The sequence below is a fragment of the Carassius carassius genome, chromosome 19 (assembly GCF_963082965.1).
Source record: "Carassius carassius chromosome 19, fCarCar2.1, whole genome shotgun sequence".
In the NCBI taxonomy this organism is placed as follows: domain Eukaryota; kingdom Metazoa; phylum Chordata; class Actinopteri; order Cypriniformes; family Cyprinidae; genus Carassius; species Carassius carassius.
In genome coordinates, this window is record NC_081773.1 from 20,801,488 (window position 1) to 20,945,666 (window position 144,179).

General features: G+C 37.1%; 4 protein-coding genes across 9 annotated transcripts; 1 reads left to right on the top strand and 3 right to left on the bottom strand.

The window, feature by feature from the left end:
• Positions 1–1,721: 1,721 nt before the first annotated feature.
• Positions 1,722–13,028, bottom strand: efhc2 (EF-hand domain (C-terminal) containing 2). Its single transcript, XM_059499407.1, has 15 exons — positions 12,913–13,028; positions 11,734–11,922; positions 11,489–11,639; positions 11,173–11,396; positions 10,849–11,100; positions 10,116–10,223; positions 9,813–9,951; positions 8,641–8,806; positions 7,003–7,145; positions 6,715–6,911; positions 6,487–6,620; positions 5,561–5,755; positions 4,139–4,231; positions 3,942–4,044; positions 1,722–1,987 (listed from the first exon to the last, which is right to left on the bottom strand). The coding sequence occupies exons 1-15, from the start codon at positions 12,952–12,954 to the stop codon at positions 1,877–1,879; spliced, it is 2,247 nt and encodes a 748-aa protein (XP_059355390.1). The 5' UTR covers positions 12,955–13,028; the 3' UTR covers positions 1,722–1,876.
• A 1,753-nt stretch (positions 13,029–14,781) lies between these two features.
• fundc1 (FUN14 domain containing 1) lies at positions 14,782–17,316 on the bottom strand. The gene is made up of 5 exons (XM_059499408.1): positions 17,229–17,316; positions 16,475–16,637; positions 16,264–16,339; positions 15,528–15,656; positions 14,782–15,362 (listed from the first exon to the last, which is right to left on the bottom strand). Exons 1-5 carry the CDS (start codon positions 17,260–17,262, stop codon positions 15,285–15,287), a joined length of 480 nt encoding a protein of 159 aa, XP_059355391.1. The 5' UTR covers positions 17,263–17,316; the 3' UTR covers positions 14,782–15,284.
• A 967-nt stretch (positions 17,317–18,283) lies between these two features.
• kdm6a (lysine (K)-specific demethylase 6A) lies at positions 18,284–78,896 on the top strand. 6 transcript variants are annotated; one of them, XM_059500243.1, is made up of 31 exons: positions 18,284–18,728; positions 18,866–18,929; positions 22,165–22,273; positions 22,361–22,410; positions 28,828–28,886; positions 30,893–30,937; positions 38,771–38,891; positions 49,924–49,978; positions 50,432–50,466; positions 52,260–52,353; positions 55,890–56,016; positions 56,259–56,357; positions 56,937–57,156; positions 57,439–57,573; positions 61,382–61,519; positions 61,609–61,686; positions 62,941–63,045; positions 63,159–63,542; positions 64,759–65,531; positions 67,157–67,286; positions 67,551–67,656; positions 70,269–70,474; positions 72,423–72,484; positions 72,571–72,645; positions 74,149–74,297; positions 74,420–74,534; positions 74,656–74,843; positions 76,011–76,152; positions 76,275–76,401; positions 77,667–77,837; positions 77,938–78,896. In XM_059500243.1, the coding sequence occupies exons 1-31, from the start codon at positions 18,568–18,570 to the stop codon at positions 77,965–77,967; spliced, it is 4,353 nt and encodes a 1,450-aa protein (XP_059356226.1). In that variant the 5' UTR covers positions 18,284–18,567; the 3' UTR covers positions 77,968–78,896. The 6 variants fall into 6 exon arrangements, with proteins under 6 accessions (XP_059356226.1, XP_059356228.1, XP_059356225.1 ...); XM_059500242.1 differs by having other exon boundaries at positions 18,285–18,728; positions 61,379–61,519; XM_059500245.1 differs by lacking the exon at positions 30,893–30,937.
• A 167-nt stretch (positions 78,897–79,063) lies between these two features.
• Positions 79,064–82,635, bottom strand: dipk2b (divergent protein kinase domain 2B). Its single transcript, XM_059500795.1, is given in 10 exon segments — positions 79,064–79,107; positions 79,110–79,421; positions 79,596–79,661; positions 79,844–80,031; positions 81,093–81,198; positions 81,201–81,252; positions 81,665–81,929; positions 82,216–82,252; positions 82,322–82,451; positions 82,624–82,635. Coding segments are annotated over 10 exon segments (1,212 nt in total).
• Positions 82,636–144,179: the final 61,544 nt, after the last annotated feature.

Consider the following 144,179-nt stretch of genomic DNA (forward strand, 5'->3'; position numbering starts at 1 on the left):
TAAACAGATAGCCCCACCCAAAAAACATGCCATTGGCTGGCTGATTGAACAAACAGCAATATTTTGATGGCACTCCAGAGCCATCGTGTTTTATTTTTTTTACGTTTTGTTGAAACCAACCCACAAATTGTTAACCTATAGTTGTCTCTGCATAATAATTTTAGACATGTATTTTAAGATTGAAAAATGTCACACTTCACCTTTAAGGGAACAGTTCTCCTCTTACTATTTAAACTCTGTCTACCGCGGTTTAGTGGCGGTGTAGTGGTTAAATACTTTTGGTTCAAAACTTCAGGTCTGTTGTAGTAAGTCAGTTTGGCTAAGATATTTCCTAAAGTAAAAACTAAAGCAATACGATTGATTTTGACTATAATTTTGTAATGGACCCTTTACACAAGACTGTGATGTTTTACTATTTGAGCAAATGGGAATGCAAAAAATATTTTTGTTACTCTCCCATTCATTGCTCTTCAAGTTTACCCAACTATCGCTGCTGAGAATCCCGGAAATGTGAGAAAGGTCCATTGAAATGTTTAGCAACCACCAACAGACCTTTAAAAAATTAATTGGAGATCTTTTGCAGCAGAGACTTTTATAACATTTTCCTGTTCAGAAATTTATAGAGACTTGACTGGAGACTGAATAAACATCAGTTAAACAAGAGCCAGGAAATATTAAAACGATGAACACTCTATTTCTTAATGTTCTGAAATGCAGTTTCACCTGAGGGAGAAAGAATCTGTGTATTTGGTGTAATGAAATGTGTTTATGCGGTTTAAGGTAAAAAAAAAAATAAAAACATTATTTTCCATATACTGTAAATTATTGGTTCTCCTCTATGCTGTGCCTTTCTGAAAAGCATACATTTTTACAAAGCTCATCGGTCTGAAAAACAAAGTGCACACTAATTGGCCAGCTATCCAGTGCATTGTGATTGGCTGAATACCTCAAGCATGTGACGAAAATTATTATTGCTAATATAGTGTCTCTTACTTTTAGGATTGCACCTCTGTGCCATTAATGTGCTCCAGACAGAAATGAAAACAGTACTGATAATTTTAAGGTAATGTTTACACCTAGGTAGGTTAGGGTCTTTGTTGCATTTTGGAATGATAAAGTGTGTCCTTTTTCCCCATTCACTGGAGACAGGCTAAAAAAAGATCCTAGATCCATCAGCCTTTGTGTTTCGGACAGAAGCCTGCTAACTCATGAGGCTAATATTTTAGTAAGTGTGAAGGCTACTTGATAATACCGGTGTGATGTAATGCACTTCTTTTGTCTTGGCCAGGAACTGAGGCCTTGATCACAAAAGCTCTGATTACAGACACGCTCAACCTGTCTTTTTATATACAGCATCAGCATTTTTCGGTTGCATAATGTGCCAGATCAGAGCGTGAACAGCCAATGCAGGTTATAAAATGAGGATGCTTTTTACCATGGGAAAAATGCTCGTTCCCTTTAACTTAATCATGATAAGACCTTTGGGAAATCTGAGTTTGGGTACTTTATAGCAGGCACTGCAGTTATTTTCTCTTATATGCCTTTGGCATGTTGCTGTATTATATTGACAGCTTTATCCACATAATCATGGCACATGCGCATGTCTGTCTGCCTGTATAAGAAATATGGTTTGATTTAGCGGCTCATATTTTTAACTGCTCCACGCTTGGTCCCAAGGCACTTCCAAACAGCTCTCTCATTCCAGCATGTTTTTGATTTTATGTCGAATAAAAAATACACATAAACGGTATTATGACATTCATGAAGCACAACAGAAACAACGATGTGCAACAATGTGAATTTAATCAGCGCAATACACAAAGTCGAGCAGATTTCTTGACTTTCTCATGTTATTGAGGATCCCATCAGGCTGTTCTCAGCTGTCATTAATGTTTGTGGCTCTGCCAAAGACGTCCTCCAGAAAGAGCAAGTAGTTGATGGTTTTAACTGCAGTGTCTGCAGCGTCTCCTCTCCAGTCTGCGTCAAACTGAAAACAACGGCACGACAGGGTTTGAGAAACAGTTCACAGAGGTTCCTGGAGCACATATGTTTAACTGGCACTCTCATTTCATGTCTCTGCAAATTAAGCTGAACCGAGACAAAGATTTATCAGGCCGGATTGACTTTAGCACATGGTAAATGTCTTGTACTTGCTATTTAAAAATGTATAACAAATGTTAAACGACTTTGCGTGGTTCAGTAAATCAGACACATAATCATCTTTTTAAAAGAATTGCTACAGATAAGATTTTTTATTGCTCAATATGTTAAGGTGACCAGATTTCTCAAATGAAACTGGGAACATTTTTAGTTCAACAGTCTATATATCACTAAAATATCCAATGTTATTATCTATGAATTCAAAACGGGGGACAGTTTTGTGTGATTTGAACATGGCGAATGTAGAACTGCGATGAGTTATTGTATATCATACTCTGACATACTACTATAAATTAGTGTGATCATCAACAAACACTTATTAACTGTAAAAAACCGAGTAAAGGTCCTTGCTCACTGAGTCTGAGATTTTTGGTGTGCGTTTTTTTGTACTTATCATCCAAACCTTGCACACAGTCAGATGTGTCAAAACACCTCTTAAAATGCTTGCAATGGACATGAAAAACGCAGAAAATCGAACTCGATCCAAATTTCTTATGACAGACGAAAGTTTCTGAGGCAGTGTGTAAACGTAATTGACACATCGTGAGGCTGTATTTATTTTTGTAACGTATGCAAGGACCGTAACGTTTCCTTAAACTAATGTTTGTTCAAAAATGATAACTAAACCTAAAATGATTAAAAACGTTTTGTTAATTAAATAGACACACAAAAAAACTTAAAAACTGAAGTACAAAAATACTTAAATGTAAACAAAAAGAAATTTAAGATAAATAGGAATATATATATATATATATATATATATATATATATATATATATATATATATATATATAACTTTAAATTACATTTAAATATTTGATTTGAACAAAATTACTAAAATTATAAATAAAACTGAAAATACAAAGCTGAAGCTAATTCTAAATTTTAATAAACACTATAATATAAATAAATCTAATATAACAATGGATATCAATGCATATTGGCTACCAAAGGAAAAAAAAATGTCCCTGGAAATCCAAGGCATCTGGTTATCCTGTCACATGTAATATATAGCAAATATACATACTTTTTATGCACAGAGCTTCATGTGGTTTTTATGAAACATGGCTTTAGTCACTAGACTAGACAAATTAGACAGACCGATCGATCCTTACAGATTCAGTGTGGTCTTGTGGTCTTATTCTTCTTTCTTACATACTGAGAAGTATTTGATAAATGCAGGGCAATTCACCATTGTAATGTCTGCTATATTAGGTTCAGTGAGGGCCACAGGAAATGGCTGGAAACTGGCAAATTTAGCGGTCAATAAACACAGTGAAATGAGCTATGAGAAATGAGCGAGCAAAGCAAAAAACAGAATCACACAGCCTGGCTTGCTTCTTATAGATCCATCTTGGAATCGCTATGAATGGTCCTACAAGCCTTGATTACATAGAAAAGATTGCAGTGAGAAACTATTCAGACAAATCGACCCGTGGCTCCACCTGCTGGTTTGTTAAGACCCAGCACAACTGGAAGGTTTCGCATCGCGCGAGTCAGTAAGCAGATGGTTCTGTTTAGGCTCCAAGGAGACATGCTAAATTACTGCGCTGTAATAAAAGCTCCACTTCAGAGTATTCGTTGAGTGGGTTTTTTCCAAGTTTGATTTACTTGTGATGAGGCTTGGAGGTGCTCAAAGCTTGTGGGGCCCAAAGGTTACCAGGGCCTGCACCCTGACACAAACACTCTCATGTGCATGTGGCCGCTTTAGCAAAAGACAAAGAATGACATCTCAAAATATGTGTTTGATGATAGAACAAATGGACTGCTTTTAAACTCACCTTCACAGTGACATCTGGAAGCACAGCAGGGGCAGGGTTTTCTCTCCAGTTGATACTCGATAGGAAGGCATGATAGTCAATCTTCTCAGACTCGTCTTGAAACCTGGATGCGAACATGAGAGATGCAGAAAATAAGGATGTGTTGTGGTGAAATGTTTCTTGGATAATAAATGGGAGTTTTGCTCTGCTGACCCTACTTTTCGAGAAGGGCTTGTTGTAGGTCATAAGACAGGGGCAGCCGGAAGGCTTTAAAGATGACCTGTGCCTCTTTAGAAGAGAGGTGTCCTGATCTACAGTAGCACAATTTGAGTAGACAGAAAGAAGAATGAGTAATTCACGTCAACACATTTCGTAATATATATATATATATATATATATATATATATATATATATACATACAGTGGTGGCCAAAATTATTAGAACACTAGTATTTTCACCATCTAAAAAATGGTTTCAAGTCACTTATTTCTATCTTTTGCTGTCATGTGTCAGTAGTAAAGGAGGAGTCTGACAACAGCCACATTAACATAAATCAACATACATAATATTTATAATTTATTACGTTTTTGAATGAAGTTTTTTTTTTTCCAAGTATCTCTTTTCAAAATTTTAAAGTATTTCTTTGAATTAGGATTAGCAATCTGTAACGCTACAAATGGCTTCACTTTTAAACAATGTAATGCATCCTTGCTGAATAAAAGAATTAATTTCTTTATAAAGTATTGACCCCAAACTTTTGAATGGTACATATTATAAAATACTATTAATAAAATATTATCATATTCAATTTTCTTATGGAGTTCATGCCGGACAGCTGCAGGCATTCCTGGTTCATTATTTTCAGAACATCGTAAAATAACGAAACTTTCCACAGGGCCACATAAACAGGACAAGTACGTTGACCTGTCGGCATTCTTCCTCATCTGTTTCTCCTGCCTGCAACATGCCACAGGTCTTCATCTGTTTCCAATGCTTCACTTGAACCGCTGGAACTAATCGCACCCCCTCAATCTAAAGCAGACTGATGGTTATTCTACCTCAGCGTGATTGTTAGTGGTCCACATCAGTGCCTGCGTGACTCTCAATAGCTGAGAACAACTATTTTGTGGTTCTGTATGAATGCATGTTTATATCAATGTTGATTTGTTATTATATTCATTTGGTCATGTGCATATACTGCAACAGGGTGCTTACAAGTAACAGACAGAAGAAAACAGGAGGAAATATATATTAGGACAAAGTTAACACTCATGTATGAGAACAATTATGTTCAAATTCAGTGGGGTTCAAATATCTAAGACCATATAAAAAAAAAATATTGTTTTCCAAGTGTAATTAAAATCTGGAAACATGTAAACCAAAATAATATTATAAAGTAAAATGTATAGTAAATAGTAGTAAAATGTTTGATATTATTTTGGTTCTGAGGAACTGAATGCACAAAGTATGCCATTTTGAAACTAAACATAAGCAGCAAATTCTAAATGTGAAATTTGTAACACTACTCACAAATAAATCATACAAATAAATATTTGAAGTGCACAACTTATTAAATACAAGAAAATCTACTTTAAAAAGTTAGATTTGAGACAGAAAGTGAACCCTGCTTGAGGGCTACCTGTCCCGGTCCTCATGTGTAAAGGCTCGAATCATATCTGTGAAGTTCTCAAAGTTTTTCTTCTTTAGCTGATCCTGAGCCACAGCAAGCGCGAGGCTCAAGTCCACCTCTGATTGTTCCCGCGATGAATAATTGCGACCCAGCGTTATGATCTCGTGTTCAGACAACCGAACGTCCATTTCAGCCAACAGAGTCCTGTGAAGAACACAGTGTATTGTGTGCGCATATTTTGAAGCTTAGCAGCTGGTCTTTGGTTGGTCATGAGCTGGTTTAAGCTGGTTAGGAGCTGGTCCTGAGCAGGAGCTAGTTGCTTAAGAACAGTTTAGGACCAGCACATGACCAAAATCTCTTTAAGACAAGTCATGTCACTCTGTGGCCATCTTTGAAACACCTCTCAGGCATTCAAGTGCAGCTCCTATCTCTTTGAATGGGAAAACTTCAAGTTATCCAATAAACTTAGGATTAAATTTCATATCTGAAAGCACCAAAGAAATCTGACAACTGTTTCATAAATGTTGTCATTTTTGCTCAAATAGCCTTAAAAAGATTCTCAGGCTAGATCAGCCATTGCGTATGTACAGTATTTATTTTTTCAACAGGGCTTTTACTCTTTTATTTGACAATGTGTTTAATGTCACAACCATGATGTGTATGTTAGGTATCAGAATTTAGTACAGTTTGTTTCTTATACTGTGTTGTACCCAGACACAGCCACCAAAAGGACTCTGAGTTTTGTCCCCAATCAGCCACAACAACTGCGAGAGAACATTTCGCAAGTCAGTTCTATTTCTGTAGGTAATCCCACCCACAATAAAATCTCAAATTCAGTGAGTCTAAGCCAAAATTGCACTCAAAATAAATTATATGGCTGGCTATAACAAGGTGTTATGTACCTTTTATTTGTGTATTTTTGGCTGCCTTCTTACCTAAATGACTCATATGGAATGAAGCCAGTGCTGCTTGGGTCACTCATGGTGAAGAACTGTTTTACTTTCTTCTTCTCTTCCTCACTGATGGATTTTACCTTGCTAATAATGGTGCCAATATTGGCCTTGGGGAACTAAGTAATTGAGAAACATACGTGAAGGGATTTTAATGAAGTTTCTGTGTAAAACAAATTGAATAAATTGAGACTTTTTTGATTTTTGTGTTACCTCATCTGCATGCTGCTCCATGTAATTGAATGTAAATTCATCAGCATCCAGCAGCTGGAAGGGCTGATTGTTCAGATCCAGCCGAGCTCCCACATACAAATCCTGAGCTGTGAAATACTCAGACATCTCACTCTTAAACAGCTCCTGTCCTGGCTTCTTCACTCGGCCTCTCTTTAAAAACTTACCCCCAATCACACCTTAAACACAAGAACAATGGAATAACATTAGGTATAATCTTAATCTTATGTTTTTATCTGATCTGAATGTAAAGGAACAGGAGGACAGTACCTGAGTTTCTCTGAGGAGGTTCAAAGACTGCTATGGTATCATCACTGAGGTAGACATATATGATAAAAACACGTTCTTTGTCCACAGGACTGTCTGTAAGCATTTTTGCCACAAATCTCAACACATTGCTTACCAGACCTTGCCTAAAGTTGAGAAAAAAAAATTCATTTATTATCTGGCTGAGAAATGTTTTGTTACAGGAATGAATAGAATAAAAGTTTTATCATTGATTTGAGATTTTAAAATCAAACTAATCATGTAGATGGACCACGTTTTTGCCTACACTTTGAAATTAGTTTGAGCTTAATATTTATTCTCACTGTAAAAAGTATTTATGTATACTATACCATTGGTACACTGAATAAAACATCCAAACAATGCACTAGAGTTTGATGATTTTATTTTTAAAATGGTAATTTTGAAGAGATAGTTAAAAAATTCTATCATTATTTACTTACTCTCAAGATGTTCCCATCATGTATGACTTTCTTTCTTCTTCAGAATACAAATTTGTGCACAAATCAGCTTAATAGAATGATTTATATTAAACAAATAACTTTTTTGTCCCTTTAGACTCTATTTATTATGCAATTAACAAAAGTCAAAAAGGCTTCTAACACTTGCTTGCTCTATTCTTTTTCTATTCTATCTGTTTTCTTTTTATATATATATATATATATATATATATATATATATATATATATATATATATATATACCTTGCTATGTGTACTGCGTTAAGCTAACTAAGACTTATTATAGCACTTGTATATCATTGCTCTTTTGTTGATTTTAATTGCTTCCATTGTTCTCATTTGTAAGTTGCATTGGATAAAAGCGTCTGCTAAATGACTAAAAGTAATTGTAAATTTCTGAAGGATCATGTGACACTGCGGAAAAGTAATGGCTGCTGAAAATTCAGACTTGACACAGCGTCCTAGACTGAACAGACCAAACTGCATGTGACACACTTTTTTTCTTGTATGCTCACTATACTAATGGACTCCCTGACTTTGCTAGAAAGTTTGAAGATCTGTTCCAGCTTACAGTGACTATTCTTAAAATATATAGTTCACCAGGCTGACAAGATCAGGATGGGTCTTGATTCCTTACTTCCATTCAAGAATTTTCCTTGCTTATTCAATGTGTGTTTAGCTGCTTTGAGGTTATTAGTATCTATAAAAGAGCCCTTCACTTTGAAGAGCATTCTTTTTCCCTTCAAACTCTAAGCCTGCCAATGTCTGACATTGTATTGTCCAAAGCAAATTAAGTGAGACAGTAATTTGCAGCGTGATACTGGTTCTGGGATTATATTTGGAAGCAAAACACTGTGAAAACAATGTATAATAATAAACTGACTTGAAAAAGTGTTTTACATCGGAAGTATGGTGAGATTGCGGTTGAGCTTCTGATTATTTATAAAGGGCATGTGTTCATCCTTGTGCAGTATTGCAAAGAGCTGCACTAAACTGATGAAGGATGACTTTAGTAGGACAGACAAGGGTCTAATGTCTTCTAGCAAAATGATCAGAAAGCCAGTTAGGGCCTGACATGTTTTTTTGATCTAATATTAATAATTTTAAATGAAAGGCAAGCATATACTCTAGATCTCCTAAGGGAGATTAGCTCCACTGGTTACCTGTCTTTTTCCATAAGCTTCTTGAAATCCTTCTGTGGAGGTTTAGGCAACAAGCCCTGACAGGAGCACAGCGAATCTTCCTCAGATCCAAATCCAGTGTAGGGTGGCACCTGTCTGGCTGCTTTAGGAGGGAGCGAGGCCTGGTATGAGACAGGTGTGAAGTCCTCTGTGAAGCCACAGAGGAAGAAAACATCAAACACACACACATTTAAGCAAACATATGCATGGAAAACCGGAAGTAAAGCCAGACTGGTTGCGTTTACTCATATGAATTCAATCAGCAACCTCTTAACCTCTGAGAAACGGACAAGTGCTTCATCAGAGCTTGTGTCATCTCGACTCCATTAGGCTCATGTGTAACTAATGCTATGATCTGTTCGGCCAGCATAACGCTGCAGCAGACAGATGCACGTGCACCCATATTGTGTTACCACTGGCATGGAGCTCGTGTGCCTCTCATGTCCAGGCTTTTGAAGATAAAGAGGCCAGGCTGGTCATTGCTCATATCTGCTGTCCAAAAACTGAGTCACCTTGAGGTGTCAATCAGTTCTGCTCCTTTAGTCTTCTGTCGTTCAATGCGTGTTATTCCAACAGTTATTCACAGAGATGAAAGCACACTAGGGAGCATTAGGCTCTCATAGAGATGTGGGATTTACGACAGGAAGACTTTGATAATAATGAACAGCTTGTCAGACCACACAGATGCGATGTGTACAGAGAATGAGGGGTTGGGGTATGTACATTTTCTTTTCAGTTTACTACAAAAAGCAGTAGAGCATAAAATTGCAAATGCTGTAGAAAGTTTGTCTGTAGCAATCAAAATAAATATGAGTTCACGACATAGTTCTAAAGTCACAGGTGAAACTCAATACTGACATCATGTGGTCATTAAGAGCGGGGCCAAACCCCTCCTTCCAATTTTTTATAAAACCTCAAAATAATAAAAAGAATCTATTCTATAAAATACTAATTCTATAAAAATACTAATAATTTAATAATAGTAAAAAATAATAATAATAACCTTGCTCTCTTTTGCCTGGAATCAAATTGTTTTCATTTATACAAAGTTATTTAACCACAAATCACGAATTAGGACATATTAATCAAATATAATGTTATCACCTTTAAAGCAGAAATACTACTGCCTCCCCTTGAGGCGTGATGTGACTCACCAATACCATATTTAGACCGATAATACTCTTTAGTGAAGTTGTCGCAGTCACAAATTAACATCCTACGACCCCACACATTAATGACGCCTCCAATGGTCAGGTCACAGTCTTTGTAGAATTCTTCTTCTACTGCTCCAGTCTGTAAAATGTTTAGGAGACATTCACATACTAGTCCATTAAAATTTAAACAGCTGGCTACTGAACTAATAAAAAAAAATATTTATAACAATAAACAATTGTTTATTGTTTAATTGTTTATTTCTAAGGGCATTGATAATGGACCAATTTTTAGTCTGTACTTACCTTGAGGCTATCCAAAATGTAGCGTCCTCCTTGTCCGACCGGTCCGAATACATTGAGGACTGTGCGGTCTGTTATTTCTCCAGGCTGGCGTTTGGGAATAGGAGCATGCTGTTTGACACAATCAAGAGCAAAATAATTGACATTTTGCATAACTTGAAGGACAAGTGAAATTTGCCAATGGGTTCATTATTAATTTTTCATTGGGGGACTCCTGCAAAACTTTTTCACATTACATTTAGTGAGAGGCAACAGAATGAGTGACAAGACTACATGACAACAGAAAAAAATCTTTCTTCCTTCATTATGAATTTAGACTGCAAAACAAGCAGGGAGGAAACTGAAAAGTGCTTTGGGAAGTTGGATATTCTTTCAGCCCTGTCAGTCTGGATAAAAGCTTGGCATGGAGGATGGAGAAATGTGTCCAAGCAAAAGAGTAGAGAGGAACTGATAACCATTAAACTGGACTGAACAGTAACCATTTAATTTCATGTTTTTCAAAGACATTCATTGAAGTCATCACCTCTGCATTTATTTGATCAAAATACAGTAAAAACAGTAATATTGTGAAATATCATAACAATATAAAATAACGATTTAATATTTGAATATATTTTTAAATGTGAGAGCAAAGCTGAAGAAACATTTCTTCTTATTATCAAGATATGTTAATAAATTATGGATATGTAATTGTTTTTTTTTTTTTTTTTTTTTTGCAGTGCTTTCTTTTACAGACCTTGGGAAGCTTTCCCCTGTGCAGAAATTTAGGGACAGCATCTCGACCAGAGTTTGGAAGGACAACTTCGTAAATTTCCATTGTGTCATCTGCCAGGAAGTAATGCAAGATCAGCTCTCTAGGGTCTCCAAACATCCTCTCAGTATCATCCCAGTAGCAGTAGAAGCGCAGGACGTTGCGGTCATGTTCCAAAAACTGCTTCAGGGTATCTATTCTTTCATACGGCCGCAGTGGCTTCATGTTCTCCTCCATCTGTGAGAGGGAAAGAAACAGTATAATATTGAAGTATTGATATTGCTATATAGATACACGATGCTTTCTTACCTCTTGTCGATGTGTGGAATAGGGATCTGCTGGCGTGGAAGCAGGGGGGATTAGGCGCACCCCCATTTTTATCAAGAAGTTGCGTGTGAAGGGGTCACAGTCCGTAATCATAAAGGTTCTGTTATAGAACACTATTTCCTGATTGATGTTAAAATGGTGCACATTGTAGAAGCAATCATCTTTAGGAACTGGGAGAGGAATGCGGTGCCTCCGAATCAGGGTTCCTACATTGAAGGAGAACAGATGGATTTAAACAGGATGTTTTTACTGGTTTGTCGTTTGTCAGGATGCTATACATTTGATTCTGATGGTTCACCCTGTGGGATCCCACTGTTTTTGAGCTCTGGCTCCACTACTTGTATGGTGTCATCCTCCAGATAGAAGTAAATCTTGCACTTTCTAACTCTATATTTTTCTTCCCTCCTCTGAGGTACAGCTTCTTGGAAATAAGCATCAAAACACAGGACCTTTGGGTAGGAAAATAGCATGGAAAATTAAGATAGTTTGCACAGCATTATAGGTAAAATGGCTATATTATGTTCCCTCATAATAAGGACAAACCTGTTTGTCAAAAGCAACCCATGCAGGAGCATTGCTGCCCTCTCCCTTTGGAAAAAGTGAATACTTGGGTCTTGCGCCCTGCCCCAGGAGAAGTTCTCCTCCAATGCCTGGCTTCTCTGACCCAACCATCATGGCTACTCCATTTGAATAATCAAAATGCTGAGATTTGTGAAATTTGTCTTTTCCAAGCTGGAAAATAATGAAGAGAAAATAAAATGACACTGTAAACTGTTTTCATAATTTTATGACAGAATCTTTGTTTCTATCAATTTAACTTCATTTTATGTGTGTGTTTTTTTTCTTCGTCAGTAATTAATGGTTGACAACATGAACTTCACTGCAGGTTGTGAAATTAGCAATAATCAAAGAGCAAGTTAGTGTTAGAGGTTTTATATATAAGGACTCAGCTGCTCGGATTGAGTTGGAGAAGTCATTCCACCAGTTGGGAACATTTAATTTAAAAGTCCGTAAAAGTGACTTTGTGCTCCTTTGGGATGGCACAATCAAGCGACGTTCACTTGCAGAACGCAAGCTTCTAGAGGGCACATAAGTCTGAAGTAACAAATTTAGGTAAATGGGTGCAGAGCCAGTGATAGTTTTTGTAGGCAAACATCAATGCCTTGAATTTTATGCGAGCAGCTATTGGAAGCCAGTGCAAATTGATAAACAGAGGTGTGACATGTATTCTTTTTGGCTCATTAAAAATTAATCTTGCTGTTGCGTTCTGGATTAATTGTAAAGGTTTGATAGAACTGGCTGGAAGAACTGCCAAGAGAGCATTGCAATAGTCCAGCCTGGATAGAACAAGAGCTTGAACAAGGAGTTGTGCAGAATGTTCCGAAAGAAAGGGCTTGATCTTCTTGATGTTGAATAAAGCAAATCTGCAGGATCGAACAGTTTTAGCAATGTGGTCTGAGAAAGTCAGCTGTTTTAGGCAGCAATGATTACATAAATGAACTCGCTAACTAACTAACGTTACCTAACGTTAAATAGAATATTAACGTTTGATACTACACACACACACACACACACACACACTTTCAATATTTTCAGTTTTATAAGTAAATATTAGCGAACCGCTCTATAGCTAGCAATACTGAAACAGCCTTTATTCACATAAAGTTGTTTTCCCTCAACACAGACAGAACATTTCTATAGATCATTTTTGTTATCACTTACATTTCTATTGACTGAATTTCCAGGTAACATTGGTAAGGCCATTATTGGTAGCAAGTGATGTCGGGTTTTCTCAGAGCAGGACGGTTCCAGACTGATGAGAACTGGTCGCCAAGATAACAACTTGTTTGCAAACAGTATTGCTAGGCAACGAAACGCAGATCACGTGACAGTACATTCATCGGTCTTCAGTTCAAATATGATTTCGCTTGAAAGACGTAAATCATATTTCAGGTTTATCAAAGTCCTTGCTTAGGCCAGTTTTTAATATCTCTCTGTGTTTCATAACGCGTAACATGCACTGACAGACAGACAGATAGATAGTAAAGTGAGAAATAAATAATTTTGAGATTACATAAATTACTTATGAACATACTCCTGGACCTAAGTTACATTTGAATCTTTTCAACCAAGTTATTGTAATTGTAATCTATTAAGATTAACCAGGTGGCCAAATTCTTATTAAAGCCCTTAAATTGTAAAAAGGTGCTGGTTATATAATAAGAGAATCATCAAAAAGTTGATTTCACTAATTCCGTACAAAAAAGTGAAACTTATATATTATATTCATTCATTTCACACAGACTGATATATTTCAAATGTTTATTTCTTTTAATTTTGATGTTTATAACTGACAACTAAGGAAAATCCTAAATTCAGTATTTCAGAAAATAAGAAAACTGTGAAAAGGTTCAATATTGAAGACACCTGGTGCCACACTCTAATCAGCTAATTAACTCAAAACACTTGCAAAGCCTTTAAATGGTCTCTCAGTCTACTTCTGTAGGCTACACAATCATAGGGAAGACTGCTGACTTGACAGTTGTCCAAAAGACGACCATTGACACCTTGCACAAGGAGCGCAAGACACAAAATGTCATTGCAAAAGAGGCTGGCTGTTCACAGAGCTATGTGTCCAAGCACATTAATAGAGAGGCTAAGGGAAGGAAAAGATGTGGGAGAAAAAATGTGTACAAGCAGTAGGGATAAGTGGTCCCTGGATAGGATTGTGAAACAAAACCCATTCAAAAATGTGTTGGAGATTCACAAAGAGTGGACTGCAGCTGGAGTCTGTGCTTCAAGAACCACAATGCACAGACATATGCAAGACATGGGTTTCAGCTGTCGCATTCCTTGTGTCAGTCCACTCTTGAACAACAGACAGCATCAGAAGCATCTCGCTTCAAAAAGGACTGGACTGCTGCTGAGTGGTCCAAAGTTATGTTCTCTGATGAAAGTACATTTTGCATTTCCTTTGAATTTCAGGGTCCCAGAGTCTGAAGGAAGAGATGAGAGGCACACAATCCACGTTGCTTGAGGTCCAGTGTAAAGTTTCCACAGTCAGTGATGGTTTGTGGTGCCATGTCATCTGCTGGTGTTGGTCCACTGTGTTTTCTGAGCTCCAAGGTCAACAAAGCCGTATAGCAGGAAGTTTATGGAGATGCAGATTTCATTTTCCAACAGGACTTGGCACCTGCACACAGTGCCACAGCTTCCAGTACCTGGTTTAAGGACCATGGTATCCCTGTTCTTAATTGGCCAGCAAACTCGCCTGACTTTCTTCTGAAAATCTATGGGGTATTGTGAAGAGGAAGATGCGATATGCCAGACCCAACAATGCAGAAGAGCTGAAGGCCACTATCAGAGCAACCTGGGCTCTCATAACACAAAACATGTATATGTGTGTGTGTGTGTGTGTGTATATATATATATATATATATATATATATATATACATAACTGCATGTAAAGAAGTCCATGCTTTTGTCTACCACAAATTATATAAAGTTGTTTTTTAAACCTTCATTAAAATTTTATTTTTTTCCCCCTTGTAAAAATCAAAACAACATGAATAAACCATAAACAACCAGAAAGACATCCTTTTTTTATTTTTCCACAAACATGTTATTGGTGGGTGATTCTGTATATTTAAAAAAAGAAAAGAAAACGCAAAGTAAAACACTCAAAAAAAAACAACACATGCTTCTGAACAAGTAAATATTATGGAAATTATCCAACTAACTCTAATAATGTATTGTCAAAAACAAAGCACAATAAGAAACACTTTAGTTGTATATGTAACAAACCTCATCTTGATGTCTTATTAAGAGTATGCAAAATAAAATAAAAAAATAAAACCACAACTACAATTTTCTATAAAGTTATTGGCACAATATCTCTCTTCATCAGGATGATTAAGCTATGTACAGTTAATCAGCATTGTAGAGGAATATATTTAGAACAACAGTTCAGCAAATGTCCATTGCACTGCTTCAGACAATAAATCAAGTTCCATTGTTGTATTGCTGTGACACCGACATAAGGGAGAATATTAATGTGCAAACTACTTGGCAATACAGTAGATCCAGGTTTCATTTAGGATGCCAGGCCCAGCAGAAATCCTCCAACAAATCCACCTGAGATAACAATATTCCTCTTCACAAATTCTGTCGACTGTAAGAAAAAGACACCATTTACAGAATGTAGGATTAGTAACAGCTTTCTAAAGTGTTACATGACCACACTAAATAATAATACAAAATGCTTTATTGAAATTTGGGTAGATTAGCTGGTTGATTGGTATATGAAGTTATAACGGATGCGTGAAAGAATACCCACTTCTTCTATAAAGGAATTGAGCTCAGGGGCTGCTTTGTTTGCCTTTTTCTTCAGATGCTTTTTTGCTTTATTGACATCCTTTTCCACTTTCTTCCAGTCAACCTGCACATAGCCACTGTGGTTGGCAATCTGAAATGAGAAAAGTATGATTTGTTTTCCTCTCTTAACATGACATAGAAGCATAATAAACCCTTAAAGGAGTAGTTCACTTAAAAATGAAAATTAGCTGAAAATCTACTTACCCTCAGGCCATCCAATGAATTTGAGAAACAATCACTGGAACAGATTTAGATAAATTTAGCATGACATCACTTGCTTACCAGTGGATTCTCTGCAGTGAATGGGTGCCGTCAGAATGAAAAAGCAATATTATGGATAGAGGCCTTGTCTTTTAGCCAGAAGGAACTGTTTGAAGTTAAAAATTAATTCATGATGTATTTGTTTATTACAAACACACAGATTTTTCTTTTTAATTCATAAAATGTTAATGATGAACTAAAGTTGTGTTTATTGTTATTATTGTGATGTTTTTATCAGCTGTTTGAACTCTCACTCTGATGGCACCCAACAGCAGAGGATCCACTGGTGAGCAACGATGTAATGCTATATTTCACATCTACATGAAACACATGTACAGTACATGAATGAATGACCTGAGAGGGAGTAAACATTTGGCACATTTTCATTTTTGAGTATTGGCTACGACATATGATGCAAGCATTTTAATAATTCGTACTTGTAGCAAAAGAAATCCTCCTCCAACAGCAGTAGCCACAATTTTTCCAACTCTCTGAAAAAGATAACCAGTACACCTGGAGGACAAAGTAATTTTGGATTTATTAGTATGCATTATTTCATACATGTAAAATAGAATACTGACATTGGGGAATCAAATATTACAGCACATAGGAAATAGCATCGGTTTATTATTCTGTATTAAGACTAACCATCCTGTCACTCCACCCATCATGATCTGTGAAGCCACAGAGTACTTTTCTGCAATGGGTCCTGTACTGTTCCCAAAAACAAGACTCCACCATTGATGCCTCCTGGCATAATCTGTGATGTTAACCACCTCATATAATTCATCTTCACTCTCTGCATCTTCATCTGAAAACAAAAGTAACTGTTATAAAATAAGTAAGTTAATAGTATTTCTACAGCGTCCAAAATAACAAAGCATGGATGCAAGTGAATATACACCATTATATAATTTATTAGGTTGTTATGCATGGGTAAACAATTGGCATACATATTATTCGTGTATTTCCACCCAAGAACCAACTGTAGGTCCAAAACCTGTTTTACATTCTTTAATATTTTAGATGAACCCCTTTATGATCGGATTTAAAAACAAAGAAAGTTAAGAAACAGCACGAACCTTAGGTATTTTAACAATGATAATGTCACCAACACATCGCACATTACCCTGAAATATCAAACCTGAGAACAAGGCACTATTTTGAATGTATTCAGCGACATGCAGTTACTAAGACATGATTGAGAATTAATTGAGAGAACATGATTGAGAGAGATTTATCCACATGATATCTGCACAGTCTGCATAATAATAATCGATCACTTGCAGCTCTACTACATTGCAAACTCTTGGAATTTCGTTGCATATAAGCTATAGAGATAAATAAACAGGTTGTCAATCAATAAAGGCTCTTGAAATGTTTGGTTGGCCAATTTATTTACCTTCACCGCGATCCGCCATTTTATGAGGCTCCATTCACACAGTACTCCAAGCCGCTGCAGCGCTACGCACAATCCTGCGTAACTTACGTGCGATCACTGTCCACGGACCGCTACGATCGCTTATGTGCGTTATTCACAAAATATTCTGCTAATTATTTCGAGTGTAGTTTTACATTTTAAAATATGGTTTACCTACAGTATCAGAGATCTTTTAAACCTACTGCCTGAAGCTGGCTTAATTTAAGAAACACTGTATTATTTGTATAATAATAACACTTAAGCAAGGGAGTAAAAATAAGATAAATAATTAGTTCTTTCTTCTCTTTTTTACTTTCTTGCTTAGTATATTGAAGGATGTTGAGATATATCTTAATAACTCTAAATAGAATAGTGGAAGAAAGAAAGAAAGAAAGAAAGAAAGAAAGAAAGAAAGAAAGAAAGATAGGATAATATAAAATAGGGTAGAGCATGATAGGATAGGATGATTTTGTATGTGATATGATAGAATATTAGGATATTTATTATCTGAAATTTAGGAATTACATCATTGGACAAATACAAAACTGATAACTAACTATAAAATAAAATACAGTACGGAACAGTGCAATTCACTAACATACAATAATAAAAAATTACAGATCCCTGAGTGGAATTGTATGTACATTAGAAAGAAAGAAAGAAAGAAAGAAAGAAAGAAAGAGAAATAATGTAACTAAATATTCCACATTTGGCACATAATCTGGAGTAATGAAAATCATACTAGCTCATGTAACAAACTGACTAATAACTAGAATTCAGGCACCGTTTTCCTCACATCCTTAAAACTCTGAGTTCTCAAACAGACAGATGCTTGAGCCAATAATGCGTTTTATGTTGGTGTTACGTAATCATAATAAATCCAGCTGAGCCAATGGCAACAGGCGAAGATGCGGCGTAAAGTTGAGGGGTTTGTTATTTACCCTCCCCCTTGAAAGTTTATACGAAAAAAGGGATCCCGAGACAAGGCCGATCACGTGGTCTCCACCGAGAGCAGCCATTGGCCAGAATCTCAGAGGAGGCAGTCCGACGGCGGCGGCGTGGGCTCGCTTGAGTGACACAATTATAACAAGTTTGAGCTGGCGACTAGGGGGAAGTTTGAGATATTACTAAATAACAATTTGCCGTTAAATCCCACATTGCTCGTTCTGCATGCATTTTGGTGTACCTGCGACTCATTCATGTCGAGGACAATGTGAAAAAGGGGGACATTATTTTCCGTCTATTCTTTTTTGCGTTCAGATCTACGCAAAAAGGTGCTCGGCTTGCGGTGCGTAAATATTTTCGCTGGTGTTTTTTGTCTATGAAATCGTGCGGAGTGTCAGTGGCCGCTGTAGCTCGCGCTGCTGCTGCTGCTGCTGGTGATGAGGAAAAGAAAATGGCGGCGGGAAAAGCGAGTGAAACCGAGGAGGACTTTCCGAAGCTTACGCCGCAAGAGAAGGAGCGCTTAGCCAGCGTGGACAGGTCAGTTAAAACCCCTTTATCTGCACCGAGAACCCTCCGTGCATTTTTACGGGCCTTCCCCGCATGTTAAAGCGGTGCAAATGAACGCGATGGAGGTAAAGTAACACGGAACCGCCTGTGTTGTCTTCTGTTTGCAGCACACTGTTTGGATTTCAGAGGCTTCATGAAGATGGCGCCAGAACGAAGGCCTTGCTGTTAAAGGTATGAGTATATGACACTGATGGAGGTCTGGAGACAGATAGACACATAACTGCAAATCCTATGACATGCTATAACATGCATAGGTCTGTGTAGACATAAATATATACTTTATTAATCAGCAGCAATACAGTCAGTATAATGCACAGAGACAACTATTGCATTGTACAGAATAATGTAGTGTGCGTGACACTTTTATAATGCTGTAAACAGATGTAAACTTTCTATAAAATCCAAGAAGACGCACAGTATTAAATTCAGATTGTACTATACTTAAAATGATATATTAAAAGTTGCATATAGTACGTCCAACTTCATCCGCATACACAAGTCACTCACGTAAAGCAATAAATAGGTCATCAGAGTGATTGTTTATCGTTGTATATCTAAACTTATATTGTCGCACAGCTCTAATCTGCTAAATACGACTGCACGGATATATTAGTTAAATCTTCATGATTTTAACTGCTTTGAGTTTCGTGAAAAGTGCTATACAATTGAAACTGGCACAATGCATGTCAGTGATGGGGATCTGTAGATGCTCTGCGGTGATTATTTTAAATATTAATCTGCTTTGAAAACAGCATGTGGTTCTGTAATGAAGAGTTGAGGGTGTTGTTTTTATTCTTTTGCCACCGTTTGAGTATCAGTTTAGCAGTCTAAGGTTGTTTGTTTTAATGAATTATCTTAATTCTAGAGAAACGTCTTTTATCTTTTAATTGAGCCAGAAGTTGCATCTGTCGTATGATGGTGATAAACAATCTCAGTAGTGTATAAGTTTAGCTAAGTTAGCCGAGCTGTTCATATTCGGTTAGGCCAAAGTTGTGAATTATTGAACTTATTTTGCTGATCTTAGACCAGACTGTAGGCTATTTTCGTGTTTCAAGATGAACTGGGAAGGTTAAAGCTCTGATCTCAGTGGTGTACAAGGCAGAAAGGCTACATATTAGCTGGGTAGCATGATGCTAACCAATGTAATTGCATGCGAGGAGTCGTTTGAACGCTACTGGGCTCTTTTCAGTCTTTTCTCAACACCCAGGCGTTCAGTAAATCAGTAATCAAGTTATTTACGAGAACTTGTGTGAGGTTTAACATTTAATCTGGCAGATTCGAGTACTTCTGAAGGGGTTTGTCATTATGGCCGAGCAAGTTGACTTTGTCAGGTTGCCTTTGCAAGCAGCATTTGTTGCAGTACGTCAGCGCTGGATATTTTGTCACTTGATTATTTTTTAAGGTACATTTGTTTTTATTAATACTTATGTTGTTTATAACATAAGGAAAGCATATAATTGTGTTTTTAAAAATTAATTGTCCTATTGTAGGACCCATGAAATAAATAAATATGAACTGTAGTAAAGTGATAAAGAAAAAGATTAAGAAGTTCATGTACCTGAGAAAAGTGTTTTTTTTAATCTAAAGAATAAATGTAAGCTTGTAGACAAAACTATCCTGAAAAACAATTATATGAATAGCTTAGAATTATTGTTCATATACATCAATTTGCCACAAGAAATGCCATAAATAATTGATGCATCTTAAAAATAGTGACTGTTTATACAAAAAATGCTAACTATAATAGTAATTATAGGCAGTAGAGATAGACAGGTGGAATGTTTAATGAGCCAGACATTTTGAAGCTGTGGAGCCTCTTACAAGAAAGGGATGATTAATTTAGAAATAGACCTGCGCATCCCTCAGTGCTCCGCTCATTGCTGTTGTTCTGGTCTGCTTGCTGTCTGTCTGCCGCTGTGCAACTCTTCCCACAAGCTAGCCATGTCTGTCAAAATGTTCAGTGTCCCAGATACAGCCAGCACCTCTTTAAAGACCTTTGAACACTGCGGTTAAATGAGCATTTCATTTTAGTTTAACTAGAACATGTATTCATGGGTTTAGCACAGACTATACTGACGTTATTTTGGTTCCTAGATATGGTCTAAAAAGAAAATGTTCATGCAAGATATTTTGCAGTATTTGTTTTATTTAAATGAAAAGGAGCTTATTTAAAAGTTCTCACATAGATTATTTTTCTAAACAAGGATCAGTTATTCAATATGTGAAAGTTTGCATTGGTCAGTCTGAATGTTTAACTTTTTCAATTTCATATTCTGCTGCCTAATGCATGTTTTACCAGTTTAAAACACCAAGTTAAATATTCCAAAACGCATAGACAACAAAACCGAATGAAAACCTCAGTGTTCTGAACTTCTTGTGTCAAGGAACATAACCAGTGTTGTTTAACCTTTTCTATGACCTTCAGTTCTGTTCAACTCGGGTGACCTTGTAGGTGTATCAGAGCTTTAAAGGCTACTGACGGGACAAGTGAAGAAGTCTACTGGTTGCTGCATTAGTATAGTTACAGTGATGGGTCCTGAAGTACTTCAGTGTTGCTTTGTGTCCAACATTCTACCAAAGCATTTAAAAAGATCTTTAATGGTGCATTAGTGTGGCATATGCCACATTTAATTTGTGGTTAAGATATATGGTCTATCTTGTGTTAGATGTAAATGTAACATGCAACATGTTTTATAAAGCACGAAAGTGAACTTTAATGTTGAATTTTCAAAATGCACTCATTTCCCACATATAGACTACAGTATAGGGTTATATAATGCGTATATTTTATGTCTGTTATTTTCAGAAGGGTTGAATTTATTTGATGGAAAATACATTTGTTATAACAATCAGTGCTGAAAACCGTTGAGCTGCTCAATATTTTTGTGGAAAAACTTTTTTTTTTCAGTATTTTCTGATGCATAGAAAGTTCAAAACAACAACATTTATTTGAAATATAAATCGTTCGCGATGTTGTACTAGTCCTTCCTGTCACTTTTTGTCAATTGAATGTGTCCTTGCTAAATAAAAGTGTTAATTTCAAGAAAATTTGACCCCCAAACTTTTAGCATATGGCTGCTGTTTAATTAGGCAAAAGGTTTTAGAATGCAGACTTTAGGTTTATAAATATTTCATAATGCTTGGTGAGTGCTGAGATACATGATTTATATACATTAGAAATATCAAACGAATATCTCTTTGCATTATATATCTTCACCTCTGTATTTTATGGTAAATATGACAATAGTAATTCATTGATTGAATTAAATGGTAGTTGATTGAGAAAATTATAAAACAGTCACAATTGGTTTGTCCTGGAAAATGTTTTGCCAAGTTCAAGACAAACTGGTTGATTTCACCAGGTGGTCTTTCTGACTTTTGTTCACATTTACTATTTGCTTCTCAGGCTGTTCGCTGCTATGACGTCTACATCTTAAAAGCTGAAGGGAAAGTGGAGCCAGAGGTTTTTTGCCAGTTAGGTCACTTCAACCTTTTACTGGAAGATTATCCTAAAGGTGAGTTCTGACTAAAGGAATATTTCTTTTATTGTCATTGAAAATATAACAATCGGTCTTAATAAGTTTCTTTTGTTTTCTTTTCAGCATTGTCTGCATACCAGAGATACTACAGTTTACAGTCAGACTACTGGAAGGTGAGCAGGGCCGGACTGGGACTCATTTGCAGCCCTGGAGTTTCATGCCTTAGACTGGCCCACTTTAGTTCACGACTGACTATAGGCTTATTTAAATAATGTAATTATAGGCCTACATCTGCAAAAGTGAACTGTTCCCTACAGCCTTAAAGGGTTAGTTCACCCAGATAGCAAAATTATGTAATTAATAACTTACCCTCATGTTGTTTCAAACCCGTAAGACCTCCGTCCATCTTCTGAACACAGTTTAAGATATTTTAGATTTAGTCCGAGAGCTCTGAGTCCCTCCATTGAAGCTGTGTGTACGGTATACTGTCCATGTCCAGAAAGGTAAGAAAAACATCATCAAAGTAGTCCATGTGACATCAGAGGGTCAGTTAGAATTTTTTGAAGCATCGAAAATACATTTTGGTCCAAAAATAGCAAAAACCACGACTTTATTCAGCATTGTCTTCTCTTCCGTGTCTGTTGTGAGAGAGATCAAAACAAAGCAGTTTGTCATATCTGGTTCGCGAACGAATCATTCAGTTCACCAAATCGAACTGAATCATTTAAACGGTTCGCATCTCTAATACGCATTAATCCATAAATGACTTAAGCTGTTAACTTTTTTAATGTGGCTGACACTCCCTCTGAGTTCAAACAAACCAATATCCCGGAGTAATTCATTCAAACATTACACTGACTGAACTGCTGTGAAGAGAGAACTGAAGATGAATACCGAGCCGAGCCAGATAAGAAGAACCGAGGAGCTGATGATACTGTGCATGTGTGATTCAGCGTGAAGCAGACTGACACACAGAGTGCCTGCACCGAACTGATTCTTTTGGTGATTGATTCTGAACTGATCAGAGGTGGGTAGTAACGAGTTACATTTACTTCGTTACATTTACTTGAGTAATTATTTGTGGTAACTAATACTTTTCGGAGTATATTTAAAGATGGGTACTTTATACTCTTACTTGAGTAAATTTTTGGGGAAAAATCTGTACTTTTACTTCGTTACTGTGGGCGACGCTCCTCTCGTTACTTTATCTTAATGCAATAAATGTTATAAATGCTTCAGTTTATTCCAAACGCGCCGTCTACTTTTCTCTGGGCAATGAGCGATGCCCATTCGCGAATGATTCATTCTTTTGAGTCAATTCTGTTCAAAGGCTTGATCAAACCAATTAGCACAAACGAGTGAATTGGTTCATGAATCAGTTTGAATGAATCGTTCAGTTCCCTGCTGCACGCGCTGAGCGTCTGAAGGGGTTCACTCAGAGTTGTAACATTTAAGAACCGAAAGAGCATTGAAAACGTGGCTGGAACTGCACTGAATTGAAATCTGCAAAGGTTATTATTTGCTAGCGATGGAGATCCTTATTAGATGAACACCGCGTGTGCTGTCTACTGTTTAACAGGTAATAACTTGGGCTACATTCGAGTACAGTACACGATACCACTGTGACATTAGTTTGTTGTACGTCTGTGGCTTATAAGAGAGGGGAGTCAAGTTGAATGCAGCTTCCAAAAGACAAAAAATAGCCGATAAACATTTTATTAATTTTAATACAATCACACCGGCGTGAGTACGTTCAGCAAGTCATATCATCAGCTGCTTAATTCAGATCTGTGATCGCTTGCTGGCGCTTAGCCAGAGATAGATGTGTTTTTACAGCACTGCGCATTATAACCAATCACACATGATTCTTTTGAGCTTATTAAAGCATTGGCCAATCAGAGGCGTTCAGATGAGTCATCGCTAAAATGCCGGTGCTTCCTTCACTCGCTCACTGACTGAATACTTCTTCCTGCGAATTCTCTCGTCAGAAACAACAAAGTGCAGATGTGTGTACGAATCTTTAATTAAGATATTGATTTCACAGTGTTAACAGTTTCAGTGATTTTAATGGGAGTTTCTGAGAGTGATTGAAATCTGTCAGTGACTGTCAGTGAAAATTTTCTTTAATAATGTAAATGTTATTTGCTCTCTTTCTGAACAATAAAAGATTAGTAGCAATATTTATATCACATTAACTTTCAATGTTAAATTCACATTTAATATAAAGTCAGTCATATTAAAAATATGTTATGGCATGACACCTATATCTGTTACTTAAGTAAACAGACAGGGTTTTATAATAAATTACATAAATTGGAGTAAAGGCTGATGAAATATATACATTTATACACGCACACATACATTACATACATTTTATCTATATATCTAAATAAAAATAGGCTCAGTATATATGACCCAAAGTAACTAGTAACTAACTACTTGAGTAGATTTTTTATCCAATACTCTTTTACTCTTACTCAAGTAACTATTCAAGACTAGTACTTTTACTTTTACTTGAGTAAATATTTCTAGAAGTACTTTTACTTTTACTTGAGTAAAGTTTTTGGGTACTCTACCCACCTCTGGAACTGATTCTGTGCTAGTGTTATGAGCGCGGGTAAACCGAAGGCTTAAATCAAGGGCAATCATCGCAAATCGTCGAGCGCAAAAGAACCGGTGAACCGTTTTCTTCAACCGGTTTATTGAATCGAACTGTCCGAAAGAACTACTGGTGATCTGAAAACCAATGCAACCGGTTCTTGACTCGTGAATGAGTCAGTCTTTTGTTCATTATCTGGCTCTGCTCGGTGTTCATCTTCAGTTCTCTCTTCTCTCTCCCACATTAAAAAAGTTAACAGCTTAAGTCATTTGTGGATTAATGTGTATTAGAGATGCGAACCGTTTAAAACAATTCAGTTTGTTTTGGTGAACTGAATGATTCGTTCGCAAACTGGATATCCAGACTGCTTTGTTTTGAACTCTCTCACACAACAGACACGGAAGAGAAGACAATGCTGAATAAAGTCGACGTTTTTGCTATTTTTGGACCAAAATGTATTTTCGATGCTTCAAAAAATTCTAACTGACCCTATGATGTCACATGGACTACTTTGATGATGTTTTTCTTACCTTTCTGGACATGGACAGTATACCGTACACACAGCTTCAATGGAGGGACAGAAAGCTCTCAGACTAAATCTTAAATATCTTAAACTGTGTTCCAAAGATAAACGGAGGTCTTACGGGTTTGGAACAACATGAGGGTAAGTTATTAATTACATAATTTTGCTATCTGGGTGAACTAACCCTTTAAATCATTGTCTTTTTGCTAGCATATCTTCATCAAACGACAATTATTATTAGGTGCCTCTGTTGGAGGAGTCAAAAGATAATAACGTCATCATTAGGGTTGCCAGTTAACTTCAGAAATGGAAAATAAGGGACAGTTTTGATTCTTTATAAGAAAATAAGGTACAGAATAGGGGGAGCTCAAAATATTTGTTGTGTACCATAATGTGTGCCTAAAAAGTTCTCAGAAATAATCACATTTGTTTTGTTTAAACTTTTTATATACAACTATTCTAAAAATAATTTTGTCAAAAAAAGTAATTGGCCTGAGTAAATTGTGCCATTACAGAATAGGCTCTGCATACTGCAAATACTGTGAAAGTGCATACATACAAATGGAATTGAAATGTAAAAAGCATAACAACTGAACATCTATGAAACATCAGTCAATAAAGTATTTTTTTGAATGACACTTCAACTTTTGAACTAAAATTTTATTTCAACCATATAGCCTATGAATGAATGATTTTATATTTTTCAGTTAAAGAAAACTTGAAGAATGTGGGCTACTTCTGGTCCTTGGATTTGTACGTTTTCAATTGGCTTGAAGTTGATTTAGCTTATTTTGTTTTCTCCATTCAACAGAATTGACTTACAAAAGTGAGAAGTATCTTCCCTTTGGTAGATTGAGTGTTTTGATCGGATGTTGGCCCATGATCAATAAGTTTTTTGCCTTCCCAAACTGATTTGGCAAATTCAAAACGGGTAGAGTGAAATGGAATTGCCGTTAGCATGAGTCCCGCTCGCTGTGAAGCGGGAGCAGACGGCAGAGGATTGATTGCTTTCAAATATGGGACAGACTGCATTCTGTAGGCTATAGCTTTTATACGAGACGATACCGTATTATACGGAACGGCTGGCAATCCTGCGAGTGGGCCTGCGAGAAAATAATAAACAAAAAGAGCAGGGTTGGGGCTGCTGTGAGTGTAGGCAGCCTAGGACAACAGACCGGCCCTACAGGAATTCTCCTGGTCCTCCCTATTAGCCAATCCAGGCCTGAAGGTGAGGGATGCTTGATTCTCAGTGGTTGTGCACTTGCACAGTTTACACTACCAATGTGTAGGTAGTGTTAATTACAGGTGTTAACAGTGTCCGGTGTGTTTTGGGAATTCATTGTGACAGGATCAGGCCCACTTTTGGAGGTATTTGTAGATGCATGGTGTGACATTTCATTTGTCTAATGCAGTGGTGCCCAATTCAGTTCCTAGAGATCAGCTCCACCCTGATCAAACACAACCGAACCAGCCGATTAAAATCTTCAGAAATACTTTTGATCATTTGGAACTGAGATCTCCAGGAACAGGATTGGGCACCACTGCTCTAAAGCGTCACAGACAGTATCAAAAGGGGGCGTAATCATTGCGTCAAAACAAGGGTTTTAAACTTAAAGTCTGCTAAGCAATAATGATACAATAAGAACTGAACAAATGTACGCACTAGACTCAGTAGACTATTTGTAGGATGGCTACCTGCATTTGGATCGCCTGTAACAGATGTAATTCCAGGTGTCTGTTGTTTGTGAAAACAATTCAGTTTGATGTGTCTGGCTAGGTGTAGCTGTCTGTAAGAAAGTTTTTGTATGTGAAATGAGATTCTGTAGGAGTGTCAGTAATGTCCTCTGACAGTTCTGGGTTCTCTCCTAGAGCAAGAGTGACGCTTTTGGCTGTGAAATTTCCATAGCAGAGTAAACTTTCAATGTGATTTAACTTCAGATATGGCTGTCAACTGTAGAAGTGTCATCTCTCACCTACCAGGCGTTAAGCCTCTGCATACGGCTAATAGAAACTGATTTGCAGCACAGATGGACTAAACGTTCTTATGTGAGTTATTAGGTAGTTTCTAACCGTTCGTACTATAAATTACAGTTTTGCATTGGCACTGTTTAGTTTGGACGTCTGAATGGAAAATTTGCCAGTGTAAACATTGCAGACCGCAGCTGTGGAAGTTGCAGATTTCATACTTTTTTCAAAGCTTAGTTGTATTTTTTTCTTCCCCCGATTAAAGTTTTTGTTCTCAGAGTCAGGGAATGTTCTAAATGTGTGCCTGCATTGAAGGGGTTAAAAAGGGTGCTGTCTCAGCACTCAGACAGCTGTGTGTGATTTGTGCAGGTGTGATGAGCGCCCGTGTGCAGTAGCATCAACCTGTCAGAGTGATGCACCATATGCTTTGCATTCAGTTCTTTTTTGGCATATTTTATTCTACGCCTGTCCTGACTTCACACTGCTGTCCAAGGTTTTGTTAGACAGTCATCCTTTCTAGATTGTAAATAAGTAGCGCACACTGTCATGCCGGTCGTTGAAAGCCCCTGTCATTGTTGACTTCCTGATTGCATTGGAACAGAGAAAGATGATGAAACTGTCACATTCATCTAAATTGTGACAGTCTTGTCATTTCAGTGCATTGGAATGCATGAACTGATAAAATGTACTTTGAATGCAGTCCCATAAATGCAAAATTTTCTCTTGCTTTATCTGTAGGTTTACTCTGATTAAATTGCAACAGCCTTAAATATATATCGTTATTCACTGATAATCCTGCCTTCTTGCCCTTTTTGCATTTTATGATTGCATATTTAAATGATTTTTTTTATAATTTTAGCGTGTAATAATATTTTCACTGTCTAGCTTAAGCTATTTTACTTTTCTTCCAGTGCTTTAAAGTAGAAAACTCACAAAAATTCAAATTGGTTTCAAGTTTTGTGTTTTGCGCTGCATACTGGCTTTCATGAAGCTCACCCTGTCTATATGTAAATGGTGACTGGGGTTTGTATTTGTTTGACCTTGTAGCCCAGTTCTAGTTAAATTCTTAAGCTATTCACTTTGCCAACTTACCATATAGTTTCATCATCTAACGAAAGTGCATTTGTGGGGAAGACAAGCCGCAGTGGCTTTCAGTTTTAGTCACGCTTGGCCTCTGTGAGCACAGATAAGAGGTTCAGACATGATAATGTTTCATTGATCCATATTGTCTTGCACATTCCGTTATTGAAATATAACCTTTTATGGTTGCGGGAGAGGAAGACTTTTTCCACCTTTTTAGTTTAACACATGCTCATTAGCCGCAGGTGTTTCTGTCCCCTGCTGAGCACAGATGTGTCAGATCCGCTGAGAGGGTAAACTATCCTTAATCATGCTTACGGTGCCATCCTTTATTAGAAAGCCATTTTGCTTATTAATTCAATTGATTAATTAATGAATTGTTTTTTCTCATTATGTTTCTAACTCTGCTTTATTTTTTTCCAGAATGCTGTCTTTTTATATGGCCTTGGTTTGGTTTACTTCCATTACAATGCTTTTCACTGGTAAGTACACAATTACTCTGTTCTATAATGCATTTGTTTTCTCATGCATTCCATCTAGTTTCTATTTCTTTTTTTCATCTGTAACATAACATTGTTGAAATATCATCCCTAATAGCATTTTTCATGACGTGAAGTGTGATGTTGATGCTTTCTCAGCTTACAGACTAATTAGAAATTCTGTATTTTATTCTCCTCTTGTTCGTTATAACATTTTTTACGTTCATTCTTTGTTGTTGTTGTTAAAGACTGCAGAAAGTATGTGCATTATTTTTTTGTCCACTTTCTGTCGATGAATAACTGAAGTGTTTCGGAGAACGTATCTCTTGTGGCTTTGTCTAAAGTATGGCTAAGCATTTAATTGAATTAAAATTATTGTTGCAAGATGCTATTAAACCACAAAATGATGGCAGTTAAATATGCGGTCTGCATGCACTGTGTGGTTCAAAGTAAAGGGGCTCTTCATTCTCTTTTTGTCTGTAGTCTTCTAAAATACAAGGTTGTGTGTGGGCTGTTGTTAGAGTGCCTTTAAAGTTGTACATGATCCACAAACTTTCGCTCAGGAGGTGATTTGAATTTAGTTCACTGGGTCCGTTATAATTTACCCAGAGCTTGGTTATTTGTGTTCCTGGTTCTGTATTGGTCTCTCTGCATCGTTCTACACAGCCAAAATGCTATTTGGCAGTGCTGGCGACAGCAGCAAAGTGCAAGCAGAAAACATTGCTGGAGAACTGGCAACTACAGCTGCATCTCAATAAATTAGAATGTCGTGGAAAAGTTAATTTATTTACGAATTAGTTTAGGATAAAATGAACGAACTGAAACCAATGTTGGGTCTCTCATTCGACACAAAATCAAATGTTTCCCTATTTGCGAATGCCAAGTTATTTATTATAGTCTACTTCACTCGCGTTCCAATATCCACTTAAAACAAAATGTTTTGCATAACATCATGGCGGTATGGTGAGAACACTTAACACCACTGATTTTTATGATATATATTTAAACAGAACAGTGTGTTTTTTTCCCCCATATGTTTGACTGACTGTACTTTATTATAATGAACAGGCTGCATTGTCAAAGTAAAGCTTAACTTTGTGCTTGCATGCGGAGCTAGGGCAATCTCTTGATTATTTATTTTCTAACAGTGGAAGCAACTTCTCCTTTTAGTCATAAAGATAATCGAAATTATAAACGGTTTGCCTTTATCTGTGTACATTCACAATAAAAACAAATCTTTGAGCGTAAAAATAAGCCTAAAGAAAAATAGGATGCTGTTTTCTGCCGTCTGTTTCCTTTCGCGCAGCACAAAAATGAATCAAAATGTTGCGTTTTTCGTTCATTTTGGTCATTTATTCAAGAAAAAATATATTTCTCATATAGGCCTATTTATTCGGTATATATAACCTAGCTGTATGTTTTTCTCCACTCGCAGAAGCACTGCAGGTGCGTGATGTGATATGAAAAGCGTGTGAATCCTCATTCTGTTGTTTGTTGCTTTTTGCACATATAAAATTATCAAATGTTCGTATTTTTAAAGGGTCACGGAAACTTATGTTTTCTAATTTGATTATTGAATGAGTTGTTTTACATCTCATGTTTTTGGCCAGTTTAGTTGTCTTTACTAGTTTATATAGCCCCCCCCCCCTCCCCCCCCCAAAAAAAATATATTGATGATCCATAAGGATTCACTTAAATGTATATGATTATACTGTCTCTAGTCAGGTTACATTAGATTACATTTAACATTCAAAATCTGCCAAAGACCAATTTTGTTGTCGGTTGGTAATCTTGTACCATCACAGAATGGAGGTCAGGTATTAAAGAATTATGGGAAAAGCATCACATTCCCTCATTCATGAATCAGTCAACTTTTTTCCCCCTCCCCTATAGTGTTTTAAGGTCAATTTTATATATTAATGTATAGCGTATACAATTTAATAGGATATTGGTATTGATTTGGCAATTGTGATATTTACTACTGGAGGTCCCCTCTTTCCTTGTCTTAGGGCAGTGCAGCGCACCCCCTCAGATGCCCATTCTGGACAGAGAAGGTAGGCATACCATGTTGGTTTGGTAAGGGTATGCCTCAGACATGCTCTGTTAGATGTGTTTATCAGTAAAAAAGGAATGACATGTTGATAGCTGTTAGAAATATCTGCATCGTTAAACAGTTGGTATGGGAATGTATGCTGCATTTGTCATTAGAGGGGGTTGAAAGCACAAATAACAAGCTAGTACTAGTACAAGCTAGTAAGGGTACTAATACTCTTATTATATGAAATGTTTTTTCTTTTCTTTTAAAGAAATCCTTTGTAAATCATCCTTTTAGTGTTTAGGTGGATGAAATGGCTATTCCTCTAATGCCTGTAGGCAGTGTGCGCCTTGTAAAAAGTGTCTAATGGATAATTTATATCAATGCACAGGCAAGGTTAAGATTGGTTAGCAATTCTGTCACATAGTGTCATGCTGAAGCATATGATTTTACGTTTTGTGAAGTTAAGTTTTGTACTTTTGAAACTGTATATTTGAATTTTTTCTTGGAAATTGTCTTTCCCTGTTAAAAATTACAGTAAAGGCATTTTAAGTGTCAATTTTTTACCTGTGGGGATGTACAGTGTCACAGATGCTGTTGATATAGTGTGCACACCAAAAGCAGATTTAATTATTTGCATGTGTGTAGATTAGGGCTGCAACTAACGATTATTTTGATAATCGATTAATCTGTCGATTATTTTTACGATTAATCGATTAATCGGTTTATGTACTTATATTTTAGTTTTTCCCATTTTCCCCCCAAAGTAAATTATTAATAAAGGGTCTTTATAATTCAGCATAGATTTTTAAGAGATTTTAATAATTTTGCATTGTCATATCCTCATCACAAATATACCTGGAGTTGTTTTATTATGTGTTAGTAATCCTTTGTCGAACTCTTCTGCAATCAGAACACTGACCCATACTCTAGCAAATTTCACAAGGAGATTTCAAATAATGTTTTCACCATGGCAGTCCTTAGAGCTCCTAAAGTAGTTTAACATCCCGAACAAAGCTTATTAAGGAATCTTTCAGAACATATTTTCACGAAGAATAAGGATAAAACAGAATAAGATTGCAGTGCGTTGTATTTTATTATTTACTGGGAAACAGCTTTATAGCTTTTGCTGTGAAATTGTAAACAATCCTTCGAATAAAGTGCCAATGGCATGAAACCTGAATGGAACTCACAATTTAAAGTAAAATCCATCAGAAGGTTGTCCAGAAAAAACGGACACACAAAAAACCTGCTGTGTGAAAAAGAGCAGTGAATACTTAGAAAAAAAAGTGCATTTCAAATATCTTTAAACATTTACCTCTCTCATTCAGTCATAATTAGGCTGCACGACTGAATTATGAACTGGTAAACGACAAACTGATCACAGAACATGTTTGTAAAGCTTTAAATGTTAACTGTTAAAAAGCAATGTTATCAGCTTTTACGACTAAACATTTGCAAACAACATTGTACTGGAGAATCTGCACAAATAAAAGGCTTAGGGGCCGTTCACATATCGCGCCTAAAAACGCGTGGAAAACGCTAGGCGCACCGCTTTCTCCTTCTTTCCAAAACGCTCGGGCAGAAGCGACCCTGAGGCGTCTGCCTTTGCTAAGCAACCATGACGCGCTCTCTCCTAGAAGACGCGGAAATTTCAGCAAAGGATAAATGGATTTGCAGCTCAAAAAATCGATTGCAGTAGCTCTGCTACTAAATTTATTTCAAAATGGGAATCCATATACAGCTATGATCAGCTGTTCCTTCATCTTGGCTGAGCTTTTAACGTTGTTACGGGAAAGTATGAAGCTGATTATTTAGTTCTTGTTACATGACCCGCGGTGCGCTTACCGCATTCTGAAAAGTTGAAATGTTTTTAACTCGATGCGGTGCGCACGCGCCTAGAAAAACGGGTGCGTCGCGACCGCGTCGCTTCCATTATGAGCGCGCATACTGCGCGCCTGCATTGGAAATAACGAACATGAGCGCGCAAAAGACGCGATATGTGAACGGTCCCTTAAACAGTTCAGTAGTGCAGAGTTTACAGGTTAATCTTCTTTTTTGAAGGCTCAAAATAAAGTACTCCCACATCCTGCTGAATGCTGCAGACGCAGTTCGGGAAGCACGTGACATAAAACGAGGCCAGCTATTGGCTATTCGCTACTTCTCCTGTTGTACTGGCTGAGTAAATCCTCCGGTGGCTCATTACTGCCACACTTTGGTCACCGCAGATTTGAAATATGCACGAAATAAGCCGCTTACGGCAAATAAATTATTTAGCAACGAATCGATGACTAAATTAGTTGACAACTATTTTAATAATCGATTTTAATCGATTAAATCGATTCGTTGTTTCAGCTCTAGTGTAGATTACATACAATGTCAATGCAAAGTAGGGATGTGCATCTTCATCTGAGGCCGATGCAATATGCATCTTGATGCATAGCCAATGATACGATACATTAAAGATACGAATGAAGCAGCAACTGATGCGTTGCGATCCAATTCACCTCATTACTATGCAGTGCCATCCGATTTCAATTGGATACAACACAATACATTTCAATGCAATTGGAAAAAAATATGATGCTATGCAATTCAATGTGTTACAGATACAGATAGTTCACTTTTATTCCTTTGGTTCAGACAGACAACCATATTAATCTACATTATGCTACTCTCAGGACACACCATGGCCTCCGTAGTGATGTGATACATTATATTCGTGTAGCAGCAGTGGACATGAGAGAACACACTTAAGAAACTGTTTAGAGAGGAGAATGTTATTGGTCACTTTAGCTGCGTTTTCCACTGCTGGAACTTTACTCAGGAACTAGGGACTTTGGGCTGGTATTACGGTGTGTTTCCACTGCAGGAAAAAAATGCCCCTCAGAAAGTCCCTGCTCGCAAGATAGTACTTTTTCATTACCGAACTTGCATCGTCCCGTCCGTGGGTGATCACATTCCAGAGTCAAAATTTACATAGTCCGAACTACCGAGGATGCAAGTCCAAAATTTGCTACTTTGTATTGAGAAACGCTCACAGACCTATGTCACCAGACTATTTGCCTAATCTTCACAGTACTTTAGACCACGGTGGACACAGAAAGCAACAGGTCTGGGGGGGGAATAGTTCTGGGGAAAAAGGTTCCTGGTACAATTGTTCTGGGTAATTTCGGTGGGAATGCAGCATTTCTAAATGATAAAAGTATAGCACATCTTCTAATAATTCTATTTAAACAAATAAAACCGATGTATTTTTAAACAGATGTATTGCGTTTTAAACTTTTATGCCTATGCACCAATGCGAATCAGTGAATCTTACCATCCCTGATGCAAAGACATGAATTTGCGGCAAGGATCGCAGTTGCCACAAATGTGCAATATGCACCTTATTTGTGTCTTCCTCGTAAATTAAAACATTTCAGCTTGAGCAGAAAATTCATGTGACGCGTTGCAAGCCAATCAGGGAAGAGCTTATTGACCTGTCCGGTTATATCAGAAAATGGAGAAGAGCATTATGTAATGTTTATATTTACACAAGTGACATGAAAAACATTCTGTGAGTAATCTAGAGTGCAATGCGAATATTAATATCGCTTTGCACACACCATAACTATTTTTGAATCTGGAGCAATATGTTCAGTTGTGTTTTTTTTTTTTTTTTTTTTGGGTCACATGTAGCTTTCAGGTCCTTGACTCAATTACTCATTGAAAGTCTAAACATATTTGTCACACTTTTGTCTTGTAGGTCAAGTAATCCTGTTGATCGTAAATAGGGATTCATCAATTCAATACTCATCAGCTCCGATACTGGCATTTTCTGTCGGATCGGGTATCGGTCAGATGAGACCGATCCAAATACGATATTGTGCTTTATTGTATGTTATTAAGTCCCACAAAAGCACAGAAACATTATAAAGCACCATAAAGTTCAAGTCCAAGTGTTTTTAAGCCATTGCATTGTTTAATGTGAGTTACAGATGAATATTTAAGTTGTTAAATTCAAGTTCACGTAAACTCTTCTCCCCGCTGCGTCTGTCTATCATCATTCAGCATTCAAACTGTGGGTCACATTCGGTTATGACAGTCAACACGATGATACTCTCTTTAAGAGCGCACAATAACTGAAATTTAAAACTGTTAAAAGAAAAGGCTCAATAAACTATCGCACAGGTTTAATAAACTCTGCATAAATATATCTTCCTTTTGTGCTTTGAACTTCTCTATGCATAGCGCTGCATGCTGTAACACGTCTGTGATTGAAATATTGCTTCAAGCGCATCATTCTGCACATAGGATGCACATAAGCGCTTTGTGCCGCTCCGTATAGGAGCTTTTTGTATACTAATACTTTTGCGCAATGAAAGATTATTTATAGCATTTCTTGTTCTGTCCTATGATAGGACAGATAAAGACAATAAATAATCTAATGTATTGCACCGTAATGGAGGCAGCAACATATGATAGTCCTATCTATGTTGCTATCTCCATTACTGTGCTAACTACACATTAAAAAGAAAGGTCTTTTAATTGTATGTGTGTATGTGTATATATATATATATATATATATCATAATTCCTCAAATAAAAGCCGGGGCCATTATTTGCCTGAACTGCAGAAGCAGGCTTTTATTTAGAGGCAGGCCTTTATTTCTAATTCCATCTGTTTGATAAGTAATTGTTTCAAATAACCCATTTTCAATTAAAAGCGATAGCGTTCCAGTGGACAGAGATCATAACATTAGCTCAGAATCAATCACCAAAAGAATCATTTCGGTTCTCACGCGCTCTGTGTCGTTCTGCCTCACGCTAAATCACGCATGCGCAGTATCATCAGCTCCTCGGTTCTCTAATAGGACGCGTCCGACAGAAACGGTTCTCAGTTCAGTGTACTGGTGATCCGAAAACCGATGCAACCGGTTCTTGACTCGAGAACGAGAAACGCTCCGGCAGTGGGCGTTTACGTTCGTTATCTGGCTCTGCTGCACAAATTTTCCCCCGGCCTTTAAGACCGGCCTTTATTTGTCCATGTTGACCATGCCCCCGGCCACTATAAGAGGCCCGGCGTTTATTTGACTTCCGGTTTTTATTTGAGGAATTACGGTATATGTATATATGTATATGTATATGCATATGTGTGTATATGCATATTTACATTTTATTTGTTTTCATTAATTTATTTTAAAACAATACAAAGAGCAATGTAAAAAATGTATAATGTTTACCAAGTTTAGTCCCATACTTATTATTTGTTCCCCACTAAATAGTTATTTCACTAAATGTTTAGATTTTATAAAAAATGTTCACTTATAGTTTTTCTAGTATAACTTTTGCTGCTAAATTATCCACTAACCTAGTTTATAACAGTATTTTTGTCATAGATTGATTTTTCTTTTTTTTTATTGTCTATATTTAGTTGATTGTGTTAAACATACAAGAGTGAGATTATAGAAATTCTACATTGATTTAAAAAAAATTTAAGAGTATCAGCCTATACTCAGAATTTTCTGGACTTCAATCATTACTTTCAGTGTGTAGAGACTTTAGAGCATGTGACCCAGTCATGGATTCTTGCTTGCTAGTAAATGATGAGGTAATCTTTCTCTGCCTTTCAGTTCCCAAAAAGGAAACTGAGATGAGCTGCTTCCCGTTTTCTTTCTCTCATTTTCATTTTCATTCTCTTTTTTTTTTTTTCTTGTTCACTCACTTGCTAATCCCTGTAATTGAGGGATCTTCAATGCCAGCAAGGTTGACAGACTAAAATATGTAGCCTATAGCCAGGCAGTTATGTCAATTATTTGTGGTACTTGGTACTAGAAGATAATCTAGCCAGATTTTGTTTAAACCTGAAGTTTGTGGTTAAAGTAATCTTATTTGCCTTTCAATTTTCTATTTGTGGAGTCTTGAAATAGAGAAAACAGCTGTTTTTTGATTAGCTATGTGGTTACATGCTGGGTTGGTTGTGGCATGGGATTTGGACTACATGTAATTTATGATATTTAGTTTACTGGTTTCCAGTCTTTTTAGCAAATCAGTTGTCCTGCTTGCCTAGATTTTTGGTTTGTGTTGTGTAAGTGGTAGTGGAAGAACAAGTGAGTGGAATGTTGATGCAGTATCATGAATATTTACAAGAATTGGGTCTATGGAAATTAGGAATGCTAACGAATCAACAATAGATTAATTGTTGATGATAATTGAATTGGTAAAACCAGGGCTCGACATTAAATCTTGACCGGGACAAGTAGGTGTTGTGAAGGTGTTAGTGAAAGAGAATTTTATTTGCCCGATCGGACAAGTAAACTGATTAAAATTTTAATAACAAACAATAACTAGGGCACCACCTAACCTTTGGCGAGAATGATTCTGATTTCATTACTTTCAGTGTAAACAGTGAGTAATAATGGATAATGTGCTGGCAGTATCAAGGTCGCGTCAGTTGAGGCTTGTGCAGCCTGCCTGACTCGCGGAGAAATCAAAACTATAAGTGTAACAGCACACACAAAGAAACATGAACAAACATACGGGTAGAAAAAAGCTAAATATTCTATATAATATATGCAACATCACACAAACAAGAGTGTTGTTTTCCTGACTTTCAGCACGATTGCAAATGTGATACTAATTTTATACAACTTGAAAAATTTAAAACAGTGACTTGCCACAACCTACTGGTGGTTCAATTTCATATTTAAAAGTATCATTGCATTTTCCAGCATTTCATATTTGCATGTAAAAAAAAAAAAAGTAAAACATTATTCTAATAACATATTATACATTTGCAGTTTTGAGTAAATTCATTTATGGAACCTCTTATCTTCATTAAACCGTCTGAGTAATTATAAATGGCACTTTTGATGCAGCTTCTGTGTTTCCTCTTGTGCAAATAATTCACAATGTACAAATTATGCTTTTAATGTGATCTAAACTTTAAACGTACATTAAAATAGAAACAATACAAAGTCCTTGAACATCAAATATTGGGAACAGGTTGGAGCCCATCTCTTGTCTCATATCTTCATGTTTTCTCCTAATATTCCACAGCAACTCACACACCATTTGTAAATGGGCAGAAAAGCAAATAATATTTTCAGCACGAGAAAATAATATTTTTCTGAATATCTTTTGTTTCCCTGCAAAATTCATAAGAAAAATTTTATTATAATTCCAGTCACCATGCTAATTGATAGGGTGTACATTTGCCTATTTATTGATATTTTCAATTTCCCTTTATATAATGTCATATAGCATTAGCTCTTGTGAGAGTAATGTGATTTACAGGGAATGAAGAAATGATGCTAAAGTGTTACGTTCTGTCATGCAGAGCTCTCACACACTGCAGTGCTCTGCAGAAAGAGCAGAAAAGACTGTTTAGAAGGGAGGGGATAGGAGGGGGATCGGGGTCATTGAGTTCAGTGGGCCGTGACTCAGCAAAAACACCCTCTGTTTGTCTGAGTGAACATTGTATAAGCAAGCAAAACCCACTGCTGTGAGCCGACCATGTGTTGCAATCTCTGTCAAGTGTAATAGTCCACTGTGTGTGTGGAACTGTTATTGCTTATAAATTTGAATGTCATACATATATGGAATATAAATAGATGGGTTACAACAGAGTCAACCATGCAGCACGAGTTTCATTAGTATTTCCATTGCAATAATGCTTCTGCTTTTCCTTTTGAAGCACATGTGCCAAGGAATTTTACTATTTGTTGCTTCAAATCACTCATTTACCAAATTTTAATTTCAGAGATTTTTTTTATTTAATTATAAGTTGATATTTATTTATTAATTACATTGTATCTATAAATGAGTATGTCTTTTCCTTAAGATTTGTTGTTGTTTCTTTTCTTCCAAAGGGCGATTAAGGCATTTCAGGAGGTGCTTTACATTGACCCTAGTTTCTCAAGAGCCAAGGAGATCCATCTGCGACTTGGCCTGATGTTTAAAGTCAACACAGACTATGAGTCGAGCCTCAAGGTATGTCTCTTAATGGCTGAGTCTCCTTCTCTACATTACATTTAAACATTTGTGCTTTTGGCATGTGACTAGCATTTCATTCTAGCATTACATTTTTTAATTGTGCATTCCCTAGGAATCAAACCTTTGAACTAAAAACCTTGGCATTGCTAGCCCCATTCTCTACTGTTGGAGTTACAGTAGCTGCATGCTCTATAATATATTTACTAACAAGCTTGTTGGTTAAATAAGCCTTAATACAAGACAATGGCCTTCTGAATGTGTTTTAGGGCCCACGCATCGATGGTGTCCTCAGACCATCAATGTGTGGGCCCTAAAACACATTTGCTTTTGAAATGTGTTTATTATTAAATATTGTGATGCTGGTGTCAGTAGGTTAGTTCAGACTGCTGGCATTGTCATCAGGTCATTTGTCAAGGATAGTATTGGAGAAGTTTTCCATTTGAAACAGCAGGCCGCATTATATGTCTTATTTGAAGCACACCTTTTACAGTTTGCCTTTTTAGTAATATGATACCTCTAGATTAACCTGGTTATACATTACAGGTGTCTTTTCTGTGGGCAGATGTTTTTTCTGTTAGGCAAATAGTGGTAATACTTATAATTTGGCCTGCACAATTAATTGAATGCGATTGGCATGCACGTATTTTAGTAAAGCCAGTTCTGTGATTTGTAGTAAATCTCCATCACATGCTTTCAGATAGAGTAGCATTTACTACATGGAGCTGTAATTCACTGACAAGCTACGCAAAATCGCGTTCATAATGAAACTTTTTTTCAAATGAAATCTATAATGACATGGTTATTACAATGTAAACATGGTTTATTTATGAGGACACTTCCTGTACCCTCGTAAACCAAATAGCTTAAAAAAAAAACTAAACTAAACTGTGTTTCACTGAAATTTTAAACCTGCATTTTTCCGTGATTGATAGAGGTAGTGTATGGGGATAGAATATACAATTTGTACAGTATAGAAAACCATTACGTCTATGGAGAGTCCCTGTAAACTACATTTGAGTGTGTGTGTGTGAGAGAGAGGGAGTATTAAAAAGCATGGTACACGCTGTTAGATTAATTGTGACATAATCCAAGTGCAATTGCAAATCTTGCATTACCGTTTGCATTTTCACTTTTGCGAATGCACAGTGAGTGCCAAATTTCAAAAATGGCAAAAGTCAAATGGAATCGCAATTTCTTTTGCATTTGAATTTCCAACGTCTACATGGAAACCTGTCAATCAAGTGACAGGGGTGGGGCCATTTTATTGGGCGTGTTTGCATTGGGATGTGACGTCACTCACAGTCGACGGTAATAAGCAATTATTAATAGCCGATTTTGCGGAATGTTTTGAAAAATGAAGGTAATCGGTGAAATTGTGGAGGACATTTTGACACTCGCGCAGCAAGTTGACGACAGTTCATACGGTATAGATTTCCTTTTACTCATTTGGTTTTGGACAGGTTAAATGAATTTGTGGGATTGACGTACAGCATCATCAGTAGTGTTTGAAATAAATCTTTCTGTGAGATGATGTGGCTTCTTACACAGAATAATATGAAATGTGTTGCATGCCTTATTCCAAGCAGTGAAATAGGCCATGTCGATTAGCATTGCATTATTATATACGCCGATAAACCATATTGTTGTTAGGGCTGTGAAGTTAATCACATTAGATTGTCATTGTTAGATCTCCTCAGTAAACCGGTCCTGTGATTTGTAGTAAATCTTCATCACCTGCTTTCAGATTGAGTGGCATTCACTTCACAGAGCTGTAGTTCACTGACAAACTAGGTGATATCGCGTTCATAATCAAATGCGATTTAATCTGTGATCATGAACACGATTTTGCCTATTTGTCAGTGAACTACCGCTCTGTGTATTGAATGCCGCTTAAACTAATGCAGGTGATGGTGATTTACTACTATTCATGACTGGCTTTACTGACTAGATGTGCATGACAGTCGAATGCGATTAATTGCACAGCCCTGATTGTCGTAGTCGTGTTTTTATTAGTCACGTTGAATCAATGAAAGCAGTAATATCTTGTTTTTATTCAGCTGCAGCCATAGGCATTTCCTGGTCAAGTGATTTTGCTCAGTTTTAAAGTAGGGCTGTAGCCATTGAATATTTTAGTAATCGAGTATTCTACCAAAAATTCCATTGATTAATCGAGTAATCGGATAAAATGTGTTTTTGCTTAATTAAAGTGCAATATTAATTATGCAAGAGAAAATAAGACTCCTGAGTCTCTTAAAATGAACAACTAAGTTTCATTTTTTAGAAAATATTTAATTTTATTTTTTAAATGCATAGAATGCAATGCATACATCAAATATGAACATTTAATTATTACCCATTGTTTCTCTGTCTGTACTTGTACTGTGAACAATGACAAAGTTGACAGGTTAATTAAGTGCATTTAAGTGCCATTCAGTTGGGGTTTAAAATAAACCATTTTCTGAGATGCACATTAAACACATAAACCATTAATTTAATTTATCTTTTAATTATTGAAAATTAAGCACACTTAACTTTTTGGTAAACATTAATTTACTATTAAAAATAAAACATGAAAGAAATTTTTTGTGATAAACCTTAAAAAATTATTATTATTATTATTTTTTTTGTAGTAGGCTATGTACATTCTGCTGAACAATAGTAATACATCTCTGGCAAATACTTGTCTTGGACTGTAAACCGGACTTTTACTTTGACGGGTTGGCATACCTTTACAGTTCTGTGTATGTGTTGTGACGCTAGTTTTACTCAAATCAAATGGTCAGGTGCTCATGCAGTGACTGTCAGAGCAGTTCTGGAGATGTTGTTCATGTGTTCACGTCCTTATTTAGTGAGACCGCAGACGCTGAAATCACCGAAACGTCACGCGCGAAGCGTGTGTGTAAAATAGACGAAGTCGCGCTTCTGCTCCATTCAATAACAGAGACACGCAGAACATGCAGGATTCATATTTAAATAGACAGTTCCGGCATAATATTTACAGATATTAGTCCATATCGTGATTTGATGTAAGTGCAATGACCTATTTTTTATTAATTCCGTGCCATTCCGCGTTAAACTGTAAATTCCGTTTTTATGACTGGATTCCGAGATTCCCTCCGCGTTTTCTGCATTGTAGAAATCATAGGGCCCTAGTTGTGGTATGCCAGCTCTATCTTGCAATGGAAACACGCCACAACGTACTCTTTACGTTTGCCCGTGCCCTCAAATCAAAACACTGCTGACTCCTTGTGTCTCCTTCCCCTTTGTGGGTGACATAAACGCATTGTGCCACATTACAAAAATCATAGCGAAAGAACCTGACGTGAGATTTAAAATAAATTAAAAGAGGCTTCGAGGCAGAGGAATTGCCTAAATCATTTTTTGTAATTGAGTTACTCGGAATCGTTTCAGCCCTACTTTAAAGTCTTGTCAGTAAATACACTGGTATAGTATTTTTTTACTCTCTTATATTTGATTGCTTTTTGAGTGTTTTTAAAAAAAAATTGATCTACTTTACTGTTCTTTTATGAATCTCTCTCCTATTGTTGAGGGCAGGGGAGACTGTGATTTTTAGCATCTCTACACTCTCTTCTAATGTGAGTGTGTGCATGCTGAGTAGCCATCTGGGCTAAAGGAAAGACAACCTCTGTGCAGATAATTAGATTTTTGAGCTTATTTACTTCCCCTTCTTTTCGAAAATGTTTCCCTTATTCCAAACCTCTCTCATCTCTTCTTGATCCCACTCACTGGTCTTGAGCACCAGTGTGCTTACTGATTTTATGTTCATGATGTGTGTAGCATCAGATCCTCAGCTGTACATAAACTACGTAATATAGTCTGTGAATGGTTGTTTTATTCGTCAGTCAGATAGTCTCTTCCTGAGTGGGTGGTTCTTATGAAACGGCAGAGTCTGAATGTGTGTAAATGCAGTGCATTTGACATCCTCAACAATCCTTTACTGTTCAGTTTATTGTGAGCCTTAGGGAGTGAGTGAGTGCTAATAAGTCGCAAGAACTGCACGTGCAGCACGTCCTCCATCTGCTCTGGGGAAGGGCTGGCAGGGGCTGGTTCTCACTGGCAACTCTGAGGGCAGGCAGCACTGCTCTCTTTACTCTCCCTGCATTCTGTGAATCTCTCTCATACAAACCTGCACTCCTCGAACATAACCCTCTGGTAATTGTTTGCAATAGGAAACAACAAGAGGTGATCTTGCTATTACATCTGCATTCTAAAGCAACGTATCTGTTGCGTTACATGTCATAAATGTTGCAAAAACACCATACTTTGTTTATTTGCAGTGACATCCTTTATATGGGATTGACATATAGACTAATACATTTATACTCTGCCATCTGCATTTAAAATTTTGATCTCCATTAAGGATTGTAGAGTTTATTTGAATATGTGTAATATATTTATGCATATTCATTTTTGGGATTTAAATTTTTTGCTCAGACACAGTTGCATTTAGAGATGTGTGATATATACCTGTGTTTTTGTTTAAGTGTTTGTTTCAATAAGCTATTAACTAATGCCAGTTGATATTAAGCTTAATATTTATTAATTTTTAATATTTCCACCTTTCCAGCTGATAGGAGCTGTACTATTATGTCCATTATCCATATAAAAACTGTGGTATTCACTACTGTTCAAATATTTGGGGTCAAATTTTATGTATTTGTTTTTAGAAAGTCTCTTATACTCACCAAGAATACATATTGATCAAAATAAAATGTGTCTAAAGCAATATTGTGAAATCTTTTTACAAATTAAAATAATTGTTTTCTATTTTAAAGGGGCTGTCGGATGCTTATTTTCCACAAGTTGATAGGATTCTTTAGGATCTTAAAGTCTACTTCACCTGCTCACCCAGCCCCTCTCTTTCGAGTCGCTCTCTGAGAGATTATAAACTTTAACCGCATTCATCGTTGAACTTGCTAACTAGCACGTTATTAGGAAAGGCGATTTGCAGAGATTAATAATTTAAAAAAAAGTATACTAACTTCTTCAGTAGTTGAAGCTAGATCACGAATGGTCCGCGCAAACAAAGATACATTTAGGTAGGTCAGGGGCGCATTCCCTTCACAAACAAACATAATGGATTGCATCTTCAGAGGCTCAGATGTTGGGAGTAAACGATTACTGGTGTGTTGTGCATTACATCCAAAAACAACATGCCTCAATCGCTTAGGAGACATTCTTGGCTACATCTGCTCTGGTATTGAAACAATTAAAAAATATGACAGTTCACTCGGGGCGGGTCTAAGGTAAGACATCAATCCAGTCTGTGCTGAAACGCTACTGTCAATCAACTGGTGGGGGGGCCTGGGTCTGTGTGACGTCACACAGACAAGAAGCTGAGAATGTTTTGATTTGATTTAGATTTTAGTAGATTAAAAAACAAAAAACACTGTGAACTTATATCATTATAGGGTGGTTATGTACACACACTGCCAACACACATTTTATGTATAAAAGTGCATTTTGCGTCCGATGTAAGGCTGGGCGATATGACGATATTATTGCATATCGACGATATCTCATAAGTATCGTGATATTAATGTCAGCAGTCAGGTAAGAGAAGATTATCAACATTATTGGGGAAAAAAATGACAAATGATATACCTAGTAAGTCGCAAAAAATATTTTACATAGCACCATAGTCACCATACAGGTGTTTTTGCATGCAAGAATGAAACAATTTAGTAGGAGGGCTGGGAATGTAAAAGCTATTCCAATTTTGCAAATCAGATCAGATGCGTAAGGTCAGGAATCAAATTACTTGTTATAAAATTAAATATCTAAGATTCTGCTTCTTGATTCCTGTATGTGCATTTATTGTGATTTCAAAAGACTCAACTGCAAGAAGACGAAATAGAACTCACTTCTGCACTCGTGCTGTGGAACACACATACACAAAGTGCATGCATAAAAGCCGCCTCTATACACGAACACTGGACTGAACTCACTTTCTCGCATTCTTAAACATTCGAATGGACAAATAAACACAGAATTATATCAAATTATCCCATAAATACAAACTGATATGCCTTGAGTGAATGTAAAGAGCTGAGAAAGATAACAAGGGGATATTGGATCACTGCATCGACAGCAGCCGTTGCTGCCAGTCATTATAATGTTAATCAAAGAACAAGAGAAAATCCCTCACTGGTCTTGACTGAATCCCTTTTGTAACTTCAGTTTATATTTTACTTTTCTGTTGTTCGGCTGTGACTACTGTAATTGCAACGTGCATCGGTGTATGTGATTTATTTTATAGATGCGTTCCAATATCATTTATCCTTATTTGGGGTATAGGCCGATTCTTTTTTTGATCTGCAGTTTAGTAAAAGTTAAAAAGAAAAAAGACATAGTAGCACCACATGTGTTTCTGAATATTTATTTAAAAAGCATTTAATGATGAAAAACCAGCCTTCACAGCCTATTTATACAGCTCACATAGTGCCCTTTTTTTTTTTTTTTTTTTTTTTTTTTTTTTTTACAGATTTTTAAAACGGTGCATACCGTATAATTGTTTAATTAAGCTAAGATATAGCACTATAAAGTTTTGTATAACACTATAAAGTTTTGTCATAAATGGATGAAGACATTATAATAGGCCTAGCCTATATCTCAGCTCGACACTCACCATGCACACATTCAGTAGTTTCAGCAGCCCAGCACTGAATATTATATTGTGGCTGTTGTATTTTAATTAATAAAATAAAAATAAAACCTTAAAATACAAAAATTAAATTAAAATGACCCTGCTTCTAAATAAAGCAGTTATTTTTATTTCATTAAAAAACAGGCCTAAAGAGACCTCCAAACTAGGCTACCAGAAAGGAAAAAATTCCCTGCATGATTTTAGTTGTGTATAATAAATATAACACACCCTTATAGTTATAGCTTGACTACAAGTTAAAAAACAACACTACAATTGTTATAATAAAGAAAATTAAACTTACCGTCATGAAATGTGTCTACACGCGTGATAATGACAAAAAGAAAAAGTAACAACAGAAAATAGGCATATTTTATTCAAGACATTACTATATGGCATCAACATGCAGTTTTCATTCTAACAATCTCCGCCAGAATGTTCAACTTGACCATGATGAACTTAAAATTGGGTTTTATTATTTTTCCTTAATAGTTCTCATCACAAAATGAAATGAATTTCAAACACAGATTATCAGAAATTATCAGAAACACCAACACAACAGCAAAGCTAATGTTTTCTGTTAGCTTAAGCATGAACTATGAAAATTAACCAAATTTTAATTTGACAGTAAGACCAAATTAATTATTTCCAAATTTTTTTACTTGGCGTGGTGGAGGTGGGTCTTAGGTAGATGTTATTAACGGATATCGCAATATTTTTTATCGATAAAATATTTTTGACTTCTCGCCCAGCCCTAAACTGATGACCCTATTATTATATTTTAAGGTGTAATTTATTCTTTTAATGATTATTTTCAGCAGCCATTACTGCCTTCAGTGTCACATGATTCTTGAGAAATCATTCAAGTAACATCAAGAGTCTTTTATCTCGAGATCAGTTTTGCTGCTTATATTATTTTTTTTATGGAAATTAGGAAGCCTTTTTCTCAAAATTCTTTGAGTTTGCGCCAATGGCCTCATGGTTAGTGCGGCAACATACAACGCAACTGCGCTCACGGCGACCCAAGTTCAATTCCCGCCTCAAGGTCCTTTGCTGATCTCAACCCCCTTTCTCTCCGCCCAATGCTTTCCTTTCAGCTCTCTACTGTCCTGTCCCAATAAAGGCAGAAAACGCTATAAAGGCTTAAAAAAAAGAATTCTTTGATGAAAAGCAAGCTCAAAAGAACAGCATTTGTTTGAAACATTATCTTTTGTAAGAAAAGTTTTTACTTTCACATGATTAATGCACCCTTTGGTCATTTAATGTATCCTCATGCAACCAAAACTTGCTGACTCCAGTTTCTTTTTGTTTTTTTAACAGTTAGCCTATGTATTTGAAATCGTGTATGTGTGTCTAGATGTATATATTTTTTAAAAACTGTATGTCTAATGTAGGCCACTGTGGGATAGGTTGCAATTATTTAGTTGTAAAGATGCAAGAGTTAAAAATGGCTAAAAAATGTCTCTTGGCAGCCGTGTTTCTTTCTATTATGCTCCATCTAATTATTTATTGATTCTTTTTATTTATTTTTTTAAAGAAAATCTTCCTCCAAAGTGTGTTGGTTCCATTGTTAGAACTGTTGTATTGCCTGCTGCCCCCTGCTTTTCTCATCTTGTTTTTTCCCTGTTCTCTCCTGTCCCTCTGTCCCGATTTCCTGCAGAGAGCGAGCGAGTGAAAGCTTACAGCAGCCGTATGTTGTATGCTTGATAAAATGCCTGGAGGTGTGGAGAGAGCATCTCTCAGCTGCTGCCGCTGCTCTCTCTTGAATAGTAATCAGTATTAGAGAGAGAGAGAGAGAGAGAGAAAGAGAGACACTGGTAATCCTGCTTCATTATCTACTTGCCAGTCGAGAGTCATAGAGAGCGAGCGAGCGTGTAGGAAGCAGTTGATCAGTGGTGATCAGCTCAGCACAAAGAGCTTTCTGTGGTCAGTAATCCATGTTTCTGTTTGCTGGAGGATGCCTGTATGAAGCAGATAGATGTGTGTTTGTATGTGTGTTTTGACAGAAGGTAGTAATGATTTGTAGGCAAGTGCTGAGATTGTTAAAATGTCATATTTCCATTATTCTAAAATATGTGAATTTGGTATCCATTTTGGGTATTGTCTGTTGATATGACTCCAGTGATTGTATTATATTGAAAGCCGTATCTTTGAGTTCTGTATGCTGGTCATCAGTACATTCTAATGCATGGCCATGTTCCTCAGTTGTTGCTATGCAAGTAGATGGGTTTCCTCTAGGTACCTCTATGCTGGGTCAGGTTCAGTGCTTTATTAAAGGCTTTGCTTTTGGGCTGGTTTCTTAGTAACCTAAGCAGCTGGTGATTCTTTATGTCTGGGGTTGTTGAAAGGTTTGTGATTAGTGTTGTGATCATGCTGCTCAGAGAGAGTGTTTCTATGCTTTGCACACAACATAATGTACAATACTAGCTGTGTCTGACTGCAGGATCACATCCTCATGATGTTGCTGTATTTCATCTCTCGAGTCAGAATCAGTTAGTAGCTATATACGTGTAGACATTTACTAATGCCAATTACAGAAGTAATGAATGAAGCAAGAATTGCTTTTTTCTGTTTTACTTTGTCTTTCTGCGTGCAAGTTATTGAAAAGTGTACACTGGGATTTGATTGGATCTTGATTGGAAGAATTTAGGGATGCACCGATATGAAAATTTTGGCCGATACCGATAACTGATAATTCTTTAAATATGAAAGCTGATAACCGATATGTTGGCCGATAAATTTAAATCCACATTTTTAAACATAAAGCAGCCTTACAAATAAATTTGTTTGAAGTTGGCTCGCTCTCTCTCTCTCTGTCTCTCTCGCACGCGCTCTCTCTCTCTCTCTCTCTCTCTCGTGCGCGCGCTCTCTGTCTCTCTCTCCCTCGCACGCGCTCTCTCTCTCTCTGTCTCTCTCGCACGCGCTCTCTCTCTCTCTCTGTCTCTCTCTCGTGCGCGCTCTCTCTCTCTCTCTGTCTCTCTCTCGTGCGCGCACTCTCTCTCTCTCGCGTGCGCTCTCTCTCTCTCCCTCTCTGTCTCTCTCTCACGCGCGGTCTCTTTCTCTCTCGCGCGTGCTCTCTCTCTCTCTGTCTCTCTCTCGCGCGCGCGCGCTCTCTCTCTCTGTCTCTCTCGCATGCGCTCTCTCTCTCCCTCTCTGTCTCTCTCGCGGGCGCTCTCTCTCTCTCCCTCTCTGTCTCTCTCTCGCGCGCGCGCTCTCTCTCTGTGTCTCTCTCGCGCTCTCTCTCTCTCTGCCCTGTTAAACTTGCATGTGTTTTTCAGTCCTGTCAATGAAAAAACTTTCACTCTATGATGGTTAAGCTGTGCAATTAATCTGTGAATCACATTCGTCAAGGGCCGGGGAGCAGCTGGCCCGTACAGTTAATGAATAACAGATCAACTAAGACAGCCTACATCGCACATCCTGCGATGTGACTATCTTGGATTCTATCGTTACATTATTTTACAGTAGCTAATAATCTCATTATAATATGACAGACTTGCCGTGCTCATGTTGCAGTTCACTGTATTTTCATTTTCGAAGTTTTTCCAGTGATATTTCTACTAAAAACCATCATGGTGAACAATGCGCATCTGAAGTGTTTTTGCAGGAAATAATGCATTATTTAATGACACTCTTATCGGTTCGAAAATGATAACAGAAAAATTACAATTTATCGTCCGATATAGATATGGTGGCAGATATATTGTGCATCCCTAGAAGAATTAATGACTGCATGATTGTTTTGTCCATTATTGCACAACATCATATCATAGCCTGCAGAAATATGACAGGCTTCATTAGATTAACCGCTGGTAAATGCATAGTACTTGCGCTCATTTTCTGAAGGGTTAAAAAATGCATTTATTGAGCCCAGCTCTGTTTAATAAAAGTCTGTGGCCAACATCCAAATGTCCAGTGATCAGTTTCTCAACAGATGTGAAGTCATGGGATAGTTTAATGGATGGAATTGTGGTTGAGGATGTTTTGGGAAAACAGTGATCAATTAATTTACTACATTTGTCTCCATTTCATAATTACATTTTATGATATAGTTTCGAAATTTAGTTGGATCTGTTTTTAATGGCATTGTAGCAATGGAATTTTGTGTTATTAGTCCCATATGGCTCATTGCATATTATTAGAGGAAGCAGATTTATGTTTGGACATATGCATTGGTTGGAGAAGAAATCATGCTTTTGCTGTAGCCAATATCTTTTGATGGACGATTATGTTGGGATGGTTATTTGATGCCAAAATCATTTGGGCAGATCTAATTTCAGAATGACAATTTAGATAAATAAAGAATACCCAGTTTTTGTTACTAACTATATCCTGTCTAATCAAACTTCACCCGTTTTCTTGCAGCATTTTCAGCTGGCATTGATTGACTCCACACCCTGCACTTTGTCAAAAGCTGAAAGTAAGTACCCTCCAATGCGTGTTCATTTTTATTACATATCTTTTTTTATTATGAAACTGTATTCAGTCACATTATGCATGAGTTTTTTTTTTTTTTTTTTTTTTGCCACAAGCAGCGATGTTTGTTGTCTCCTTGAGAGAGTTTTTTTTATAGGAAAAAAGTGTTTCCTCAATTAGATTTTTCCTCTTACCAGTTCCATCCTGCCTGAGACTCCAGTTTCCAGGGAAACTGCATGACTGTATTCAGCCTTGTGTTGCCTTGCATACGGGCAGTAATTACATGCTTGAAGTGCACAAAGGTGCAAGCTAATATTCTTCTTTCCCGTTGTCTGTACACCCATAAGCTTATTCACGCTCAAGCTGAAACAGTGAAAACGAAGGCTGGTTTTGAATGCAGAGTTTCCATTAGAATAGGATTTCCGGTATTGATCAGTTCCTCTTTTTGTCCCTACAGTTCAGTTCCACATCGCTCATGTATATGAAATTCAGGTGAGTGTTCCCCTTTTTTTGTAACGTTTTATCAGAATATGCAGTGTTTCGTTGATACTCATATTTTAGGGTATAATGTTCTGGATAATATAGAAGGCAACAGTGACTGTTTGCTTTTACACAGATCTTGGTTCTTAAAGTAAATTTCAATCTATAGACAGATAGTTATCATATATATTGTTTAATTAAAAGCAACTGAAGATAAGGCTATGTGCGATAGACAAAGAATGTTGAATCTGTGATGTCAAACATTTAGATGATAAATCTGTAAGATAAGTTTATTTTCAAACTTTTTTATTAGTAGATATGGTGTATTGATATTAACTTAAACATGACATGTTACATGATTCCAGAATTTACAAGAACCATACATTCAGTACTTTATTGAGTGCAGTATTGAAGAGTGGGGAAGAAATGCAGAAGTATGATTTTCTCTGTGTGTGTGCATGTGTAATTTAGCATTTATATTGTTATTTTGAATCTATTAAAGGAATGGTTTCCCCCTAAATGAAAATTCTGCAACCTTCATGTTGTTCCAAACCTGTACACATTTCTTCTGTTGAACACAAAAGGAGATCTTGAAGAATGTTCCAGCAACTGTTTGGTTCCCATCATTCTTCATATTCTTTTGTGTTCAACAGAAGAAAGAAAGAAAGTCCTGCAGGTACAACATGAGGGTGAATAAAGTCTTTTTGGATTAACTGTCCCTTTAATAAGGCATTCATCTTAAATAGTTTTAGGTGTTTCACAGTATTCACATTTTTCCCCCCAAAAAAGTTTTCCAAACATCTCCAAGAAACTGCAGCTGCTACTAGCCATGATCACTATTTTCATGCTACCGTCAGCTTTTCTGATGGGTGAATCTTGTAATTTCAATAGTACTTGATACATAATTGCCAAATTTAAAGTTATTTTAAAAACTGCCAAAACCTTACTGTTGTGTTCTATTGGCATTGTAAATGACTTTGTAAAGGAAGCAGTTTCTAGAGGTTACAGGGCAGTGTTGTTGGTCCCTGGGTTTTCTTTTGCTCACAGTTTACTGCTTTTACAAAAATACACTTTTGATTGATTGGATTTGTTTCTTGGGCGCCTCCTTGATGTTGTGTGTGTTCAACTAACTGATCCCCACCTTGCCCTCTTGGTTTTGCTTCAACTTACCTTTAGTTATTCTTTATGATGAGCGATAGACTCTTGTTACACAATCAGTCTTTTCAGTTCAACAAACATCCACCTCGCCTTGTTAAATAATGCAATTGTAATAATTCTCATAGAAATGTACATACAAAACGTTGCTGTAAGGAATGATGACTGCACTAATCAGCCAACCAACGCCTAAGTTTTATAATAGGTCAATTTTATTGTCCACCACACACAGATGAGATTGCTTTTAAGTGTGTTTTTAAGTGGAGTCGTTTTGCTCAGGTTGGTCAGCTATGATGGTCACCCATTGGCTCCAACAAAGATCTGTGTCAAGGTCGCTAAGAAAAACAAACACTTTTTTTTCCTGAGAGGGCTTCTCAAGTGACACTCATTCAGAGCATGTCTCTGTTTGTCTGACATGTTAAGTCTAGTCTGGCCTGGACTGACCCTCCCCCTGCGTCTGCGTGTTTGTCTGTCTCCTCCTGCGTCCCTGTGTCTGGCCTGGTCAGTGTCCAGTGTGTTTCCTCTTTTCTTGACACCGTACATTGTAGTCTGTCTGACGAGGCCCTTTGTGCCCACCCAGAGTGGCCGTAAAAGTGCTGACCCTTTTGTCTGTTAAAACATCTCTTCTTCCCTTCTCTGACTGTCTGCAGAAGAAATACCGTATCGCAAAGGAAGCTTACGAGAGTCTGTTACAAACAGAGAATCTCCCTGCACAGGTGAAGGCAACTACGCTCCAACAATTAGGTGAGTGTGTGTTTTACTTGCTTGTTTTGCTGCTTCCCACAGTCATAAAACACCTGGAAATATCAGAATTTGTGATTTGTATGCCTGGAAAAGTCATGGATGTTAGTAAAATAAGTCATGGAATAGTCCTGATTTCTGTCATCAGATATGTGTCTAGTTATGTTCAGTCATTAAATATTTCATAAACTGCAGTATTCACAAAATGATCCTAATCCATCCAGTAATCACAAACAGCTGGGGAAAGTTATGAAAATTCATTGGTCAAAATGTGTGGGAAACAAGGTTTTATTTTAAATAGTGGGTTTCCTATGTAGATGAGTGTTTGCTGTGTGATTTCTGTCTTGATTAGTCAAAGAATGCAATCTGCAATTTTCTGCACAGATTTTGCATACAAGATCAGGATCCTTCTCAGTTCTTTAAAAAAAGAATGTATGTGGCAAACCGTGGTAAATATCACAGTCTTTTTGGGTGGAAAAATAAAGCGCATTCAAGAGGGTGGTGAGGTTATTGTTAACCAGTGTTGGGGAGTAACTAGTTACATGTAACGGCGTTACGTAATTTAATTACAAAATTATTGTAACTGTAATTAGTTACAGTTACTACGAAAAAATGAGTAATTAAATTACAGTTACTTATGAAATTTTTAACGATTACAAAGGGGATTACATTTGAACATTTACACACATCCACATTCAGATTTAACTGATTTATTTCCCAAATTGCACTGACTATTCTGAGACATATCGCCCTAATAATTTCCGGGATGCGGAAACACAGTCTGGTTCGTAGAATCCAGTCATAAAACGGAATGCCTAACACGGACGGAATATGCCACATTTTGGATGACTAAATCAAAAGTAGGTCAGTACACTTGAATCAAAACATGACATCGACTAGTGTCTGTGAATATAAAGCCCCAAAATTGCAATATATGACTCCTGCACGTTCTGCGTGTCTGTGGAAATCAGGCGCGGACTGGACACCGGGAGAACCGGGACAATTCCCGGTGGCCTGGCAGCCGATTTTGCCCCACTATTTAATATCATTATTGTATAATTGCCTGCCGAATGTACTAAAGCGATCATTTGCGAATCCGCCATTTGATAATTAAATCTCTAATAAGTCATGAATTGTTATTTATGACTCGCGCGCTCTCCGCGCCTCCGCCAAACGGTTTGGATCAGACTCAGAGTAATCAATGCGAGAGAGAGAGAGAGAGAGAGAGAGAGAGAGAGAGAGAGAATAGAGTGAATTGCTGGAGCAGAGAAGCAGAACTCCTGTTTCAGGGTTTTTTATTTAATCAAGCAGCAGCACGTTGCTCATCAGTCATCACTCAAAATACTATAAAGGACATCATTATTATCTGTTGTAATGTTACAGTAGTAATTTAGCTGAAAAAAATTCCGATTTTTTTTTTATAGGTTTAGGGGGAACTATATGACAGACAACAACACAACCCTTACGAAAATTTACATTTTAATATTTAACTATAAATCCAGAGATATTGTTTAACTGTGATAACCAAAAATGTAAAATTATTTTACAAATGTATTTATTTAAAAATAAATACAAATCCATTTGCAAAAAAAAAACAACAAAAAAAAAAAACAAGGTTATTTTACTTTTATATAGGCTAATAAAAGCATGGTTAATTTTTGTAAGGGAAAAACATGACTCGTGTACAGTATTAGGATTTTTCTATAAAGATATTGTAGTATTGTAGAGTATTGTATTGTAAAGTATAGTTTTGTTCAATCTTGAGGATTAAAGTCATGAGAGAGATGGATAACAGGGCAAAATAAAGAGACTGAAGAGAAAAATGGAAGTGAAGGTGCAGTTCAGGAGAGAACTTTTAATTATTTTGCATGTCCCCAAATTAAAGATTTAAAATAGGTAAAAAATAGTTTTCTCCATGAATTTGTTTGTATGAGTTTGAATTGTCCAGTCTGAATTTTTTTCCTAGTCCGCCCCTCCTGTAAATTAATGGCAAAGACAGGGTTTCATTTACTACACATAAGCCTACTGAAGCTCGCAGTGTTTTCAACCTCTGCCATCTCAATATAGGAGTACACGAGCACATAAACATAATTTCTAGAACTGCTCTGTGTCACTTCATGTGCATTTTACTTATTTTGAGAAAACTATCATCATATACAAAGAGACAGCAGTTAAAAAAAAACACCAATGTTTCAGGAGTTTATTACACAGAATACGTCACATGCTTATTAGATAACTGTATTTAAGTTGATGTATATGCTTTTATTTATTATTCTTTAATTTTCACAAATTTAGAAAAGTAATCAAAAAGTACTCAAAAGTAATTAGTTACATTACTTTAATAAAGTAATTGAAAAAGTTACACTACTATTACATTTTAAACAGGGTAACTTGTAATCTGTAACCTATTACATTTCCAAAGTAACCCTCCCAACACTGTTGTTAACTGGCATTTACATTTTTGAAATTCTGCACAGCTGTTTGTGGAATTATGCAGCTACAATTTCCACAGTTTTGTACTGATGTGGATTTTGAAAAACATTGTAAAGAGAGAATATTTCATTTAGGTTTTTCAGCCATTTTTTAATTTTCAGATTAGGTAATTGTTTGTCATAATTCATCCATTCAGCTTTCAGACAGTCCTCACTAATGTACTTCTCCCCAGATAACATAAGTGGGATTCTCAATAACAGCATCCCCAAATGTACAGTCCAGGTTTTCTAAGATATTTTTTCAGTTCTCTAGGGTGTGCTATATTGCCAGATGCACTTGCTAATAATAAATGTGGAGATTGCTTTTGGGATACCATGGTGTGGTTAGAAATCTGAATTAAGGGCAATCTATCAACTAGGAAAGTGGCACCAATGAGCAAAGGACACCAGGATGGAGCTGTCTGTCAATGTACTTTGGGTTAAAAGCATCAATAAGTAATTAAATAATTTGAATTATTGGCACAGTTGCGTGTTGTGAATCCTCAAACCCCAGCTCTTCATCACACCAAGCTTCTTTCTTTTGCTAGTCCAAAAAGAAAGTGCAAAAAAAAAACATTCAGCTACCATAAAACTATTTCCACGTTGCCTCTGCAGTTGTTGGCAATGGTCTGGTTGCTGTAGTAACGTGTCCCGGGTGCAGGCGCTTGCCACAGGTGTTAAGAGCTCGGCTGGGATCAGTGCATTGGGGAAGCCAGGCCACATGGAGGAAGTTCTTTGTCTGTACTGCCTTTGTCTATCTCGTTCTCTTTAACAACTTCTAGCTGACTGGGAATGGATAGAAGAAGGGCTGTTTGGACAGTCATCTCTGCTGAAACCTTTTGAAGCTGCTGGTTGTAGTAGAATCCCACCCCCCGATCCTGCTCCACCTCATCTCCCCACCCTACCCTGAAGATAACAAGAGCGAACCATTTGCTCCCTTTACGAGTACCAGTGTAGCAGCCTCCACAGTGCACACCATGGCATAGTGTTGTGGCAGAGAGTGTTCTAGTTGTTTTGTTGAGAATGCAGTTTCTTATTTAATCCTCATATTTCCCATCGCTCACTCAGGCTGGATGCATCACACGGTCGAACAGTTGGGAGATAAAGCCAACAAGAACAGCTATGCTATTCAATGTCTGCAGAAGTCCCTAGAAGCAGACCCCAATTCGGGACAGTCTTGGTATTTCTTGGGCAGGTTAGCAAAAATTTTACCAGATTTAAATGAAATTCCTATTCCATGTATATTATATTATATATTTTTAATTGTTTATATTTTTATTTTGTTTTACAAAACTGAGTTTGTGTATATAATGAATCCACTGTAATTTGCTGAAAGTGTCTGTCAAATCCATAATCATTCAATACAATTGTCACATTTAATTTCTACAACTCATATGCCTGAAATGTCTAGAATTTGTGTTTTCGCTTGTTTTGCAGGTGCTACTCAAGTATTGGGAAGGTCCAAGATGCTTTCATATCTTACAGACAGTCTATTGATAAGTCTGAGGCCAGTGCAGATACATGGTGCTCAATTGGGTAAGCTCTTTAATGGTTGATGTTTGTGAGGTTAAGCTGGTTCTATTTATTAAGTGCATTTCTTGCACATTAAAATGAGACATTCTTGTTGTTTGTTTTTCTGGTAGCTGGGTGTAAATGGGGTCATTTTGGGCTGATGTTGCCTCAGGTTTGGTTTGTTGCTCTCAGGAAAGACAGAAATGCTCAAGACATTTAAGCTAAAGCATTCACCTCAGAGCTGTGTAATCACTTTCTTATCACAATCTTAACACGGAAAGCAACCATGTGTTAAAAAAAAAAAAAAAAAAAAAAACATTTTGCCCTATCACAAGTTGTGGAAACCCTTTTTATCTAATTAGAAAAAAATAAACCTCCCAAAAGGTCAGCAAAGCTAATCAGAAAATGAAAATGGTACATTTGTATGTAGTTGTTAGAAAATGTTTTGAAAGGTTTGTCATCCATCGGTTGTCATGGCAAATTTTTATGTGGAAGATATTAAATGTTTCTTGATGCATTAACCTGTGGCAGTTAGTTATGATCCGTCTGTTTATTTAGCTTTCCCTTTTTAACCACCCCTCTCTGCTGTGCTTGCATCTCCAGTGTGTTGTATCAGCAGCAGAACCAGCCGATGGATGCACTGCAGGCATATATCTGTGCGGTGCAACTGGACCACAGCCATGCGGCTGCCTGGATGGACCTGGGCACACTCTACGAGTCCTGCAACCAACCGCAGGATGCCATCAAGTGCTACATCAATGCCACGTGCAGCAAGTCCTGCAGTAACATCCCAGCTCTGACTGCTCGCATTAAATGCCTCCAGGTAGAGAGAATGTTTGCGCATGAAATTATCAGGAGAGGAAGTGTACATGTTTCATTTTAATGTGCCTATCATAGTATTTTCTTTCGGGAAGATTGTTAACATTGTTTGTTTTCGAGTTCCTTTCTGTTTTGTTGAATCACGTCCCCTTGTCTGACATATTATTCACTGAGGATGATATATGAGTGTCATTTTCATCTGTGATTTGATGCATACCACCATTGCATTGACTCAAGCTTAGCTGATTCCGCCACTGAACATATTTTCTGCGCCATCTTTTTCTAGGCTCAGTTGAGTAATCTTCAGCAAGGTAGTTTACCAAGTAAAAGTAAAATGCTCCCTAGTATTGAGGAGGCATGGAGCCTACCAATCCCAGCAGAGCTCACTTCCAGACAGGGAGCGCTCAACACAACACAACAGGTGAGAACAGATCAGCTAGACAAGCCAGTACAAACTCTTATAGACTCATTAAAATGATTTGTTAGTGGTAGCTTGGACATTGTGACTTTTTAAAGAAATGTTTTGGGTTCAGTACAGGTTAAGCTTGACGCTGTTAGTGGCATTATGGTTCACTACAAAAAAAGTTTAAACTTGACCCTTAATTTTCTTAAAAAAAAAACAAAAACATAAACTAAATGTTGCAGTTACAATAAGGTATTAACTGTACAAGTCAGTCAATTAAAGTCGATTTCAATTTTTCCTTTCTTTTTGGAGTGTTATAAGCTCTTGGTGCTTAAAGATCTGTAAAGTTGCAAAGACTAAGTCTCAAATCCAAAGAGATATTCTTTATAAAGGTTGAGAATTTTATATATATATATATATATAGAATTTTTTATTTTATTAGTGGTGTCAAGCTAGTGTGTTAACACATGCGATTAATTTTTTCAGTTTAACATGTTAAAAATATTTAACGCAGGGGCGGGCTAGGGTTGGCCACCTCACTCACAACTGCTGCTTCTGTCACTTTTTCTCTTGACAAGAAGTGAATTTATTCAGTCGCAGAGTTACTGAGAAAGGGAGACGTTTCAGACGTGCGCTCCACTGCACTTCAGTGCCAGGCACGAGTCAAGCCAGTGTGGAAACGGTACTGTGCTCGCAATGCGTGCTCTTCAATTGCATGGACAAAGGCACCGGTGCTCACTGCCTTTGTGCGTATCTTTTCATATCAAACTGCAAAATAAACTACTGCATGCAGTGTCGTGGTCAGTAAAGTCATGGAGTTACCAAAAAGGCGATTAAAGCTGCCTTAAAACTGTTCATGCATATAATATATTTATACAAGTCTCACTCAACTAACGCACCTGTCAGCTCGTGTTTAATTTAGCACTTCCGTCAGCGAATACGCAGCCTCCAAAACACTAAAATAAATATCAAAGAAATAATACAGTTAAACAAGAAAGTAGTCTAAATAAGAAAGTGAAATACACTCTGTCTAACGGACGTAAAACTCATTATAATCAGTGATGTAGTACCACACGACATGAAAAATCCCTGACAGAATGTTCAAATGTCCTGTGCAGACACTAGACCGACTCAACCTGTTGCGACGCGATGGTGTCGTGTCCGGACACGTTTCACTGTTCCGCCTCAAAGCAAGTGACTCATTAACTACTCATCTTCTACTACAACTTCTCTTTAAAATAGGAATTGTTGCCACATTTCCTGTTAACATTTTATTTATCGCTGTCTCTTTATTTGGCCAGTTTGGAGAAAGCCTCAACAAACCTGAACAGCCAGGCATTTGCGATCACGGGAACTTGTACAAACACAGATGGGTGACAGATCGGAGATGTAGCATTTGGTATTTCAGCAAGGTCCATCGCCCAACACAAAATTAATTTGCTGAATGCATAAACTGTATTTTCCTGTGCTCAAACCTGCCAATCTAAAGCAAATGTTGTTTATGGCGATTGAGCTAATTTGTGAATTACCATAGACTTATAGTCTAAATAAAACAGTTTGCAACTATTACTGTTATTACACTTGTATACAAAACTTGTATTATGCTCGATATAGTGTGCATGACGTCACATGCACTACCACCGTTGGCAGATGACAACCGTCACAGCCCTAGATTCAACCTCTCCCTTCTAAAACAACTCATTCTAAAACACCCCCACATGTCTATGTCACGATGTGGGAAGATTTTCATAAAGCCGCCCAAATGTTCACGCAAAGAAAGAATGCTGTCGCTGTGAAAAGTCGCTGGCGCTGTGAAAGTCGCTGTGTTTTGTTGTGAAAGCGAAGCTATTTTGTTTGGCCTTCCAAAAGAGGACACGACTAGAAATCAGTGGTTAAGTTGTATTTACAACGCTGTTCAAGAACAGTTCAAACTAACTATTCAGATGTGTGCAGCGCATTTTGTGTAGGACAAGGACTGTTTCCTGTGAGAGTAGCCTACAATGCCAGTGTCTGTTTCTATAAAGTGGGGAAATTCCAACTTTGCAATGAAGTCTGACGCTTCTGACTCACAGCCTGTAGTACGTTTTATATGTAAAGGATTTGCATCTGATTCAAACGTGAGTTTTGAGCAGTGTAGCAACTGTCAGAGCTTGTTGTTTGTAATTTCGCCAATCACAAATGCAGACATGGTTTTATGTTTACGCAGTGCAATACGAAACGCAATGCCTAAAAAGACAGTAAGTCATTCTAATCAGTAATTTTGTCCCCACCGGATGCATCAAATGCCTTGTTTGTAGTGTGTTTTATTGGTTTCGTCTCATCATGCCGGGACACACGGCATCACAGTGTTAAGGGGCGTAACATTTGTCACTAGCTTGAGGCACTGGCCAATCACAATGCACTGGATCGATGGCCAATCAGAGCCCACCTCGCTTTTCAGAACAATAAGCTTTGTAAAAATCTAAACGTTTTTAGAAAGATGGGGCATAGAGGAGCAACAAACTTTTTTTGTTTTTTGAAACTTAAACCACATAAACACATTGCATTACACCAAATACACAAAATCATCTTCTTTTTAGCAACGTCATATTACCCCTTTAAAATTAAAATGCATGCTTGTTTAAGTAGTACAGCCATGAAACTATTAAATATTGTTACTAGTGTTAAAATATCGACTTTGGTACCAGTCGGTATTGAAATGTCAAAAACATCCATTTCCTGGTATCATTTGAGCACTATTGATTGGTCATTGTGGACAATCACAATCATATCTGTTGAGTGCGTGAACACATTGGCCAATCAGCAGTGTTTAGGAATCGGCTCAAAAGCACTCGAACGTTAGTGGGAAATTGACTTTTTTTAAACTTCAGTACTGACTGGTACTGAAGTCGGTACTTTTGACGACACCATGTTATACATGCATACTATCATAAAAAGTTTGGTCATTAATTTGTTTTTGTCTATAAAAATTTATCAAAGAGACCTGGAGGGGAAAAAAACGATCACCGTTCCCAGAAGACTATTAAGTAGTGTATATGTCAACGTTTATAATCAATTGTTTCTTGAGTACCAAATCAGCTTATAAGAATTTGTAAAAGATCATGTGAAACTGAAATGAAGTTATTGGATTTAAGAATATAATAAAGAAATTTTAACACTTTTTGTTATAACTATTATACAATAGTACTGTTTTTACTGTATTTTGGGTCAAATAAATGGTGAGCAAAAGAGACTTCTCTTAAAAACATTTAAAAAATCTTGCAGTATGGCCGTATGTTGTTTTGAATCAGTAGAAGCCCCTTAACCACAGATCTTGTATAACAAATGCTGTCGAGTGAGCTTAGCCTGTATTGAGCCCATGACATTCCTTTAATGAAACATCAAATTCTGTGGTAAGGCCTGACTTCATGATTAAGTACCACTAAATGGTCCTTAAGTTTCAGTCATATAGAACAATGTTGTTGTTAACATTGATTCTGGAGAATAATCTTAAACTGCTAAGGTTTAAAGTTATTTCCTCTAGTTCATTAGACCATAACACTCATCAGCACACATCATCCTTTGTTTCAACATATTGGTCAAAATTTTGGGGGAATCATTTAAATCTGCAAATTACTGTGTGTATATATATATATATTTTTTTTTTTCATATATTTAACTGATATAATTAAGAGTGAGAAAGTTGGAATAAACATAATCCTTATGCTTATTTTATAAGGGAGCTGTACGTCACAGATTTGTATGCAATAAATGCAATTTTGGTTACTTTAGTGAAATGTTCATACAACTGTCCTAGCTGCTATTTTGTATTCGTTGCCAATAGCAGACCACCTGCAAAGCTCATCAGAGCAGTGAAGCCCAGTCCCAAATCCCAGGCCAGTCTCTTCCCCCTCATATGGTCTCTGGCCAGACTGATGACCAGTCCAGCCCAGCCAAAAGGAAGAGGACTGCAAGTCCAGCCAGGGTACTAGAGGACAGCATTTTAGTTTGTTTAATCTGTTACAACTATCAAGCAATGTTTGATTATTTACTGGTTTCTCGTCTCATCATCAGAATTCACCAGATTCCTGGGAAAATGATCCAGGTCATCATCAGGTCCCCAACTGGAGTTTAACCCCACAGAAGCTTCAGGTTGGTATATTCAATTTGTATGGTTGTTTCTACATCTGTAAATTGTTGAATATTATTGATTTATGCTTTGTAATGATTATTCATTATTTTATTCAATATTATAAAGTAATTTTGTAAGTCTTTTTACACACAAGCCACTAAAATAACACTTTTACTGAAAGTAACAATAAAACTGGACAGAATTTATATTAATATTGGTAACACTTGGTAACACTACTTTAGTTAACATGAACTAAGAATGAACAATTTTTCTTCAGCATTTATTAATCTTGGTTAATGTTCATTTCAGCATTAACTAATGCATTATTAAAATCAACAGGTGTGCTCGTTAACAGTTAATGCACTCTGAATTAACATGAACTAACATTGAACAACTGTATTCTCATTAAATGACATTAAGAAAGATTAATTAACTACCATATTAACTGATGAAGCCTTTTTGTAAAGTGTTACCTTAATATTAAATGGCAGTATATTATTTTTATTCATTTCCTTGCAATAGAATCAGATATAACTTTTTTTAAACTAATTGTCCTAATAATGTACAAACCTACAAAACTATTATTATCATAGCATGTGAGCAGAGCGTAGTGTCACGAGAGGGTAGTGTCAGGTTGCCCAGTACAGCTGTACTTCACCATGTTACAGCATAGCAGCGCTATTGCGAACAGGAACAAGTATACTACATAGAAATTTCTTGTCGGTGCGTTATTTGAGCAGAATTTGCTTTTTGAGCTTTATTTAGAGCAAACTTTGAGCATGAGCAGTAGGCTTCTACACGAGCGGAACGCGCATTCATAGAGTGGAATGTGGAGTGTGCAATAAATTATTTTAAGTATATTTTCAGCTCATGTTTTTTGGAGTTTTTCTGTTTCTACTGACAAATCGTTGCATCCCTAATTTATAAACACTAACAGGCAACAGTTTGCTTTTGTTTTTGACTAAAGTTTCTTAATTTCACCAAGGCTGCATTTATTTGAGCAAAAAGTATAATAAAAAACACAAATATTGTGAAATATTATAATTAATAACATTTTCTATTTAAATAATTTGTAAAACATTTATCACTGTAATGACAGCTGAATTTTCAGCACTCATTATGTCAGTTGTCAGTGTCTAATGATTTTCAGAAATAATTCCCATTCTGAATTCAAATTTCGATTTATTTAATTAATTCTTAATGCATTTTTATCCAGATATTATACTAGAGCTGGTGTAAAGCAAACTATTATGGTTTTGTTATTTTTCACTCAGCTTCTGGAACAGTTACGGACCAACAGAGCTAATCTGAAGCCAGTGCAGCTGCAGATGCTGGAACAGTTGGAAAAGCAGCTCAGTCTAATGCAACAGAATCAGCAGGTGTGTGTCATGTATAGATGTGCATAGAAGACTGCAAACTTTTAGACAGGCTAGAGGTAGCTTAAATTAACTTGCTGAGTTTTTGATACTGATAGTCTTTCTCTCCCCAACAGATGAGGCTGAATGCTATGGGTCAGATACGACCCAGTGTGTCCAACGGTCCTATAGTCGACCCCTCATTGTCTGTGAACTCTAATTCCACATCCTCCTCTCAACATCCACACATTGCTCTTTTCCGCACACCCTCCACCCTCTCAAGATGCGCTGCTCAGCCAATAGCCAACGGACCTGTCCCTGCAAGCCCCGCCCCATGCACAGCTGGAACCATGGGTAACACAGATGCCATCTCTGTGGGCAATAATCACCTCCCAGGATCGGGGAGCAACGGAAATGTGCCTTACTTGCGGCAAAATGCACTACCTCATAACTGCACAACCCCCACCAGCAGCAGCATGGATGATGAACCGTGGAAAAGCCAACACATCAACTCCACTCAGGTGAGATTAAATGTCCTGGTCAATATGGTAAGATCGTAATTAGGGCTGTAGCTATCGAATATTTTAGTAATCGAGTATTCTACCAAAAATTCCATCAATTAATCGAGTAATCGGATAAAATGTGTTTTTGCTTAATTAAAGTGCAATATTAATTATGCAAGAGAAAATAAGACTCCTGAGTCTCTTACAATGAACAACTAAGTTTCCTTTTTTAGAAAAAAAATATTTTTTCATTTTAAATGCATAAAAAGCAATGCATACATCAAAAATAAACATTTAATTATTACCCATTGTTTCTCTGTCTGTACTTGTACTGTGAACAATGACAATAAAGTTGACAGATGAATTAAGTTAATTTAAGAGCCATTCAGTCGGGGTTTAAAATAAACCATTTTCTGAGATGCACATTAAACATTAAACACATAAGACATTAATTTAATTTATCTTTTAATTATTAAAAATTAAGCAAACTTAACTTTTTGGTAAACAAAGGGGATTTACTATTAAAAATAAAACATGAAAGAAATGTTGTGTAATTAAACCTTAAAAAAAATGACTTTTATTTTGACGGGTTGACGTACCTTTACAGTTCTGTGTATTGTGATGTGACAAGGTCAAATGCTCATGAAGTGACTGTCAGAGCAGTTCTGGGGATGTTGTTCATGTGTTCACGTCCTTATTTAGTGAGACAGCATGTGCGCTTCAGTGTGTGTGATAAAGGAACTCGCACTTCTGCTCCATTCGTTAACAGAGACACGCAGAACATGCAGGATTCATATTTAAATAGACTGAATTACATTTTTTGTAATCTAGTTACTCGAGGAATCGTTTCAGCCCTAATCGTAATGATCATGTTATGTATGATAAAGTTCTATAAAAGTTTCTATAAAGTTTCAGAAACTTCTCCAGCTCAAAATTTTAAGATAAACATGGTTATGAATGCCAAAATCCTAAATGTCATGGATAAATATTTCCTGAGTAGTCCACTGTGTTGTAGAACGGGTTCAAAATTACAATCTTTATCTGAAATTTGGAGCCAAATTACAGCGGTGTACAAAGGAGTTTAGAAGGATGCATTCAGCATGAAAAATGGACATTCATCTTGATTTTCTGCTTGTCTATTGAGTTTCTCTAGTTTTCAATTCTTAAGGTAGAATGTAAGAATAACAATTTCACTGCTTAACCTTGCATTATTTACACTTTATCTTTATTGCAGGGGCTTCAAAAGAGTCTAGGTTCATATTCAGCAGGTCCCAATGGCGAGCAGCCTTCCTCTTCCGCTGGGACGTCCCAGCTTACCCCGGCAGCCGGCACTGGCGTTCCAAATCAGGTCGAACCTTCGGCCTCAGCCAGCGACACGTTAGCGCAGGAGGCCAGTCACAATCACCTGCCCTCCCCAAGCTCCCATCACTCTGCTACCTCAGGTGGACAGCAAAGCATGGTGCACACCAAAGAGAGCAAGCTTTCAGGAAACGGGCATTCCACAGGGACGCCTAACAGCACTGCCACTGCAGAAGGACTGCCTAATCACGTCCATCAGGGCCAGGCAGATGCTGCTGGGGCGAAACCCTGCTCACCAGTTGTACTTAGTTCAGACAATCCTCAGCTCTCTGCCTTGTTGATTGGAAAAGCCAATGATAGTAATAATAGTAATGGTGGTGGGTTGACGGCTGCTGGCACAAAGGTTAACAACGTTCACCCAAGTCTGCACCAGGGACTAAATGCGCAGGAGAACTCAGTGGCCTCCTCCCCTTGTTCTGCCATGTCCACGGCCACACCCTCACCCAAATCAGCTGACCATCACAGCACTCAGAACAGTGTCAACTGCCTTAACAGCCCCACGCTCAATGGCCAAGGTCCGGAGGACTCTCAGAGCCACTTAAAGGTGGCATCTCCGCTGGTTTGTCATAACCCCATGCCTCCCTCGTTCGCCCCGTGGTCTTCTGTCTCCATCTACCCCAGCTCCAGTGATGTGCTCAAAGCATGCAGGTGAGTTACCCATTCCTGTATCCATTTGGCCATAGTTGTGCAGAATTCCAAACAGAATTCTTGATTGGTTTTGTGCAGATTTTTTGGGTTATGGTTATATTGAGCCACCTTATTATAAGCTTTATAAGATTATAATCTTTTATGTGTCTGCGCATATAAATTACATAGCTAGACCTTATTTTCACCTTTTCTGCTATAAAACAAATCCATCCTAGTTGATTTTGTTTAAATCTGCTGTAAAATGGTTTAGGCTGATGATTTGATGTATTGTTCTCACTGAAAGAGATTTGCATAGGTGAGCTGTAAATTTTTTGGAAGGTAGTTACTTGTTGATATCGGAAGGTAAATACTTTGTCGATTAATGTTATATTTTTTACAATATAATTTGCATTGATTGGAAACGTGGATGTGTCTACTAACTATTAGGGGTGTGTCTGTAAAACATACAGCTGTGTGTTGTTCTTTTCAAGATGGTCTTTGATTGCTTTCAATACACTGCCAATATAGTAGTTATATATGTACACTACTGTTCAAAAAGTTTGGATGGTCAGTATGTTTTTTGGTTTGCAAAAATTAATACTTTTATTTAGAGAGGATGTACTAAATTGAGCAAAAGTAACCGTAAATACATTTTATAATTTTTCTAATTTTTCTATTTGAACGTTCTTTTGAACTTTCCATTCAAAGAATCTTGGAGTAAAAAAAGTGTATCAAGGTTTCCACAGAAATATTATGTAGGACAAGTTTTGGAAATGTATAATTATTAAAAATGTTTTGTGACACTAAATGCATTCAAACAACAGTATTTCACAATATTAATGCTTTTATTGTATTTTTGATTAAATGTTGCCTTGGTGAGCATAAGAGGCATTAAAAAATGTAATGCCTTACAGATCCCAAACTTGTTACCCGCAGTGTATGCACAGGTTTATTTATTGTAGTGCTAATTTCATATGTACGGGTTTGTTTGTTTGTTTATTGGAGTGTTAATTTCATATGCATTTGTTAACCCATCTAGAGCCTTATTACTGAGCAAAATTGATAAATCCCTGCTTGCTAATTTATTCTTTAACGCCGCAGCATGTAAAAAAAAAAGGTATTCCATCATTAAAAATGACAGTGAAAGTGCCACACTACCCAACAGCACAGAGACTAAGCTGCTGAAGATGTCAGGCAGTGTCAAACTTGACAGTTTTCACAATCACCAAGATTCCGATTCTAAACTAATACCAGCATGACTACGCTCCAGCCTCACAGCTGTAATTATTTAGAGACATTTTAGTTACTGAACTTTTGACCCTCTGCCATGTTGTTTAATGTGGGACATTTTCTCAGTGCTTCCAGTCTTATTACACTGTTTGTTTTGACTGGAAGGGCTGTTGATGGGGAAGGACGTTGCCTGTATGTCTCTAGTGATCTGGCTTATGGCTCCACCTGTTTCTAGACAGCAACAGCACATGTACTGACCCTCAATGTTCCTGTCATGTTGACGAGAATACAGCAGAGATTACGGTCTTCACTGTAGCATGCAATCAATTAAAATGAGATTTGGATAATATAAAAGATTACATTACATACAGCCATTTGGACATGTGCTAATAAATATCTCTTAAATTATTTTGCAGAAACCTGGGGAAGAATGGTGTGTCCAGTAACAGCATCTTGCTTGACAAGTGTCCCCCTCCACGGTTACCACCTGCACCCTTCCCAACTCTGCCAAAGGACAAGCTCAATCCTCCCACCCCTAGTATTTATGTGAGTAAAACATCACTATCATCTGACACTGTGCAACCTGGTTGTTCTTTATCTGCTCTCTCAAGTATTCCGGCTGTCATGCTATTTACAAGTCAAAATACAATGCAAAAGGGTCCAGTTGCACTGATTAAAGGCATTTGTTACCATGAAAAAGTAGTCAACTTTGTTTGACCTAAATTTATGCTTGCACAATTACACCTTTTTTTAAATTCCAAGCTTTTATTTTCTCCAGTCAAATAAATCTACTTTTTAAATCCTTGGCAGTTGGAGAACAAGAGGGACGTTTTCTTTCCGCCTCTACACCAGTTCTGCACAAACGCAGCCAACCCCGTCACAGTAATCCGTGGCCTGGCTGGAGCACTCAAGCTGGGTAAGAGTGTGTTTCTGGGCGCTTGTTTGCATTTGAGTTCTTGCCAAAGCACCATGTATGTGTCAGCGCTGATCTGTGGTCTGTATTATTTTAATTTACCCTTTTATTGGTTTTGCTGCATATTAGCACCTTTGTTTAAATGGTTTTGTTGTAGTTTTTGTGTCTGAGCATTAAGTCGGGAGACATTTAACTTGCAAAAAGTGAGTTTTGGCACAGGATGGTTTCAGGATGACTTGGGCGTAAATGACAACAGCCCCATCTGCATGTTGAAAGTGGCATTACAAGGGAGCATCTTAAAAGGGTTTAAAGGGTTCCTCTTAAATGAAGTTTTTATGTACCTGCTGTTCAAACCTCATAAATGACATGAGGAATGTATACTTTTGCTTTCAGATGGGCTCTAATGGTCTAATTTGGGAAAGTGACATTACATTTTAAATGTAGATTCTGACTGATATTGTATGCTTGTTATTGTTTTGTCATGGACTATCAATGTTAAACATTATATATTTCATCATTACTGTATGACAAGTTGCTGTTTGGAAAATTTGGGCCATTTGGACAATTTCTATACTGCTTGTCAAGTCAAAATGCAAAAAAAGTGTTTGTCCATACTTTTCTACATATGGCCTCAATCTATGCGCGAGGTTTTGAAATCTAAACCTCATATTCATGTTCGAGTTGTAGAAAAGGTGTGGTAGTTTCGTTGCATTCTTCAGTTTAATGATGGTTTAATATGCAGGTGGCCTAAGTTCGAATCCAACTTTTTTTTTCTCCTGATGTCACTAGTTGCTACTTTAAAAATTAAATCACACATTCTCTTCATACCTTAACCCTCTGGAGTTTAAGGGTATTTTTGGGGCCTGGAGAAGTTTTGTCACGCCCTGACCTATGTGCTTTTTCAGTTTCTTATAAATATCTAAATGGCTAAAGTCTAATCTCACTGTAATCAGCACAAACTGGGCTGTAATAATATGTGAAATGCATGCATGTACATGATTGTGTTTTTGAGAAAAAAAATGTTATGCGTGGTTAGTGAAAAACTAAAAATGTTAAATCACTTGAATAAGGCCATAAAACTCATACAGAACAATGGTTCCCGGGACTTTTGAGAACTGGAGCTTGTAGCCTAGAATTTTTCTTTGTAAATTATGTGAAAATTATCTTGTTTACTCACTTACAGAAAACAATATATTGATTTAAATTTTCTAAGACACTTTTTGTTGGTAAAAGTCATATGCGAGTAGGCGTCAACTATCATGAATATCATTGTGATTTACACCTGAGAAGACAAAGGCCTGCATAATGAGCTGCATAATGAGCTGCATAATGAGCCATTCAGTCATCTGTGCCACTGAGAGGAAGGAGTTACAAGAAAGAATGTGAGAACAAAATAAATCTATATAATTTTATGTTTGTAGTTTATTTAGAATATATTTAATTATCCCACAACATAATTTAATATCATTTTGGGGGAGCAGTGAAACAGTTTATTAGGAACAATCAAAGCTGACTTTCAAACTAATTTTTTGCATCATTACTCCAGTCACACAATCCTTCAGAAATCCTTTTAACAATCTTATTTTCTACAAAAAAAAAAAAAAAAAAAAAACATTTATTGTTATTATCATTATTTATTATTATTATTAATGTTGAAAAGAGCTGAGAATATTTTTCAGGTTTTTTAGGGGGAATAAATTGAAAGAACAGCATTGTTTTTACATTTGTTACAGTTATCTTTATTTGTTACATTTATTTACATCAAGCTTTTGAATGGTATAGTATTGTATATTGTTATTGAAACTTCATAATATTTCACTTGATTACTATACATTTAGTCAGGAATTATAGTTTGGAAAAAGTCTTTGGAAAAAGTCTAACTAGTAAAATGTTTAAACGTTATGTGAAAACTAGTACAAGTATATAAATAAATAAAAAGAGACTTAATCATGTTTATGATCTCTGCTGAATAAAGTGCTTCATTCTTTTTTTCTGAGGAAATCCATTTCTCAAATCCTCAAACACATCACATCTTTTTGGGGTGAATTATGTCTTATTCCTCTCATCGCGAAGCAAACAGTAAAATAAAAGAACTTGAAGAACAGTCTTGCTGCTTTTTCTTCTGTGTGGGCGTATTCAAGCCGCTCGCTTCAGTTTGAATCTGAATAGCACGTTCAGAGCGAGGGCGTGGTCACATTAGATATAATGAAGGCAGACGTGAAAAACGGACATTGCGTTGTTTTCATATCAATTACTTTATCACAGAATATCTGTTTTCGGCGGCACTTTAGTTTAGTTTAAAAGTAGATATGTCAAGCTTTCTATAGATATCTCTCTCATGTCTCTTCGTTGAGTATTCACGGAGTTATTTTAATGACGTGTTTGTAAATGAAGATCAGCGCAGACAAAGGCTGCAGACAGCACACCTTGTTTGTTATCTTTATTTTATAAGTTCACAAAGTTTTGTTGTTGTTATTATGTCTGTATCCAAAAAAAGTATGCAAAAAGTAATCCCCTTCTGAAATTATTATTGTTTAATAATTAACAAAATATGTAATAGTTTTTACCCTTTGTTTTAATCAGTTGATATTGTGGTGTCTTTCTTTGCATGTCAGACCTAGGATTGTTCTCTACCAAGACTCTGGTGGATGCCAACCCAGAGCACCTGGTGGAGGTGAGGACTCAGTTATCTCAGCCCACTGACGAGAACTGGGATGTGACAGGAAGCAGGAAGATGTGGCGTTTTGAGAGCAGCCGTTCTCACACCACCATCGCCAGATACGCTCAGTACCAGGCCTCGTCTTTCCAGGAATCTTTGCGGGTGAGTCGTCATAATTCCCACATTAAGAAAAAGACATGCAATCCAGAGATGTCTAGAGATTAGCTTAATATTTTATTAGTGGATTTAGTTTAATGTGGATATTTTGTTTGGAACAAACATTTTTTCAACTCTCTACTTAAAAAATAATTGCGACAATTTTCCAAACTTAATTGTCCATTGGCTCTGTACTGGGCCAGTATGTCAGCAATCTACATTTCCTCCTCATGCCAAGAGTTGGTTGTGTATGTTCTGTGTGACTATTATGCTGTTTGGAAGTTGTTGGGTTTTTTTTTTTTTGGATGACATTTTTGCAGTGTTGGACGAAGTACATAAATCAAGTACTTGAGTAAAAGTACAGATACTTATAATAAAATATTACTCCAGTAAAAGTACTCCTTTTTCAATTTTACTCAAGTGAAAGCACAAAAGTACTAGATTTTTGATGTACTTAAGTACTGATAGATGAATTTATTTTGCAAGTTTATATTAACTACTTAATTAAATTTTATATTTTTATAATCCTACTGCTCAAAATACCTGGGATTTTCCTAAAATAGCCACTATAAGGAGTCAAGATATATTTTTGTTGGTGATATGGACTACGTTGATGAGAGTTGACCGTCTGATTTTCACCAGTAAGAAAAACGTGTTTTAATGTTTGTTGTTTTGCAGAACATCACAGTTATATATGACATGAGAATAAGGCCTGAAGTTACGAAGAACATTTTAAGGAAAATATAATTATATTTTTATAATGATTCTTTCCTTCTCAAACCTTGTCTGTGGAGTAAAAACACCCCTGGTCAAATGTCCCCAGAGTGCATCACTTCCCACTTTGATAATTACTGTAGTTACCATGTTCTGAACATCACATCCTTTCTTTCTCCCTCAGATGCAATTTATCTAGGTGGTTGAATAAAAATATTTGGACTTTATAGTTAAAAATTACCTCAACTTAGCACCAGCAAGCTTGTTAGCTAGACAGTTAGCATCAGCTAACAATATTTACTTATTTCCAGTATGTTTATGAATAAACACTCATATGTCTACTCGGCTAGTTAACGTTAATCCAAACATTTGATTAAAAAATAAAAAAACAGATGTCTCACAGGTTAAATGCATAGCATTTTAATAAAACTGAACATGCATGAGTTATTTTATTTAATCTGTTATTTAAATTTTTTTTTAAATTTTTTTTTTTTTTTTTTTTTAACCTAAAGCAGAGTCTGCAGTTAAGCATTTCAGTGGTCTTAAATAGATCACCCTTTACAGCAGATTAGGTCACTAACAATTGACAATTTTGGCCTAAATATGATTTTCAGTTACAATAATTAATCCTAAAATTCAACATTAGTAACTTAGTTTTAGCAGCATCAGTTGCACGTGTGCTCACAAGATCCCCTGGTTCTTGTTTATTCAGTTCACTAGAGACTCACACTTAACGGTTCATTTGAATCAGTGAGTTGTCGACTCTAGAACAGCTGCAATCAGATCATTCTAATTTGCAAACAGATTTAAAAGGTTCATTGAAAATAATCCATCTGTTCTTGAATCAGACACTGCTTTTGCATCTCTGAGCACATGATATATTATGGATTAATGATATGTTTTATGAAATGTAGTTAAGCAAAAAGTATGATCTTATGCTTTGGAATGTCATGAAGTAAAAGTAATATTTATTCAAAATAAAACTACTCCAGTAAAGTATTTGCAAAATTTAATTAAGTACAGTAACAAAGTAAAACTACTGTTACTGTCCACCACTGAGTTTTTGACAGTGGTGCATTAGAACTTTCTGTAGCAATCCAAAACACTTGGAAGTGAGTGCTCTCAGCCAGCTGTGTTGGAGATTTAGACAGACATTGAATGATGTTGATACTGTGAAACGCTTCATGATTGGTGCTTGGATTCTAATGGTTGCTTTTACACATTTATTTTTATCTAACAGGAGGAAAATGAAAAGAAAGGGCAAAAAGACCACTCAGATGCAGAATCTGCTCTGTCAGAAAAGTAAGTCCATGTTCAAATAAAGTCTAACTGTTTGAAACACGTTTTACAGAACCATAGTCTGTAACTGGAGCCTGTGTTTGTTTCAGTGCGGTCCGCAGAAGAAGAGGTCCTTTTAAGAACATCAAGTTTGGGACCAACATTGATTTGTCAGATGAGAAAAAGTAAGTGCTCACTGGCTTTGTTCCCCTTCTAAGCATTCATGCATAAACCATCTTACATGCAATACAAAGTTGCAGATCTGTTGTGCTTTAAGGTTATTAGTTCACTCCAGAATTAAAATTTCTTGATATTTAACTCACCCCCATGTCTTCCAAGATGTAAAAGTCTTTTGTTCTTCAGTCAAAAAGAAATGAAAGTTTTTGAGGAAAATGTTCCAGGATTCTTCTCCGTATAGTGGACTTTAATGGTGGCCACTTGGTTGAAGGTCCAGAATGCAGTTTCAATGCAATGTCTCTGGGAATAAGACCCTTATTCCTCTTAATTTTATTAATTTTGACTGAAGAAAGACATTAACATCTTGGATGACATGGGGGTGAGTAAATTATCAGGAAATGTTCATTCTGGAGTGAACTAATCCTTTAAAGTCCTAAAGGGATTGTGAAGCCTTTTTTAATGAAAATGCATTTGCAGGCACATTTGGTTGTTAAATTGAAGATATATATTAGGGATATTATTATTACAGTTTAACCCTCATGTTGTGTTCCTGTCATTTTGACCAACGTTAGATTTTCCCTTAAAATGCTAGTTATTGTTAACACATTGGACTAAACTTACTGACTCTGAGGTGAATAAGCTTAGATCAGTAAGGCCCATGATCGACCCTTATTGAAAGAAAACAAGTTGACAAAAGGATTGAATCCAAAATTTGGTGATAATTTGTCATAATGAGAGATTTACAAGCAATTTTTAAAAGGTCTGTCGTTTTTGACTAGTAACCATAAATTGGGTAAAGGATTTTCAGCACAGGTTAAAATAGGCTTTTTCTTTTTTTAGACTTTTTAAAATTAAACATTATAGCTGTTATAGTAGATTGGAGTGTTGAATAGAGCTTCCTAATGTGCTAATTTTGTCATTTAGAAAGGTTCTTATTACTTGGTAAATATGAAAAATATTCATTGGTAGAAAATGATTGCAGCCTCAAGAAGTGTGGAACAGCTACAGTGCTGTTTTCAGTTTCTGTAGTATTGATTGTTTTTTTTTGTTTTTATTTATTTATAATAGAAATACTTATCCTTCCTTGTAACAAATATCTTTACAGTAATTCTTGAACAATTTGATGAATTCTAGGATGATAGTCACATTGAAGAATCTGAAGTAATTGTAATCTTTTAAACAATTGTTTCTTTAAGGGTCAAATGTCCTAAATAAAAGCAGTAAACCACTTGAGTTCATGAAGTGTTTTTTTACCTTGGTAAAAAGGAACTCAGCTTCTTGTTGTGCTTAATAACCTTTAACAGTAATAAAATCACTAATGCATGCCTCATGTGGTTTAGTGCTTCATCAAGATGCTCTAGAGAGTTTAATTGAAGTCTGAAGGAGGGTTGTGAGTGTTAAATGGGCCTCTTCAGACCACTTGCAGTGTTCAGACAGACTCCTAGAGTTATGATTGAACAGGGGACATGTTAGGTCACTACACCTAACCTCTTTGCCCTGTGGCCTTGCAGGTGGAAGCTGCAGCTGGCTGAGTTGAGTAAGCTGCCTGCCTTCGTGCGGGTGGTGTCTGCAGGGAACCTGCTCAGTCATGTGGGTCACACCATTCTCGGCATGAACACAGTCCAGCTCTATATGAAGGTCCCAGGCAGCAGGACACCAGGTCAGCTCATTGGCACGCGAGCACATGCACATCTCGCCGTGCTATACCGAAACATTTCTCAAATACAGACGTTAGAGTTGAAAGTCGGGATGTTATTAAAAATCATTTATTTTTCCATTCAGGTCATCAAGAAAATAATAACTTCTGCTCTGTGAACATTAACATCGGCCCTGGAGATTGTGAATGGTTTGCTGTTTCTGAGCCGTACTGGGGTGTCATGAATGACTTCTGTGAAAAGTAAGCACAATCAAAAATGCTTTAATTCTGCTAAAACACCTTGCCATAAGTTTAATGTAAAATATGAATTAAAGCTTGTTTGTAAGTCTGTGTCTTACTGACTGACATATTCTTTATGCAGGAATAATATAAATTACCTAATGGGCTCATGGTGGCCAAATCTAGAAGACTTGTATGAGGCCAATGTTCCAGTGTATCGCTTTGTCCAGCGACCAGGGGATCTGGTCTGGCTTAACACAGGCACTGTGCATTGGGTTCAGGCTATTGGCTGGTGCAACAACATTGCTTGGAATGTAGGACCACTCACTGGTAAATATGTCAAGTTGCTTATTACTGATATTGGACCACCAGGGGCCAAAATAGGCATAGGATTGGAAATAGATGAAAATATGTGAACACCATACAGACACTCTAGACCAAGGGTCTTCAACTAAACCGCTTGAGGGCCAATAATGAACTCTCTTCACCAGACAATTTTATATAAAAACAGTTGATAGTTTTTGCCAGACCAGGGTATCTGCAGTATATTTAAGCTTTAAATTCAAGACTTTTTTTAAAGACCTTTTCAAAACCTGCACAAAAAAAAAAATGCATGATTTACAGTTCAGAAGCATGTTTTCATAAAAACAAAAGGTTTTATAAAATGATAAACTTCTTTTCAGCCTTTAAGAGTCAAATGTATCAATTCTTATAATTTAAACCATTAACCAAGTAATATTAATTAACATATTTTACAGTCTTAATTGTTTAATTTTTTATGATATGTTATCTTGTTGATCCACCAGTTCACATTTACAACCGTTTTTGCTGCTTAAAAACATAGGTTGGTTTTCATATCGGTCTTTGACAACAGAAGACAGGCTGATTGAAAATCATTCTCTTCCAGCAGGTGGCGCTTTCGGAACAGCAGTACACAAAGCAGCACAGCAGATGACTTTGAAACCTGCAATGCTCATATTTATTCGATGTATAGTCTTTTGAAGTTTAATCACAATTCTTGTTTTTCCATCTCTGAGAAATCAAAATTTCTCTTTTTTGTACCAATTAAGACTTTTTAAGGACCCGTCAACTTTCCAAAGTGTTGAAAATGCCATTTATTTAATTATATCAAAAGCCTTCACGGTCTGCATGGACTCATCTCGCACTCTGGATTCGGACCAGAGTTTGCTAGTTAATTATTTAATTATTTCGTATTTTGAGTTCATTTTATCAAAGAAGGATATATGTATTTAGTTTTAAAAGGCCACGATTAAAACAAAAAAATGCTGTCTTGGTAGGCAGCTCACTTGGTTTTAAACGGTTATGCATATCAGTTTTGAAGAAGGTGATATTTTACGGTCTTATAAAATATAATAATAAAAGTGAAACGTAATATCAGTATATTTGATAAAGCCTTAAACCTAAAGTTAAAATGTAGTTCATCTACTGTATTTGTTAACTGTTCAAAGGGGTTAACTCTTATTAATTTTTCCTCAGTGCATCAGTACAAGTCTGCTGTGGAACGCTATGAGTGGAACAAACTCCAGAGTGTCAAGTCCATCGTTCCCATGATTCACCTCTCTTGGAACATGGCCAGGAACATCAAAGTGTCAGACCACAAACTCTTTGAGATGATCAAGTGAGTTTACTGCACCACATTTATGAATCTGGTTCTTTGAGAGGACAGAATGAAGTCTAGCGTGAATGAAATTTTAAGCAGATTAATGGAAGTGTTAAATAAGGTCTGTTCCTCCTCCTCAGGTATTGCTTGTTGAGGACACTAAAGCAGTGTCAGACGTTGAGGGAGGCGCTTATAACTGCTGGAAAAGAGCTAGTTTGGCACGGAAGGAGCAAGGACGAACCTGCTCACTACTGTAGCATCTGTGAGGTGTGTATTCTTACATTTACATTTAATCATTTAGCAGACGCTTTTATCCAAAGCAACTTACAAATGAGAACAATAGAAGCAATCAGAAACAACATGAGAACAACAGCATACGAGTGCCATGACAAGTCTCAATTAGTCTAGTACAGAACACACAGCCAGGTTGGTGTTTTTTTTTTGTTGTTGTTTTTTTCTCACCAAATGTTCTTTATATTTTAATTGCCCGTAAGTTGTAAATGTAAATGACTGTAGTTTACACTCAAGAAATAAATGTTTGCTTTGGCACATTTGTTTGAAATTACATAATCATCACATGAGGCGAAGACTTCAGTCATATCAGTGGTCTAAAAAAAAAGCTATTTTACATTTATCATACTGGATATATCAGGAAATGTTTAAAATGGACTTTGTCAACGCTACAAAAAAATATATTTAAAATAATGCTGTCAAATGATTAATTGCATCGGAAATAAGTTTTTGTTTACATAATGTATGTGTACTGTGTATATTTATGTATATATAAAAAACACGCATACAGTATATATTTTGAAAATATTTACATGTGTATATACATTTATATATAAATAACATTTTCTGATGTTATGTACAAGTATACGCTATGTAAACAAACTAATTTTGGATGTGATTAATCATTTGACAGCACTAATTAAAAATAAATTATTTAAATACCTAGAAAAATCAACAAGTATTTAAGTATATTATTTAAAATATTTCTAGTTATGCTCAGCTTTGAAATATTTCACTTTGCAAATGTGATCTCTGTTTAAAATGATTTCATTCATTCTAACATTCTTATCATTTAATCACAACAATTGAAAGCATCATTAAAAAAGAGGTTGGAGAAGACCTGTGTTTGTTCTTCATCCCACTCATTATGACCGTCATGTTGAAATCACATTGACTATGGATGAAATATGCCTGTTGAATGTTGAAATATATTAATTTTAAGATTCTAGCATTTCTTTTTACTTGTAATTTCATACAAGGCTTTATTTTTAGATCCTAGAATTTCTCTCCCTAGAAATTGTATGCAAGGCTTTGTGAAGTCAACATTCTAAGTTTTTCTTGACACTTTGTTTAACATTAGGCAATTATTATTATAAATATTAATTTATAATGAAAGTGTAAATATTTTTACACTTTCATCAGCTTTGTCGTTTTGTTTGTTTTTGCCTTAAAACCTGTTTTTTATTCATGCACATAAAAAAATAATAGAAAATAATTTGTATTTTTTTATTTTATTGCAGGTGGAGGTCTTTGATATGCTGTTTGTCACCAGTGAGAGTAACTCACGTAAGACATATGTGGTGCACTGCCAGGAATGTGCTCGGAGATGCAGCCCTAACCTTGAGAACTTTGTGATTTTAGAGCAGTACAGAATAGAGGACCTCATGCACGTGTGTGACCAGTTCACATTAGTAAGTCTCAAAGCCCTTACTCTGACCTTCTCTAGATCTGATTAATGGTCTCAGGTAGCAAGAAATGGGCATGCTTAATATGCTATGGCTGTTTCCACAGGCCCCACCCCTGCCCTCCTCCTCAACTTGACATTGACATTAACGGTTCTTTGGATAACACCCTGGAACGCAACACATCTCTTTCTGATATTCAGGAGACCTGACCCAGTTCCACACCACTGGTTTCTGTAGCAAACCCCACAAGGCTGCTGGTTCGAAGCTGTTTGTCTATGCAACCTTGCCAAGTATGGAGTTTCGGCCCACTGGAGTGAAGTGGTTTCGTCTCCATCTTCAATACTGTCTCAGCTTGTTCAGCACCACTTCTCTTTGAAACACAAACTACAAATGGACTAATTGCTGAAGAAAAATGGTTTTGTGTATATACCACAAATAGCAAAATCACTCAAAACTACTGACTCTTCCTTTTTATTTTACTGTTGCTTTAATCCTCTTTTTTTCTTTTCTTTTGTCTTCTGTACTTCATGTAAAAGCTAATACATGATTTTCTTTCATTCTTATTTCCTTTAAGTAGGGTTTTTTTGTTCAACATTTTCTTTAGACAACAAAAAATAAATTTGTAATGTGAAATATTTTTTTGTCTCTTTTTAAGGAAAAAGAAAGATTGGTGTTGGGGGGGTAGCCAAGTCACAAAGAAAAATGTGTTGCACATAGACTAAGGAATAAACTTAAATTTTTCTTTTTATATATATATATATATATATATATATATATATATATATTTCTAATCTTGTTGTAAATTTACACTATTTATAAATATTTATTGCTTGAAAATATTTGTTGATGAAATGCTGTTTTTTTTTTTTCTCTCTCTCTCTCTCCAGAGTACCTGCCATTAAAATTTATGGAGTAATGTCATTTTGAACATTTCTCTTTTTACATTTTCTATACCTGAATGAAACTGCTTAGCAAGCATTGTACAGAAACATGAAGATTGATATGGTTTATGGGTTACTAATCAGAGTTGTCTTTGTAATTAAAATATTCTTCTTTTGTCATGAAGTTCCTTGTTTTGTCTCTGACTTATATTTTTGCAATTTGAACAGACTGGTTTCCTTTTCTTTTTTTCTTCCTAATATGTCTTAATGTTTTTTTGCCAGCTGTGCTTTGATAACCTAAACACTTGATATTTACTGATGAGATTTCACAGTCCTGTTTCATGTTTTGGTCTAGAACCTGTCACTACAGAGGCATGCAGGATACCTATGAGAACGCTGCATGGCCTTAATGTCTTTATAATGTCTTTAAAGGTTTGGACAGCAGTAATTCTTCTTTGCTCAGACTGAGATTGGTCCGCACAGATAGCAAGCACACTGACCGCTTCTTGATGACCTGACTGCAGATCATTAGGCACGAGTAGATTGTTAATGACATGTTTGCAAAGTAAGATAAAACTCTGTGCGGCTCGAACAGTTTCACACGGAGGAAGTCTTTCACGAGACAACCGAGACAGGAGATGATGCTCTGGTAGCAAGTCTTCATCAGGGGGGTATCCTACAGGAAGGAGGAGTGTAATTAATTAGGTATAACACATAGCATTTGTGTCCAGTAAAGCTAAATCATAATTACACACACACACACAAAAAAGCTGACATTCTTTGATGAATAGAAGACTTGAATTACACTTGATACATGGATAAAGCAAGTTTGTCTCTTTATAATATTTTACCATTAAAAACTGGTTTACATGTTGCATGGCATCCACAATAAAGACCCTGCTATCATCCAAGGTACCAAACATGTCCTCTGAGGCTTTGGTGTAGAACAGTGGTTCTCAAACCTGTCCTGGAGTACCCCCAGCCCTGCACGATTTGTACATCTCCCTCATCTATCACACCTGATTCAGATCATTAGTGGAGACCACAAGACCTGAAGCATGTGTGTCAGATATAGGGAGAAACACAAAATGTGCAGTGCTGGGGTACTTTATGGAGAGGTTTGAAAACTATTGGAGTAGAAGAGGCTGTTAGAGCTCAGGCTCTGGGTAATGTGAAGAAGTTGATAGGTAATGTCTGCACGGCGCTCCAGCGGAGAGGAAAATGGGCTCCTGAAAGCTTTTCTTCGTGCCCAAACCATCATCCTTCCACAGGAGCCCTGGTAGCGGAGGAAGGACCTGGAACATTCTGTAGGCAGAAAAGTCAAAAGTAGAGCTGAAAACAGGAAGCAGGCCATGCCAGTGTGTACATTTTCGTGTTCTTTATATAGCTAGCCTATTGATGTGGAAGGTTGATTCCTCCACGGAATAGCCTATAAAAAAAATTAATTGCGACTTTTTTTTTAGAGTTTAGCCTGTCTCACAGTTCCCTGACTTTTTCAAAAATCGCAGTTTTGCAATTCTGACTTTATTTCAGAATTTTTATTTTGATCAATGATGCCAAGGTTTAAAAGCTCTTCCCAGCGGTCTAAAAGCGCTGGTCAATGTCAAAATAACTGAGGTACCTATCAAATGAGAGTAGACGGGGTTTACGGCACAGAAGCAGAGCGCCTGGTCCGATCCGAGTCCGACCGCCAGGTTTAACACAACAGAGAGCGAGGTAAGATTGTAGGCAAACGTTAAATATTTGACAACCGTTTTACAATAGAAATGTGAAACTACTTGAATTTGTCTCTCACATATGACCGTTCTAAATTGAACATTTAAATAGTTTGCTTAGGTGTCATTTCCGTGATTTGTGTAATTCCTAACTGAATGCTGAAGAAGCGTAGCTACGTTTTGGACATACAAATAAGAGTTAATGTGTGCATATTTTACAATATTATTTGCAAACTTCCTAACAAGGATTACACATAGAATTTCCTTTACCATTCGGTTTGGTTTTTCTTTATAAATAAACCTGTTCCCCACAATGTTCAAGACATGGTTATGGATGAGTTCATGCTTTGGGAATGCCCTGGGAATCGAACCTATGATCTTGACTTTGCTAGCTATGCTCAATTACAGTACAATGTGCAATATTCACTTATATTAGAAGGCTAGAAGGGAGACATACTGCTGCAGCTACTGGGCATGCAAACTTTAATATAGCATAATTTCTGTCACACTGTACAACAATATTACTGTTTTTGCATTATTGTAAGGAGTAGGTATAGGGTCAGGGTAGATGTAGATGTTAAAAAATCTTATAGGTAGACAATTTAATTTATTGTTTGCTTCCAGCCGTAGCTGTATCCCTTCTAGCCACAGCCACTTATTGTTATATCTGCAGTATGAGAGGTTGTTGATTGACAGTCAGGGTATAAAGAAGCCTGAGTTTGTCCTTTTCACTGAAGTAATTCATCTGCACACTTCCCACATCAGCCACACAATGCGGTCCAGCAGCCTCTGAGATGGACAGCGCAGCATCGGGTTTACCGGACCCTAAAAGGAGTTTTGATTAAAGTTTTCAAATGTGATGTATAGTGTTTCTTCAACTGTGGGTTCGTTCATTTTGAACTTTATTTAAAGCACATTGGTTTGTTGTGGGAGAAAATTACAGCTGTAATTTATAAATGGAACATAAGCATAAAAGTGCCCAAAGATGAAGAAACATCCGTAAAACATAAACTGTTTAAAGTTTGGCTGGAAAGGAAGAAATACACTTGTTACCTTCATCTTCACCAAAGCTTTGCTTTAAGAACCATTGATAATTAGCAAATAATTTGCCACATTGTAAGTGCTAAATTGGCACCTTCTAGTTTTCAAATGAATAACCCTTTGAAATGTAATTGTTCAGACCTTAAATCCTGAGCCACTGCTGCTAGACATCAGAACACAGAGACCGAATGCAGACCTTCATCATGCTGGGAAGCAGTAGGTTGGAGCGGACCCAACTCTGGAATCGTGAAGTGGCCCTGAGGACCGCTTCAATGCTGCAGGATTTCCCTTTGCCTACTGAGGTGCAAATGCTATTGTCTGATATCTGGTGCAGGTGAGGAGACATCACGTAGGACAGCACCACAGGTCTCCGGCCTGCTGTGCTGTCTGTAAAGTTTCCCTCATATGAGCACACATCTGCTGAGGAGAGATTAGACTGAGCAGTCAGGCATCTTTCAAACCTGCGGTGAAATAATCAGCGTCCACGTTAGCTTCCTGTTTTTGCTTTCATTGCACATGCTCACTCAGATCAATGATTAGATATTGTGAGTTGCATGATTTGAAGACAATTTTGAAGTAGAAAAAGGCAGCTTTCTATTGATGCTTTATTTTCCGATGGCATGCGTAGCTCTTATTTGAATAGATTTATATATACAAGCAGAAAATTATTTAACCCTGAATGTAGTATATTAGGTCAGTGAAGATAAAACTGAACATATTTACTTCAATATTTGGACATTTGGATACCTTGTTCCAGAGATCCTAGTATAAATCTCTTTAAAACCTCTCCATAAGGACAAAGAGAAAATATTTTTCTATATTCATAGTAAATATCCTGTTTCATCCTAGAAGCATTCCCCCAAGAAGACTCTTCTGAAGTCAAGGAGTTTCTCTTGGGGTGCTGGTAAGGGGTCTGGAGTACCAAATGCCAATATGAGTTACAATGTCCAGACGTCTGACCATATCCCGGCCAGCACTGTATCCTAAAACCCCAGAATCACAGCACCATAGTGGCAGCCCAACACCCTCTACACATAACATGAGCACATTAAACAATGAAGTGGCACCTCTTGAGTGTTAGCTTTAGTAGACCTGTTATATTCCCTGTACTAAACACCTCACCTAGACAGGAAACACATGCTGAACAAAGATAACCCTTGTCGTCATGGTGATACTTCCTCCTGCATACAGCCTCATTTCAAAGCTGCACATGCAAAGGCTGGAAACCCTGTTGTTCCCATTGAGTTCTTATGAATTGGTAATTTTTGTAAATTGTTGATTCCACATGCACAACTTGAATAATGCAATATTACATTTTAAAAATAGATTTTTTAAATTTTGTCTAAATTGATTTGTGAAAAACAAAGTCAAAAATATTGCAAAAAATGCATTATAATGCATTATAATATCTAAAAACTGAAGCATAACTGTTAACAATATGGAAAATGAATGACACATCGAAGAAATTATGAAAAAATACATTAAAATATATAGTTTATAAAATTGTAATTGTTATTATATCATGTCTTAAGGTAATGTTTAATGTACTAACAAACTCTGCATCATTCTTATTTTCATCCAGACAATTAAACTGAAATATCATTGCGATGAATAAGCATCCATGTTCATCAAGGCTATTGTTCAGAATAATGTATATTACACTCACCATGTCTGCACGCTGTCCACAGTATGACAGTGTTTTGTAAACTAATGTTCCAAACAGGCTTCCAACCCTAAAATCATGTCTAATGATCTAGATCATTATGATATTACCAGGTAAACATTTAATGTCTAAAGTGTAGAAAAGCAGTCATATTTTGTTTATATTTAAAATAATGCTTGCTGAATTAAATATGTAATGTAATAAGAGTATGTGACATAATAGGTATATAATAAAAGGCATATAATTTAAATAAATAGTAGGCTTTGCAGTAAGCAGTATTCGCCTCTGAAAATATCCCAAGATTTGGTATAGTGTTGTTGTCTAATACTGCATTTTTTATTAGACAAGCTGTGCAATACACAAAACGGGCAATAGATGTCAGTCGTGAGACTTGTAAGACTTGACTTCAGGTGCTTTTGAAACTGAAAAGTTTATTTCTGTCGCGTTAGTCACGCTCGTGATTCATAGTGCACGTTAAACATGCTTGTGTTTTTACTCGCGCTGATTCACAACTGTATGGAGCACACAGGAGATTATTTAAGATAAAAGGAAAATATCAATATGTGGGAGTGAATTCTGGAAGTTTTCTTTGGTCTAGTCATCCGACCACAGGAAAACATCGTTCAAGTATTGTAGGAAGTGGAGTAAATTTAACACAGTCTTCTATTCAAGGCTGTGTGTCAATGATGAATCATTTTCTGAAAAACATGAATGGCGGTGAATATTGTTTGACTTTGCCCCATCAATATAAACAATGTCTTAGACAGACGTTGTTAAGCTGTTGGATATAATAATATATACTTTTAGGGTTTTCCTTCTCCATTTTCGTTTTTTTTTTGTATTGGATGCTATTCATTGCAGTCATTTAACTGACATTTTTACCCAAACTGATTTACAGTTTCAACCAATAGGCTACAGCAACCTTTTGTTAGTTCATGATATCGATCCTTGTGGTGTTGAACTTGCCATCTTTCTGTACCAGCCCAGATCAATTACCATTAAGCGTTACTGTAAGGCATAGTTTAAAAATAAAATACAATTGAAATGAAATAAATGGAATGAATAAACACAATGTCCGTTTGTGCCTAGAAGTGAAGTAAACCTGCACACTGCACTGAGAGTGAACGGATCGGGACTCTATATATAGGGGACATAAATAGTCCACTGCGCGTTTGACTCACCGTGGATTAATCATCAGTGTTTCAGTCGAGTCCCGGGACGAGCGGAAACAGAGTTTATTGACTAAGTGACTAACCCAAATCTCACTAAATGAAACGGTTGCGCCTGCAAGCTTTCCTATCACAAACAAAGACCTCATGGTTGCATAAAACTGTGCCCATTTTATCCTAGACAATCTAATATTCATTACAGACAATCAGTTCTTAATTATAATTCATTAGGCTATAGGCTATTTAATCTACTTTTGCAAACCATTGTATCAGTTCTCGTCATAATTATGTAGCCTAGCTCACTACGGTTATTATAATATAGGCTCTCTCTATATATATATATTGCTGCTTAGTAGCTATATTATCAGCACTAAGCCAACAAAATGTCAAAAATACTCCAAATTAGATTCACTATATAGCAATGACATGCTTAATAAATGTATGCGAAGGTAAATTTTGCTGTGTAGATTTGCATCGTTAAAGAATCAGAATGAGCTTTTATTGCCAGGTATGTTTACACATACGAGGAATTTGTTTTCGTGACAGAAGCTCCGCAGTACAACAGAATGACAGCGACAGAACATAAAACACATAATAAAAGAATATAAAAATACAAAAAATACAAATAAGTAGATAAGGAATGACAATATACAAATTTACAATTGTAGGCAGGTATATTACAAAAATGCAGTTATGTATGTAAAAGTAGAATGACCTAATAGTTGCATCCCTGACTTCGGAGATGGAGTTGTACGTTATTATGGCCCTAAACACAAAATTCCCCCAAATACCAGTTGCGTTAGTGTTCATGCTGATGATCTTACTCATGTGTGGCATCGGATTATATTTCCGCTATTATGTTAAAGTGCACGTATTATCATAAACCAAAACGGATTGTAATGTAAATCTTTGCCGCTAGCTAGGGATACGGGTTATGCATTACTGATTACTCATTACTAATGTCTAACATTTAAATATGTGTTTTAAAAAGTTTTAAGGTTTGAAACACCTTCAAGATCAAACTAAATGCAAAATAATTAGACTAATACCAAATAAGCGTTTCTTTAAGTAAATACCAGTGTTTACAAGATGTTTGTATGTTTGATTTCGTTGTCATGACACTCGTAATCACGGTTTCTTTTTTCTCTGGGCTTTTGTCAATCAACACAACGCGGCTTCCGTATTTAATATGAAACAAGTTTGAATGGATGTAATTAAACGGTTTTGTTTTGGACTAAAGGCAGAATTTTCTGGAGAAGTAGGCTATTTGCCTTTCAGACACTAAAGATCACATTATGGTTTGTCGACATTAAAACCACGCGATGGCGGTGTTTACAACTCCAACTGAATTTAGACAGCTGTACAAACAACTAGCAACGTGCGAATTGGTTTGGAGGAAATTTGGATGCGTATTCATCGCAATGATATTGCAATTTAATTGTTTGGATCAAAATAAGAATGATGCAGCGTGCTTTAGTACATTAAATATAATGTTTATTAAACTAAACTGTTATAATAATATTTTAAGTGATATAAACTATATATATTTGAATGTATTTATTTATAAATTCTTCGATTAATCATCCATGAGTAAACCGACAGGGAGTTTGTGCGGATGGTCTAGTTTAACGAGAAGGAATATTTTCAAGCAGCTCACACTTAAAGTGTTGTAAAAGATGGAGGTTTGTTTATGACAGCTTCTTACTGTTCTTAGTAGCCTCCTTTGACTCTCTGGGACAATCGATGCTCGATACTTGTGTAGTAACGTTCCTCCTATTCGGAGAATAATAAAGGGAAACCGGAGTTCGTTTTCTCTCATTTTGATCGATGCACTGAAAACATTTAAAAGTTAATTTGTGTATAAAGGCATGTCTTTAAACATTCCATTATTTATTTGTTTGTTTGTTTTTTAAGATATCAAATATTTAACTGAAATATAATGTAGAAATATCCGACAATTATTTTCCCCAACAAATAGCCTATTATTGCAAATGATAAACTGTACAAATATAACACTTAAAACTCGTGTGACAGCTTTCCCATCCTGACATTAAGAAAAACTCCCTTGTACTGAGAACACAGTACAATATTTCTTATGTTTAAAATTATTATTTTTTTAATATACCCAAACAGCTAGTAAAATATGGTAACATTGAAATTTTTGTTTGAAGGACATAATTCACAAAGATATTCTAGTTAAATAAGGACATGAGAACTAACCACACTCTTATAAATAAAGGTTCCATGAAGAACCTTAAAGATCAATGGAACATATACATTTCACATTAAAGTGGAATAAGGTTTTTTAGATTATTAGCATGTCCTTCAGACTTATACATAAAAAATAAAAAAAAATCTTTTGACAGCTGTTCTCTGAAAAGTTATTTGAGAAACCCAAAATGGTTCTTCTATGGCATTCTCTTGTGAAAGTCCTTTTGTATTTTTTTTATTTTTTTTATTCGAGAGCAACTTACTGAACCACTGCTGGAGAAAAGAAGTGCAACTTCAACTCCTATTCATTCTGTAAGTATAAGTAGATGTTTAGGAACAGTTTTGAGATCTGTTATGTTTGTCTGGGTTGATGTGTCAGCTGTGAGGAATCGGATCTGTAGGGTGACTGCTGCCGCGACGAGTTAAATACTGGTGCTTGTAGGAGGGTTTGGGTTGCGGTACATGGTGTATGAATCAGCATGGCAATGTTGGCATGCTGACAGAACACCTTCAGGGTCCCTGTGGGTTCCAGTGCGGTCTCAACCGCTCTCAATCCTGTGCACACGCGTACATCCAGCCCTGGCGGATATGTCTTCAGTGAAGTAGAGTGTAGAGCCCATATTTGTCCACTCTCTTCCTACCATTTGCTCCCTCTATGAGTCACATCTTTTGCACTCCGTTTAGAATACCCCCTGAATAGAGTTCAAGGAAAACGAAAGCTTTAGGTTTTTCACTGAAAAGACTGAATTCCTTTATGACTTTAGTTAGTGCAGTTCATGATGGTCCCAGTACCTGTGACCCTGTGTGCTTTTGTCAATGGAAAACTAAATGTTTTTGATCTACATCATTTATTAAGTAATCAGTTTGTGTCAATGTCGGCGTCACTCATCTAACGATTGCCGTTGTCTTTTATGGCTGTGCTGTTATGTGTCAACAAAGCAGAGAGGAAAGATCCTGCTTCTAACAAGAGACACCTGTAGAAATGACGTACCATTTGACCAGGGTGTGTGTTTGTTAGGTGTGTGGGGACTGTGTTTGTTTACTTGTGTGATATATGTGTTGCTAGCAAATGTTTCCCTCTTTTTTATATTACGTTTAAGCAACTACTCAAATCACCTAAATGATAATTCATAGTTCAGCAGCCAAGCTTGATGCTGTGTTTGCAGAAGTGCAACAGTTTCTTTTTGTTTTATCAGTCTCTGGAATTCCCCTTGCACTGGGTATCACATATGGACAGAAGTGTTATTTATTGTTATATCTTTATTTTAATATGATTTATGTATTTATAATATATAAATAAATATAATATAGTTTAATATAAATGTATAATTATATAATAATACTAATAATAATGAGGTAGAAAATGTAGAAATTATTTTTTATAAAATGTGTATAATATATTCTTCTGTTTTGCTCAGATTTATGCATGATTTGAGCAAAATGTCTTCTGCTCACCATTATATGTGTGTGTGTACTTTACAGTATAATCTGTTCTTATAATAGCAAAGCTAAAAAAATTTTTTAGCAGCCATTATTCCAGTCTTCAGATCCTTCAGAAATCTCAAGAAGTATTTATTATTGTCATTGTTGAAAACACTTGTGCTGCTTAATATTTTTTTGGAAACTGTGATATTTTTTTTCAGGATTCTTTGGTGAAAAGAAAGCTCAAAATAAATAAAAAAAATTAAGCTAGAAAATGTGAATTTTTGGTAATGCATATGTTTTTACTGTTTCTTTTGATCAGAATCATACACCCTTGTTGAATAAAATTATGAATTTTCTTAAAAAAAAATGAGAAAAAAAATGCTGTATAATATATAAACAGATTTAAATCAAGGCCATATATACAGTATCACATGCATTCTGAGTCATTTATTTTGAGCTTGCCTGTCTTATATTTCCATGTAGGTTTATTACATTTGGGACCAGAGTGGACTCATTGCCTTCTCACTTCTTCCATGTTCCGTCCCTTTAACGTTTTTTAAAATGTGGGGAGGGGAGCGGAGGGAGGACAGATCAGTTAGTGGAGGAAGCGCTGTCATATCCAAGAGGAAGTATGACTCAGTCTTTTGCATTTTTCAAAGCTGATTCAGATTTGCCAATGAAATGGGGTCTTTAAAGTAGTTTGAGCACCAAGAAAGTGACACCAACCTCTTTTGTGGTCACATTGTGACGCCGGGTGGCGTATAGCAGCCATTGCAGTGTCAGTCCAGCAATGCTGTTAATGGCTGCTGAGAAACAGAGCTGTCACTTCTGTGGAGTTCAGCATCTGAAAGTCTGTGTTGAGATGAGAGAAATGGAGAAAGACTGTTCTCCGACTGTTCACCCTGGTTCCCTGAATTTCCTCCAATGCCCTCTCTCGCTTTCCTCTTCCTCATCAGCTCTCGTGTTTCAATGCTTTAGCGTTGCATTTAACTCTTTAGAGCTCAAAGTCTTGCTCTTAAACCAGAACTTTGTGACAAGAAGCATAAGAAATCTCACTGGTGAGAAAGTGAGGAAATAGCTTGAAATTAATTGTATATATACCATTATGCCAAGTTTGAGGTAAGATTTTGTTAGAGAAATTTTATTTATTTCTTTTATTCAGGAAGGATGGATTTTTTTTTATAGAAACAGTAAAGACATTACTGTAATTTTATTGAACTTTCTATTCATCAAAGATTTTTTTTTTCATGGTTTCCAAAAAAAAAAATATTAGGCAGCACAACTGTCTTCAACATTGATAATAATAAGAAATGTTTATTGAGCACCAAATCAACATATTAAAATAATTTATTAAGTATCTTGTGAAGTCTGAAGTAATGGCTTTTCCATCACAGCAATAAATTATATTTTAAAAATGTAACAAAAACATGATGACAGTAACAATAAAATTCACAATATTACTGTAAATAAATACAACTTTAGTGAGCATAAGAGACTTAATTCAAAAACAATAAAATCTTGCTGACCCCAGACTTGGTAGTTGTGTGTAGATAGATGTGTGTAGATAGAAAGTCATATTGCATTCAGTAAAAAAATTATTTATTAATGGGCAGAGTTTACAGCCAATACTTGACCCCGAAGGCACGTGCTACAGGGTGTGTATGTCATTCAATGCGTTTCATCTCACACAGCCAAAACCTCCAACAAATCATTTTAGCAATGGACTAGTGCTTCCCTTTGGATGTGTTTTACTGTCCCAGAACCTGACATCCATAAATGTGTTGAGGGGGAAGATGTTTTCTCTAGAGATCAACCCTTAGGATATCCCCTGCACTGGAAAACAGGCTCTCAGCTGATTCACACACAGAAAACATGCACACACTTACCCTGAAGTATGTGTTGTAATGCTGTAATGCAGGGTAGTCGCTAGGCAACAGTCTTACTCTTAAGCTACTCGAAACAAAAGGACACACTCAGAATCTTGCTGTGTGCCGAGTTGTAGAGGATCTTCAAATAAAGGAGAGTGAGAAGCTCGAAATCACAGATTCAGCTTTTGTAAAGCTGTCACTAGAGAAGCCATTAAACAGATAGTTCATCCAAAAATGAAAATTCTCTAAAACACTTTAGATTAGGGAACACTATTCACTATTAACTAGCATATTGGCTGTTTATTAGTTCTTATGAAGCAGATATTAATGCATTCTGGATACTGTTTTCTTTAATCTTACTCAATACCTAAACCAAACTATTACAACAAACCTTCCTTACAATCAGTAAGCAGCAAATTAGGAGTTTATTGAGGTGAATATAGTGAATACGTGTTCTCTAATTTAAAAAGATACTGAAAATGATGTCATGTACTTGCCCTTATGATGTTCTGAACCCCCCTGACAGTGTTGTTCCCCCTCCGAACAGATCGAGTTCTGTGATACCCTTGCTAAATCACACAGCGGGGGGGTCCCTCTCAGTAAAAATTGCGATTGCATTTCCCTTGGTCGTGTTTCCCCCTTGGGGGACCCCCTCTATCGCCGGGGACCTATCTATCAAATATGTACGTGTGTGAACATTCAGATGTAACCCCCTTTGTAATCATTAACATTTTTGTAAGTAACTGATTTAATTACACATTTTTTCTCAGTAACTGTAACAGATTACTTTACTTTTTTTAAGGTGACCTTGTTACACGTTACATCTACTTACTTTTGTAATAACAATAAATTATGCATTATTACATGCAAGTATCCCTAATCCAAACCCTAATCCTAACCCTAAAATATAGTAAATACATGTAGTTAATTAATATTACTCAGTACTTTAAATATATAATTACACTGTAACAAGAACATCTTAAAATAAAGTGTAACTTTATTGTTTTGTCTGTAACATGTAACTAGTTACTCCCCAACATTGCTGTTAAACACAAAAAAAGACATCACAATGTTCATAGTACTTCTGTTTTTAATACAGTGAATGTGGAAAAAGTGATTCATTGTATGGAAAAAGTAAACTGTGTTGAATATATCTTCATACGGGTCATATCAAATCATACAGGTTTGGAACGACATGAGGGTGAGTAAATTATGATAGAATTTCATTTTTGGTCTTAGTTAATTCTGCCATCAGCTGCTTTTTAGTATAATTAGATAAGCGAGTGCACCAACAAGGAAAGACTTACCAGATGAACTCAATAGATTGTAAAAAGACTTCCAGAGAGAGAGAGAGAGAGAGAGAGAAAAAATTGTTATCCCTGTACGGTGGCCTCCTGTCATGTGGTGTTAATTTCTGTCATGCCTTTTCCTCTTTTTCATCCATCAATGATGGCTTCTCTCCCCTCCTCCTCATATTGCACAACAGCTTCCTTTCTACAGGGCTCAGGGAATGAATGAAAATCTAACCCGTGTCACATGCCACTGGCTGGGGTCAGATGCTCCCTGACTGCTTAGCTCTGCCGCCTCGCCAGATCTTGTGCTGGACAGCCAGACTTTGTGCGCTACTGTCCCGCTCTGTAGGGCATCAGGGATCATACCAGGGTCGTGTGGTCAGATACAGTAATGAGCAACAGCAGTGCACAATTGACAGCCAGACATTACCTTATTTTAATAGTGCCACTCTTATGCTGCTGTGGAACCCTGGCACAAAAATGGCAGTAATATAAAGAAATAGCTCCCACAAAAAAAAAAAAAAAAAAAATGTTTTGTTTACTGTATTTAGACTCTAATTATCAAAATCATTACAAGTTGTTTTTGTTGTACATTATTCAAAATTACTTTGTTGGAACAACATGAGAGTCAGTAAATGGTTGCACTTTTCCTTTAAGAGCAGTGGATCTGATGAAAGAACATTGCAATGACATAGTTGGTATCCTCCTACATCAGGGTCAAATGTAATATGAAGTCAAATACAAGACATCCACAATAACTCTTGTTAGTCAAATTTGACTTTACAATGACATTATTATTAGTCATCAAACCTAATGCCTGCATGGTGCCATATTTGATTTGAAAAGCAAGACAAGATTTTTTAAAAATAAAAATATAAGAAATTCAAGTGGTCATATGGATGACGTTTCTTCTTCATTTTTAGAGCTTGACAAACATAGTCATGAACTGTTGATATAGAAACAAGAAAACGTGTGATTATACAAATGATTATACAAATTCACCATTTCATGTTATACAGAAAAACAACATTTGAGGGTGAGGATACTGATGACAGAATTTTCTTTTTTTTAATGTACTAACCCTTTAGTAAGGAACTTGCAACTTCCTCTCATTGGTTTTTAAAATTGACTGACATCACCTTTTTATCTTCCTTTCTTTTTTCTTCTTTTTTGTAACTATTATATATCATTTTTTTGTAAAAAAATATTTTCAAAAATGTTGTAGTGTGATTTTAGTTTAGTAAGATATTGCTGTTTTGTAGGGAATCCCAGGAATGCATTTTGGGGAAACACTTATAATATATGGGAAAAGATAATAAATAAAACATTCTATGAAATACCTGATATTGAAAATGAAATGAGTTAATATCCTTATCACTGCATTTTTAATGAGTTGTCCAAAAATCTATATTAATGTAAAAATTCACACACTATGTAAATGTTGCAAACACCCAATTTTTTCACAATTGAACTTAGGCTATAGCATGCAGCCACTGCTTATCCATATAAAAAATAGCATGCAAATGTTATATATAATCTTTTATAAACATAAAAAGTAATAATAGAATATATGCATTAAAAATCTCAAAGACAAAAGGATAAGTCAGCTATCAAACTATGCTTTTTATTGTTTCATTCACAATCGACTGATACACCATGTTTAGCATCAGCATAGCAAGGCATTGATGTCACATTTGAGAAGGGTAAAGAGACACGAGGACATGCTGCTATATTAAAAAGACAGTTAACCCTTGGCAATTGACCTCTCCTCAGATGTCTAGCAGCTAGTCCTGTCTGTACACATATTCACTTCAGTCACCCCTAACCTGCCGGGTCGAGGATTACTGCTTGTGGAAACGTTTGTACTTTTAGTAATCCATTTCGGAAATGTTCACTAGAAAGATGATTGCCATCATCATCACGCATGGGCACCTATTCCACTATTGGATGTAAAATGAATGTATGAACATATTGGAGTCGTCTATGCCAACAAAGAGGATAAGGATGCCCAGAACTGTCTGCAGTCCAAATATTTGAATGCATGCTGTGATCATGTCTCATGTGATTTGTGTTTGTCTGTTTAACCTCCTCTCGTTCCAGTGGCAGGATGAAGTGTGGAATGTGCACACCTTGGATCATGAGTCACGACAGAGAGAGAGAAGGAAGTAAGGGAGGGAAAGAGGAAGTGAAGCACATCCGCCGCATGCATCTGGGCTTAGAGGGATCCTCTTCCTTGGCTGGAAAGGACCAGGATGCTCAATTAAAATGCTATGATTCTGACTTCACAGGTAGGACATATTGCTCATCTTTCATCTAATGTAAATTATAATATCAATAGCTTGAATGAAATAAGTTAACAGTATGAATAATATAGTTAAGTAAATTTTTGTCATATACATTTTGGACATTTCAAGTTATAAATGAACAAATTAATAGCCAGTGTTTTATGAATAAACATGAATTAAAAATGAACAATAGTGTATTCTGTATGTACTCTACTGTTCAAAAATTTGGGTCTGTAAGTGTTTATGTAATGTTTTGTTTTATTAATTTAATTGTTATTGTTTTTATTCAGCAAAGAGTATGGACATTTAAAATGTTAAAAAATATATATTTAAAATAAATGGTTTCTTTTAAAGATTTAATTAATTAAATAATTAATTAAATAGAATAATTAAAGAATTCTGAAAAAAACTTCATGGTTTCCACAATTTTTTTTTAAATCAGCATAATGGTTTACATTAAAACATAATAACAGTAATAAATAATAAATGCTTTTGCTATCCAAATCATCCACCACAGGAATACATTTTATTTTTAAATCTATTAAAATAATATATTTATTTTTAAATTGACAAATTTTTGACCCCTTTATAATTTATAGTTTATAATTATTAAGTATGCACTAATAAAGTACTTACAAATCATTAGCAAACTATTAGTTACAGTTATTTTATAGTTTATAAACTGTATTTAATACATCATTAGACTTTTATATAAACAATAATAATTGTGTTAGTTACAGCGCTAATGAATAAATAACTCACTATTTGTACAGAGTCTATTAATGTATTAACTACAGTTATGAATTAACTATAAACTAATAGTTTGCAAATGATTTGTAAGTACTTTATTAGTGTATACATATTATAAAGTGTTACTGACTTCTTTATTTAATTAAATTTAAGTTATTTTTATGGTGCATCATTTTATTGGTTATTTAGGTCATTGATTCGATCAGATTAGCTCATTTTGGGAGATTAATTACTAAATTTGACATCTGTACTTCTAATAAGTTTTTATTAATTTTGTATTGCACATTTAAATTTCAAACTTGTATTTTTATGTCGATTGAAGATTACTGTACTGTTAGTTTTTGTCTTTGTGATAGTTTTGATAGCAATAACCTTGGAAGCAACAAACAAAATGTTTGTTTAATCTGCTAGTTGAGATGGCTCCTGGTCCACGTCATGTCACACAGATACCGTTATGACCCTAAACTTGGACTCAGTGTGGTCTCTGTGTATACACTTAACACATTCCCACCCTCCAGCGTCTTCCCGCCCAGTCTGCTGTGGTCATGAGACCAGCACATGTGTGTACTGTACACCCTGCGTGAGGTAGCAGTGTTACCTACAGGATAAACAGATAAACCCCTACAGCAGGACAAGACTTGCAGCATGTTGATGGAGTGTATTATGTTGTTAAAGATTCACAGGTACTTAGTACTGAGTAATGCAGACAGAATGCATTCCCACCCACACAGGGGGCAACCAGAGATGCCAAACGGTCACACCAAACCCATAGCACAGGCGTTAGGCGCAGCTATGAGTCATATCAGTATTCGGATGTAAGGCAGAGATTTGGTGCTGGATAGGCAGCTTCTGGCTCCCACGAGACTCATGATCCGATTCAGATGACAGAAGCTTGGTTAAATGGACTTTACAATTATGCAGTTCTGTCCACTTACAAACCCTTTTATAGTTCCAAACCTGACTCTTTTTCTTTTGCACACCACAAAATTATTTCAACTCTTTTTGTTCATACAATAAAATTGACTTTCACTGTATAAAAAACAGACACTTTTCCAAAATATCCTGAACTAACAATGAAAACACAGTATTAATTAGGCAAGGTTAATGCTCTACATATAATAATAATAATAACATTTTTCTTATTTTTATTTATTATCCTTTATTAAAAAACAGAAACAAATACCAAAGGTAACACTTTAGTATAGGAACAAATTCTCACTAACTATTTACTTATCACTTTAATATACTGGCTGTTTATTAGTACTTATAAAGCAAATGTGCATGACCATATTCTACATCCCTAATCCTACCCAATACCTAAACTTAACAACTACCTTACCTGGAGAAAATAAATCAATAAATACTGATTACTACTACCAATAATGTTAATAGTATCAATAAAACTACAGTAATATGTACATATAATACATTTTTTACATTTTAAGTTGTATAAAATGCATTAACCTAGATTATTAAATGCTGTAAAAATGTTGTCTTTTATTAGTTCATGTTACTTTATGCATTAATTATTGTTAAAAAACTGAATCTTATTTAAAAGTTTTACTGATGAAATTTCTGTAATGCACAAAATGCAAAATACAAATCGTTTTTCTTAGACTGTTTAGTGGTGTCTTAAGGGAGCTTGTTTGCTTTTGAACAACAACCTTTGGGACTATTAACACAGTTTTTAATAAAAAGGATTTATTTGCCTATATAATCATTGGCTCATCTTTCAGAGCATTTGGAGAGAGGCAGTTTTCGCACCAAGCGCTCTCCGTCCAGAAATCTTCACAGTAGAGACAAGACCTCGTCTCCATGGTACCCGAGCGAGCAGATGGAATGGAGTCTATGCAGCTAAGTGAAATGCTGAAACTTTCGTCAGTTTCTAATCTGCCCTTGGCACTGAGGTCCACGTGAGCTGCGCTGATATTAAGAGATTCTCTATGAGTCACTCAGGTATTAAGAGAAAATACAATGCTCCTGCGAGCACTCTTTTAATGTGGGGTTTTATTGTCGAATCCATTTGTGCGCCAAAGAAAATTTCCACAGTGCCTTTTAATGCAAAGACACATCCAAGCGCGCAAACTAATAGCCCCATATAAAAGACATGTAAAGTGCATGCTCGGGATCCCCTGCTTTGCCTAGTGTTTAATATGCAGCGTTTCCATATTGTATCGCATCGCAGCCCAATATTATAATGTGCTACATGGACTGTGGGAGGTAGAAAGAATATCTATAATATATTTGAATAGATCTACTCTTGTGTGGGGTGTGAAAAGGTCAGGGCTGACTGAGATTAACGTCGCTATATGACCTTTGCACATTATCTGGGTATTACACCAAATTCAAACCAGCTACACCAAAGTGTGTGTTTGTGTTTTGTGCGTCCATGACTTCATTCGTATCTGATTTATATAAAATAAAACAAGAGGTGGAAAACTGCATGTGGTGTTGACGACATTGCAGTTCACCAAGCAGATATTCTGAACAAATGACGTCAGTGCCGTCGGTCAGCTCTCACCCCACACTGCATGGTTAATCTGCCTCTTTCAGTCTTCTCAGAAACCCAAGGGAAGCCCTGACAGAGCATCAATTAGCATTCCACACAAGCCCAACCATGGCCCTGGAGGACCCCCGCTGATGTCATCACACAGCTCTTGCCGCACAAGATATCAAAGGAGCGATTTACTTCCATTACACGCTATTCAGAGGTTTACATTACTGGAATACTTTCACCCTGGACACTTTCCCCTCTGGAAATGTTAGTGCGGCAAAAACATGTTGCTGAAGACCGTGTTTTAGCTCACAAAGAACAGAAATGTTCTTGTTTGAAAAGAAAGTGTGGCGCCCATTTATGATTTGTGAATTAGTTTGCAGATACGCGACTTCCTGTAGAGCAACAGGTGTTAGCAATGCAGCATCGTGTTTGATTCAGATAATGTAAAGATAATACTTTAGTATAGGGACCAATTCTCACTATTAACTAGCTTCTTATTTTTAACATATTTGCAGTTTTATTAGTACTTATTAAGCACATATTCTGCTTGACCATATTCTACATCCCTAATCCTACCCAATACCTAAACGTAAAAACTACTAGGTAGCTAATAAGTAGCAAATTAGGAGTTAATTGAGGCAAATTCGTAGTTAATGGTCTGTTAATAGTAAGAATTAAATGTAAAACAAGTTTAAGCGAAAACAAGCTTACGGTATATCATTAGTCAAATTTTGTATTTCAATTAAAATGTAACAGTTGTCAGACATTTTAATCGCTGTGAAATGGTTTCATCCCTAGTCTGAGGGGTGTGAATTTAGTGCTTCACGAAGGAATACATGATGGCTGTGTCTGTTGGGGTGAGCAGAGTAGACAGATGGGTAGTGGCTGTTCCTGGAGCAGCCCGAGTGTGTTTTCCCTGTCCCTGTTGTTTTATTGAAGTGGTTCCAGTATCCGCTGGCTAAGCAGTGGCTCGCAGTATAGAGCGCATACAGAGGCTCATGACCACCTTCCTCCATATTCCTGTTGTACAAACAGTAGTGCAGAAGGGAAATGGCATCATTGGAAACACCTGTGCATGACTGCCACTGCATTCAGACCCCCCTCCACTTTCAATTCTCTGTTCAGTTTGGCTTTGAGCATGTGTCGTTACATCGTGACGAATATCACGATAGCAATGCTGCACTTTTAAAATGAAATTATTTATTAACTTTTTTTTTTTTGTATATACACTTTCAGACGGCATGCAGCTCTGAGATTTTGACCCAAGAGGTCAGTCTGTGACTTTTAGCTCTGCTATTGGTCAAACAACTTTATGTAAATATCTAGGTCAGAGGTTACCAAGTTTGAACTTTGGTACAAGTTTGCAAAACTTCTTTACATGTGCTTGCATTTCCGCTTTCCCACTCACATGCATGTGGATGAAAGTGAATGGCGTTCAAAGTCTAAGTGTGATTGCATCTTAACACTGTGACCTAAACAGATACGAAAATGATGAGCACCAGGACATTGTGTTAAATGTGACATGCTTGGTCATCTCATCAAAATCTCACTCCTTATGTTCGCTTACTGTGGAAATTTGGCAAGTTCTTCTAAGACAAAATGTTTCTCAAGTTGTTTTGATAAAAGCATTTACTAAATGATTAAGTGTCAATGTCATAAATATGTTAAACATCAAATATGTTCTGATTGGGGATATTTGCATCAGTGTAAACAAGCTAATTGCTTGTTGCAGGAAACACCCAGGCACTGCAAAAGGAATTTAAAATGTTCAGGAACTTTTGGAATGTGGTTCTCTTAAAAACTCACATGAACCTAATCATAGCAAACAACAAGTGCTCTTTGGAGAGTAACAGGTGTTTTGTTTTATAAAATTGCATTATCTTGCAGTGTCATAAATCCTCTGTACTGCTTTTATATTATGCAGTTATTTAGAATATGGTTGCATGCACTGCTGTATGAATGCATTACAAAAAGACACATAACACAAAGTGAGAACTGTGAGAGATGTGCTACAGCGTTCCTGCAAGGCATTTCTGTCAATATCGTAGTCAGATTGTGTGAGGACTTAATGAACCGAGTTCTCTGGAGGCTTCAGGCTTTCTTCAGTTCTTCATTAGTTTTTTTTATGCATCGAATCCCTAAAGACATAACGGTACGCAATATAGGAAGATTTAGGAATGTGATTTTATATTGCATGATTGCTGAATTTTTCTTCTAACTTTCATTGTGTGTGTGTGTGTTGTTTGTGGGTGTATTCAAACGCAGATGGGTAATAGTGATAAGAAGCTCTTCTGGGTGTACGGCTGAAATATCTTGGATGCCTTTTTAATCCCTGGTGAAATTTGTCAGTCTGTCATTGGATAGACTCTGTGCAGCTCTACAAATATTAAGCTGAACCCACGGTAAGACTAAACACGAAGAGAAATAATTGGACACATCATAGTTTTTATACTTTCAGTACTTTTATTGTATATTATTCTCATAGAAGGATAAGTCTTTTTCAAGCATGCATGACGATTTAACGACTCACCTTTTCAATTTCTGAGCTGAGCAGGCTTTTTCTGCTGGCCTGAAACCCAGCAGACAATGTAGCTGTAGATTGTACCACACAGAAATCTACATTGTATGCCAGGTTCACGACAGCACAAAAGACTTCATCCTTCGCTCTCCAAAAAAACCAATGAGATTCAGCATGTCTGCGCGTTTAACTCTCATTATTTGTCAGCCTTCAACAGCTCAAAAACATTTGCACAAAGACAGCCCCTTGTGACAGGCAAATCACAAAGAGAATGTGACATGTCGCCTTGTCCTTTGTTACCTAATCACTTAAACTGAAACTTCAGCAGTCAAACAAGAAACAATGTCTCAATCCTTTCTTTCAAAGACATCTGAAATGGGTTCCCGAGACGTTTAGCTACACTTTGACAGTTCACTCACCTTGATCAAATTTTTTGAGGATAAAACAAACAAGAAAAACCCACATTAAACAAAGCTAAAAATGTGTAAAAGCACCACCAAATCGCTCTGGTCGAAGAGACAGCCTGTTGTGATGAGCCCTCTTTAACGTCCATGAAAAAGCGAGTCCTATTCTGACAGGATGAGGCACACATTGTGATAACATACCACACAATCTGAAAGGAATGTGCCAACAGGAAGCAGAAAATGCCATCAGAGACCCAGTAGCCAGATGTAGCTGCTGATTGCAACACAGGATCTACACTGACTACTGAGCACCTCATGAGCACCCTAACAAGCCGCCTGTAGTGCTCGTCCACTTGAGTCGTCTCCAGCGCCTGAGAAAGACAGAGACAAAGAAGCGAATGGTTAGACAACCCCAAATCAAAGTGTCTGCAGCTCCGGAGGACGACAACAGTCCTCTTTTTTGCTCGCAGCACACAGACAGGCAGCACCGGGGAGGGGGAGCTAATCTCCCGATGGGCATTTTTAAGCACGGCGTTAGCACTCGCAAATATTTCTCATTCTTTCCCATTAGCCTGGAGGCAGGACGGCAGGCAGGCAGATGGGCCACGGCTCCAGCACGTTTTAAAGGTGCTCATCACATCCTTTTAACCTAACCAGACCTGCGTCGTGCATTTTTCTCATAACAGACGGCACCATAAACCCTTTTGTTTGACCTGAGCATTATGTTAAGGCTGTTAGATATCATGAAAATGTAAGCCTGGTTTTGTGACTATTATTTCCCGAATCCACTTAGTGGTTTGGCATGCATTAGGCTACATCAGTCAGAGCGCTCAATTCAAGTCTTATTAATTAGAAGTGGGTGCTTGTTAGCCGCCAAAGGTGCACTTTGATTGGGTCATCAACTAATTAAATCACCCTCAGCTAGACAAACACAAGAGAGTGACTCACATAGTGCTAAATACTTCCTGTTGGCAAGGATTCTGAGAGTGTAAGGCCATTTATGTACTGGTTAACAATAAAGCCATTTGACTGACAGGAGCAAGCAGAAATTGCCCCCTTGTGTAAAGGCTCCAGCTCTGCATACCTGAGACCTTGTGACTGTATTGATCAAACATACTTCGACCAGCTGATGGTCACTTGACTCCGATTTTTCTCCATTAGGGAGTTCATTCCTAACCTGAATTCCTGCTCGCTGTCAACATTGGGCCCTCTATAAGCAGTCAGATTTAGACCATGGGACAGTGACAGCATGAGGTCAGAGGACTACCGATGGTTTTTAGTGAAAAACAGAAGATGGATTGACTAATTGTGTCTGGTTGATCCAAGAATGGTAAAAGGATGGACATTTAGGGGTAAAGTTGATTAATGAGAACCTTGCCTTCAAATAATTATCTATCAAGTATGGCATTCATTCAGTATCAAGGTATGTGGGTCAATGAATACCAATAATTGTGCCCACAGAAAAAAAAATGGTGGTGTAATCATAAATTAAGATTTAATAACCCTAAAAATAAGTTATTTGGTGACACTTTAATTTGAAGACTAATTCTCAATATTAACTAGCTTATTAGCATGCATATTACTTGCACATTGGCTGTTTAGTTGTACTTATTAGGCACATATAAATGCCTTATGCTGCATGACCATATTCTAGATCCCTTAACCCGACTCAATACCTAAACTTAACCACTACCTTACTTACGCTGTTACAAAAGATTTCTGTTCCAATAAATGAATGAAATAAATGTATCCCAGTGTCCACAAAAATATTATACAGCACAGCTGTTTTCAATGTAAGGAGAGTTTCTTGAGCACCACATTTAGGATTATGTGGCAATGAAGACTGGCGTAATAGCTGCTAAGACTTTTGAATAGCAGTGTAGACAGACAAATTAAAGCTAAAATATAATTTTAAATATACATCTTAAATATAATATAAAATACAATTTAAATAAACTAAAGATAAAAACAAAAATGAGTGTCACACCACTGACCCATATATCAAAGTACAACAAGATACTATGACTGTACCATGGTACAGACACAGTACTCTTTTGTAAGAGAGTGTATATAAAACAGTTAAGGCCCTTTAGTGAGCAGTGAACTGTCATGTGAGAGTGGTCTTAATAGAATGGTGCTTGTAGAATGGATCTCTGTTTTGTTCTGTCTTGTAAACGTGGGCTTTTAGTTTATGCTACGCTAGAGTTATGATTATGTGGTTTAAATGAAAAAAAAAAAAACGATTGTCTGCCTTGTTGACCATAAAGTGCTTTGGATTCTAGGTTTTAAAAATTCTGTCAAAATTTGCTGTTTCATTTCCAGAGTGACAGTTGATGTTGACGGCTATATTGTTTCATTCTGTTCCATTTATATTCCTATTGTATTTTTTTCTGGCAGCACCAACAACAGGCTCTGAAAATTAAATGCACGAGCAGACGCTTTGTGAAGACCTGAATCACAAAAGCCATGCTTTAAGTAAACAAAGCAATTCATATGATGAAGTTACAAATATACACGCATCTACCGGCCCATTAAGCCTTCCTAATTTGCTGCGTTTTTTTATTTTCTTGTGTGTGGCGCTATAACAGGGTGAGGGAGTGTGCCGTGAGGCTCTCGAGGGAAGTATGTGCTTCCTGCTGCAACACTATTGTCTGCCCCTAAGGAGAAGCCCCAGCCCAGGACTTAACATGAATGACCTGTAAACATTATAAGAATTCATGCACATTCCATTCATAACCTTCCACAGTCTCTGCTCAGCCCAGGGCCCTGCTAGTCAGCACATTAGACATGGCTTTTATTGTAAATACTAAAGTTCTGAGCTAAGGTTCTTTTCAAAGTGCTGCAGCAGACATTTCTGCACATTTCAGATTAACAGTTAAAGTGTAATAGCTTTGCAGCATGTGGAAGCTGACAGTCTATGAACAATTTCTATTCAATTCAATATTCAATATTCAAACACTTTGAATTTGTTATTTTATTGCATTTTTTCATTATACATTTATCCACAAGACTGAAGATACTAAAGAAGTTGGCAAATTCAGCGAGGCAGGCAATATTACATGATATATAAAATAAATATAAGCATGTGCTCACCTAAACTGAAATGAAGACATGGAGCATCACGCGATCTGAATAGATTCAGCCTGTCTGAATAACACTGTAAAAAAAAAAGAGAGAAGCAATAAATTATTTGAATTAAAAACCCACATAGCTAATCATATCACAAGTGTCATGTCTTGAAGTCCTCTGACATCAATAAGACTAAGAAATGTAAAAAATGGATCTTTAGAGGGACCCAAACCAACATAGGCGCCTCACTGAAAGAGTATAGCCCACTTTTTACCCCGCACAAACAGAAGTCTTTTCCAAAGCACTAAAGGATGAGATGCTACCCCCTTCCTTGTCACTGCACTTAACGTAAAAATGTCCCTCAAAACCCATCTGTAGATTGAGCCAAAGACCTCTTGCTTATGACTCCTACAACGGTACCTTCTAACAGCATTGGAATAATTTTTTCTTGTGATCATAGAGAGAAATGCACAAAGCATGACAGGTAAATTCATGATGTTGCTTGAAAAGCTAGGGCCTTTAGGTGGCCTTATGAACAGGCATCAAAGTTACAACTCGTCAAAGCCTTGAGGAGAACTCCAAAGCAATATTTCAAGGAGAGTTATGTCTCTCTCGGCTCCATAATGAAAACTGAATCAAAAAGTGAATGTGATTTATATAGTGCCACTTTTGATGAAAAATGTTCAGCAACATTAATGATAATGATCAATCATCTCTAATGAAGACGTTCACTGCAGGCAGAGCCCAGATCAAAGCAGGCTTTGTGTTTATTGATGCAGATCCAGATACCGGGGCAGGTCCAAAACCAGAACTGATGAGCCTCTACTTGTACTACTCACTATTTACAAGACGTTTGCCAGGGCTGTCTTTTTAGGGGGAGGCTGAAGATTGGAGGGGAGGAGAAAGGGCAGAGAGGAAGCTGCCAGGGTAACCTCTCTGAGCTGGGCTATTCCTGGAGCCCCAGCTAGTTTCAGTTGATGTGGGTTTCCTCCTGGCTGCCTGGGAGATGACTGGCCTGACCACATCCAGATTTTGAGAGGAGCAGCAGCCGAGCCCCTGACCAGAATGCTGTCAACGTGGTCGGCAACCAAACAGGAACTGAATCATTACCCGCAGCAGCCCTGAGCACAGGAGGAAGGAGGGGAACCCAAGCAAGTGTTTGAGAGGGTGTGTGTGTGTGTGTGTTTCTATTTGTACATGCCAGTGTGTTTTTTTAGGAGAGCACAAGAGAATCAATAAGTGAAGAATGATTCAAAACTTTTAGAATCATCACTGTAACATTTCAGTATCACTTAAAAGGCTGCCTAGTTTACTAGCAGAACTATTTTTGATCTTTAAGGTGATCTGTCTAACAGCCGGCTTACAGCAAAAATCTATTTTCTACTAAAGGCTCTGGCTGTGTTTAGTCCTTGCCGCCTTTGACGTCCTACCGACACAGGGCAATGCTTCTAAAGAAGTCTGGACTGCTTTCTGTCAATACCGGCTGTTTGCTATAAATGTGGTCATACTGAAAACAAGCGGTGAGCGAGTCTCGGCTTCATTAAAAAAAAAAAAATATCACTTTCACGAAGAGGTGGTCTCCTGTCATTGAGAAAGCGGGAGGGCTGGTTTTAAAGTCTAATTCGATTTAGAGTAAGTAACCATGCTGTATCATGGGACTGCGTCTGGGTAGCCTAGTGTTGATAATCAACCTCAATAGGGTTTCGGTGATATGATTGTACATGGAGAGTTTGGCCCTGGCTCTGTGATAGGTGTAAGAGAGATTCATTTAATTTCCCCTAAGCCCACTTGCCCCTTACTGTGGGAGGGAAGAGTCAGATCTCCACTTTCTACCAACTTTCTACGAATCAATGTGTGATTCCATTAGCCTGAGGGATAGATCAGATAAGGGCGCTCAGTCTGCCATCGGGAGGGTGAGCGTAATTGGTTCTGACCGGCTTCTAAAACATCACTAACCATTGAGAGACTGGATCAGAGAAAGAGGCTCTATTTCCCCGAAGAGTTCAGGGAAGGAAAGAGGTTTCTTCCATGCTGCCATTGCACTAGGAGTTCCCCTTTTTGCCAAGACCTGACCAACTCCAGAGGCAGGAAGTCCATTTGTTTTATGGATTGTAATGCAGGTGCCATTAGAGTGAAGCCCTACAGATGAGTAAGGTTTGAAGTGAAAGGCGATCCCAAAGCACTCTGAGGAGGATGGTGAAGTCTCACGCAAGACTACCATACGCACGAAAAGCCGCACGCATACGCTTTCCTGCCATTCGGAGACCATCTACTGGAAGCTCTGAACTGGACTCTCGGTAAAGAGAAGCGACAGACTCTTTCCAGAGGGCTGTATTGATGGGAAAGAGCTGGCACACAACAGAGCCTACAGTCCCTTTACAAGGCCTTGGCAGAAGTGCAGGTTTGAGTGAGAAGGGAGAGAAAGATCGAGAGAGAAATAAGGAGTCTGGTCCACAGCACACCCACTCACACGCTGGCCTGGAGAGCAAAAGCCTTCTATTCCCTAACTCGAACTACTCCCAGCACTGCCCTTGGCCCGGTCCCGCTCTTGAAGCACAGTGAAGTGTATAGCATTACACCTAAATGAGGGCCGATAAATTCTTCTCCATTAAGGCAACACAACGCTCTTAAAATAGCTGTAATACTCGCTCTGTTTGAGACTGCACTAACCCTGCTGCTGAGATGCGAACCACCTCAACTCTGGAGCATAGATTGCAGAGGCCATAAAGAGTTTGGATGCAGGTCTTCCAGGGCATGAAGCTGGGCTGCTCTGCTTTTCTGCTATACATGCTGTCAGTGGACCTATTTTTCTACAAATTGTTATTAAAACTGTTGCAGAATAGGATCAGACAGAAAGTTCAATACTGCCAAAAAGAGTAACATTGCAATGCAGCAACACAAAATGTCCACCAAAAAAAAAAAAAAACTATAAAAATAAATATTAATATAAGAATGTATTTATAAATATAATGTATTAAGTAAATTAAATTGTTTCATTTCAAAGATTAGTTATTAGTGTGTGTAACTATGGGTAATTTATGCTTAAAAAAAAAAGAAATTTGTTATACAATTCATTATACAATATATACAGAAATGAAACAATGTGCAGTGTGGTGCTGCATGGCTATATTTATGTATTTAGGATTTAACTGGCATTTTCAATGCTGCTTTAATGGTGTAGAACCTTGCTAACAATATGGTTTGCATGTAGCTGTGGACAGACTGCTACCTGCTTCATAATTTACCTTGATTGGACACTGGAAACACCGAACAAAAAAAAGAAAGAGAGGAAGCGGCGTGATCGCCATTGATTCTCATTTTCCATGACGTGTTGCTACACGTACTACACTCGTCGCTTATTGGAATTCAGTGCTGTGCCTGCACTCTGCCCAGGTGGGGAAACACTGCCCATATATGGGCACGGATACATGAAGCCCTGGGTGTGGGTGCTTTGCCGTTACCTGAGTGTGTACGTCACTCACACACCTTCTATCTGTCTGCCTCCCTCTATTGCGTCTATTTGCAACTTTCATTACATCAGGAGCAGGGAGGCATGAAGACAGAGCTGGGAACAAAAGCAAGTGTCTTACGGGAAGTCTGACTTATGAAGACCAGATTTTGAGTTTGAGAGAGAATTGTGCTGTTGCTTAAATAGATAAGCACAATATAGTATATAGAGTAAGAATGCTTACATAAGCTGACAAAACTGACCCTGTGGCATATTTATGACAGGTATCTCAAGGTTGTGTCGTGCACAGTGACATAAATGGTGCCGGTACACACCCATGGATACGAAAGCACTCTACATGGGTGGAACGTGTCAGTGGCTCCCCACACTAGTCACTCCCTTTTACAGGGAGTGAAAGTCTGACAATTCTTCCTCTAAAAAGCCACCTGATGATTCACAACTGCCACTGAAACTCTAACTGTTTGAATAAGCATGACCTAGAAATCAGAGAAGCATCATCACATTCATTTCAGCCTTGAGACGGCATTTGAGCAAAAGCTGACAAGACGTCTTGATAAACTAACACTTTATCATCTCATCTAAATACCTTGTGCGCATTGCAATACACTATCATGCACAATTTAGAGACAACGGAAGCCCTGTGATATGATAAACCCAGATCTTTCACCAGGATTATGCTGGTGAATACAAGGACAAATTCTTACCTAGCAAGAAATTTAAAAAAGTAATAATAAAGCTTAAAGGCATAGTTCACCCCAAAACAGAAATTTCTGCCATCATTTACGTTCCTATGCATAATATGCATACAAAAGAACATATTTTGAACATACTTTGACCCCACTGACTTTTATTATATTGACAAAAAATTCTTCAAAGCATCTTCTTTTGTTTTCTGCAGAAAAAAAGAAAGTCATACAGGTTTGTAATGACATGATAGTTAGTAAATGATGGCATAATTTTCATTTTTAGGTGAACAATCCCTTTAAGCCAGACTTCCTTGGGTGGGCATGAGAACTGGAGGGAGTGGTATTTTTCGTATAGTTTTAGAAACACAAAGACACGGAGGATGCGTGAGCATGTTGGTGGGCGTAGGTTCTACTGCTGCACCCTTCTGCAAGCACAGGTGTCAATGTGTGACCGGCACATTCCTTCGGCTGTTTGAGGCGTCAGTCTCGAATGCACACACACACACACACACACACACACACACACACACACACACACACACACACACACACACACCCTCTCCACACCCAACGCCCAACATCCTTCGACTTCACTTCCTGTCAGGGCCTTACATGATGGCAGGTAGCCTTGAAATCTAATTTTAGGGTAGCTATTGTTTGCAGTAGTTTCCGGAAGGCGCCTGTGTATAGTCGGCAATAAAATAATTAGGTTAGTGTGTGAGGTGACTGTTTAAGGGACTTTAACTACACTTCCTGTGTCTGCAGCAACCTAGATAGACTGGGAGAAAGAGTTAGTGGCATGCTATGTAAATCAAGAGAACAAATCTTTATTTCTCCTACCTGAAAATGTTTAGATTAATGATAGAAAATAATCTGAAATATTTTAAATAATACAAAATATTATTATATAATTTAAAATAACTGTTTTATATTTTAAAATGTGATTTATTCCTATGATTCCAAAGATAAATTTTCAGCAGCCATTACTCCAGTCTTCAGGGGCGGCACATTAGCGTTATTACAGAAATAAACAAACAAACTCCAATCTTCAGGGTCACATGATCCCTCAGAAATCTTTCTAACATGCAGAAACTCTTCATTATTATCAATGTTGAAAGCAGAGGTGCTGCTAAATATTTTCAGGATTATTTGATGAATAGAAATGTAAAAAGAATAGCATTTATTCGAAATGGAAATCTTTTGTAACATAAATAACTTTACTGTTATTTTTTTTATCAATTGAATGCATCTAAATATATAAATGTATTTTCTTTTTTTTAATCGTTTAAATTAAAATCAAGGTTTAATTTCCTTTCATTGATTTTGAACAAATCTAGATGATTGAACATTACATGCTAATTTTGTACATTTATATTCAACAACAAATAGTTCTGACTCAAAATCAGTAATTCAACTCAACTCCTTTGAAGGTCATTTCTCGTACAGTAGATCCTGAAGGACAACAGCTGGGCATAGGGCCGAATGTAGTGTCTCTCTCACATTCTGATTGGCCATTGACTAAGATAAACATCTGCAGCCCTGAGCAGTTTTTTTTTGTTCTATGTACTGACACACAGCCTCAAAAATATCTCTACAAATATCTCTACACAGTACGAACAAACACTCTGCCTTCATTGCCCAATATTGCAACAACAGCTGGTTGAGAAGACATAGAAGGTAAATCTAAACACCGGTGATTCCACCCACTAGCTGACCACTAGTGGGCCGGCCGGCAAACCAGAGAATGTGTCCTCTGATTACCCAAGAGCAGCCGGCCAATCAGAAGTGATACTCACACGCTCCATTCACAAGAAGCAGCATTGTGTAGGGTACTCTCTATAAATTCTTCCTCCTTCTGTGCTCGCTAGACATAGCTGCAACAGAGCGCTCTCTCATTGGTGGAACGCAACAACCGCTCTCCCTGGGGAAACCCCCAAAATATGTTCTCAGGCTCCAACAGGCACATTGACAACTCTTTCTCAAAAAGGACCCACATGTTGTATTTGGAGAACTGCTACTAGAATTAGCCAAAAACAGTGTTTCAACACATTAGCGACACTGATAAAGCTGAGATATTTTCCGTATCAGCTTGGTAATTAGTTTCGGTTAGGTTAAAAACATCAATTTTCCTCAGTTAAGTTCCATCATGTGACACAGATGAAAATGAAAGCACGTGGAATGAATGGCAGTCCTATCCATATGAAGTTAACACGCGCACACACACACACACACACACACACACACACACACACACACAGTATATTACACTTTCAAACTGTCCCTAATTTCTCAGTTTAGTTATCGAAAACCTGCAAACAATTTCTCAAGTTTTAAAGCACACCATATGATATCCATTAGTAGCAAGAGCTCTCTGTCTTTTTTCCCCTCTCATTGACTTACTCTGTCTGGGTGAAAAGAGTATTTCCTGATGGCTGAGCGCTGGGGTCCCCGACTTCCCCCTTCGTCTTCAGGAGCCGCAAACACACACACACACACAGAGAGAGAGAGAGTGAGAGCTCCATTAACGTCTCCTAACTGCTGGAAAGTAAAAAAAAACTCTACTCAGCTCAGTATTATCAGTCCTCTCCATATAAGTTCCAGGCTCAAACGCTCTCAGTCTGTCTCTCCCTTCTGCCTCTGTCCCTTTTTTCTCTTTTTTTTTCCACTCACATTCTTTAGCGACTAATCAGTAACACTCTTAAAGTGATAGAGACAGAGGAAGCATGCCGTATACTCTGAAATTGCTTCCCTGTTTCAGCGGAGAACGAATAATATCATTATCACTGTCACTGAATTTAAACTCTCTACCGCCCCCTCCCTCTCTCTCTCTCTCTCTCTCTCTCTCTCTCTCTCTCTCTCTCTCTCTCACCCTCTAAACAGTCAGTCATACACTGGAGATGGACTGCCAGTGTACTTATAGTGTTGGGTTGAGGGGCTGAGCGATTTTCCCTCAGCCTATCAGTGTTCAGGGTAGTGTCCTGTTTCAATGCTGCTGTGAATTGAGAGGTTAGAGAGAGGACACCCATTCAGAAAAAAAAAGAAGGGGGAGAGCGAAAGGGAGGAAGGGCGAGAGAGAAAAGCCGGCAGTCGTGAAAAACGCCTAGGAGCAGGAGCAGGAAATTCCCCTACTTATGTGACTGAGGAACGTTAGTTAGTGTCTTTCGGTGAAGAATTCGCTCACGTACCAACCAGTCTTAATGCTTTTCTAAACGGGTCCACCAATGTCAAACAAGCACGCTGTTTGTGACAACGTAAAACAAGCTTTAGATAGTCTCAACAAACTGATATTATGTAGACTCAAAATTATAATTGATACAATTGGATAAAACAGTTTTGTAAATAAGACGTTTTTAGGGAAACTAACTTCTTTTATACTCCAAGAGTTTATTTTTTAAAAGCTTATATGTCTTATATACTAACATAAGTTCATCTGAGTACAAATTCAGCGTTAATTTATGAAAACGTGCTAAGAATGAAATGACTGCTTTTTGATCCAGTTCCAGCAAATCAGAAACGCTGCTTTGACTCATCCCGGCTCATCTTCTTCATAAACCCCTAATTCTCCATCTTGGAGAAAGTACCTGAATTCTCATCAGCTGTGGGAAACCCAACACCATAGAGGGACACTCGGCTGTTTAATATTTCAGAGCATCACCTTTCCAGTGAAATAAAAGAAAGAACAAAATAAAGTGATATGGAGAGAGTCGGAAGAAATGACAGCTGTACCTGCCCATCTCCCTCTCTCCACAACTCTATGGAACTGGAACACCACTGAAACTTCTTTTAAACTGCCATATTTTAGTTGTTAGTCACCAAGAGAATAGTGAGTCATCTCCGTGTGCCGTGAACCACGCCGCGTGGAAGTTTGCATTTTACCCCCGCTGCCTGAGTAACACAGCGCAGCTCTGTGCTTCCCTACTGCCCATTTACAATACACAAACAGAGGACAGTCGGCCAGTGCTGCCGCCCCTCTGACGACCCACCGGCTCTTCAACCACCGCTGATTTTACAGGATGCTCAAATGAGGATCAGTCATAAGAAGCGAAAAGGGGAATATAGGTCTCTTATGTGACTCGGAGAAAAGGTTTTTAGTCAAGCTATTCAATGAGAAATATTAGCTAGTGGTTTGATCATTTCCAAACATTTCGATTTCCAAGCTATTTTGAAGAGAAATTTCATCAAATTATTCTTACTACTAGGTTAGTTCCTGAAATTTGTCGTTATATAAACCTGGAAATAAACAGCAAGTTTAGGATTTAGTTTTTGTCCATCAGGTTTTTGACAAAATAATTTTATATTTAAAAAAGTCACTAATCATACTTTTGACACTGGTTACAAAAGTTCAGATTTTTAAAATCAGAAAAGTGTCAAATAGAAAAAATCATTAGCAGTTTCAGATTTGTAAGCACCACTTTATGTTACTTATACAGTATATAGTTTATAGATTTTACATGAATCTCTTGGAATTACAAATATCTGTGATTTGAGACATGAAGACATGATGTAGGTCAGTGAAGTTGTATGCATAAATTGCCTTTAGTCCTCCTATGTTCCCCATCTCTTTACAGCAATCTGTACACGACATTGGTAAAGTGTTCAAGCTCCTGCTGTGTCAGTCTGCATGGTGAAACTGAGCTTGACCACAGTACAGACAGCGTGTGTTCCAATAGAAGGGAGGAGGTTACGATGAATCACACATCGTAACGCGTCAACATGCTGCTTTTCCTTTTTTACCTTTTTTTTTTTTGCGAACAATTTAACTTGCTCTCGCTCATTTTGTTGTCAGTGGGTTGAGAGATTATGAGTCAGTGACATTACAATGTAATCACAGGGCAAGCAGGGGCGATTGTTGTTGCAACCATGTGCTTCCCAGTCCTTTCATTTGGAAAAGGAATTTAAAAACGGTGTTCCTACTTAAGGAAATTATCTTAAATGCTACCTTATCAACTCAACTGAACAACTTTAAATAAGGGGGGAAAACATGCTGCGAATACATAGAAGAAATGGCACAAAAATATATTTAAATTTACATTATATTTATTTATATAGTTCATCAAAATGTATGTATAATTGTTGTATTCAAATATTGCAGAGAATGAATTTAAACATTATCCAACTGATCCTAAACTGTAACATGCTGTAATTTTACTATTTAAATTTAAACCTACCATGTACCTTGAAACTTTGAAAACCCAGTCACTTTAACATTAAATCATTTTCTGTTTCTTTACCCTATTGTAGACATCAAAAACAAAACACAAAAAGATACTAATTCGGAATCAACCATGCCAACCATGTTTTAAACCATTTACTTGTTTGTTTTATTGGAATCCCAGTCATATATTACATGCAGTATATTTGAGCTGGGGGGCTTCTGTCTATAAGCACATAATGATGACACCAACCATACCGAACACAGAAATAGCCTTACATTTTTCACATTGCTGTGGTGTAAAAGGTGTGAGCTATAGCTGCCAACACTACCATAAATGTAAAGATGAAAGACTCGTCCAGCCTACCAATACTGTCCTCTCCAACCTCACTGGAACCTGATAAACTACGACCTGACGCAAGACAGGGGTCAAGACCGATTTAGAAGGAATGCAAGACTGGCACTATTCAATAGATCAAATCAATTTGGTAACTAATTGCTCCTATTATTCCCACTTTAAATTACAATAAAACTGTCTTAAACTCAAAAAAACATGTCTTACTGCAAACAAAAGCAAAGTTTTCGTCATTTTATATGCATTAAGCATCACCTGCGAAACAAGAGGCTCTATCTCAGTAGGTTAAAAGTGGCCCATGCTGTAATCAGACTCATCCAGGGTGGTTTGCACAAAGAGTACAGCAGCTGCCAACATCAGGTGACCACATCAATCCTAAGGCACACTGAGGATCTCATAGTGACAGAGGCAACAAATTGCCCTCATTTGTGTCAATGGGCCAAAATCACATGAGTGTTCTCGGCTCGCTTGAGCCACACTGGAATTCGTTTGAGAGACGTCAGGGTGACGTGCTGCCACCTCACGCTCCCTCCTCCCAGAGCGCAGTTTCGTGGCTCGTGTGCATGCCTGCCGGGTCCCGCCACACGGGTCTCTGCCAGTCTGGCCCCAGGCACTGGATGCCTATATTAGTTGGCTGCTGGCGGGCAGGGAAAAAAATGCAGGGACGCAGCTGTGATGTCATTGTCATGCCACAAAGGCATTACTTCATGCATTTTATCGGCTGCAGATAGCCCTGCGTGCTTTTGATATATTCCGCTACATGCATTCACACGCTCTTCCTCCATCACTTCACCAGCATGCAGACGTAGCTTTTAAAAAGGTACAAGACTGTGCACCCAGATACCTTGTAACCATGCCAACCATCTGTTTGACATACTGTAGCTGACAAGACAATGAGGAATTGAGCCGGTGAGTGGAGGCGAATCTGACCCTGATCCAGGAATGTGAAACATTCCTATTGAGGAAACGAATAGTCTATTAATGATTAGCCTTACAACTGTGGTTATAATTGTTTGACACTTTGTGACTGTTGGAGATGGCTCACAGAACAATGGGACTCCGCATACACGGAGGCAATCTTCATTTTTCACTTCGGTCTGACTGAGTGGCTAATATGAAACACGATGGTTGAGGAACTCTATCATGTGACTGATTTATTTAAGTATGTGACGGAAGTGCTTGTAAACTTCTGTGCTCGGACTGAATCGTGAAACTGGTACTAAATAGGATGCAATAAAAAGAGTGTGTGCTGTAAAATAATGGCAAGAAATGTCTTTACAAATAACATGGCACGAGTATAGTATAAAAGACACAGCGTGAATAGTGTAGTCTGATTCCCAAAAAAAAGATCAGTTACCAGTTTGAATCTGTCTGAAGATTCATGCGGATCTGAATTGAAGAATCAACTGAAACAACATCTGAATCATTTACTGTACTGTAAATCATTTTTTTAAGCAGAATTTGTTTAGTTTTTGAAAGAAATCTTACACTCATTAAGGCTGCATTTAATTGGTTAAAAACATTGTAAAAACAGCAATATTGTGAAATATTATATATAAAATAAATGTTTTCTATTTAAATACATTTTAAAGTGTACCTCTGTGATGGCGAAGCTGATTTTTTTTTTTTTTTTTCAGCAGACATTACTCCAATCTTCAGTGCTACATTCTTCAGATATGATTCCAATTTGGAGCAGCAGAAACATGTTTTATTTTAATCACATTTCAAGAACAGCATTTACTTGAATTTTTTATAAAAATGTTAAAGTCTTTTTCACTTTTGACCAGTTGAATGCATTCTTACTAAATAAAGGTAGTAATTTCTTAAAAAATATATATCTTACTGATCCCAAACAGTAGTCTTCTGAGAGAGATATATTAGCAATACTTCTTTGTTTATTGCACACAAAACACTATGTTAGTAACATGCTAAACACTGTTTCTGTGTACTTGTTTTAATAATTGAATATAAAGATATAATAAAATAAAGATGCCTGACTTCGAAGGAATAACGAAGCGTTTCCTTTTGTGAGCAATAAATCAGTCTTCTAATAAGTATGATGTTATGCCTTTCCTGTCCCATTTGCAGGGGTCTGGGTGGATGCTGGGTGGGAAACCGTGAGATACGGTAAAAGGAGCCCGACTGGCTCCTTCTCCACCCCTTGGCTGGCCCTTTAAAAGGTGTCAGATGAAAAGCAGCGGAGATTGTTGCTTTCCCTCATTCTCTCTCTCTCGCTCTCTCAAGCATTCTTCTGTCCTCGCCCCCTCAACACCCACGTCTTTTCTCTCCTCCTCAGCTGCCCACACACTAACTGCTCACGCTCACACTGACACACACCCAGGACCCTCGTCCCCTTAGCCTGCCGCCTCTGGATGTCCCTATAAATTCAGGATGCTGGACCCCCGCCTTGCGCCACGGTGACCCCATCCGCTCTGGTCCACGTTTCCCCCTTGCGTATATCCTGTGAGTGGGCTGGTCCACCAGTGAGAGAGAGAGTTTGAAAGGAGAGGAGAGCCACTGCTTCCCTTTTCCGCCCCCCTCTCCAGAGCCAGCGCTCCAGCGAAGGAGAGTGACCAGCAGTACAGCGGCAGACGCCCTCGTCCTGGAAGTTCCAAACACGTTCTTTTGAAACATTCCATTCTATGCCAAGAAGGGTTTCCTGCTCTCACACCCAGCCCCCCACCCTCCTGCACCCACCCTCTGCGCCTGGCCTCCCCCGGCCCAGACAAGGGCTCTTTCAGGGCTTCCTGGAGTACCACCTTCAATTATCTCAGGGCCGGAGAGAAACTGCTGATGTTATACAATGCTGATAAAGTTTCCCTCAATACATTCCTCGCTAAGGCAGAGTGGCGTAATCAAAGGCGGGACTGATTACTCTGGCCCGGGATCGTGCTGGACAACGGCGAGGGTGACGGAGAAAGGGAGACTCTGAGAGAGAGATCAAGAGATTTGGGGAAAGAGAGTAACCTTGGACTGGAAGATCGAGCAGAACGAGAGCCAATTGGGGAGTGAGTGCGGGAGAGAAGACATGACATAAAAAAGTGAGAGAAAGAGAGAGAGAATCTGGGGCTCTTCTCCAGCTGTTTAAAGGGCTACGGGTCAGCAGGGTTCATTTCCTCCGGAGCACACACGTCTTTATCTGGCTCATTTGCAGACGGAGCTGATACGAGCCTGGGGGACGCTAGGGGTGTCTACCACAGTCCCAGCCTGTGTTCCTTTGTCTTTAATTTAAGAGGGGTGCACAGTCCGCCGTCACACATCCCCTGCAGACTTCCTGGTGCTCCTGTATTGTCCGCCTTTGCCCTCGCGTGTGATTCATGGTAAAAAAAAAAAGACTTCTCTGATCCACAGCGATTCTCTGCTGATGTTTTGTCTGCCGTCACACAATGGTTTTTAAGCATACGTTAGGTTAACTGTAATTATCTCAAAGAATTCACTGTCTGTTCTTTTTAGAAGATAGTCTTGACTTATTTAAGAGGAGTAGAACTATTTAATCCCCATGCTACATTCAAATATATTTCTGATAAATGAGAACTTTAACTGGATCAAAGATTACCAACCGGGGTACCTGAGACTTTTAGTCCATGTCTATAAGTACGGACTTCATGCATAATACAAAAAAATAAATACTGACCATCCTGATATTTTTGGTAAGAAATGTTAAGCCCTAATAAAAAGATCAGGTCATTAATAATTAATGTTATTACTTGCATATTATTATTATTTTTTTTCAGTTAGTTTCACTTCAGGTAAAAATAAATAAATAAATAAATAAGTGCAGGCTGTGCCAATTTGTGTGGAAGAGACAATAGCACATATAGCCTATGAAAACACCAGATGTCGATTTCTTCAACACCGATGAGTCAAAAGCAACACATTTTGGTGTCACTGAAGGGCTACTTGAGCCTCAGTGGTGAAGCTGACAAAATAAGTTTTGAGTAGGTCTTTAGTTGATTAATGTAGAGATGCTGACCGTGCGCACTTTATGAAGGAAATATAGGGACTTCACAGCTTTGTCAGGGAAACAAAAGTCTTCTGTCTGAAAAACGATGTATAAATAAGGACTAAAAGAGAGTGAACACAGTAATCTTTGACATATGACTCACGGCACTGCATCATTCATGTGTAATACTACTCTCTTGAAAGAGCACAAAAAAAAGATACTAGTCACAGGTTGAGCAGAGGGGATGATGTGTCATCGGTTAGATGAAAATAAATAAGTGTATCGATTATTCAGCTTCACATTATTAACATCAAAAGCCAGTCTTACAACACATGTGAGTTGAAGGAGAGGTGGAGGAGAGGAGAAGAGAAGAGAAGAGAAGAGAAGAGAAGAGAAGAGAAGAGAAGAGAAGAGAAGAGAAGAGAAGAGAAGAGAAGAGAAGAGAAGAGAAGAGTTGCCCCTGTGTGGGTCTGAACAAGGATGAGTCACAAGTTTGCTGCCCACTCAGACACCCACACAAACCAGAGAGTGGGTGTGAAAATGCTGGGCTCGGAGCCTACGGGCTTTACAGAAAGGAAGAGATGATCATTCTGTCTCTTATTTTTTCACTTTCTCTACTCCTCTGCACACATACACCTCTTCTACCCACGAGCTGAGCCCACATTGAGGGAGCATTTTATGATGTCATCTCCTCAGATCTAAAGAACCACGGCACTCAGGATAATGTGTGGGCTATTATCCTCTATACGTAGGTGCCGCGTGCATGTAAATTACTGAATCTTTTTGGAGGATACACTGCATCCCTTTCTTTCAAACTTTTTTCTTTTGAAACAATTGACCACATTTCTTTTCAGCACAGCATCCTGCCATGCATTGATCTCACTCTTCTCACAGACCCAGGATCAAGTCTGGCACCTGCCAATCATCACCTAAACTTTCTAAAGCACACCATCAGAGTCTGTCGATTTCAAAAAATGCCCACTGCAGCTCACTCACCATTAAGAAAGACACTAAAGAGAAAATGTTGAACCTACCGGTGCAGGATGAGTGCGTGATTTGGTTTTAGCAAGTCCATCTTGTTCTGTTTCAGGAATATTCATCTGAGGCCCTACAGAAAAATCAGAAAGAGAAGGAAGTGTTTTATAATGCCACATCATAATGCTAATACAAAAAATTTATATATCACTCCCAAAACCGTTCCAGCCATCATAGACCAATATTATGTTGTATAACATGTCCAATTCAAATGAAACCCTTCAGGACTGTGAAGGAACATTTTGTTGAAACGGACCAGCTAGATGACACTCAAGTGAGACAGATTGCTCATTAGAATATTTCACATTTGCGTGTGGGCGATCACCAACAGCCATTCTTCATCACAGCTCAAATAATCTCCAGAGATGAGCGCTTCAACTGGCAAAACAATCTCAAATCACATAAATAATTACGTCATTTCTTCCTTTTAATAATTACACATTGTATATTAATTATAACCCCTGTAACAGTGAAATGTACACTATGGATAAAAGGTTCAAAATACCATTGTTTAATTGAACACGAAAATGTGGCAATTATACAGCCGTTGCTATAAAAGGAAAGCCCTTTTAAAACACTTTGGGGTACTTAACTGAAATATACAGCGGTATGAATCATTCACATCCTTATCATTAGGCCAATTGAGGTGCTGGATCCATTAACAGCACTTTTGAGGGTGAAAATAAAATTATCTGGCATGTCTGACAGCACAAAGACGACTCTGTTAATGCACTACTTTGTAACTGATCAGACAAACCATTTGCCGAAAATTTAGATTACATTTTGAAATAGGTTTACTGAGAAATAATCTATATCAGTCAGAGACAATATCTGGTGCTAAAAATGCTGCCTGTCAACATTCAGACAGCAGCTATTGTTACACATAAGCTAGTGGCCATATTTTACAATATCAAATGTACATATGACCAACAGGATTGGAATTTTTTTTTTTTAATGCTGCTTCCATATAATTTTTTTCTTATCACCCTCTGTACACTTATATCACGGTATGTCTCATGTGTGCCCCCTGATGGAAAATATTTGAAACAAAAAGTAAAAATTCACACTAATCAGGTATTTTAGGACTATTAGATTAATGATTTGTGGGTGCATGACATCATTTGGCTGAAACAGATTTTAAAAAAAATGTTGGACAGTTAAAAGTAGTCTAATAAAAAGTAGTTACAGATGCACAAATCATTTTAATTGTATACTTAGAACATTACATCTCATTTGTATCAGTAGTACTATTAGCACTAGTTTAGTAATTAATAATGAACACAGAGATTTTGCTCCCAATCTCTTCAGTTTAGGGGTGCGTAACGGGGGCAATGAAGGGAGCTGGGGTGAGTGGGTTCATTGAATCCATGTACATAATGTGTCCGTTCATTCCACTCGCAGGCGTCCGGCCACTGCACTTCATCTTCTTAGGCAGTGGTGTTATCCTTGTCATTTGGGGGAAAAAAGAGGAAAGGGGAAATGTGTCCCCCCTTGTTTCCCCTCTCTAAACTCGCCCCTCTCTTATTCCCCAACTCAATTCTTTCAGTCCCCCCGGGGCAAGAGCATTCCAAAACACACACAAGAATTTCCTTTTCTTCAGTTCACAAGCCCTCCCCTCCTACCTCACTTCAAGAAGAGGAAAAAAGAATACATCACCCTCAACCAAATGGCCCTTACACCAAATAACAAAAATATAGAAATAAAACGTCTGTGTAACTTATGACAAGTCATTAAACCACTTTTTCAGTCTTTCTTTCTCTCGCTCTCTCACTCTCTCTATAAAATGCATTTGTCAGATACCACACACACTGTAGCTACAGCATTCTCTCTCTCTCTGTGTGTGTGTGTGTGTTTGTGTGTGTGTGTGTGTGTCGTGGATGCGGCATTGTAAGTTCGAGGTTTTAGACACAAAGCAACATAAATGCAGAAAGCAGCAAAAACAAGTATTCTTTTCAAATTAATTATCACATATGTATCATATTTGTGGCATTGAAGTTATAGTTTGACCATATGCTATTCAAAATACAATAAAAATTAACCAAAAGCCAAACAATGCTTCTTAAGGATGCACAATCTGCAGCTTATGGCACAATATAATAAAATAGACACAGGACGCACCTTTTGTTTGACTTCGCTGCATGCTCGCATTTTTCCTCCGCGCACCATCACCGCTGATAGCGGACAATCTGTTTCTCTGCGTCCAGGAGAAAAAAGAAAGGCATAAAAAATGAGCTCGGTCGACAAAATGAAAGTACGGCTCCGTTGCGAATGCAGAAAGACTTCATGTTCATCATCGCATGTTTCATTCATCTACTTGTCATTTCCATTTCCTTGCGCCGGCCGACTTTTCACGTTGTGCATTAACATACCGAATGGCTTGGAAATGCCACTGCTGCCCCATTCACATGAACGCTGCTGACTTCACTAACCAGCACTCAGTTCAGAAATCCCCCTCTGCTGGGGCCGTCCCTTCGCACGGGGATATAACGGGGATATAACGCACTGCAGGCAGGCCTATAATATATATGCACACGATTTGAGGAAACTCTTAAATCAGAAAAAGACTTTTATGCAGAAAAGGCGAAAGTCCTATGCTGAGATGACATAATTTTTCTACGTTGAACTTGCATGTTTCTGAGAACAGAAAGGGGTAAAACAGCTGCGTCCTCATAACTCTCATTTGTAGGCAGATGATAAAGATTTCAACAGTAGATTCAAAGGGGATTTTGTCAGTACATTTTGTTGTTCTTCATGTCGAAATAACTGTACATTTAAAAAATAAGCCCGAAGCCACTTGACAACTTTGTAAAATTCCACAGAGGTTTTAAAAAAAAAATCTGGTTATTTGGACAACATATGTGTACTTTAAACTGTGTGTGAATTATTCACTGACTTTCGGGGATTAAAAGGGCTTCCTGTGAGTAATTTTTGCTGTTCGTCTCGCGCCTATACAGTTAGTAAAATGTCAGCTTTCTTAAGTTGTCTGCTTCTTAAAACAACATATTTGTGTCATATACTCGTGACATGTAAACATATAACAGAATAATAAAAATAGCCTACTTTTTTGTTGACGTATCAACCGATTACGATTCCAAATAGAACGCTGTCGAGCTCTGCTGCTGCTAACTTGTAACTTCCTTAGCTATCTTTATTTTAGTTATTTATTTTTATGTTGGAATTCCCAATAATTTTTTTTTTTTTTGTCTAAATAGTCCTAGCAATTGTGCTTAAATGAGATGGTTGGGAACCACCGTTTTACAGACTCCATTAACCAATACGCTATTCTGAAGAACCTATTATCTGACGTCAAGTTGTTCTCCAAATAACCCTACAGACAACACAACATTTATAGTGAAAATTGAATATAAATAAGTTTGTGCCTCGAAGAACCATTAAATAACCTTTATATAGGCTATATATCATCAGGAACTTTAAGACGTTTTTTAAATGCCAGATTGGCATAAACTGAAGAGTGTTTATGTCAGTACTTGGTTTCCTCTAAAATTAGTTTAGGTACTTTAATCCAATTGAGGAGGAAGTTAACACTAAAGGCGTTTCATTGATTGATTCTCATTTGGTAAAATTGATTTGAAACAAGCCTTTCATGTGTATTTAGATGCTTTATTATGAGCTTACGATCCCCAGATGCGGTTTCTGAAATTCACTCATTGAAGAATATTGTTTTTAATTGAGTTAACACTGAATAGTAGTTCAGAAATCTATTCCTCATCTGGACATCACAATCTTTTTGAAGTCTAAAGAAATTGTGTTGGAACTTCAATGCACTCGAAATATCCTAAAGAATAAAAGAAAATTTCAAGACCTAATCTATGGCAATGGAAACATAGAAAACCTTTAACCGTTTCCTAAGACACAATTTCAAGTGCAGTGCATGCCAGATGCATGTCGACAAAACAGTGATTTGCATGCGTTCACTCATTTAAGTAGTTTTGTTGGTGTACACTGATATGGGAAACCACTGAGCTTTGTGTACAATCTGGTCCCCCCTTTGCTTTCCCTCCCTCTCTCAACAGCAGAATTGTTTTTACAGTAGACACACGGGGTTTCACCAGAGAGTAAGACTAGCAGGAAAGAAGTACAATGGGAGTTCACCTAACTGACCACATCATCTCATTCACAAGAGACCATGAACACTCTTCTTCAGCCCTTGTCCCGAATGCAAAAAGGATGCATGGGGGAAATACAACAGCTGTGGGAGGTGCCCAGTGATTTACATAAAATTTCCAAAGTGCCAGATTGGCTTATGATGAAATGTCTCGTTTTTTCCATTCTCTCTCACAATTTCACAGAGAACATCTCAGAGAAGGCTTTCAAGGGAAGGATGAGCAGATGAACTTGGGGAAATTTGCACAACTGATCATTCTGACAGGGTTAAAGAAAAACATTTCTACCATTCCATCAATGGATTCTTGTTTAATATATGTCCAAATAGCTAACAAAATGTGCACATGAATTAAAGTTTAAATTAGGAAAACAGAATTGAACGCGCTATCAGAATCGAACGCCCATATCAGTGTACACCATCATAACTACTTAAATTAATCAAGCTTCAATAAATCAATCTGTTTTGAACTGAGAAATGTGTCATATTATTAATGAAGAGAAATATTATGACTGTTAATGATTTTACTCTGAAAAACCTCATTTGCAGCTTACATATATTGTTCCGATCTAATCAGTGTGAGCACATCTGCACAAAGAAAAATATGAAAACATAACCTGCGCAGCATGTCTCTTCAGCCCTGCTCACACACACAGCACAGTGTGAGCCTTTACTGGTATGGAAACATTTTAAATATCAGTTTCACAGCTGCTTCAACCAAAAGAAGACACTAGCATCAGACAAAGAGTGAGAACAAAATTGTTGATAATTTAGTTGCTGTATTTAAAAATGGATGAATACGCTTTTAAATAATAGTGCAATTTTTTTCTTTAAGATCTGTACCTGAAAAAAAAGGACTAAACAAGGTTAATTCTGCTTTTCTAACACGTAACAGGAATTTTGGAGCTAAAACACATATTTTGTTGTTTAACACTGATAGAAATTCCATTAACTATTGAGAAAAATCCAAATTCCTTACAAATTTGCACTATTTCAACTCAGTATTTCTTTACTGATATGATTCTTCAGTTATATCATGATCAGTAATGACTTGGCAACATTCATGCATTCATCAGTTCCAAGACTAACCTCTTCAAGGTTCAATCGCAAGCGATTCAATAAAATATACAGCAACCAGAATGCAAAAATAAACAGTTGAATGTTTTAAAATGATCTATTCTCAATGCACCTATTATTCTAAAACAATCTTTACTTGTCCAGCTGAAGTATATCTATAAAATATTTGGAAAAGCCTTTCTAGTTAATGAGAAGTAAAATCTGTACACAGAATTATGCCAGCTGTAGTATTTGGCAGTGAGTACACTTGTGGATCAAGTGAAATCCACTGGCAAATACAGTTTTCCCCCACTTGCAGCTCATGATTCATTTACTGTTTATGAATAGCATGTTACGATATGGGAGAATGCAGACATAAAATCAGAGAGGTGCTCATATTTTTCAAGGTACTGTATATGGTTACACTTGGCTTGATGCAGACAATAGCGCACAATACCTAAATGCATTTTCTGAGTCTCATCTTGACAAGTACCTTCAATCATCTGCGATTTCAGTCAGCTGTGGCTGGAATTTGTTTATCCATAGTCTAAAGGACATGTTGCCTTTGTTTAGTTAGACCAGACATATTGTAATGAATAACCACTCCTGTAATATCCCGTTCATATGTTACTATTCTTTATCATATTTTCTACAACATTTTGCATGTGGTTTCTACATTCTTTGATCTTGGATTCTCAGGTACATTTAAAAGTCTGCTCTGGATGAATTACCTATACATGTGCTATAAAAATTCTCAGTGCAAAGTAGTGAAAAAAAAATTCCTGGTGCATGTACAAGGACCTCAAATTCCTAAACGCAATGTCATCTTAAAGGAATTCAGATGCACTTTCACCTCTTTCCTCATTCAGAGAGTGTACTATAGAATTGATTTTCATTGAAGACAAACATACTCTTCCTTAATGAATTTTTAGGTCGAGCTATCTTTAAAAAGGGATATGAAATGTTTAGATAGGAAATTTTGTGTGGAAAAACAATTAATACATAACATCAAATAATTCTTTATTTCTTTCTTTAATTCTTTAGTCTGGCATCTCAGTCACAGAGAGTAAATCAGTTCAGAAAGACTGAATCACTTCGAACCAATCAGGCCTTATTGCTAACTGAATTGATACTGAGTCAGCGTACACAGTTTAAAAACCGAATATGTCAGTACTTCTCTCACTGTTTAAAACCCATCTAAAAAAAAAAATATATATATATATATATATATATATATATATATATATATATACTAAACTAACAATTATGTTTTATTGCATTTAAAACTGATATTTGTATGTTTTTGCTAAGATGACGCAGCCTGCAGAGATTTTTCTGGTGAAGTATGCAAGTTAACGAGTGAGTCGGTACTCGCTAAATCTTATACTCCTCTGTGCACGAGTTTGAACTTAAACGCCACTTGTAAATGGCACATCTATAGAAACATCCCTCTTTGTTTGTCATTTCTAAGAATGGAATGAGACCACCTCTCAGACCACACACCATTTAAATACATCGGCACATTATTCAGTGAACTGGAAATGAAAAATATCGCCAACTCTCGGGGGAAACGACTGCAAGACACTTCACCCTCCCAGCAGACAGTGTGATTCTAACAGCACCACATGTGGGTCTCTTTGTATCCCCTCCCAGTTGTGCCCCATTTTGGGAAAGACCCTCGGCGGCAGACAGCAACCGTCTCCAGCTGAACTTGAAATACAAGATTTCAAGGCCTTTTCCCACTGCAGCGCGGGGGATTGATTCCTAGGGATCCGTCTGAGCTAAACCCTCTTAAATGTCCCCCTTGCCTTTGTCTTCACGTTTCAGCTGAAATTCGCAGTTCATCGAGCGCCGCTTCTGAAGCACAGGAATGCTCCGGGTTTGACAAGCACCCCTTGCCTTCTGCAAATGGGTGGAATATTTCACATATACACACACTTCACTTATGCACACACACACTTGGTCACCCACACACACTGAGCTACACCCTCCCACACAAATACCTATATCCAAACACCCACACACACTCATGTGCTCCTGAGTGCACATGCACAGGGCACACACACACACATATCCACCCACACACACACACGCTCCAACACAATAAGTTTCTCATGATAGCTCTGATCTGGTTTTGTACAGAATGGGATACAACACAAACAAATATGGCAGATAATGGCATTAGCCGAGATCCCGCAGGCAAGTTTAAGCACTTTGGGAAAGAAGCAGATAGGTGTGTGTGTGCCATTTATCCCTCTTTAACTGCAGAGAACAAAGAGCAAAGCTGCATTTCAGTCTCTTGCATTCCATTCGGGCAGAGACACTCTTTCAGCACAGAGAAAACAATTACAGATCCCAGTCTGTCAACAGCCTTGCACAGCACAGAGGATCTACTCTCACTGCAGCGCACTGCAAACAGTGAGGCGCCTCTTTCCTATTCATGAGGAGTTGAAATTGACCACATTTTTAGCATGAGAGAGACTGAGCCAAAACTTTACATCATTGCAGAAACTCTCATTCCATCTGAAATTTCAAGTCATGTAGATCAACTACAGTCATTTGCTTTCGCTCAAAAAGTTTGTTCATCTTCAAAAGAATCTTACCTGCACACATGGCACAGTGTGATTTGTGTCTTCCTTTTTCTTGTCACTCCATTTCCTCCAGTGTTCATGTGCCTGTGACTGACTGCAGTATCCTGTTGAGATCTGCTGTTATATGTGTGTGTGTGTGAGAGAGGCTGAGCTTTTGCCGTTCTCTACGAGTGTCACGCTGGAAGTGTTGTATCCACAAGCTTCCTTGGGTTTAACTACATAGCATCTCTCCACCCCCATGGCTGCATGGTAAGCGTGTGTGAGCAGGGAAGGTTTTCTGCCTACACGGCTCTGTAAGTCGCCCCCCCCCCCACACACACACACACCAAACACACATTCACTGCCTACTTTAAAATGCCGTCACCTGACCAGCCTACCACAGTCAGCCCACACATAGTTCAGTTTTTCCTTTTTTCCCCTTTTTTTTCATGTCTCAGTTATGGTAAAGTAGAAAAAGTAATGAAAATAACCAAAATAATCAATGATAAAGCACAAAAAGTTGGCATACTGTTGCTCTAAGAATTTATTCTCGCCAACAAGAGGCGTTTAAGTGAAACTCTTCATCAGTCACAATCATACTGATTAATAAAAAAAAAAAAGTGCCAACCTTTTGTGCTTTTTTAATGTGAGAAACAGTTACAATGTACACTGTAATGACGTGAGACTGTTCAGAGAAAACGTTTTAATTCTTAACTATATATCTATTAAAATTTCTATTCATTTTAAATTCTATTAACGCATGATTAAAAAACTTGATTTAAATTACATTTTTAAGTGAAAACAAATTAATAGATTTCTGTTTATGGTCTGCAAATATTTGTAATGTTATCAGTGAATATAGTTTTTGTGTGTGTGTGTGATACTGTTTATGCAATATAGCTTTTGGCTTTTTTCACAAGATGGTCTTGCAGAAGAATAATCTGTTTTGAGACTTGATCGGGTTAGGATTTGTCATCTGAGGGAAAAAAGGAAATTGGATGTGAAATTATAATTTATGACTTCACAATGCTCACCCTGTTATTGGATTGATTACTCACTCCATTAAATCATAAATAGGTCACCTCAAAATGTGTACTGTTTTCCATTTGCATCTCATCAAACCAGTCCTTTAACACTCATAGACAGTGCATGCTTTTAAAAGTGTGAGGACTCAATGAAATGTCAGTGTATGGAAAACATATGCCTTTGTTTGCAATCAGAGATCAAACAGTGTTTGAGGCCACATCACAAAAAAAAACTCTGAATGAATATGAATATGTGGCCCCGAACATATCAATCAGTATTTCCATCAACTCTGAAATATCACAATGGAGCAGTTTATTACTCTATGTAGAGGGAAGAAGCTGTATGTTGTTTTTTTTAATTCCCATTTCTGGGAAGATGTGTTGGAGTCAAACTCTCCATGTCCTTACCCTTTTAAAACTAACCAGCCGCAAAGAGGTCATAAAATACGAACTTGTCTATCTGAGAGTCCATTTAGACAACAAGTGCTCTATTAGAACCAACCACCACATTTATACAGCTTTACCTTCAGTGCTGTGCATTAAGCAGAGGTGGGTGTGTGCGCTTCAATTTGTGATTACTTTTCCAAGCTGGTAATTGGACTATTTTAGAGAGCGAGTCTGAAAGAATATTCATATATATTCAGGTAATATGGCTACAGAAAAGAGGAAGGAATTATGCGTGGGCAGAGCACAAGCTCTCAGACAGATTTTATAGACTCTAATGGAAACAAACAAGGTTTATCTGGAAAAAAAATAATTTTGCTGGTACCTAAACATTCAACTTCAGCTGTGAAAATCATTTTGCTGATTAGTGTTTAGCCTTTTTAGTTAAAATAACTAAGCATTCTTAAAACTGGCATAATATTGTATAGTGGCATAATATACACTTAATAATTAAGGCTGCACAAGGTTTTTTTTTAAGCAATCCAATAAAATGTTGACTTCCACTAGATAAAAAAAAAACCTTTGTTAACAATTCTTAAAAGTAGTTCTAAAAGGTTCTTCACAGAACCAAAAATGGTTCAATGGCAACTTTTAACCTCTATTATTTTAAAGGGGACATGAGATGACCATTTTTCACAAGTTGATATGATTCCTTAGGGTCTTTATGAAATGTCTGCAACATAATTTGGTTACAATTTCTCAATGGTAGTGTAAAAGAACAACCTTTTTTTTTTACTTTGTCAAAAACTCCTCTGTTCACAGCGATCTGTTTTGGTGCATGTCTCTTTAAATGATAATGAGCTACTGCTCACCTCACCCCTCACCCCTTTTTTGTGTATTCGGCGTTGCTTTACCAATTAAAAACAAAACTAATCCACTGCGTCTTCATTGGGAGAATAATGTCGGGAGAAAATGAAGACTCTTATGTTGACTTCTACATCCAAGTACCATGGGTTGTGGGCGGGGCCTGAGCAGTATGACGTCATACTAAAAAAACTAAATCAAAATGGCTTGATAATTGAGACTGTTTAGGTTTTTGGGGGATTTAAAAAAAGGAGTGAATCCATTCACACACTGCTAAGACACATTTATATGCAAACGCCACGTAAAAGTGAATTTGCATCTAATTTCCCCTTTAAAGAAACTTTGTACAATCTAAATGTCCCATAGACGTTAAAGGTTCTTCCGTCAATGTCAAAAGACAATTTTTTAAGATATATTGAATATGAATACATTTCTATATTAGTATATATAAAAAGTGTATACTGATCCAGATATCAGTCAATTTTCTTCTCTTTCAGACATGCCTGACTTCTATGGAGCCTATAATATGACAAAACAAGTTGAATTTGTATTATTTAAATTTGAATTATTAACAAGTGTCATTTAACTCCCACAGTATAAGATTTCAAAACAAAAAAAAACGCTGTTTGAAAATACTCTGCCATAACAATATTCAGTTGTTAAATTTCCAAATGTTTAACATTCAAGTTAAAAAAATCTTATTCAGAACTATGTTAAATGCCAAATAATATAATTTTTTATTGTTAAATGACATTTGTCAAAAATTCAAATGTACACAATACAAATTCAATTAGTTTTGTCATATTATAAGCTCCATAGATTTCTCTGATTTCTCATTGACTTGAACAAAGCATTTAAAGGTCTAAATTTATGATCTACAAGTTACCAATATTAACAACTAAGATCTGTGACAAAAAAAAAAAAAGTTTACTGAGCTGCTTAAAGAATCCAATCATTTTGGGAAGTTTTTGTCCTATGCAAGCAAACAACAAATGCTGACATATCTGATTTGTTTCCCTGAGATCCTGTTCATTTTTGTCAGAAAACTTACATTACATTAAATAATTTACAGTCATATTAAACTGTCAACAATTTATGTGTTGCTTGTAAATTGTTCATTCTATTTTACATTAACGTAATTCTTAAAAATAAAAAAACTGACCGTGAGATTTGAACCCTTGTTATTATTCATAATGAACAGGTGTGGCTTCTAAGAAACAAAAACAATCATGTATTTGGTTGAGTAAGTTCTCATCACATATGCAAACACAAGACCCCACCCCCTACACCCTCACCACAGTTTCCCGACAATCCTCTCCCACCTTAAATCAGATTTTACCCACAGAGAGTTCAACAGCCAAACCTGTTCTCACAGTCACTTGAGTCTCTGGGTTCTTTCTCAGATTCAGGGTGTCCACTGTTGAAATTTCTATCCTGCTGTTTAAAGCGAATTTACCCAGGAACAACACAGAATCATGCTGTGGAAACCTGAGATACCTGCAAGCGCCCATATTCACTTCATAAAATATGAGGGGGACCCATGGAATGATAATGACAGGAGAGTAATTGATGCAATTATTGCTTAGCACTGAAGATCAAGAGTCATGCATAATCAAGAACTTTCCATGCATAAAGTTTTTAGCTCATGTTGCCCTTGTGCTGGTTTGGAGTTTTAAGAAAACATAAAATGCAAGTAACATTGTTATCTTTTTTTCTGTTCTTTTTTTCTTCTTCTTCTTTCTTGAAAAAGACAATTGCCAGGAAGATGAATCCGTTTTCTACGCAACACTTTGCAGACATCTTCAAGTTAGGTACTTTTTCATAAGTGGGATGTGTGTGGACAGACACAGTGGGAAAACCCTCTGGACTCTCTGCTCAGACAATGATTACTGGAATAAGGCAGCATTATCTTTATTTTCAAAACATTTTTTACTGATTATGAACTTTAAATATAAAGAGACAGTTCACCCGAAACAATTCAAATTCCGTCATCATTTACTTTTCTTCATGTCTCACCCTTACGTATTACTTATGAGAAACAATTCAAAAACCAATTCAATTCAGAAACAAAATCAGGTAAAAGGCAGAAGGCAGACTTGGAATGCGAGCCATTTTGTTCAGGCATCATACTTATTTTCCCAGAGGACTGATGAGCTATTTCAAGATAATTCTAACTCACATGTTCTGTTTTTAGTTATTATTTTTAATCTTATCTTGTCTATACCATTAGAGGAAATAAGTGTTATTCCTGCATTTGGAGCCAGTTAGAATTTCTTTCACACAAGTTAAATAATTATAATTTATATATATATATATATATATATATATATATATATATATATAAACAGTGCATATTTTCCCTTTAAACTAAAGCATAAAAAGATGTACGGTATGTTAGGTGGAGGAGGACATGCTGGTAGAATACTGTTCTCGTTTTGATGTAGAAGGGAGTTCCCCTTGTAATTTCACAGCAATGAAAACAAAAAGAGACACTGGTAATTCATAACAAGGTTCTTATTCGTACTTGCATGGAAATTATCCAAATTAAACCTAAAACACTAGGGATGTGCCGATTTAGGTTTGAAGTTGCTTTACGATCTGATTATTTATGGAAGGCTACACCCCAATGAGCATGAATTTCCATTCAAAGCATGTTTGCCCCGTACCAGTAACTTTAATTCATTCAGTAAAGAGTATAACTAAGCTAATGTTGTGAATGTGATTTTTGTGAGAAAGATCAGACCTAAAACTTTTGTTTGCACATCAGTGATAAGTTAAATTCTGCCGTTGTCACTACTGAGGAATTACAGCGTGAGCAGTGACGCCTTGATTGCTTCGAGGGATGTTGGGGAAGAAGTCTTGCTGACAACTGGACAGGAAGAGGAAATGAAATCATTTAAAAAGAAGTTCAACACAGGTAATGCATTCTGGGAAATGAAGTGTTCTTCCACACAGTTAATTGATTAGATCTATCTATCTAAACCTTTTTTTTCAAAATGTTTAAACAAGACTATATTCTTTTAATTCTACTTCATTATTCTGAAATTTGAAATGCAATTGTGCATCTTGTTTGCTTCTTCATTTCAAAATCAGAAACTGAATTCAAATGCAATCACAATTCTGAATGGCCATCATGTGTTCTGAAGGCCACTGCTGCAGTGGCACCACTGACGGCCAGCTCACATCTTGTTCCTTTTCTCCCAAAGGCTGGTTGGAAGTTGAGACATCAATAACAAAAATGAAAGAAAACACTCTGTTATTACTGTAAAACGTAATATTCTGTATTTCTAAGAATATGCAAATCTGAAATTCAGATAGCTGACTAATTATGACTATGACTGCTATCTGATTATGAGTGCTGTAGTAAACCTCCATACCTGGAATGGCTTGAAACTAAATGACTGCTAAATTTAACATGTGGACAAGAGATGTCAACAACACACTAAAAAGTTGGTTTTGCAAAAATTATAAAGTGTACAATTATAAAGTGTTTGAGCTGTAATAATCCTTTAGCAATATGCATTTAACTAATATTAAATGGTTTTGAGGTATGGGGCAATAAATGCAAAGCTACAGTATTTAATGTCATTTTTGTAGCTGTTGGCATCTGGTGGAAGGACTGCACCAAAGCCACTTCCTGAAATGTTTAACGTCTGGCAAAACCAATGCGAGAATCGTAGATAAGGAACAAATAAACCCACCTCACCTGTTTGAGCAAGGAGCCACTCCAGGTACAAAAGCTATGCAACTGGGGTGGGCTTAGCTGTTCAGGCACACCCCACGTAAACGTCCTGTTCCCCCCATTCAAATCCAGTTCCTCTTGTTAAACAGTCATTTACTCACAAAATAATTTTGCTGTGAAACATGCAGTAAAACTTGGGGATTCTCTTTTATGGAGCTTTACCAAACAGCCCATGAGTGCTCTCTTTAAAAGCTTGCTGGACATGCAGACAGGTAATTAAGATCAAGACGTTAAGGAATGTGAGAAGGAGTCGCCCTCCAGCAGGGCAATATTCACAAAGTGACAATTATGTGCATACCTAGATAGTCAAATCTCTCATTCTGAAAGCTTGGCTGCATTACTTCGACTTCCATTCCTCTACTGCACTTGTTACAACAAGTAAGAACAGGACACCCTGCTAGAGAAACGGTTCCTAATCTTTCAGGTAAGGGTGAGTCAGGTGTGGAGGATGGCCATAAGTTTACATACCTTTCATAGCAAGTGTCAAAGGTCATTCCGGCATAACCCACATACCTAAAACACAAATTCTAGCTTTTTTATAATTTAATGAAAAACAGATGTATAATCAAATATACATCAAATTCAGTTGGCAAATTTGTAAAAAAAAAAAAAAATTAATAACAGCAAAAACAGTAATATTATGAAATAATATTACGATTTAAATTACTGTTTTGTATTTGAATACATTTAAAAATGTAATTTATTCCTGTGATGCAAAACTGAATTTTATGCAGCCATTACTCCTATCTTTGTCAATTGGTGATCAAGAAGTATTTATTATTATTATCAATTTTGAAAACAGATGTGCTACCTAACATTTTTGTGGAAACTAACATTTTTGTTTAAGATTCTTTAATGAATCAAAAGTTTTAAAAACACTTTATCAATTAAAAGCATTCTTACCTGTTGCTTCAATGATAAAACAGAATGAACAATGCAAAGCAGTAAAATAATCATTAACTACAATAATACAATAAAAGGAATCTTGTGTGTACCTTTTGTTAATACTAACTGTCTTTCAGCTTTTATTAACAGCCACAGTTAGTCAAATCCTCAATCATTACAAGTGTTAATGGTGGTTGCAGGATTTGTAGCTTTAATTTCACAGAGCTGAGATATCACTTTAATTTCACACTGATATCAATTTGGACTTGGAAAAAAAGGTATTATACACTGGTGTTGCTGTTGGACACTGTCATTTTATTCAAAACTTGAGCTTTACACACCACTTGATCTGTTATTTTGTAATATTGCTCAAGTACAACTGTAAAATATTAAATTCCCAAATCTTCATCAGAACAGCAGAAACCATTGCAGTATTCAAGAAATAACAGAAAACAAGTTTCTACTCTACTTGTATTGCATTTTTCGTTGGATTGAAGTGTGTCTGCTAAATGAATAAATATGGCCATGCTGGCCTTAGTAATTTGATTTTGTCTTTCTTTTATTTGGGCTCAGGATGAGGTTACAGATCAAAGATGGTTCTTTGGAATGCTGTTCTCTCACATGAGGACTCAAGTGATTGTGTGCTCATGGCCGTTATCTGCCATCCTCTGGATCTCCCTCTTATAACACAATCTATGACTGTGCCAGTTCCTCGTTTCTCCTTTGGGTATCGTTGACGTGGGATTCCCTGTATCTGCATGGAAACATCCCACTGCTGCTATGTGCATCTCCCCATGTCGCCTCTTCCCAGGGCTGAGTCAGTGCAGATGAAGCTTCCGCTGCCGTGACTCACTGAACATAGCGATCTACACTACTCAAAACACAAGCTTGGCTGCTCCTTCAGCTGAGAAGACCAGGACGGAATTAAAAACTTGTGGTGACCTTTTAATGTGACCATATGACATGAGTGTACTGTATGTGGCTGCCAGTGCTTAGAGTATAAAACCTGGATCCACATTAGAAAACTTGTTCAGACCCACAAGACACAATCTTTTTAAAGTATTTCAGACAAGACCACTTTGGCAAGTTACTTGAGTTTATTGAAACACAATTTACCTTTGGCGGTATGGTTCCTTATGGGGGATCTTGCTCCAAAATTAATTGAAGAAGAGCTTTAACATTAACCCCCCGGAACCATCAGTTTAGAAATACATAGACAATTAAGACACTTAGTAATATCTTTAAAAGCGAACAGTGGTAATTGTGTAGATGTGGCTGTGGGATGTCTATACTGTAGTTTGGTTATGAGGATGAGTGACTCTCAGAATTGAGGTCCATGCTAGCCGGTACTTGAAAGCCTTAGTGATCTGAAACAAAAGAAGACAACAACCAGAAGGTGCACAGTAATATGCTTATAATGGGGAGGGAGGGAGGAAGGGAGGGTTGCGAGTGGTTTCAGCATACTTACCAAGCAGTAATGCCATATATATATGTCCCGTGTCTAATAGGAGAATAGTAGTGATTGGAGCGATTTGACAGCTGACTGTGTCAGCTGGTCACGACACTATGCCTCCATGGCCTGACTGAACTAACACTGCGCTCAATTTGTTCCATCATGCTTGTTATGGTGTCACTTTGTTTTGATAGCAGAGAGATCAAGGCTATATCAAGGACATTCCTAGGGAGGCATTTTAGGGATAATTAAGAAGTGTTTCAACAAATCTCAAAACATAATGGCATCGATAATGAGAAATGGGATATCAGGTTTCATGCCATGAGATTTCATAGTCATAAAAAAAAATGCCTTTCATATTCTGCAGCCACTGACTGATGAAATGTGTAAACCAAAGGACATGGGATTAAATGGGAGCAAATTAATGTGCGAAAATGGTGATTCTGACATACACGTTTTACACGTTCATCCATACTCTGAATCCAGCATGTATGGTGTGAGACACTGGGAGCGTCCAAGTGTCTTGTGCACTGTGAAGTGGACTTCACAAGGTGTTCAGCCATCTTAAGTGAGATTCCAGATCACATAGAGCATGTCCGCTCAGTCCAATGGACATTATGTTTATTTCGCCTCCAGAATATCAGAGTATACCCCTGTAATATACCCCTGTAACTAAATACAATTTAAATTCAGGTCTCGCACACTTTAGTGCACTTTTAATGGAACATACTGCATATGTTCGCTTGGAACTGGGAATCATGGCAGAATACCATGTAATGTCCTCTTCGCAGGGTAAGTGCTCAAATGAAGCCAACGTCTGAAGCAACGAGAAACTTGCAAATTTTAAGATCTTCTTAATGCACCAAGAGCTTGCAACACTCCAAAGAGAAAGAAAAACTGACCCCTTTAACTAAACTCAATATTATTTTAAAGTTTGACTGAAAAGTAATTGTATTTATGAGTGAAAAATTCTAATGTATTAAATAATATTGCATTGAATTTTGCAGCATTTCTTTTATTAAAGATGATTATGGTGAAAAACTCTCTAAATCAGTATCAAATAAAAAAAATAAAAAAATCAGTAATTTAGGGATTACTTGAATCTTGAAATTTTTTTTATATATTGTACATATACATATCTACTGTATATATGTATATATAATGTATGTACAGTACACATCTTCATATTTGAAACCCTTTCAACTAAGGTGAATTTCTGCAGGTATTTCCTACTCAGTGTAAGAGCAGTGAACACTATGTAGGGACAATGTGAATTTCATTTGCAGCTACTTTCAACACTACTTTCCTCCCTCTCTCCCTTCATCTGCGACTGAGCAATCTGTGTCAGCCCTCGTGCCTGATTATGAACATGTGCCATTGTTATTGAGGAGAGGTTGAAACGGGGGTGATCTTTCCCTTCGATGTGCATATGTGTTTGTGAGTGGGGGTTTGCATGGTTGTTAGGTGGGATGTCAGTCACTGAGGGGAAGTGAAGGGTGGAGAGGGACGTGGGTGGTTGGAGGCGGGTAAGTGGGTGGTGGCTGCAGGAAGCAATTGAAAATTTGTGTGTTTACGCTTCAACACGCCTGTATGTTTGTTTGGGGTCAAAGTGAATCCGTGATACACATGTGGAACAATTAATGCAAGTATTGCCCATGATGAAGCAGGCATGGCTTGCATTTACACCCACAGAAGACCACTTATAGCCACAGAGTTGTGCTTTAAATGTGCAAGAGGTTCTGCAAATCTGCACGTGAACTCATCAGTTACATTATGAAGGTTATTAATTATATACCAAAACAAAATTATGGCCTACATAAGCAGCTGTCTTCAAAGACAACATCTAAACTTTCATGGCATCTCATAAGTTATTGATATGAAACATTATTCATATGCAGCAGCTCTGAATTTAATATAGATAGCAATCCTTATATGAAGTGCATAAGACTTGAAATGCATTTGCTATTAGAATGGTGCTTAAATCAGAATGCAATTAAATGAGAATACATGGCACTCAGATATATAAAATACTTTCGTTTAGCAAGAATGCATTAAATTGATCAAAAGTGGCAGTAAAGACATTTATAATGTAACAACATTTCTATTTCAAACAAATGCTATTCTATTAAACTTTCTATTTGCCAAAAAAGGCAGAAATAAAGTGTATGACGGCTTCCACAAATATATTAAGGAAGCAGACTACTTTCAATATTGATAATAATAATAAATGTTCCTTGGACACCAAATCAGCATAAATTTTGAAGGATCGTGTGACACTTAAGACTGGAGTAATGATGCAGAAAATTTATCTTTTCCATCCCAGGAATAAATTAAATTTTAAAATATATTAAAATTGAAAATATTTTCTCACAATATTACTCATACAATATTACATTTAAAAATGTTGCAGACTCCAAATATTTAAACAGTGATATATATTAATTCTATCAATGGAAACCAGGTAACTGATACATGAGTTCATACTGAAATATAAAAAAAACACAGGTATGGCACATCACTAATATAAATATATGTCCACCTTTTCCAGTAACTTAAAAAAAAAAAAAGGCATAAACCAGATAATTATTTTAGTGATAGACAAAAGAATGGCCATCACATATCTGCCTGGCCCAGAGTATCATGGAGTTTCTCAACTGCAGCTTGCTCTCCCCAATACTCCACCCAGAATTCACCCCGTGTAGCAGATCACAGGCTGACAGCGCCTCATCTCCTCAGTGGGAGTGCTGGTGGTGAGTAAATGACAGAGGAGGAGGTGGCATTGACGGAGGCCACCCCACACAGCCCAGATTATAACCCACACACTAGCACAGGGCCATGGCCTTTGAGCCTTGGCTCCAGAGCTGCTGCAAACCTCACAGCACAGCTCAACGCTCAGTAGGATGAAAGTCAGTGGAACTTCTTGTACACACCAATGTGACACCCACATGCACACTGGAAACCACAACTTTATTAAACAGAAAAACTGAAAAGAGATATAAAACCAGAAATGCTTTTGACGTGGGGTAGCCGGAAAAGTAAAAAAGGCTGTAGACAGAGAAGACAGTCCTGCTTTTATTTTGAGAGAAATGTTAGTTTGTGTTTTCAGCATTTCAGATGATACATTTTTGCCCTGGATTCTATAAGGTGCTATAAAACAAGCAGGTGGCTGACAAATGTCCTGCACTAATGAGGCAAGGCTCTCTGGTGCTCTCAATCTTAGATTGCTGCAGCGTCACAATGGCACAGGAGGACAACTGAACAAGCTGGCAAAACTCACCTGACAAGCTGCAGCACATTGCTAGCTCTGTCATTGAGAGGTCACCAAATGCTAGAGAATGCCAAAGGACACTGTATGAGTCTGGCCCCGTTGCTTGTGGCTTTTCATGTCTCCTGGTAAAAAAAAAAAAAATACTGATGTCAGTGAAAATTTAGCCTACCAAGTTGTGCCAAGGAAGCATTTACAAAAAAAAAAAACAAATTCAGCCAGTATGATGATGGATATGAGCTCTCATATAAAATCAGACAACTTATTCTTCATAAATAAAATTTTCCGCGCACACGTAAAATGAAGAGCGTTTAAGGAAAAGTAGGCAAGAACTTTCCACAAATTTGGTTCAAAATACAGCCCAGATCAACTTGTCAACAAACGGTCAGCAAAACCTACTTAAACTTGAGGAGATATTTATGTCAACCTCAGGAGGTCAACTATACACAAGCCTTTTAATTTTTCTATTAATTTTCTGTGGCTATACGCTCACCAAAATAGAAGACTGTTTGAATGTAAATTCATTAGCAATTAATATTAAACATGTAGTTCACCCCACAAATTAAAAACTGCTCAAAAATTTGTACTTTTTAATTTACTCACCCCCAGGCCATTCAAAATGTAGGTAACTTTTTACTTCAGTAGAACACTAATGTTTTGAGCTGAATGCATGATCCTTGGTAAATTATAATCAGCTGTCAGCTGCCAAATCTTTTATATATCCCTCCATGGAATATTTAATTCCCACTTGAATGGTAGCCCTTATGTGTCCAAAATTGTGCAAAATCATTGTGGGACAAGGTTTTCACACTGACAGCTGTCATTGTGAGACAGTGAGCAGCTCCATTTGTTTGTCTTAGGGAGCAACAGTAACAAAGGGGGGCAGGGCTTACCGATAGGTATCTTGTCATTAACATGCAAAAATTGTCATTAACATGCCAATGTGTGTCTTTGACTAAAGACTAAAACAAGTCCATTTAAACAAACAATGTTTTGTTGAACCAACCAACACAAAACTAAAGTTTTGTTGTATGGACTTGAACTAACTGCATGGAAAAGTTTTATTTTATTTAATTAAGTTCAAGTTTAAACTAACTGAGGAGCTTACACTTTCTATTGTGAGTATTTTATGTTCTTGCACTTTATTTTGATACTCCACTTCAGACATTCGATCAACTATAACTTTGCAACTACACATCAAATAACTTTGAATTAATTTGCATTTACATGTCAACTAACTCTCATTAGAGACTGTTATGTAAGGGTTAAAGTTATTAGAATAAACTGACATACTCTAATGGCTTGTTGATATATTTGCAAAGATACTGGTAGTTAGTAGATTGTTCAAAGTGAAACACCTAAATGAAGGTACTCCATGTGTCATAATTGTAAAGAATTTTTCCAACTGGGGAAGGGGTGGGGGCTTATACAAAGCTTAAAGAATGACATAAAAAAAGGTTTTTACTACAAGTAATTGATTTTTAATTAAACAAATTGTCAAAACAAAAAATGTGCTTTGAAATTGAATTTCTGAATGCTTTAACCACTTCAGCTGTTATTTTGATTTTTTGAGAATTAGGCATATGCAATATTGGACCCACCGGTGGGTCCCCAGAGTTGATGTGGTTAACAAGCCATGGGATACTAAAATGTATACCAAATTGAGGAATGTGACACATAATGCCAAAAAATGGAACCAATGGAAAGAAACCTTCAATCTGGTGTGTTCAATTATATTTCAAGGTGGTGAAGTCATGTGAACACAAAGGATGTTTTAACACAATTAGGTAGTAATAGGTCACTCTCATTTCCAAGGGAAAAGAGTTTTATCTAAGGCTAACATTTGAATAAGAATAGATGCATTCTACTTGTTAGAGTTCTTGTTCAAATGTAATTTTTGTTCTCGCACTGGCCTTCTGTTGCTAAAGCACAAGGCACAAGTACAAATCTCTAATCATTACCTCATTGCTTTTACTGCAAATCATGGCTACTACAGATAGATGGGAATAAAAACAATGTATTTACGTTCCACATTTCCCCTGATTTCCCTCTCTGAAAATAATGAAATTCCACAGCTTTGGTGGAATGTTCTCAGTGCCCATTTGGAGCAGGGGCTTGTGTGGGAAGGAGGAGAGGAGGGACTCTAATAGCTAACAGTGGATTTACATTCTTTGTTGAACATAATGGTGGAGCCAGAGGGGCCGTGAGCCAGGAGGGAGCTCGCCCCACTGTGATTCTTCCTGTGAAAACTGCAACCCCGTCACTCACCGTACAAGTACCTCATTATCATCCACAGCCAGTTGTAAGTAAATCACTCCAATGCACTGTAGCAGATGAAAGCGCCCCGACTGACATGATCAATGCAAATCATACATACAAAAATTTCAACAGCAGAGGCTTCAGAGCGGGTAGGACATAATACAAAACATAAGACAAACACGTCTGGTTTCCAAGCAACAAAGCTACTCTGAACGGACCCTGAGGGAGGTTTTTCAATGTTTTGGGGTTCATCTCGAGGAGATTTCCTTGTGGTATTTGACTCCTTTGACCTCTCCTTTAAAAGGTCTGGATTTGCATACCTTGGGAAAGCAGGAATTTAAGCCTGAGGATGGTTTAAAGTACCATCAAACTTGTTATCTGTTGTAATGATTTATTGCGGCATCTGTCTCTGTCATAGTACCGTGAGTATTGACCTAATGGCTCATTCATAAACATGGCTCTCATTTGATGTGAGCCGTTGGCGTGATTTATTCATCTCACGGGCACCGCAAGTAAGTTTGTTTACTGCTGCGCTGCTGTGCTACTGACCGAGTTTATAATAAACATCTCAAACATACGCTGCTTAATATTTTACAGGAGGGAGACAGTTTGAGTACTTTGTGCAGAAGAACAGGATGTCATCGTCTAATAGCTTCAAGTCGCCACTTTTTGATTGGGCTGTTATGATTGCCATTGTGAGAAACAAATCTAAACAAAAGATTACTTAAACTTGTTATATGGGTCATTTGGTATATAGAACTGTTCAAGATTTGAATTCAGTGAATATGAGTCAAACAATTCCCATATATATATATTTATTTGTTTATTTATTTATATATATATAGGCTGAGGTGTCACACTACACGAAATAAATGAAAAATGAGCATCCACATATTAGATTTATAAAAGGAGGTAAAACTTTTATGACCTTTCATGTTTGAAAAATGTCCTCTGTATCTCCTACTGTAGTTCTGATTTAAAAACCGGTGTAAAAATTTATTTTTGGGTCACCTCAAATAAGACTAATATTGGAGATCAAATCGTATACCTTTTTTTCTTTTCGACATTAAGATGACATGCAAATACATAACTGGACTCATTTGTGAAAGCTACAGAGCCCCACACATGATGTGCAAAGAAAAATAAATATGCACGATTTAGCAATTTGAGGGAACTAATTAGTAAATCGTGCACACAATTTATAAATTGAGGGAACTAAAAAGTAAATCATAGAAAGCAGAATTGTATTTTTATCCTGTAAGTTTTGTGCTGTTTATCTTGCAGGAAAATGTCCATATTTGACATTGAAGTTGAAGAGAGTTTTATGTTCCAAATATGAGTTACTTTAGAATAACTTGCATTATTTCAGTTGGAATGAATGTGTTTTAATGTCTTACTGTCATGTTATTCTCATTACAATTAGGCGAGCCAATCAATGAAACAGCTGCTGTTTATATTCTAGAATATAAAGTACAAGTACTGTATGTTTTTAAGTGCTAATAAATTGCATGGTGCCTCAAGAAATATTATAACAATAATAATAATTATATGTCTGAACTTGTGAGAATAGTGGAATTTGACGCATTGAGACGTCACACAACTACATAACTTTTACTTGTTATCAAAAGTTATGGCAGCCTGTAATTTACATTTAGTAATATGACTTTTTTATTCATCAGAAAGTGACAGGCTTAATATTCACATACACGAGAAATGTTTCATTTTGAAATAAAATACTAAGGCTTGCTAAACATTTAGTAGCATATTGTTAGATGTGTATAAATGCTTGAGGCTCCTTTATCTACCACTTTGCCTTTAGAAGAAATATTTATTTAATGAATTTAAATTAACTAAAGTATTGTTCAACTCAATGCCACAGCCAGACTAACAGCCACTCTGCTTTTGAAAGACTAAGAGATTAATTTGATGGATCTTTCAGCAGAGCACTTTAGTCTATAGCACCCTGACATAAGTCTCCTCCCTCCAGCCAAGTGTGCTTCACACATTTCCTTTCCTTTGCTGATTGAGGCCTTCTGCCTGCACTCAGTCGCACTACCTGTCACACGTTCAATTATTGCCAGCCACCCCGAACATTAGATCTGCTCTTTGCCTTAAATATGACAAAAAGGAACTAATTTGTGTCACATTTTCTTTTGCTCGAACATCAGAGGGTGGCTGCACGCAGAGAGCAAATGCAAGCTTTGGAAGGCAGCACCAAGCACATCGAGCAATTTGTCAAACGACGCTTGGAAATTTGCTCTTTTCTTATCTAACATAAAATTTCAGTTTCAAAACTATATGCAACATAACCAGCTTGTGGCAATTTTGCTCCTGATTTTCTGCGAGTGTGTGATACACTCGCACTCATACACATACACACGCGCACTGCGGGGGTGTTCGCTGAATCGCTGAGTACCGAATTGAAATGCACTCAGTGGATTAGTGCTATTTGAGAGAGGAGTGCCTCTCCGAGGGGCTGAATATGCCGCAGGAAAACTGACCTGCGCCCATCACGATTAAAGCCGCCCAGTTTGTTATGCAACAGCACTACAAGTGCAGTCAGACAACTCCTACAGCTGTTTCATGCAAGAGTCACGACTCAAATGAGTAGGCTCTCCATTACCTTTTGTCCGCAACCAGCGCTGATTTTTCACAGACTGCCGCTGCGACCCATTGTAGCCCTTCTCCACCCCCACATGCTGGATTGTGAGCCCCTGTTTTGGAGTGTTTCAAATGGAGATGGAGGTGGTGGGGTGACCCCTCGACAAAGTGTGGGAAGCCCGTTTGGGCACCGAAGGGCTGATTAAACCTTCCACATCCCCTGTTGTGCTCCACTATGATGTAACACCTTCTCCTAGACGAATGCGGTGCACAAAAGTTTCAGCAACCCTGATGGATATAATAGGAGAAACATTCAGTATGTGAGTGTTTGAGACGAGAAACCGAGGGTGATGATGAATAAATATGAAGCCAGCCTCCGTCGCTCAATTCATCCCCATCTGGATGGACCAGGAAAGCCACGTACGAAGGCTCTCTAGTTCCATTCGTCTCTTTGTCTTTGTGTTCTGTGCCGATGGTCGAGTGTATGCTGGCACCTATGTATGCATGCATGTGTGGGTGTTTGGTAATGTGATTCTGCGGCACCATTATCCTAACACTTCCTCTTACAGAGCCGAGCGAGACTACGGCGACACCTGTCTAATGAGTAAAAGGTTCAGTGGCATACATAAGTTGTTTTTGAAGGTACCTCAAATTCTTATTAAAGTGAGAATTGAGAGAAGAAGAATTCAGCCTGAAAAAGCACTTCCTTTTGTAGCCTTTATTCCAGAAATGTTATCGCATTCCGGAATATTATTCCGGGTTCTTTCATCTATGGACGCCGTTCAAGTATCTTTATTTGGCCTGCATAGAAAATGCATTTGAAAAAAAGTCACCCGTTTTAAAAGGATAGTAATGCGGTCCTCAAAAATCAGCACAAAAACCACACAAACTCAAATCCAGAATATTTAAATGTAGGGATGCAGCGATATTAAAATTCAATACAGATTTTAATATAACAGACTCATAAATGGCAGATATCAAAATTCAATACAATCACTGTAAATGCTACAAGTGAATTTAGTCATCATAATGTTATAGTGTAAATTGTCAAAATGGATGTTCTTTTTTAAACTTGCTAAAGATAATACATTTGTGATAGTACATTTAAAGTTTAGCTGAGAGTTAGAAAATAACAGAGGTAATGTAAAAGAATAGGAGAAATTAGCATGCACAATTAAATATCCGATACATTTAAAAATCCGTCATTTAGGCTCATAACTGATGTTATACATATCGTTCATCCCTATTTAGACAGTTTGTTAACAATGGTAGAATTACTCAAAACTTTTTCCTACCTTTTATCACATTGTTTTGTTTTCTTCCATTTCCAGCTGGTGCAAGGAACTCATGAAGGGGATATGTCTGAAATATCAGTCTCACAGTGAATTGCTCTCTTGAAGTCAGCAGGCCAGAAAACTGCAACAAGATGCCCAAGTTCCTCTTAATTATTTTTAATGCTCCGTTTCATACCCCTTCTAAGGAAGCTGCGTGCTTTTTTGTGCAACCCACTAGCAACACTTCCACACTCAAGGCAAGTCTTATTATCAGAAAACAATATACTCAGAACAATAGCATCTTACTGATTACCACACAAAATAGTTTTGACTCATCCCTCACTTTATAAAAATGTATAGAAAATCAGTTTACAGTAATACAGTAAAATTGCAGGCTTCTGGCTACAAGGGAATTTGGTTGAAGCCTTTCTGTTAAAGCACAAACATTTGTATTTAAAAATTATTTGTTATTTGAGCTCTAGAGACCTGTCAGATCGTCCATACACACTAACTGTGCTTACTATATATTTATAGTCATCTCCCATGTCTCTCCTTGGTAGATATTAACAAATACTAAATAACAGACCATGTTGACAAGGAATTCCTGCACACAAGTTTCATGACAGCACGTTTTATGATCATACTTGCAAAACAATCTTATAGTTGCACATTAAATATTTATGCGACGTGCTGCCCACTTCCCTGCAAGGATTCTATTGTAAGACACATTACTGTGAAAATCCATTGTTTTACAAAATGAGGGACAAGACTAAATTACTGTAATCAACAGTAACCACAGATGCCTTCTAAAGAGATTCAATTATAAATAATCTTGAATATCTCTTTAAATACACTGAGCTACCAACAGGAAGTGTCTCATGACTTTACAAAAAATAAATAAATAAATAAATAAATAAAGAACATACAAACAAACAATATCAATCAGTCAATAAATCAGTGTTTATTTATGGTTCTTTTTTCTTTGCACATTCTTGGGACAAATAACTGGTGGCTGACAGGCACCCAGGGTCAACTATGGATCATGTAAAGGCATAAAATCCTAAAATAAAATGATTAAAAATAAAATTATAACCAGCACATTAATTATTGGAAAAACCAATGGCCATTACCATTCTCTCCGCACACACATAAAGCAATGCATTTGTTTATAAATTTGGTTCTAAATACTAACATGGCAACACTAATTCTTAAAACAATCAGGCTAATCACATTTACTTAACTTCATGTTCATGCTTATTAATAAATTACATTAATGGCTGCTTCCCCACTGAGCCAACAGTAGCAGTATTTAAGAGATATTGCAAAGGAATTAAGTTAGAGAACAGTATCAGCGTCTCTGTTAATCATCAGTTGTTAACAGTAGGCTTTCTGACCAGCATCCTGACAGCATCTCTATTC

Bases quoted from the DNA above. Each gene is read 5' to 3' on its own strand.
- efhc2 (XM_059499407.1), bottom strand. From the start codon at position 12,954: ATGGCCTTACCAATGTTACCTGGAAATTCAGTCAATAGAAAT. The intron at 11,923-12,912 runs GTAAGTGATAAC...ATTATTTTCCAG, and splicing joins GAAATTCAGTCAATAGAAAT to CTTGGAAAAGACAAATTTCA. The intron at 6,912-7,002 runs GTACTGTCCTCC...CTTGTGTTTAAG, and splicing joins ACCTCCTCAGAGAAACTCAG to GTGTGATTGGGGGTAAGTTT.
- fundc1 (XM_059499408.1), bottom strand. From the start codon at position 17,262: ATGGAGCCTCATAAAATGGCGGATCGCGGTGAAG. The intron at 16,638-17,228 runs GTAAATAAATTG...TTTTGTTTTCAG, and splicing joins AATGGCGGATCGCGGTGAAG to ATGAAGATGCAGAGAGTGAA. The intron at 15,657-16,263 runs GTACGAATTATT...TTCTCATTTCAG, and splicing joins GAGGATTTCTTTTGCTACAA to ATTGCCAACCACAGTGGCTA.
- kdm6a (XM_059500242.1), top strand. From the start codon at position 18,568: ATGAAATCGTGCGGAGTGTCAGTGGCCGCTGTAGCTCGCGCTGCTGCT. The intron at 57,574-61,378 runs GTGAGAACAGAT...CGTTGCCAATAG, and splicing joins CGCTCAACACAACACAACAG to CAGACCACCTGCAAAGCTCA. The intron at 61,520-61,608 runs GTACTAGAGGAC...TCTCATCATCAG, and splicing joins GGACTGCAAGTCCAGCCAGG to AATTCACCAGATTCCTGGGA.